This window comes from Polyodon spathula, chromosome 16 (assembly GCF_017654505.1).
Source record: "Polyodon spathula isolate WHYD16114869_AA chromosome 16, ASM1765450v1, whole genome shotgun sequence".
Taxonomy (NCBI): domain Eukaryota; kingdom Metazoa; phylum Chordata; class Actinopteri; order Acipenseriformes; family Polyodontidae; genus Polyodon; species Polyodon spathula.
The window spans coordinates 37,257,269-37,401,447 of NC_054549.1; the positions used below are offsets into that span (position 1 = coordinate 37,257,269).

The 144,179-nt window shown below is 42.7% G+C and overlaps 2 protein-coding genes, 2 non-coding genes and 1 pseudogene across 10 annotated transcripts in view; 1 reads left to right on the top strand and 4 right to left on the bottom strand.

Moving 5' to 3' along the window:
• Positions 1–19,473: 19,473 nt before the first annotated feature.
• Positions 19,474–62,826, bottom strand: LOC121328258 (cyclin-dependent kinase 16-like). Of its 7 annotated transcripts, XM_041272837.1 has the most exons (19): positions 62,323–62,826; positions 54,652–54,759; positions 50,411–50,568; positions 46,927–47,088; positions 37,210–37,343; positions 35,294–35,419; positions 31,574–31,630; positions 28,899–29,013; positions 28,419–28,513; positions 27,978–28,040; positions 26,169–26,292; positions 25,388–25,508; positions 23,608–23,705; positions 23,408–23,513; positions 22,794–22,836; positions 22,494–22,584; positions 22,079–22,156; positions 21,324–21,441; positions 19,474–20,638 (listed from the first exon to the last, which is right to left on the bottom strand). In XM_041272837.1, exons 3-18 carry the CDS (start codon positions 50,538–50,540, stop codon positions 21,341–21,343), a joined length of 1,644 nt encoding a protein of 547 aa, XP_041128771.1. In that variant the 5' UTR covers positions 50,541–50,568; positions 54,652–54,759; positions 62,323–62,826; the 3' UTR covers positions 19,474–20,638; positions 21,324–21,340. The 7 variants fall into 7 exon arrangements, with proteins under 7 accessions (XP_041128771.1, XP_041128770.1, XP_041128773.1 ...); XM_041272836.1 differs by lacking the exon at positions 54,652–54,759 and having other exon boundaries at positions 62,323–62,825; XM_041272839.1 differs by lacking the exons at positions 21,324–21,441; positions 54,652–54,759 and having other exon boundaries at positions 62,323–62,825.
• On the bottom strand, positions 24,817–24,956 carry LOC121329425. The gene has a single exon (XR_005951785.1). It is a non-coding gene; the product is annotated as a small nucleolar RNA SNORA57 (small nucleolar RNA).
• On the bottom strand, positions 26,470–26,611 carry LOC121329424. Its single transcript, XR_005951784.1, has one exon. It is a non-coding gene; the product is annotated as a small nucleolar RNA SNORA57 (small nucleolar RNA).
• Positions 62,827–120,457: 57,631 nt separating the features above from the next.
• LOC121328333 lies at positions 120,458–141,778 on the top strand (annotated as a pseudogene).
• A 1,672-nt stretch (positions 141,779–143,450) lies between these two features.
• The window catches only part of LOC121328259 (hyaluronidase-2-like), a 13,335-nt gene continuing 12,606 nt past the window's right edge, over positions 143,451–144,179 (bottom strand). Inside the window, exon 5 of the mRNA XM_041272844.1 lies at positions 143,451–144,179. This exon is cut by the window's right edge and continues 1,044 nt beyond it. The gene's annotated coding sequence lies outside the window, so the exon portion shown is untranslated.

A 144,179-nucleotide genomic window follows, 5' to 3' on the forward strand; every position in this document is an offset into this window, starting at 1 on the left:
GGCAGAATGGCAGTGTTTTCAACATACAGCATGAAATAAAGTGACGGGAGAGCGGTGATGGGGGATGTATTAATAAAAAGCAATACAAAATATAAGCATGTACAAAAAATATGGCAGATATTTTGTTGCATTCATTAACTTTTCAGTGTTCTTCTGTTCTCTTTTCCTTCTGTCGATTCTCATTTTTATTGTCTGCTTCAGCCTCCTATGTTCCCTGCACCATTTGCCCCTCCTTCTTCCTTTCATCCCTACCCTCTCTCCCTCTCAAGCCTGGCTATCCTCACCTGCCCCCTTGTTTTGACTTGCCTAGAACAGTCATACCCATCATGCTTGCTGTACTCAAGGTCTTCCTGGTGTTTTAAGAACTTAAAAACCTGTAATTAAAAATATTTACCTTTTAAAATATGTATTGTTTTCTTTAATTGTATTAGTTTCCTGAGAAAGCTGATATAAAGGGGTTCACAGTGACAGATGCTTTGCTGTCAGTTTGTGTCCCAGGACGCTTACTTTCCTGTAATAAAAATACTGCAACTTTAACTAAATAACATGAAAAAACAATAAACAAGCAGACAAACAAATTACTTGTTTTTCTTTTTTTTTTTTTTTTCTGGAGCAAATTAACATTTCCGAAAGTGAAATGCGATACGCATTCTGATGGTTACATCATTCAAGCTCCTCAACAAACAGCTGTGTGAGAGACGCCTAATGAAATCCAGCTTAGCAAAGCACAGGGCACGCACCCCACCAGCCTGACACAGCCGGCACAGTGTCCCGATTCTGGATGATGATGCCAGCAGGATTCAGTTACCCTCTATTCAAAATTATATTCTATTCACTGCCTACATCTATGGCTAATCTTGATTTTAAAGTGTGCATTTATTAATAAAAAGTGTGGTAGCATGTTAGATTACAGGGCACTGATAGCAAGGTACAGTAATTGCATTGTAATAACTGGGAGATAAATGCATTGTAGAACCACGGTAGACTGCAAAATTACCATCAAATATACCATGCTAAACATTTACAAAGCATTCTTCATGGGTACAGTACCTGATTTCTTAAATGCAGCAATCAATCTCTCAAACAAACACTTAATGCTACAAAAACAAAAAGATCGTTGCAAAACGTCCTTCGGTTTTTGCAACATTAACTTCAGAAACTGTACACACCTCACAGATATGCTGAAGAACAAGCAGCCCCTGACTGTTAAATACAGCACAATAGAGGTTTCTAAAGAAATTACAGCTTGAGCCATTTAAGTAGTTAAAACCTTATGTCTGGGTTGATAAATCCTGAGAGACTTCAAACAAGGCTGGCTGATCAAGGCTCTGTTCTGTTTGGCTGACCTCCTGCGTGTGAGTTCATATCTCTTCTATTACGGTTTGAGCTGCAGTGGCTTGTCCTACAGAATTGACAGCTTCCCACATTGGAGAGCTGGGTGCCATGACCAATAGAATGGTAAAGGCTTATGGTTCAGGATCTGGTCTGGCTGATCTCAATCTATGCAATGCCAAGGGGCTCAAGGTGGCACAGTGTGTTATGCCTCTCGAACCTGGGTTTAAATCCAAGAAACAGAGAGGTAATCAGCAGGAGGAGGTACACTGTAAGATGGTATTAAGATGATAGTAGCAGAAGAACTGCCAATGGTTCCTGCTGATGCACGGTAGCTACTATTAAAATAAGTGTGTAATAACATGGGAAACTACGCATCCCAGGCTGTTGTCATGCAATTAAAGTTTAGTGATCACCCTGTAATGCCTTGGCTGTCAAAAGCTGTCGAGGTGGTTTGCTGTCGAGTAGCTGTGTCTGATATTGCCAGTGAAGAGGTAGGAAGGGCTTGGTCTCCCACAGCAGACTGGAAAGAATTCCCAGAAAGAAAAAAAATGAATTGTTATAAAATCCACCGCGGCTTTGCGATACCAAATCCCTGGATTTAAATTCCACTAATCCTACTGAAGCTTGTTCCAAACCAAGGCTTGGCTGGACTTTGTGTTGTAGTTTTCGGTTTTAAAAATGTGTTGCTGGAAGTGCAGAAGTGTATCGGAGCACAAAGACAGACAGAGGCATGTTCCAGTTAATTCAGAAACATGAGGGAGCGGGCAGAACCGATCAGAACACAAGCAAAATTGCTCATTCTACTTTACAAAATCCAGCCAACAACTGATGTCAGCAGATTTAACAACATAGCCCAAGCCAACATTTTTTTCTTTCTAAACCTGATTTTGTGTCAGTCTGGCGCAATCATTCAGCTGTTTTAATCTCTTTATGTCTTCAATCATCTATCTCACAAAGTTGGACCTTCTAGTCCTGGTCTATGTTTCAACCCAGTTCTGAAATATTTAATTGATCCCACTAAACCCCTGTCCAGCCCCTAAAGTAGCTCGTTATTTAATTTTCCCTATAGGAATGTGGTTGAACACTCCTGTTCTCACGTATTCCATTGCTTCAGTAATCTAATAGCACACAATAACACTACTACCTGCAAGCGCTACAGTACATGCGCTATATTATTTCATTGCTCAGTTTTCATCTTCTGAGACCTCTAAGTGTGCTTGCAGTGCTGTTGCAATTGTGTCCTGCACTATCTTTGTATTTGCTTTGTTCCTGATCCTTTACCTGAAGACGACTTTTAAGAAGAAAACGATAAACGATTAACACAAGATTTAAAAATATAGCCCCACTGGTAGTAGATGGGTTACAACATTTGCAGTATTTCCAATATGCACTTTCAAAAACTAGTTCTTCTCTTATCAAGAGACCAAGCTCTTATCACAGTTTTAATTTGTATAATTTGTTAATTTTGTATTGTGAAAATAACTGGCAGACATGGCTTACAAACGGCAAAAAAAAGGTTTGTTTGTGACAGCACTGTGTTTCTGAGCAGTGAGAAAGAACAGAGTGAGAGTACCATCAATCTGTTATCACACCATCCCAGTGCCTTTCTACATTGTTAGTACCTGTCATCTATTCAGCATCTGTGGATGCCACCCAGGCAATGCAGCAACAGCTGTTTGCATCTAATATCAATCAGGGAAAAAATGTGTAAAAATTGGCATCGGATGACCGTCACACAGGCTTCTGTACCTTCAGAAAGCAGAACAGACTTTCCGAGCAGCAATTTGGGATTAGCAGGCAAAAACTAACTCAAGACTAAACTCACTGAGAGCCAGCAAAGTGTTATCCAAGTATTCAATCACTACCTCTACTGCCTTCGCAACACTTTCATTTTGAACGCAGTATTGGCACTGCGTAGAAACACAGAATAAAGCCAACACAGTGTGAGTAGGTTCCTTTATTTAGACAGAAGCCATATGATATTAAGAAGACAAAATAATTCTGTTCTGTTGAGTGATGGGCATCCAGGACTTATAAAAAATATCAAAACAATCACCGATTTGAGTCTAAAAAGAAACTTGTGACAATACAAATTTACGCACTGCACTCGGTACAGTAATTAAAAGAGAGCTATGACAATAGCAGCTTTAAATACCATTGCTACAGCAAGAAACCTCTGCATTGTGTGCTCCAGTTCCCACAACAGCGTGTGTTCTAGTTCCCAGAGAGACAGATACTGTAATTCCCGTTTCTAACAAACCAAGAAAAAAAAAATGACTGAAGCCAAGAGATCTCGTTACCTCAGCTCATAGTTTAGTGATCCTGGAGAGGAGTCCAGACTGGCAGTTTCTCAGGGTGCTCAGGCCTATGTGAAACATGAATTAAAATAATCTCTTAAAGCCACGGCGAGGCAGGGTGGGCTCCCGACACACCACTGCACTAGTATGAGCGGCTGGGACTCTGTCTGCCACACAGCTCCTGGGCCAGGGCTGGGCAGTGAGCTTTGAGGAACCCTGTCACACCTCAAACTATCCAGTCTCCACTGGTGGGCTGACATGTGGGGAGATTTTAACCTAGAATGTATGGCAAAGACAATCAAGTTTTTAAATGTGTCGGATTCTACAACTTCAGTGGGTGAACGTCCAGTGGAACGGTTGCCAATCCCACTGACTCTATTAACCACAGCGAGACAGAAAACACAGGCGTCCACTGAGGGTTGCAGTTTTTTTTTTTTTTGGTTACTTTTCAGATCAAAATTCACCAAGCATAGACCCATTTGATAAGCATAGGCGGCCTTTACACTAACATGATTTAGTTACTTGATCCCTTTTTTTTATTTGGTAAAAAGTAGTTTAATTGTTGTTTTTGCTCCCCAAAGCACTCTATCAATAACACTGCGGTTTAAGGGAACAACACTGAGAAAGCCCTCAGAGCATTTCTGAACGTGACTGAACCATGCGGATATTCATCAAGAAGACATGACAAACCAGTGGAAGTCTCTTCAAACTGTTGCTTTTGTTTGAACAAGTCGTCCGTCTACTCAGCACCTGGGGAAAGCTTCTTCCAAGCTGGAGCAAGCCAATCATTTCACATGAGGAAAATCTGACAGGAGAAAAACACCATAAAAAGAAATAAATCAAATGAAGTCACAAAGAATATTTTGCCTGCCTATCATGGGAAGGGCCATGATGCCACCTGTTTGTAGCACACTGGATTATGGCAGCATGAGGGAGTTATATAACTCCACTAGTAATTCATTCAGCTAAATTCCGTGTCAGAGAGGAATTCTAACTACCCAGAATAATGTATTTCCTCATTCCAGAAAGATATTCTGTCTCTAAACCCTATAGATCATATACAGGCTTTTCAATTTTCTGTGTTTACATTTATACAAACAATGCATAGGCTCATGCATCTTGCTGCACGGGGGATACAACACTGCAGTGGTCATTCTGATACATGTAAATAAGTAAGAATGACTTCAAGTCCTGGCTGTGCAAACTTGTCTGTCTTTGCTGGGGGTTCCACAGGGAGCCTCGCGTTGGGGCAAAATGGTCAGGAACTGTTTCTCCATCTGCTCCCCAGTTCCTGGGTGTAAAAGAGGAAAATAGCTTGGTCGTGGGATCAGAGGACACCCACTGATCCTTTCTTGAGCTGTGTGGGGAAATGCTGTGCTGAGGGAACATAACTGGGGAGAAAATCAGAGGTAAAACATCAAATTAAACAAAATAAATAAATATATGAAGGAGTCCTCGCTTATACCCCAGGACAGGGTTACCCTCCTACACTAGTGCATGGTGGGGTCTACCTTGAATGAACAGTAGCTTTGGTCACTGCTGATCAATTCACGTTTCATTTTTTCTTGTTACATATGTACTGAATGTATAATCTTTACTCCTTTGCTGTCTTCCTGTTCCTTCTTAACTTTTTCAATCATCTCTCAGAGTCTTTACCTCCCTGGGCTCAGCTGCCACTCATGAGCCTGCAGCCAGGAACAAAGTCAGGTCCTGACTCGTTGCTTGAAAACAGACACCCTTTCTGACACTCTTATTAAAGCCAGTGCTTGTTATCCTTTCTAACTTGATTTAGATTTTGACAAGAGGAGTGATTACACAAGAGCTGGGGCGCTTGTGCAGAGGATTTTTTAGGATTTGTTAGTGCAGTAATTAGAGACGCACAGAAAAGAGCCTTAATGCTGTGGCTAAAGTCACTTACCCTTTAAGACCGTCATAACTTCTAATATTTTTTTTTTGCACCACAGACACTTTTGATTACTATGAATTAAATAATAATTCAATAAAATCTGTTGCGGAACCATTCTGGAATGTCAACATTTACTCAGAATCAAAACTTTGCACAGTTCTGACATGTTATGGATTCCGACTGAATTTTGAATTTGTAGAATTGGTTTCAACTCGTTAATGGACAAATGCATCATTACAGAAATAAAACTGGAATGAATCTTTGTTCAAACCTATGGTCTAACTATTACACAGATAACCCATGATATAAGATGTGTGCAGGATTCTGAACTATAACACAAGATTGAATGCAAAAGGAAATTTGCTGTAATGTAGGAGTTAGGCAACTCCAGCTCCAAAAGGCCCTCCAGTCCAGGTCTTTGTACTAACCGTATCCTCGATTATTTAGCCAGCAGAAAGGTCCTGAAGTGGTTAATTATTTAATTATACCTCTTGAAACTCGGAGCAGGCTGGTCCTCACAGGCTGGAGGTAACGCTATTGTTCTGAAGAGCCCGGCTGTATATCTCAGGTCAACGCGCATTACAGTATTAAACATAGAAGCTCTGTCTTTTTAAAATGGAATGACACTTCCCATTCTAGACCTTATCAAGGGACCCCCTGGCATGCTGTAAACACCTCTAGCAGAAGCTGGATCGGAGCGGCCAGATCCCCACCGCTGCACCAGGCTTCATTAATTCACTAGCGCAGTATGTTGCATTCTTGATTTTGCTTAAAAAAAAGCTAATAAATCATGTTTTTATAATGGCATTGCTGTGCATAACCATCAAAGTCTAATAGTCTAAAATCATTTTAACAGTTTTTTTTTTTTTTTTAATGTTAATAGAATTCCCAGACAGCCTTAGTTAATTCTCTGCTCCAGCATCCCATTGACAGCGTTCTCTTACAGCTGACACAATTCAGAATCAGTCACTGAGAACCTTCACCATGCAAAGTTACTATTCCAGAACACAAGAGGGATTTGACCCCAGGAAGCACAAGCTGTGAAAAGTTCCTAAGAGGAGGTTTATGGAGACTGATGGAGGGACAGACAGAGGGGTAGGTAAAAGTTATAGTCAGAGATAGAGTAATAGATTTGCAGCATGTTAACAAGGAACAGGAAAAGCCTTCATCATGTGGCATCCCATCCAGTAACTCTTCAGAAAGCCCAGCTTTGCTCTCACCTCACACAAGATCAAGCTGATTCTGTGAGGTATGGCTGGAGGCAACTGCTTACTGCCTTCTGGACTGAACAACTTGTAACCTGCCTCTCTCTCTCTCTCTCTGCCTCTCGTGTTTATCAGATTAATCTTTCACCAATGTTTAAAAAAAAACATTAGCGGGTGAAATTAAAACCAAAAAAAAATGTCTGAAATCTGCAAGGAAGATCTTTTCATGTGTACAGGACCAGATGAAAATTTTAAAAACAAAAGAGAGGACAAACAATGCCCCACGCGGGCTTCACAAGGGGTAGCAGAACAGTTCAAGCGTGCAGTACTGACAGCAGTGTAGAGTGTTCCAGAGCTGTGGGTTTGAGTTTCTGCAGCAAATGTTTTGCAGATTTTTAGAACTTGTCTCTACAGCCCTGAGGATATTTTGCTCTATTTCAAAATCTGCATCGCAGTTTCTATCACTTAGGCATTTTATCAGCGTGCGTTTATTGTGGTTTACCATAGTTGCTTTATGATTCAGCTTCATCAACCCTTTCCAACCCCTCAGTAATTTCAGTGTAAAGGTGTCTTCTACTCTCTGTCTCCTCTCTATCACTACTTCATTTCCAACTATGTGTGTCCTCTGGTCCTGGTTTCTGTGCTTCCTGTACAGTATTGGTTGCCATTGTTGCCTATATAACCCTGCCAGTTACAATGGTTGTTTAAATTATTGAAAAAATGAAATTCATATGTTTATAAAAGACTGTTTTCCAAGATGAAACAAAGCAAGTTTTTTTCTTTCTTTTCAAGCCTGTTTTCTCACGTCGCAGCAGGTGTTTCAATTAGGCAGTGAAGAGGAACAAATAAATAAACAAGGAAGAATGAGGTTCAAATACTAAACACAGCAGCGGCATGACTTTCAATTACTTTATCCTGGTCTTTCAGAAAATCCAACGATTTTATATTAAATCAACATAAAGAAAATAAGGCTTGACATGAAAAAAATGTAAAAAACACACACACACACATACAGAAAGAGTTAGGAGTTAGCTGCAATGCTAGAAAGAGCTTTTCTTCCCAGGAAAACATCTGACTATCAATTTGGAAGCTGCTGGTGCCAAGGCATGCTTTGAAAAGTTTGGCGATACAAGCTGCCAAGTCAGCCAGATGTGGCTCGATGAACAGCATATTGATGCCGTTTTGTAATTTTTCTGGCGTCCACAATGGACAGCATGTGAACACAGCCGAGGGGTCCACTTGATTGCCAAGCAACAACCATGATGGCATGTTAAAACATCTTCAGTGTTATTTATCTTAGAGGTGGCTCAACCGAACATCACATTGATTGAGAGTGATGTTAAGCTGGCCAACACAATCAAACACTCAATTGGCTTATCAAGGCTTGAATTCTCTTGCTGCCTCCAAGTGTATTCAGTGGCTTAACACAACAAAGAAACCTGTCTAAGTGAGTCTGAAGAAGCCAGCACAATCCTGTCAATCTCACCAAAGAGTAATAATGCTAGCCAGTGGGGTTCCAAGGATTTTCATATCACGATCCCCCATCCCGCAAATAGTAATTTCAAACACTTTATTGAACACATTGTAGAGACTTAATAGATTACTGGACTCCTAACAATAGAGAGAGAGAGAGGGTGTCTACTGCGGTTGCAAACTTTCTAATCCAGCTTCGTACAGCTTGCAAAACATTTCCAGGGAGCTGAGGTTACAAGCGTGCTCATCGGTTTCAAAGCATAATAGTTCTAAAACTGAAACGAATCTCAGATAAGCAGGGAGGTTACTTTGCCAATGTTAGGCTGCTGATAGAGACCATGCAGTTGGCCAGCTCCCGGTGACTTGTTCCTCCCTCGTATTCTGAAGCAACACTCCTGGTCTGCTCTGGAGAGATTGAGAAATCACAGGACAGGACTGCCTTGGAATGTCAACAAGGGGATACGAGACAGACTCCTGCTTCCCATTTCAAATAATGAAAGAGCCTTTGACGTGAGTGCTCTCCGGCTCCCAGCTCTGCCCTGCAGTCACTCTTTCTTCAGTTCGGATAGGACTGCATGCGAAGGGAGGAATCTCATCCTGCTGGTTTTGTGTTGCCTCCTTGTGCCAATGCAATGAGAAACCTTGACACGCCTTGACTGTGTGATGAAACAAAAAAGATTGCCTTATTGCCTGGACAAATATCTGAACAGACACTGCTTGACAGATATCCGAAGGGGCAAATCTTATTCATTCCAAAAACAGAACTTATAAAGATATCATGCAACGGCAAGGAGTGCAGAACTTGGTACAGGTGTTTTTTGTGTACAGTATATCTATGTTCACAGATTAAGGACATTTGATCCAGTTACTGATAACAAATTTAGCTTCACAAATCACATTGCCAAAACATCACATTGCCAAAACATCACATTGAATTCATAGATGGAGCTTGGACTATCAGGTGTGGCAGATGGAGTGCTGGAACCCATGCTCAGAAAGGGATTGTTCTGTAAGGAAAAGGAATTCATAATCCAGTGTTTCGCGGGAAGTGGGGAGTGGGGACTTCACCCATCAGCAGCTGCCACGGTGCCATAACATTTGATTTCTGGAAGGGTATGCCGCTGGTACACAGTTCATTAGAGGGACATCTGTTTCCAGGCAGATATAATTACAGCCCTGGCATTAGCGCCAACTTAATTTGGATGCATCATGGATACCCATTTGCACAAAACATGCTGCGCGTTTATTAGGTAATTACACACACTAACCCGAAACATCATGTTAGGTTGACAAGATTTTGAAGGTCTTAATGACTAAAGAGCACCACTTGAAGTCACTTCGTTGTTTGAAGCGATATTTCTGTATTTTCTTTTCATTTTCAGGATACCGGGTGTTTGGTATTGCATTTTCCACAACAAAGCAGCTAACGGTAAAGAAATAACAAGCTATAAAATATAAAAATAGAAATAACAAGCTAACAAAATATAAAAATGACCTAATCTTCTCAAAGCACTCACACTGCTCTGTCAGATCAAATCACGTTGCCTCATTGCAGGTCGTGCGCAAGTTCTGAACCCATGACCTACAGTCCTGCCAAGTCTGCAGATCTGGTTCTAAACCACAATACTTGACTGCTGATCCGGAGACAGAACCACCCCTCCCCTCCCCACCACACACACACACACAGACACACACACACAGACACACAAAGCCAAGAATTCCATCCCAGCCCACCACAACAAATTCAGCACAACACAACCATTCAAACACAGGCTGCCCTTTGCAAAGACCGCGTGGACACAATGACCTGCCCTTGTTGGGAAAGAATGGGGTGGACAGGCTTGAATGTCACAAACTCACAGGACGCACACTGACCCTGAATGGCTGAGTGTTTTTTCTGGATGAAATTACTGTCTGATCCTCTCTCCTGCTCCATCCGTACCACGGGCCTTTGGGGGGGGGGGGGGGGACAGGTGCCTCTACATTGTATCTCTATAGCAGTTACTTTGTAAATACATGTGTACTTACACAATCAATGTTACTGTGCATAGTTACAATGTACTTAATGTGTAAATCTTTCTGCACAATATATGTAAGTACACAATTGTATCGTGCACAAATATTTACAAATAAATGTAACCAATAATGCATGTAGCATATCACACTCCCAATCCAGACACAGATATAGTGTGAGGGTGAGGTTGGTCTATAGATATATAATGATAGATATTATATATTTTATAATATATATATATATATATATATATATATATATATATATAACATAAATGTGGTAGTTTGGCTCTGCAGATGGAAAACACTACATTCTGTTTTGCTTCATATTCTGTTCTGAAACATGAAATACAACATTAACAGGAAATCTTAACTTTACCGATCTGGGTTTAAACAATTCGAATCTGTCCCCTATACAGTACGTTGTGAATAAAAGGAGTGTGTTTCTAGAACGGCAGCAGCAGCACGCTGTGTGAATCACGGTTCAGACAGATATACAGATGGCTCCCTATTGTACATTGTTCAGTTCACAACCAGCTCCAGCATTTTGTTTTTCCCCTCCAGTACAGTTTCAGTACAATAGCACCATTTATAAATGGCCGTGAAGATTCAAAGATGCAACAGCTTGCAAACAAAAACGGGCTGTCTGTAAACACCAGAAAGCTGATCCAAGTGTGTTTGTTACAATTGAGAAACAATGTGGGCTATAACATCGCAGGTCCTGGATTGAGACAGTTCCATAATGCTTCATTTCTGCACAGTGCAATACATCCTGTTTTATATTTAAGCCACCTACAACTGACCATGGCTACAGACTTTAGCCATAAAAAGGCCATTCAAGCTAGCCGTTAAAAGTCACACATTACCAACATGCATCTCTAATCTTCAGATTAGCTGGATAACTGAGTATTCACCCAATGTCAGTACTGGTATTGAAAATACAGCGTCCAGGGAAGAAGAGACCAACGAGTTTGACACAGAAACTGACTCTTCTGTTTATTTCCGTGCCACCTTGTTTAACTGGAACAAATAGTGAGGAAGCTATGCAACTGAGGAACGTTGGAGGGGTTCAGTACTCCATGAGTGTCAATAGGAAAATCTGACAGCAGCTATAAACAAAGCAACGTGCAGAGATGGGCTCCAAGGGATTGTGTTATTAGCTTTATAGTCTTGGAATGTTTGCTACAAAATAAATATAGAAATGGAAGGAGAATAAGAGGAACGAGAGAGGAGAGAAACAGACATGCCATAACATCACACTACATTATATATATATATATATATATATATATATATATATATATATATATATATATATATATATATAGTAAACAAGCCTGTGCAGCTCTCACAGGTTCGTTGCCCCTTTAAGACCAGACCCAGGACACAGAAATGGATTTTTAATAGCGCTGACGCGCACTTTTAATAAACACAAATAAAATAAACAAAAAACAAACACCTAGCTCCTTCTTGGAGCACTAACTAACACAAGCCATAATCTATCTCACACAGGATGGCTAAACCGTTTACCTGTCAGCACCAAAACACAAACAAGGTCTTCACACGCTACCTTTTACTACAATTGGGCTCCTCACACTGCAGCAGCCCCCGAACAGACTGGCTGCTCTTTTTAAATACCCTGCACTCTGCAATACGCACCAGGCACTAAAACAATTTAAACAAGTGTGCATTCTCACATGTTTCCTGCAAGGGGATATTAACCCCCTCCCTGCTGTATAAATATATATATATATACATATACATATATATATATATATATATATATATATATATATATATATTATATATATACACACACACACACACACACACACTTTTTTTGGAAATGGTAATTAGGAAATGAGAAATGTAAATAACAAAAAGGGACACAGAATGGCATCTGATCTCACTACCGTTCCAATTTTCTTTGCAGATTATTATTATTTTTAAAAAATGTACTTTTTAAGAAACGAGAAGCGATGCAGACACAGATAGTATCCTAATGCTGTCTCTGTTTAGCCTGGATGACACAGCACTCAACAATCTTTCCGGGGACACAGTGAACTCTTTATTACATCCTGTTAATATTAAGCAGGCTGTTGTCCTTGCCATCTCGTGCTTGTGAATCACCCCTAATCAAAGAAACAGTTTCTTCTTTTAGTTTTGACACAGCATTAAAGTGAAGTTTGGAGGAGAGCCGACTGCACTTTCTCATTCATTTCTGTACAGGGCAGCAGTGTTTAGATGGTAGTTGTTTGCAGCAGGTGCTGGAAAGCGGAGAATGGAGGGTTTAGGGTTTATTGTAGAGTGCAGGGGCACAGGTTCACAGACAGTTGAAGAATAGTGGCTTTGAACAAAGCAAACAAACACACAAAAACCTCTTTCACCAATGCTTGAGTAAAGGTTTGTTCAAGAATGTGCAGGTGAAGCACAGTACAAGTTCATCTAGCGCTTCCACTGTTAAGAGTACCTATTCCTCCTCTTCCCAACAGGAGAGCAATAGGACCACAAAGCCAACTGTAACTGCTTTTACAAAGGCTTGAAATGTACGATGCCCCAGCCTCTATGGACTCCCACAGATATGGGAGCTTTATTTTGTCCTGAGAAGGAATATTTTTTTCCGACATCTGACCATACGATTTCACCCATCTGCTTTAAGATCACATCGTCAAGGGCAAACATTGCTGGACTGGGAGACCAAGAGCTGTTTTGTAAAGCGATAAAGTAAGCAAACAGATAAAGGTTAGGGAAGCTGTATTAATCTTCTGAATGGCTTGACCCTGTCACCTCTGGAGACAGAGTTCAAGAAGGGTGTTTCTACGACTTCATCGGTTTGGGTCAAATTATCATTTTGTTTTTGCCATATGCTTTACCAGCCTCTAATTGGATGCAATGTTTTTTTGTGTGCAATGCATTTAATTAAACTTATGTACCTGACTGCTGTAACTTTATGTTATGGCTGGGTCATTGCGTTCAACTTTATGAGCGCAGCACACTCAAGTCTAAGAGAAAACAATAGCCAGTATTTATTTACATGTCAAAGCAGAAGTGCATCAAAATATATTGATTTAGAATGGAATGCATCACAGAGCAGATCAAATCACATAAATTGCACCAGCCATTGCTTTATTCTTATAGTTGCAAGGCAATAAAGAACATTCTGGTGTAGAAAACTGCCTGTGTCCTGTATAAACGTCCTGCTTCTGGGTACCTTGCAAGAGCTTGAACTCTGCCCCAGAATCAAAACCCTAACCTCAGCACTTAAAAATCAAAGGATTTCATTAAGGACATGCCCCCAGATTGTCTCAGGAAATATTAAAACAGCAGAAGCAGCAGCATGCGATTTCTACTTGACATCTTTCCCGAAAGTACTCCCTGCTAACATAACATTAAAGACAGTGCATGCCCAGAGAGTGCTGGCTCCTCAGCAGATAATCAAGCTACTGTACCGCCTCCCCCAGACAGCACAGCTTCCACCAGCTTCTTAAGCACAGGCTGAGGCCAGTGCAGTCCTCCACTAATCATTAGAAAGCTGGAGCCACACCTATCCCATTCAGAAGAACAGCAGCTGTGTAGAAGCAGTGGCAACTATCTGTATGTAACAGAGCACAGCAAACATTTGAACATTATATTATATTTATATATATATATATATATATATTAAAAGCTTTTAGCTCGAAATTCAAAATTTGTACCAAATAGAACAAATCTACTGGGAGTAAATGAAACTATTAAAGAAGGGAGAGAACCGCTGTCCTGTGCGATAGAATGTGTTCTATTTCTTTGAAGACATCAGTCATGCATTCCTTTGCACAATACATTTTTTCCATAGTTATTTATAAATTCTGTTACATGAACAATTGCATATGGTCATGTTTTTCACTGAACGCATTTGAAGCTGTGTTTGTTGAATATTTGTCCCAGCACTGGTATCAATGTTCACATATATTGAAGCATACTGTATATAAGTTCCATATTGTGTGGATTCTGCTACTTCTAGGATAGTTTGACATGCCTGTATTGGAAAGTACAGTATATACACAGTATTCTCCAAGTGTTCTCTGCAAAGACTTCTATCTAACACAGCTGGAACCCAAGCCTCCAGAGGTGAAACCGATTATATAAACCGTAAGCCAACTTCTTGAAGAAAAATTAAAAAACATAGACGTTTACAGAAAGATCCGTTTGTCAATAGTTACCTGACCAGATTGCAAAAAAAAGGATTTGTTTTTCCAGATCTCAACCAGTATTCATTACACAGATCCAGTAGAATCTGATTAAAACACACATGTGACTGGAGAGTCACTGCTATTGGTACCTGTGAATGCAGATGACTGCAGGGGATGCTGAAGCTTATAAAGTTAAGAAAAACACACTAGACTCACTGTAATACTACATTCTCTCAAAATGAGAATAAACCACAGTTGAAAAAAATGGGCTTCTAAACTCTAAAGAATGAAAAATTGCAATTTATAATTCAGTTTGCTTTGCTATCGCTCTGCAACAATGTCCAAAAGCTTGTTTCCAGTTCTTCGGTCAGTCGAGTTCCCTGTAGCTCCACTCCGCACATACCATACGCTTAACCAAATGTTTCTTCAAGCAATCAGCAACTACGTTCAAATCTGCCGGTCCTGCCCAAATATTGAAAAGAATTATGTATTTTAGGAGTGGAAAAAAACCACCTCTCCACCAAAATAAAGAAAGCTTTTGTTTGGCATGTTTGGAAACGGGGTGGGGGGGAGGGGGGTCCCTATCAAATCTGGCAGTGCTGAATGAAAAAAAAAAAAAACTTCTGCTGCATAATAAAAGAAGAAAGACAAAAACATACAAACCACACAGGAGACACAGACACAGTGGCCTGTGCAGAGATTCTCTTCAAACAAAACTCACCCACCCTCTGAACCAAACCTTTCTCTCTTTGAAAATAAAGACAGTACCATCAGGGGGTTATTCAGCCTGGGACAGCAATGAAAAAACAACACAGTATTTGATGAAACAAGAGGAGTCGTCTTTTCAGCATGCCCTGCTCTTCGCAGTCTGCTGAATGGAGAGTATTCAGGTGTGAAGGTCTACTCTCCGTGGGGATCTCTGGCTAACAGGCCTCCAGCATTCTTACACTCTTTGCAGAGCCTGTAGTTTTTCTGCATGCTGCAGTATACATGCTGCTTCTAGAGAAAAGGCGCTGCTGATGTGAGTGAAAAGCTAGGAGACAGTCAGTGCCTGCACAGTAATTGGAGAGAGCTCTGTGGTCTAAAGAGGAAGGGAACTTGGCAAGCTGTAGGGAGATTAAAAGCAGTCAGACAGCGGGGAAAGTTCCTGTTCGGAATCAATGTGAACCGGTGGGTGTAATTAACATTCGGCCTGTTGCTTAATAATATACTCACCTAATACAAAAGGAGACAGTACACATGTTGAAACCATGCGGTTACCATTCAACTACTGGAGTTTGAATGTGGAATTACCCTCCTCGACACCTGATTGAGTCTCGTCTGCATAGCTTTTCAGTTATATTGCATTGAGGCAGTTCCTATACCAGGAAGGCATGCTAACTCTTGCAAGTTAAACAATGATATAAACTGCATCCCTGCTGCTGCCACCACTAAACACGTTCCAGTTTCCTCATGTCAGGTTCATGGATAAACGATCACGGGTGCAACGCTACTGTTCGGTAATGTCTTGGTTCAGAGTGGCTACCCTCAGACGTTTACTTTTCAAATCAACTGCTTCCAAGACTTTAACAACGTACCGAGACGGAAGAAGTGGAAACACAACCAGACTGCAGAGGCACAGCTGTCCAGCTAGACTGCCTGCGGGCGTCATGTGCAGGACGTTGCAGTGATGAGCTGCGAGAGACTGGGGAATTTGGGAGGAAGTGTGACATAGAGGATGAAGCGTAGGGATTTTGAGGCAAAGTGTTCTCATGGTTTGAGCTGAGGGACTGCAAGCAGAAGAAATCAAATTAAAATAAAGGACCATGTTGAGAGCTATAAACCCTCTTCTAAATCCATCCCTGAGCTGGCCCTGTTGTGTGGGTTTTACAGACTGTGAGAACTGAAGCTCTCTCTGTTACATTAAGCAGAGTTAAAGGAGCTGAAAGCAGATTCTCGCTCTGCGGTCCAGTGTGCCAGGGTGAAGGACTGGCTCTGCCATTGTCAGTGCGGGCATTAACTTTGCCTCACAAAGGAAATGAGCTATTACCCAAATCAGACCCTCAATAGGCCTTTGTGTGTTTCAAAGGCAGAGTGACTCTGTCCTACATAAAAGTTAAGATTACTGGGGGCTGGTGTGAATGGTGATGGAGGGCTGAGGACACAGAAAGAAAGGCTTTAACAGAAGGCTGGGGTTTGGGTATGACTTCAGTAGACATTTAAATGAGGGGGGTTGAAGAATTTAAACTGTTTTTTTTTTTTTTTTTTTATGAGTGTGTGCATTTCTCAAAAGGATTATGATCGTTTGGAAGTCTGTGAAAGAAACAGGGCTATTAGGACACAATGGTGTTTTCTGTTCTTCTTCATAATATGCCATTGAAAAAGTATGGGGTGATTCAGAAATGCTTTTACTGTCGGGTCTGCGTTTTAATGAAATGCGCAGTTATTATGAAAAGTCGCTAATTTCTTTCCAGTTATTCTTCGGTCAGATTTCAAATGGCTTCCCCTGGCAACTGGATGACCTTTCTGTACTCCTCCCAGATGAATGCACAGTTCAGTCTCTGCTAAGGGCCTGCCATTTGTCTGAGGCCTGGAAGTAACTCTGGGGATGGACAGTGTGAGAGTACTGATTTTAAAACACCTGATTTTTATTGTCAATCAAGAGCAAAAAAACACTTAAAAAGAATCAACATTTAGAAGTGGCACAAGGAAAGTTTTCTGATTAGAATAACGCTTGCAGCTAGGAGCAGGTGGAATTTTTGTTCAGAGAAATTCTGCAAGCCTCATGAAGTTCACTTGTTTTATTCATTTCTGACACTCTCTTGTTGCTTAACATACTTGCCAACCAAGTCTCGCTAATTTATCCTTTCCACACTACCTAATGCAAATAGGCCTAGTACACATGCTGAAACCATGTGGTTGCAATTCATAATCTCATTTCTACTGTAGTTTGGATGTGGGATTAGAGTAAAACTCACACATTTTGATAACTTTGGGGTCACGGGTTCAAGCAGGCTCAATTATAAAAGACATTCACACAGCTTTTCAAGAGATTATTAAAAAATCCATGGGAATCAAACTAAATTAGCAGCACCTGAGTTGGAATGCAAAGTTTCCACGGCTCTCTATTGAGGAAACAAAAAACAGTCACCATCTCTCCAAACCCAAGCAATCCACAACTGCAATATTAAACACAGTATCCACCTCTCTGACCCCGAGCAATCCACAACTGCAATATTAAACACAGTATCCACCTCTGACCCCGAGCAATCCACAACTGCAATATTAAACACAGTATCCACCTCTGACCCCGAGCAATCCACAACTGCAATATTAAACACAGTATCCACCTCTGCACCCCAGAGCAATCCACAACTGCAATATTAAACACAGTATCCACCTCTCTGACCCCGAGCAATCCACAACTGCAATATTAAACACAGTATCCACCTCTCTGATCCACAACTGTAATATTAAACACAGTATCCACCTCTGACCCCGAGCAATCCACAACTGCAATATTAAACACAGTATCCACCTCTGACCCCGAGCAATCCACAACTGCAATATTAAACACAGTATCCACCTCTGACCCCGAGCAATCCACAACTGTAATATTAAACACAGTATCCACCTCTGCAACCCCGAGCAATCCACAACTGTAATATTAAACACAGTATCCACCTCTCCAAACCCGAGCAATCCACAACTGCAATATTAAACACAGTATCCACCTCTCTGACCCCGAGCAATCCACAACTGTAATATTAAACACAGTATCCACCTCTGACCCCGAGCAATCCACAACTGCAATATTAAACACAGTATCCACCTCTCCAAACCAGAGCAATCCACAACTGTAATATTAAACACAGTATCCACCTCTCCAAACCAGAGCAATCCACAACTGTAATATTAAACACAGTATCCACCTCTCCAAACCAGAGCAATCCACAACTGTAATATTAAACACAGTATCCACCTCTGACCCCGAGCAATCCACAACTGTAATATTAAACACAGTATCCACCTCTCCCCGAGCAATCCACAACTGCAATATTAAACACAGTATCCACCTCTGACCCCGAGCAATCCACAACTGCAATATTAAGAACTCCCCTCTCAGCGGGGCTGAAGATGAAAAACCTTGCACACATGGGTTCATCTAATGGTCTAATTCACCATTGCCAGGACAATTCACCTGTCAAGGCAGTGTAAGGTATAACACCACTAAAATAAACTTGTGAAAAGCTTTACTTTTTTTTCACCCAGTATGTATGTCTAATGCCATATACAGTCCTCTAAAAGTGAAGCGCTAAACTGGAATTTTTTTTTTCCCTCAAGACATTTTAAATCCATTAATTAAATATTGATGTAAAAAAAATGTTCATTTTTCTTTGACAAACATCAATGGAGACAAAAGGATAAACGTCACACACATCAGATCGTTCATTTCCGGTTTATTGGTAGCGGCGATGTACAACATGATACAGAGATGGTCAGGTCTTGAGATATACATTTACATTACCAAGGGTCCTGGCCACCCCACTTATCCGACCCAGACAAGCAGGACCCAGAGCGATCGGAGCTGTGGAGGGGAAACAGTGTGCCAGACCTCAAGGGCAGGGCAGTATAATTTAATTGATATCAACCGTTTACTTTTCCTAGCAGTCAATGTGTTGAATACACTTAGCTCTGCCAGTGCCTGAGGCCAATTCAACTGGTCTGACGCTGATCTGCACCCCTCAAAGTCAGGCTTCAACCGTTTCACCTCCCTGGACCACAGCCCTACAGAGTGTACACGACTGTTACCCTAGATTACCCACCAGTTAATTTCTTCTTTTTTTTCCCCCTCCCCGTTCAGGAAATACATAAATTTCACATTTCAGTCTTGATTGTTATAACTGTGTCGTGTACTAGTGTGTGTATATATATATATATATATATATATATATATATATATATATATATATATATATATATATATATATATATATTTAGATCTGTAAATTTATTAAAAATAGGATCCATTTTACCTGCTAAAATGTAGGAAACAAAAAAACAAAGTTTGTTTTGGTTGTTTGTTGTCCCTAGTTTGTTTTGTTTTAGGGGGAGGGGGTGTCAGATCACAGCATGGTTTGTCATCCTAAAATAACAAATTAAAAAAATCTTACGTTTCTAAAAATAATTGACAGGCATTCTATAGTGCCTGCCTATTGAGAAATCCGGTCAGTTAAAATTCTCATCTGATTTCACACAGCTCCTCCAGCTTCACTTGTCTGTTACTTGACTGGTCCCAGATGCAAAAAAAGAAGAGAAGAAGGCTGGCCCCTGTGAAGAAACTGGGGGACTGAATTGAAACTGGACCTAAACGGAGACTGGACTAGGAGTCGATACAAGTTTTCATACAGTATACAAAGGGAGTGGAAGACAACGCAGGACAGCAGGCTGGAGAGAGGGGGAAGTGGGGCTAACTTCACATCCCCTTTAAATTAGAAATCAATAATTTAGTTTGAATTGCAATCAATGTTTTTAAAACTGCGTGGTCGCCCTCTGCTGGATGCACTTTGCAAAGGCTCCATTTCTCCCTGTTCTCCAAATGCTCATTTGTTAACTAATGTGAATATACAATATAAATATTTGTTTCAGTCAATTAAACTGCAAACTAATTATACCTAAATATGTAGGGGATGTGAAATCCAAATATATCTGTCCGTACCCAAAAAACCCTATTGCGCTGCAAAACCACTCCCTCCCTCTCGCACTCCCCTCTCTTCCGAAACCTGAAGCAATAGAGGTATATGGGAAGCTCAGATTCCCCCCTGACCCCCCTTGAATTTCCAGTCCTCCTATGATTTCCTCCAGCAATAAAATTCAATAAAACTAAACAAATATATCCTCGAGTTGGCACCCCCACTGGCACAGGAGTTGGTGGGATCTTGCCCAGTCTGGGATGTTCTCTGGAAAGTCCATCATCGGCGGCAGTGGGAGGGTCTGTTCTATTGTTCTATTTACAGGAGGATCCTTGGCGCTTCTCAGGAGCTCAGCAGTTCTCTGGTTCCCCCTCAGAGTGGGGTAGGGGTGGGGTAGGGGTAGGGAGGCAGGGTGGGGTATGGAAAGGCACTCCCAAAACAATGTCCTCAGCAGCACAGATTTGGTTTCTTTCTAGTCCTCCAGACAGCCGGCTCTCTTCCAATGCAGCGCTGGCCTCGCCACCAACGCACTAAAATAGCATGCTCTGCCGTCGGTTCTTTCCCTGAGCTGTGGGGAAACAGAGAGGGAGAGTGAAGGGGTGGAAGCACCGCAGTAACAGAAGCAAGGCTCCTGCTGCACTGCAGTTTCACCCATTTCCAGGGTTTACTACACACTTGATAAGCCACAATTTATAGATAAAAAGCTTGGATGTGTCTTATTAAACTCACAATAAAACCAAGAATGGACCACACTGCTATGCAAATTATTACCATCTCTGCACTCAAATCTGATGCTTTGGAGGCTGATTTAAATTATACTCGACCATGACCTAGCTGACATGGTACTGCCTGCTTTGGGGCCTGAATAAAACATCAGGACTTGGGACACTCGTGCACTATCCAGGAGTATCCTGGGCCAACTCCAGGGATGGAAAGAAGACTCCCATTGCATAGCACTTTGATCCATAGCAATTACTGTTTAATAGTTTAATGAGTTTACACGCTGGGTAATCAAGCTCATAATAAAACTCAGAATGGGTGAAACTGCTATGCAGCAGGAGTCTAGGAGTCTCCACCTAGCAAAACCCCAGCGCTATATGGGGATCACTATATATACCTGGTGACCCGATGCTTCTGCATTTTCTGTCAACTTTGCATACCAGGTAACACCCGCTCCCCCTCTGCAGAGAAGCAATGGAAAAACAGACAGATAGAGCAATGGACAGACAGAGACAGAGACAGGCAGTATTTACCGGAGTGGGACGAGAGATCAGCCGGTGGAGGGGGAGGTGAGAACGTGAGAATGTGTCCGTGGTTTCATTCCATCTTTCTGGAAATATTCCGAGGAGGCGGAGCCAAGTGTACGAGACGCTAACAAGATAGAGACAGAACACAGCAACGGCGAGAAAGAAAGCGAGAAAATGAGTGAACACCAGAAAAGGAGGAAGGAGGAGAAGACAGTATTGACACAGAAAAAGGGACATGTGAAAACAATTCAGATCAGGAGCGGGGACCGTGACGCAGGAGAGGCACAGAACACAAAACTAATACTACTCCTGCAAGATGCACGAGCAGCAAACACACTACACAAAGGAGTAAAGCTGGCAGCACTGAAGAAAACACTTCACTTTATATTTAGATGTGCACCAGAATTGGAAAACTAGTTCATTAAATATAAGTAAAAGTGTAGTATGACAAAAAGTAAAAAGACAGAGTGAGGCAGGACCATCTTTACAGCAATAAAACCTTCAACAGCTTGTGCGAGAGAATGTCTTGAACAAGTTGCACCACGACTAGATAAGTGACTCTCTAGATGTAAAGCCCTGTGAGCTTTGCGTGTACAGGAGACGTTTGTACACTTCATCCAAGTCAAGATTCCTGTCCCTAGTGGGGGGATAACCAAACCAACACAAAGTACCGTCATGCAACACAACTGCACCAGACACTGATGTTGCAGAGTGCTGTCGACTGCCCTCTCAACACAGCGCTCTGCCTGCCCCTCGCCCACCTGCTTCAGGGTGCCCCAACGATCGCTTCCCTGGGTCTCTCTGCAGCTGGATCTCTTTCACAGAGAAGATGGACGCAGCTGCAGGTAAATCAAATAGAGCAGTGAGTCAGAGAGTGGAAGAGCAGAGGGAGCTCTAGATCCCTCCTGCTGCACCACCACAAGAGGGAGTGAAGCAGGAGGATGTCTGCAACTGTACTGCAAAATATTACCATACATCCATTTAAATACATACCATCATTACAAATATGTTCTACAGGCACCTAGCTGCATACATTAATTCACTGTATATGAATTCATCGTTTGCTTTTTTTGTCTGGAAGCATATCTGTAATATAGAGCAAAGTAGCTTTGTGGTAGGCCCATGTTTCAAAGTGCTCAGCCCCTCGGTAGTGCATCTGCAATGGGGCACACTTACTGTCAGGGAGCGTCTGCACCGCCTCTCCAAAGCTTTTGAAGTATGGGTGCCGAAGGGCCTCCTCTGCAGACACTCGCCTCTTGGCTTCAAACTAGAGAAAGAGGTGAGAAGAGACAAGAGGGACCCGAGTGTGACGGGGTCAGCAACAAAATGCAAAACCGAAAACAAAAACAGACAAAACTGACATTTTTTTCAATTTTTTCACATGGCTTTATATGGGGGGGGGGGTGGCATCCTATGAGGCTATCATGCATTTGCGTACATGATGCATTAACAGCCTGACTGCTGGAAACAAATTACCTGTAGAAGCTTAGACAGCAGATCCAGACCGTCGCTGTCTATCCTGCAGGCAGAGGAAGGACAAGCTCCATTAGCAGTTACTTTTCTCACACAAATCCCCAAAACATCCTCTCCCTGGGCTTCACACTACTCACTAGAGAGACAGGCTCGCCCTTAGCAGACATGCACTAGAACACGCACAGCGCTGCCCCTGCTGTTTTTAAGAAAATCGATGAAAACGCTTATCTGCACTAACCAGAACTTCTGAAGGGAGTGCCAAGCAAAGTTTTGAGGTTCTGACCTCTTATTAGCACTGGCAACATTATCATGTATCTGTTGGTTCTTTTCCTGTATTTTATACTTCAGTCTGGAATATGCAGAGCTCTCAAAAAACTAGAGCTGAAAAGTTGACAATGGTGCTTCCAGGGTCCCTTCATGCGTACTGGTTCAAACTCCAGACTAAGTGACCTCCTACAGGTTATCGGGAAGCAGTTTCTCTACAGCGTTATCTCCACAATATCTGCGCTTCTTGAACTAACAAGTGAAGAACCAGAAGATTCTCAGCTCATTAAAAGGCAGGGTTAGCGGGAAAGGGACAGTCGTGGTTTTCAAAGCAGTGGTTAGCTGGGACGCACCTGGGGGCGTGGTTCACGAGCGGCTCTGCTCGGTAGCAGGGGAATTTATACGTCTTGAACTCTTCACTGGTGGCGACCCCTGGCCACGTCTCCTCCGTGGGCGTCCCTGGAAATACAAAATGGGAAGAACCATGTCACTCGAGGTACCCAGCTTCCGTGTTCCACCCACCCCGTAGCTGGGCACTGCAGCCGTCTCTTACCCAGTATCCTGAATATCAAATGGAGTTCATCTTCTACTGTGGAGCCGGGGAAAAGAGGGCGCCCAGTCACCATCTCGTAGAATATGCAGCCCACACCCCTGCAGGCAGAGAGGGGGTTAACAATAACACAGGAACGACAGCTCTTCGAGAGAAAGGGAAGCACACAGTGGGGATCGTTGGGGTGTCAGTTTAGATCACCGGGGTTCTGCCGTATAATAACCTGCGAGCTCCAATTTTCTCAAACGTTTACCAGCCTTATAAAGGCTCAGAACCGTAAGTTAGTTTGTCTGTAAAATTGTTTCCGATTTGTAAAGCGTGTTTTATAATGAATCAAAATACACCAAGACTGTACTTGTGATGCTGCAATTGCAGGCTAGGCACGTACAATTGCCTGTACATTGTTCCTTACCAAAAAAAAAACAAAACATATAGGCTAACACATGTGGGAAAGGGTCTGCTGACCAAATACAAAGACATACTTTCCTCTAGTGCACACTCAGAATATGCCAGTCTGCTTCCCTGCAAAATGGGAGACTAATTAATCTAATCAAGGCAAGAACAAGGACAAGGACATCAAACGCGCTCCTGTGCACTTAACTGCAGGAGATGAAGCACTAGCACCTGACCCTAGGGGTCACACAGCAGTGCTCTCATGAAGATGATGCACTGTGATTCATACTCTGAATTTAGAGCATATTAAACAGCTCTGTAAGAGCAGAACATAAAACCCCCTCCGGGCAGTTTGTAAGACAGCGCCGCGACTATGAAAGGCACTGTACAAAGCATTTACAAAAAAACTAGACTGAATGTATGACAAAGGAGGTGGAGCATGCCGGAAACTCTCGGGAATCTGCATCTCAAGTGAATCAAAGGAGGTGGAGCATGCCGGATACTCTCGGGAATCTGCATCTCAAGTGAATTAAAGGAGGTGGAGCATGCCGGATACTCTCGGGAATCTGCATCTCAAGTGAATCAAAGGAGGTGGAGCATGCCGAATACCCTTGGGACTCAGCATCTCAACTAAATCAGAAGATTTAAAAATCTGTACTGTTTTATGGCTGTTTTGATGAAGAGGAGGTACAGTACAAGCCAAATATAGAAACTGAAAAGCAGTTTTATGCCTTTTTTTTTCTCTTTTCGTTCAAGAAAATAGTCCACTGAGACGGAGGAGTGTGTGTTCCAATCAATTCATATACGAGCGACATCCACACTTCTGTCAGAGACTGAGGATGGGACCAGGAGATTGGGGCTCGCTGGCACCAAAGACATGCCAGTGACAGTTACCGTCCCCCTGTACATTAAACACACACGCGTACTGGCACAACTACACGCATGCCAAGAACTGGAGGCAGAGCTCAGTTACACAGCTACACACATGCCAAGAACTGGAGGCAGAGCTCAGTTACCAACCACACGCATGCCAAGAACGGGAGGCAGAGCTCACTTACATTTAACAGGTGTCCGGAAAAAAGTTTAAGACATTTAAAAAAGGACACACAACGCAGTTTTAAGTGTATTACTCTTCTTAAAAAAAATAATAATAATAAAAAAAAAAAAAAAATTGCATAGCAGTTTGATCCATTCCTACTTTTAATTTGAGTTTAATAAGACAAACCTGAGCTTGTTATCTTAGGCTGAAACATGTAAAACTGCTATGCGATAGGAGTCTTATTTCCAGCCTTATTTCCACTCAAACACAATGACACACACACAGACACACAGACCCCCCCCCGTGCACAGTGGTGATCTCAGTGCTAGCAGTCTGGCTGGCGATACTCACCACATGTCGATGGGGGTGGAGTACTCTGTAGTGCCCAGCAGCACGTCGGGGGGCCGGTACCACAGCGTCACCACCTCATTGGAGTACGTCTTGGTGGGGACAGACTTGGCCCGAGCCAGACCTGGAACACAACAGCAACACAGGGCAGGCAGGCAGGGGGTGGGGAGTTACATTAGATTACATTAGACTAGTGCTGCACAGACGGATTGTTCAGATTGAGCTCCCCACAGAAATCAGGCACTGACAACCAGGCGAGGGTCTTTGGTGTTGACTGGGCTAACTTACCAAAGCAAAAGTGAAGATGATTGCTGCTTTTCTTAGACTGTGAAGAACAGCAATCCACACAAATCCAAGTAGCTGTTTCATTCTGAATGATAAATGATCCCAATCGACATCAATGACCTCCACTTGATTTCTGTGGAGGTCGCAATCCCAATAAATCTTTTCGTGCAGCTCCACGAGACGCCTGGTTATGCTCTATCCACAAGGAGACAAAAATGCACTTAGAAAACTCCGCCTTAAGTGGTACCCTTTGTAATGCCTTGGAAATTGGCCTACCTCCAATTTGAATGCTATCTTTACCTTCAGCTATACTCAACAAAAGCTACCAATGGAAATGGAAATGGAATTTCCTAAGTGCAGTCCTTGTGAGAGACGGACAAAGTTGAAATGCCTCGCCACCCGCTAACTGGATTGCACTGCAGCTCTGGGTCTCTTCCAGGCAGAGCGCCGCACAGTGCGGAGAAGCGTTTCCCTCACTGTCCCTGCTTCAGGGTCTTACCGAAGTCAGCCAGCTTGAGCTCCCCCTTGTCATTGATGAGCAGGTTCTGCGGCTTGAGGTCCCGGTGCAGCACCTTCCGCCGGTGACAGTAGGAGAGCCCGCGAAGCAGCTGGAACAGGAAGATCTGTCGGGGCAGAACGCATTGAAAACCTGAGTGGAACACACAGACTACCTGGTAGCCCTACTGAAAAACGCCCTACAGTTCAGAAAAGCACCCGGGACGTTAACCTCTCTTCAATAAGAGCGCTTTGACTTCGTACACGTTTAACCTCCAATCAATGCACGGAGATGTCTGTTACAGGGGTGTGTCAGTGATTGAGGATAGAACCAGAGATACGAGCTCGCTGCTACCGAAGACATGGCACCGACAGTTACTGTCCCTCCATATAAAACACTCTCTCAAACAGTACTGACACGACTACATGCACGCCAGCAACCGGAGGTTAAACTTATTACAAACAGAAAAGTTGAACTAAATTGATCCAACACATTAAAAACAACTGCCACAGCAAATGTTCTCCAGGCAACCGCTGGAGGGAGCCAAAGATCCATGAGTCATCTTGTGTTTTTTTTGTTCAAACAATATCTTGCAGATTAGCTTATTAAAAGAACAAGCCGATACAAACCTTACAGACTGCCTGCTTGTCTAATGATATTTAAAATCCCTGCTGACACCCAAAATCAAATCTATTTTTCTTGTTGCATGTTCTTGTTCTGAAATAGTGACAGTGTCATTATGCTTTAGCAGTGTTTGCAATCATTCAGAGTGGCTCTGGGTTCTGTGGCTCCAATGCTGACTTACAACCATTTTTCTCTGCAAACACCATAAACTAGTGCCAGGAATGCAAGAAAGCAATTCATTACATTAGAAGCAACTTGCTCTTGATGACTGAAGCCAGTCCATCTCAAAGCTACAAGCCAGGATGGACACAAGACTCCAATTGCATCGCGGTTTCACAAACTCCAAACTTTAATATGTGCCTTATTAGCCCCAGTGTAGAGGTAACAAGTTCTGGAGTGTCTCTTTAAACTCACGGTAAAACCATGAATGGATCAAAGTGCCACGCATTTGCAGTCTGATTTCCAGCCATGACTAGGAACGATGGTTATTAATGGGAAAACATTTGCTTTCATAATCAAAACCAGGATAAAGAAAAGATAACTTTTAAAACTGTCACCCCACCCCCCCTCTGCCCAACAAACCACAAAAGGGCAGTATTGTGCAACGCAAACAGATATGATTGGGTGTACGGAGGGTAAACAGATTTGAACCGAACAAACACCATGGCCTCAGTACAGCTGTGTTGACTTATCTGAAGAGCCCTTCTGATACTGTTTGCTGTAACATCACAATGCAGATTGAGTTTTGTTTGTTTTGAATCAAGCATTTTCTTTTGTTTTTAAAAATGGTTGGATGAGTCACCTGCAGGGTTGGGGTCAACTCCTGTTTTTCAATTTCAATTTCTTTTTAAAATCAATTTCCAATTCCAACATATCATTGATCAAAATCACAATTAGTAGTATTCTGTTAAAATGAACTTCACAGAGCCAACAAATTACTTCAAGTGAAGTCACCGTCAGTCAAATAAACTGGCTTCAAGCAAAAACAGTTGAACAATTACAACCATTATTAATTCTTTAAAATACACATATTTGAAGATCAGGCTAATATCTACTCAAGGATAGCAAGATGTTTATTAAGGAAGCAGTCTGGGTGGGGTGAAACAGGCAGTGCATATCCCACTCCCCAGCAGCACAGGGTTGGAGGAGTGTTAGTAGGTGGACAGGTGTGCTGGTGTGCGTTCTCACCTTGGCATTGTGCACACTCATGATGTTTCCGCAGTCATCCATGTACTGCTTCAGGTCCTTCTCCTATGGGATGGGATTGGATGGAGAAAGAGAAGGAAAACCCTTGATCAGCAACAAGCAAACGTAATGAGCCAACATATAAGTCAAGTATTTCAAATTGCAAATGTATTTATTTATTTAACCAGAATAGAGCCCTTGTGATACTTATCTCCCGGCAAGAGAAGATGGCAAGAAATAACATTATAAAATCAACGGCCAAAAAAAGGAGACAAAAAACACCAATAGTTACGTTTGCAGCGTGCTCCAGGGTTTGAACAATGAGTATTGATCCAAAGCAGTACCGTGCAGTCAAGCTTGTTTCAGTGGCTGAGATCTGCTGCTTTTGGTTCAGTACTACTGAACTAGACTGGAAACGGCTGGGAATTTGAAAAGGTCCCTTACCAGGTACTCGAAGACGAGGGTGAGCGACTTGTCCGTGTGGATGATGTCGTGCAGTGTGACGATGTTGGCATGCTTCAGGTCTTTCAGCAGAGACACTGCAAGGAAGATGGGAGAGGCACACAGCCAGGGATGGAAATAAGACCCCATTTCATTCTGGTTTAATAACACACAGCTGAGCTTGTTACCACAACATAATTCCATACGTGACCTACATAGCACTGTACAGCTAATGTAGGTCACCAAATTCTTGAATGATGACTCGCGTCATGTTTATCCGGATCTCATTTAAGTTTTACAATTAGTGCTCGCTTCATCTTAATACACACCACACAAAAAGCAACCCGTCACATTTAACCTCAAATGAAAATAGGTCGAAATAAAAAGGCCAATTAGCCACTCCGAGTCCTTCCACATGCACCGGAGCCGCACGCCTGACACTGCCTGCCCATGTGTATTCACGCGGTCAGAGTGCACCCCTACCCTCTCTGATAGCTGTGCAGGGAGCCCCCTCCTCATGCTCCAGTCTGATCTCCTTCAGCGCCACCAGGTTGTCTGTCAGTTTGCTTCTGCCCTTGAACACTGTGGCGTAGGTCCCCTGCAGGGGGGGGGGGGGGGGGGAGGAGTTTATAATTTAGAAGCTGAGAAACATAAATAAAGCATGAAAACTGTTGTGCCGTCTGCTGACCTCCCCTGCAGAAATCCCAAAGCCCTCATTGACAGCAGCAGATAGAGTGTGGGACTAGGCATCAGTTACAAGATTAGAGACTAGGTGGAAAGAGGGGGGCTGTTGTCCAAGCAAAATAATTTGTTTTTATTACTGCAATGTGTACTATCTGAGTTATAACAGACTTATGCTATTCACTTGTTCATGCTTGTGAGTGGTAGATTGTGTGTGTGTGTGTGTGATTTCCAATTCACTTTATATATATATATATATATTATATATTATATATATTATGTATAATCGAGTTCTCGGTCGACGTTTTGCGTTAGGTTGTATAGAAGAGTTCTCCTCGGCCATATATAATATATATATATATATATATATATATATATATATATCTATATATATATATATAGCTATATATATATATCTATATATATATATATATATATATGTATTCTTTGTATCTGTGTGCTGCCTAGATACAGGGCAAGACCATTGTTCACTCCAGCATTCTAGAATGTAAAACACTGGAATGTTCAGGTGCTACAGAATTTTGTCTGAAATCCTCCTTGTTTTGGATGTGGAGAGTTTATGGACAGTTAGTCTGAAGTGTTTGCTCATTCAGCGTATCCATATCAAGAATGAGGCCCAGCACCACAGACTCGTCTGATATTTGCAAGCCAGTGCTCATGCTCTGTGTGGAACCGGGACTAGCTGTTGGGGCCTGTGCTTGTGCGGCTTCCTCTTACTACCAATCCAGTGGGACCCTGCCTCCAAACCGGGAGAGCAACAACCTGCTGGAGCCGTGCAAGCAGACAGAAAACCTCGATTTGCATGTTCAGATGGACGCCAGTCATTACTATCCTGCCCATACAAGTCGCTGGACCGCCCGAGCCAAGGATTATACAATGCCAAATAATTCAGCGCCACCAGCCTTGGACTTTGTGGGTCTGTACTCCCAGTGCTCGGAAGCCCTTCAGCCCATGAGTTTTGAAAACACCACCTCGGCTCCCCCAGCGTTGGTCCTCGATGAGGCAGAGTCACTGCAGAGCAGGAGAATGCAAACCCAGACATGGGCCCCGATTCATGATGAGGCGGTCAGACGAAAGGCGAGGTCAGCCTTTTCTATTCTAGATCCTTTCAAATGGAGTAGAATGCAAGAGGACCACACCTGGACTATTAGGGGCTTCCAAAACCCCCAGAAGGGGTGCAGAGGTGGTCAGGCCAGTTCAGCCCCCAGTTTGTCCGAGTTAACCTCTCCCGTCTATATTCCCAAAGGGGAGACTCGTGGGCTAGGGCTGGGTGTGTTGAAACCCGCTGATGATCTGCTGGGAACATCAGAGTTCTTCTTCAGCTCAGGCAGACCAGGAGAAGGTCTGGATCATGAACCGTCAACAAGACGCAGCTGCCTGGGCACAGGCACAATGGAGAGCCTGTCTAGTACTGGGGAGGAGAGCTTTGAAAATGTCCTTCTCTACCTGGAGCAAGCCTTGGCTTTGCAGGATCAAGAGCTCCAGTGGAACGACTTGGCAGCAGGGGAGCCCAACGGCCACAGAGGGGCGGCCGACAAGAAAGGGACAGACAGACTGTCGGAGCAAATCTTCAATTGTCTCGTGCAGCGGGCCGCCAGGGTCCTACGCAATCTCAAAGAAATTCGGGAGAATCCGAAACCCGTCCCAGAACGGACCTGCCTCGGCCTGATAGCCGCAAGAATGAAGACCGAACTCTGCGATGATTCAGACATCAACAGTGAAGACTCCTCCGAAGTTTACTACCTCTGTGCTGAGTTTACAGAAGATCTAGAATGGGAAGATGAACTCGACCTTCCGCTGTCCTATCAAAGTGCCCCGGGCAAGAGCACAGGGGAGGGATTATACAGCGAGCACGGTCCTTACACGTCCGCGTTGTAGAACTTCACTGCTGAATACATGTGCTGAATTTCATAGGAATTCATACTGTATCCTTAAATCTGCTAGATTGAATTTGAGGCTTTAAATACTCACATTGTTATTGATATTTATGCAATATTCTATTTTAAAACTTAATAAAAACATATGAATTAAGATTAATAAATGTGTTGATGTGTTTTTATTTATTAAGAGAATGGTTTTATTTACCTGTGGGGATGAAGCTTTGGGTTGCTTCCCATCTATAATTAAAATCTGGATGACACATCCACAGCACTATTTGTTTAAGTGCTTTGCAGTCCACAATTTCACGACTCTTGCAGCAACAGAGATTGAAAATTAAGGTGGTGTATAAACTATTACATTTTCCAAAAATAAAATAATTGGGCAACTGAGCCACACTAAAAAATGGACAATTCAGTCATATAGAAATGTATGCATGAAAATCACCTAATATCATGGAGACAGAAGATAAGTATTTATATAATTATATAAGTATTTATATAAGTATTTATATAATTTATATTGTTGGGCAATTTCTTCAGGACACTGTGCCCCTGATACAGAAGTGTTCCTCTTACCTCTCCCAGTTTGTCCAGCTTAATATAAGTTTCTAGCTTCCCGAAGCCAATCTCCGACTGCATGAAAAACAAACAGGCAAACAGTCAGTGGGCATCACAGCTCCTTGTCCCGTCACGTAGCTCACACCATTAGGCCTCACAACAACACTTCTGGGGCTCACAACAATGCTTCACTGTGCAACAGGTTATCGCTCAGTTTATTTGGATGACATTTCTATACCCTTCCTACTGTAAACCTAAAATCAGCAACAGAGAAGAGGGTTGTGTGATGCAGCGGGTATGAGGGCTGTGAGAACACAAGCTCTCTGCAGACGTATGCATTATTCTTCTTCTTATTGCTGCTCCTGATTCAATGCAAGCTAACAGCTTCTGAACAGAGGCAGTGTAATTGGAATACATCTGTTGTGAAAGCTAGGGGCCCGGAGCTCTGTGCTGCTCGCTGAGCCGAGGAATCAGGGAAAGGTCAGTGGCGATTCACTTTCATCTTCTGAAACTATCCACCTTCCTGTCAGCGATCTGCTCGGGGGGGCGCACATGTATTTTCACGTGCATGGATAAACACTCGCCCACAGGTTTACAATGCCACTTGTAGATCACAAAGCAATTCTACAGTAAGCCAATCAAATAGACACATTTTAGGAACCAGTGTTGTCCAGAGTTGGGGTCAGTTCCTGTTTTTCAATTCCAATCCCTTTTCAAAATCAACTGCCAATTCCAATTCCTTCGAAAGGAATTGAAATTGATATTTTAGCAAACAACTGTTACGACTGTTCAACTGCTTTCATTTTAAGACAATTTAATTGACTGACAGGGACTTCAATGCAAGTAATTTATTGCCACTGTGTGGGAAGCAAATTAACAGAATATGCCAATTGCAATTTTGATCAATGATGTGTTGGAATTGATTGAAAAAGAGGCATTGACCCCAACCCTGGTGTCATCTCCTGCATGCTAGACTGACAATTCACAAAAAATTGATAATGCATTGATCATGTATTGTGCTCATGAGAGACAGGGTCAATTAGAAAAATTAATAGTTTTTTTTAAATGCTGCACATCTTTTGGTTAAGAACTTGAACAATCAAGCATTATGTACAGTACTTACGGGCATGTTCATGAGTGGTACAAACACTCAGGAGAGGGCACAAAGACACACACAAACACACACACACAAACCTCCTTTTGTGACAAGTGCTGAAGCAAATTCACTGGAAATCCACCCATTCCCTCGCAGGCCTACCTTCTGTTCTTTATTAAACTGAAAGCTAATGTTACTTGAGGGCAATTAGGCCAGCTCCATTCAGCGAGAGAGCAGCGCTCAGGATTAATCCCCACAAACAAGCACTGGAGCAACAACACAAACGAGCACACAACAGGATTCATGCTCTCCTGAACCGACACATCTCACTTTAAAACAGACAGCCTTCATGAATTCACAGCTTCACTTTCAACTCCCTCCCCTGTGAAGGTTAGTTGGTAGTTTTCTTTTGTAAAGCTAGTTATGGATAAGCAGACTTCAGCCTAGTAGGAACTAAAACCTTTTATTAAAAACTTGAACTCTACAATGATTGAGAGGACGTGAAAACACAGGACAACATCTAATTAAAAAAGAGAGACAGCCTTCAATGGCATCTCCTGACAGCGGGTGCTGGAGTGGCATACAGAACTGGGTCAACACCCAGCCATGCTCCAGCTTTAAGAACGTCACTGGACTGTAGTTCTGATTTTTTATTTATTTTTTTTTACAGAAAAGCCAGAGGCAAAATGATCAAAGAACATGCTGAAGAGCGCATCCAAGATTTCCTTCCCCAAGCACCCGTTACATCAAACCATCTCCATCAAACCCCTCCGTGCGCAAAGAAAATAAGTTAAACTGATGGCCGACACATTAAGTTGGAGGTCCACATGGTCAGCCTTGTGTTTTACTGCCATCTGCAAGCTGCAGTACTGAGCACACTTACCAACAGCTTCATGCTTGGGGCAAAGTTGAATTAGTGTCCGAATTAAGAATCGCAGCAATGCAACGGTCATTACATTGCATGCTAGATTATTGACCACGCGACACAGCCTAAGACTAGGGTAGTTATCTACAGGCAATGACCTCTGTGGTTATCAAACAAATGTTTGAGTACACTATACCATACCAATCCTCCCAGGCTGCTTTACAGAAATAAACAGCAAGCCAAAACAGCTTGCTAGTAAAAGGCCAAATGTAAGAAATATGTTTTAAGCTTAAATTTAAAAATATTGGCAGCACTCCGGATAAAACCTGGAAGTGAGTTCCAAAGGGAGGGAGATTGAGAACTGAAAGCTCTCACACTGCAGGTTTGTAATCATTCTTGGAATTAAGAACTATACTTTGGACTGTATTGCTTAAGGCTGATTGATAATCATCTTGCAGTATAAAAGCACGATTAAAGATTTGAAAAGGCCCTGAGCTTTGAGGACACACACCCGTAGGATAACGAATGCTCTGCTGGCTGAGTCGGGCTGAGTCCAAAAACCGCAAGGTTTTACTCATTTCTTAGATCAGTTTTTAAAGCTGAAAAATAACCCCAGTCTGCCAAATCTCCCTACAAAACAAAGGGAACACTCTACCACATCGATCTGCAACCCTCCTTCAATTGTGTTGGAAATCATGACACAAAATTGGAAGTGGTACAATTATTGACTAACAATCATGCAGTAACATACAAAGGACAGGATAGCAACAGCTCCCAGTCCCTTTGCATTAACCAGCACACACTGCCTCCCTCGCAGTCCCTCAGCTCTAGACCACATTAGATCAGTACCAATACAACACATAAGCCCCAGAGACTGGCAGTCCAGCACCCCCACCTTATCCAAGCCTTCAGATTGCATTACAACAAAGTCACTTTGAATCAATGAGGCCCTTTAAGTTTGAAATTCCAACACTCCCCACTCCGACTCATTGGCAGATGAGCTGAATTATAGATGGAGGCGACATCATCTACTACTCTCTAGTTAGTTTTACTCAGGGGATTGAAAGGGATCAGGGATTCACAGCATTCCCCTCCCCTCCCGATCTCTTCTTCTCACTCTCACATCTATCTTTTGATTCCCAGCAGTAAGTGCAGCGAGGGACATGAGAGATGTGCTGTAATGAAACAGAGGCGCTGCACCTCTTTCCAAAACTGATCAAAAGCGCAGAGACTTGGGGATTGTTACCTCTGTTAACCCTTTGATAGCGTACCTCTTATCAAAGGGTTAACCCCCCCCCTCCCTCCCCCCAAACTCAATTTGAAGTTTGCTGTTCATTAAATCTTTAGAAGGGTGTCACTTTGTGAAGCACTGTGCAGCCAAAAGAAAAAAAACAGTCCTTAAAGTTCTGTCAATAGCACCCGTTGCATTAACGACTGCTGTAATCTCTCGCGCAGGCACGCCCCCCTCCTCACTCGCCCAGGCACGCCCCCCTCCTCACTCGCCCAGGCACGCCCCCTCCTCACTCGCCCAGGCACGCCCCCTCCTCACTCGCCCAGGCACGCCCCCTCCTCACTCGCCCAGGCACGCCCCCTCCTCACTCGCCCAGGCACGCCCCCTCCTCACTCGCCCAGGCACGCCCCCTCCTCACTCGCCCAGGCACGCCCCCTCCTCACTCGCCCAGGCACGCCCCCTCCTCACTCGCCCAGGCACGCCCCCTCCTCACTCGCCCAGGCACGCCCCCTCCTCACTCGCCCAGGCACGCCCCTCCTCACTCACCAGGGATGCGCGCCGCAGTCGCCGGCTCATGGGCTTGTCGAAGGGCGGGCTGTTCATGGCAAACTTCTCCAGGTAGCCCTCTGGTAGCCGGATATCCGCAGGCAGGGACAGGCGCTTGTTAATGTCCTGCAACAGAGACACAAACATGTTATCGTTAGTTCCACATCTTCTTGTATGCTTGCATGCACATATGTATTTAATCATTTTGCTTTCAGCGAAATATTTTGTTAATACATAAACCGTACATCGTTTATCAAATTTTGGTTGTCCATGCTAACTAGTAAAGATTTTCCTTATGTATTGTTTTTTTTTTTTTTTTTTTTTTTTTTTTTTTTTTTTTTTTTTTTTAAAGGTGCATGTACAATGCTCCTGAAAGATTATATTTGTATAGTATGCAAAATGCACGTTACAGCTGAGAGAGACAGAGAGAAATAAAATGGAGAAGAGAGAGAGGGGGTGGGGAGGAGATAAGAGACGGCTCACTGGATAAAATGACTCATTTTCTCTCTTTTTTTTGGTATTCTGACAAACTGCAATTTGAATTAAATCGAGCCAATAATGTTTCCCGTTCACTTGTCCTGGTCATAAACTCAGCATCAAAGTTTGACCTGGAGCATTTCATAAAAATATGCTTAACCATTAGAGTGCCGAGGAATACCAGCATCTTAAATGTGACCACGTTTGTACAGGGATGGAAATAAGACTCCCATCTAAGCCAATCTTCGTTTTGCCATGAGTTTAAGACGACATCCCTGAGCTTGTTACCTGCACACACTGTGGCTAATCAAGCTCGTAGTAAAACCTGGAATGGGTGAAACTGCTGTGCAATAGGAGTCTTATTGCCATCCCTTGCCATCACACACAAAGTGGGTAGGTACTGTATTGGTTACCAGACAATGCAAAGCAATCCTTGATTACAGTAAGAGATTAATTTCATTAACCAGTGATTCTCTTAAATCTGATTTCAGTGTAGGGTAAACGGCCCTATACAATAGATTCTCTAATAAAGTACAGTAGGCAATACAAGGGAGTTATCAGCAGTAAAAGTAAAGCTAAGTGTTTGCAACAGTCAAACCCAGCAAACACCCCATGCTGTTTTTGAGTGCCAATTCAATATAGGCAAATCATACAGCTACAACAGATTTCCCAGGTTTATTCAGCTGAGGGGGGGCAGGCTTGCTCAGAGCCTTGAAGAGCACGCTGCATTAGGAGGCTTGAATAATCTAAACCAGAGGATGTCTTGGCTGAAGTGGAGCCCGGAGCCACGACAGTGATAGCACACTGCAGGACCTCACTGACTGGTAACCAGGTCACACAGAGCTCCAGGACACCAGGGGGCACCAGAGGGCACAGTGCTGCGGAACTAAAACAACCTTGTACACTTGATTGCCGGAGGTATGTTTCTAGCCTGTTGTGATGATTGGTTTTGAAAACCAGAGACACTGGGAGGCACAATCAGAAGAAGAGATTCCTTTCTACTGTATGCACAGATGCCCCAACCTGTTCACAGCCTCAAATTATTACTACAGCTTTTCACCTTGCGACAACTAATACAAGGAGCCTGAATGCTTGATACAGTACGGCTGTCTAGGAAGAGCGTGTTAGTGCCTTAGTGCATGCCATTGCGCAAGTGTAAAGAACTGAACAGGGCTAAAGCACCCCTGATTTTCCAATAAAGAGATATCAAGGTCCTGAAATGAGTTTTGGTTCACATTTTTATAAATCATGTGAGAAGGTGGCACGGGTGTGGGTTTTTGTGATACCCCCGCAGTGTCAAGGCTCTCACTGAGGTGGTATGGGTGTGGGTTTTGCACGTATCCGAGATTGCATGTGTGTGAATGGTGCTTGACACAGCAGGTCATGTAGGCTAGTAAGAAGTGGAATGTATTTTTTCTGCAGAGCTTGCCGCGCCGTACCTCGGTGGAGATGCGCCGGTTGTGGTGGTTCCTCATGCGCACTCGCACCGGGGACTGCACCTCGTCAGAGGAGGTCCCGGAGGCCTGGTCACTCTCCCCGTCGGAGCCCATCTTTACATTCTCATGGACGATGCCTGGAGAGAGAGAGAGCAGAGAGAGAGGAAAGAGAGAGAGGGAAGAGAGAGAGAGAGAGAGCAAGAGAGAGCAGAGAGCTGTCAAAACTGGTGCATTTTGCTGCATCACTTTTAATGCAAATTTCAGCAGGCTGACTGTAAATGCAGTTGTGTCTGTTCACTGTATCAGATTCCGATTCAGGTTTTCAGCTACACCTATTACGGGGTAATAGGAAACAGCAAGCGCTCCCCTTCCCTGCCTCTATTTCCTTAGGAAAGATAATCCACCAGTTTTTTTTTTTTTTAGCTTGGGGAGCTTGCAAGAAAACAATCATAGCATAGCCGATCAACGACAGATTCCTGCTTCCCAGTGTGTACTGTATATACACAGTGTATGAAATATGAATGCAGACACAAATGCATAAAATCTCAGTTTCTCCAAGCTGCCCTTTTCAGTTTGTGTTTTTTTTTTTTAATTTATTTATGTAGCTAGGAGTTCAGCCATAGAGACCAAGGCCTCATTTATAAAAAAAGACATGTACTAAACAACAATAAAAAAAAATTCTGGTGCAAATTTAAAATCGGCAGCACACAGAGATCAGTGAACAGAGAGCACAAGCCATATTTATTTGTTAATGTGGACTGGAGGAGAAGCTGCGGTGGCAGCAGGAGGTTTCCACAGCTATCCGCGACACAACGGCTAGCTTAGGAGACGTACTGGCCCGAGATACAAAATGCAATTTGTCGAGAACAAAAAAGCGCCATTTACACGCAGTGCTTTCTGCATCACAGCAGAATATGCAAAGGACAAAGCTATTTTAATTTTGGCCTCAACTTAAAACAGCGCACAGTAACAGTTCGCCAAAACCAGTATGTTTTACGTTGCACTGCATTTTGTGTGTATTCGTTCTGCATTTTTGTTCGTTGCACCACAGTTTGACTTTGGTTTAAAAAGGAAGGGATTTGGACTGCGTTTGCTTTCAATTCATCCAGTTAATCCAATGAGTGCAGTGAGCGAGCTGGTCCTGAAGACACTGCCAGGACAACAGGGGATCCAGCTAATAACCTACCTCCTCGCAGGCTGCCTGCCTGCCTGCCTGCCTGCCTGCCTCCACTACTACACCATAACATCACAACAAAACAGCAAGAGGAGGGGAGGTAAAGGAAAGGAAGCGAGCCCAGCAACTGACCAGAACCCCTGCCCTCTCAAGAGACCGGAATGCATTTCTAGCATTAGAGCTCGGCTACAAATCACAAATAACCAGCTGAGAAAGTTCTTAACGGAGTTATCAACTTGCTCAATACATTCGGTTTATCAAAACAACCAGGCTCTCGTCGACAGTCTTGTTACAAGCTGCAATGAAGTTACCTGTAGTTTAATGACCCAAGCCAGCCACATTCAGGGTCTCAAAGACCCATTTGTATTTGTGTAAAATTTGACGTACGCCATTTGGTCCCAGAGCAACAGCATTGGGGACCACTGACCTACAACCCCCTCCCTCTTTCCACTTCCCCTTCTTCTCTGTGCCACTGACCTACAACCCCCTCTCCCTTTCCACTTCCCCTTCTTTTCTGTGCCACTGACCTTCAACCCCCTCCCCCTTTCCATTCCCCCCTTTTACTCCGTGACTCACCGATGCGGTTGGCAGCTGGCCGGCACGTCTCCAGTAACTTAAGCATCCTGAACGGGGAGAGGCGCTGGGGCTCCCTGCCAACGTCCCCCATCCTGACCCCACGGGGGGACCCCTGGAGCTGGTTTCGAGGGGAGAGCGCCACGGCCACGAGATGGTGGAGCAAGCAACTAAAAGCCTCTTCCTTCCCTACTTCCCTCCTCTCTCACACAAGATCCCAGCAATCAATCGACACAAAGATGCCGATTCTATCTTCTGAGTAGCGGAGAGGCCTTTGATCAGAGCCTTAGACGCAGCTCAGTGTACCCAGAAGAGGTCCTGTAATTTTCTCTGCGTCTCTGAAGGGGGGGAGGCTGGCGATGACTCCCTAGAGCTCCATGTAGCAATGGGAAGAAGCAACCGGAGCTCTCATGTAGGTGCACGATAACAGGATTTCAATCATAACATCCAAATATTATTTTGCATCTGCACAGGCTCTCTGTTTCTATCGCTCTCTCTTTGTCTACTCTGCTTTCCCATTCCCTTTCTCTGAGTAATGTATTCACGTCTCTCTCTCTCTCTCTCCCTCCCTGTCTTTTCAATTTCCTATTTGTTTTCTTTCTCTCTCTCTCCCTCTGTGTGTGTTCCTGTCTGTGTTTGTTGTTCTCCGTCACACTCTCTCTCCTCTTTTGTCTACGCTGCCTGTCCTCGTATGGAAATGCCAGCAGTGGTCTCTCCCTCCCTCCTCTCCCCCCACCCTCTCCCCAAATAAAGAAGTAAATACAGACCTGCTCTTTAGGTCCCTCCCTCTCCTGAACAGAGGACAAAGCTAGTCTCAGGTTCCCTCTCCCCAATACAGCAGACAAGCCAAGCCGGATCTCTACGAGAGCACTGTATTCCTCTGTTCTCTCAATGTAAAGCACCGAGGTGAAAGCAGCCCTTGTCTCCCAGCGACAGCAGCAGCAGCACAGGCCTGTGTTTGAGCTGCACTCCTCCCCAGGGACAGCCATTATTTATCAGAGACAGGTGACCCCTGGAAAGAGGGAGACCTGAGGCGGAGTTAATGCTTTAACACCGAAAACAGAGTTAACCCTCCCTGCCTTCCAGCCTGTGCAAAAATGAAAAAGCACCACCAGAAGTGTACAGCTGGGTGCAACCTAGAACAAGCACACTACACAGTACTGTATAGGCACACCCTGCTTCTGTACTAGGAATATGTAGGGTATTGCACTATTAGTATCACTAATACTAACACTATTAGTATTACTATCAGAACAAGAGACAGAGAGCAAAAGCACAAATACATTGAAAATATGTGCATTGTCCGCCATAACAATACCAATGTGAACAATCAAGTATTGTATTGGAGGGTAAACAACAAAACAAGCTCACAAAATACAATAGATGTAAACTGAAGGGCAAAACTATTGCAACAAACACAGTGAGCTCCCTTTATTCAGAGCTTCAAATCGAACAGTACTTCTAAAGCCAGCTGTATTATGTTAGCATTACTTGACTTAATACTTTCCCAGACAAAGTAAAGAAGACTGCAAACTCAGACATTTAACAGATCACTCGCCACGTATAACTAAAAACACTCATTCAGCCAACTGTAATAGAAACATGTACCTAATTCATCTGAGAGAGTATGACATGCCATTAATTCTCTTCTATGTGCAGTGTTCCGCATGTTAGCGTGATGTAATGGGTGATGAATGACTCGATGCGAGATCTAATTTGCATGCCCCTTGAGAGACACTGTCTCCTCCCCCATTCAAAGTTTATTTCTGCTGAGAGAAATGGGTTCATAATTCTATTATGGTTGCTGTATTACTTGGGGATCGCACGATCTGGAAACGAACATGGTACAGTGCACAGAGGTTTCTTAGGGTAGCACCACGCACAGACAGTGTCATTAACAGTTAACTATACAGCAATTACAGTAGCTTTCAATACTCTTCATTGACCAAACAGAGCACAGTGGGTTACTGTTTTTCTTGCCAGTTAACGGCACAAAGCAAAACAAATTAAAACAAGCACAACAAAAAGGTGACTATGAGTTGACTTATTTGTGGTGGTGTTCACAGCTCGCTGATTTATTGAAACTGCTTTCCGATCGATGTGTTCGTAACAGTTTAAATCTGTTGCTGTTCCCCAGATTTCAATGACACAGCTAAGTGGCGACAGAGTGAAGATGACAAAGTGTGGAATTGTAATGCACCAAGTGATTTTTCTGCGTATACAGTTGCCCCTTTATAACGCTATAATAAGGAACCACACCTACAAGACCTTGCCAGTTGCATTGCGCCTTGTAGCGAGAATGAAAGTGCAACGTGAATGCAGTGTGAAAGGGCTGCCTTGCAAAGGGGGTGTAATGCAATGGAATGCAGTGTGAAAGGGCTGCCTTGCAAAGGGGGTGTAATGCAATGGAATGCAGTGTGAAAGGGCTGCCTTGCAAAGGGGGTGTAATGCAATGGAATGCAGTGTGAAAGGGCTGCCTTGCAAAGGGGGTGTAATGCAATGGAATGCAGTGTGAAAGGGCTGCCTTGCAAAGGGGGTGTAATGCAATGGAATGCAGTGAAAGGGCTGCCTTGCAAAGGGGGTGTAATGCAATGGAATGCAGTGTGAAAGGGCTGCCTTGCAAAGGGGGTGTAATGCAATGGAATGCAGTGTGAAAGGGCTGCCTTGCAAAGAGGGTGTAATGCAATGCTGACTTGCATGCCTTCATGCAGTATTTTCATATTTTAAATGACAATTTCATACCCAAATCCGACATTCTCCCCCATGCAGCGTTTTCCTGAAAACACTACAGAGGAGTGGTTAAAAAGTGGCTTAAAAAGAGGCTCATTAAATTGTATTCGCTTTATTTTGGATGCCATCAAATCGATCCATGAGGCATTTTTTAATGAAGCACTTCAAAATCAAATGCTTAAGTTCCAGCCTTTAGTCACTGATGGCTGGGACTCTGCACGCAGAACTGGCGTGTATTGGCACAATTAATCTAGAGCAGAACTGTCAGTTATTGCAAATATTTACCAGCAGCGATTACTGGAGTCTGTAGCGTGCTAGAGGAACTCGGAGGCTGGGATACTTACGTGTGAAACCTGTGCAACAATTACCCTGAAACACTCGCCGCCTTCTGCAAACTCACAGTCAGGCAGACAGAACAACAAGGAGAAGCTTCAGGCAACAACAGAGGGGGAGACAGGAAGAAGCGGAGGAGGGAGTCAGGGATGTAAGGAAGCAGGTATACCAAAAGAAACAAGACTTTACAGACTGCACGGCTCCTGTCCTTTTCTCCTTCACTCCCCTACTGGCAGTCTAGTCCAGACCTAGCGGCGGTGGACTGGCTTATCAAAAGGCAGAGACACAGCTGCCCTGCTCCCACGGACACAATTAGTTGCATTAGCCAAGCAAGGGGCCTGAACTACAGTTTGCAGAGCGTGTATGTGTGTGTGTGTGTGTGTGTGTGTGTGTTTGCACCTTTCTGTCCCTCGCCAGCCTCATTACAGTCAGGAACCCCCTCCAGGTAAAACTACTGTGATGACTCTCCTCCAACCAGGAGGCCCATTCCGAAAGAGGAGATTCCATCAGCTGGATTCAGCTCTGGAGGGGAGAGAGTTTCCACTGCGCTGGAGCAGCAATACCAATCAATGAACTCAGCCATGACCGAGCTTAACAGCACAGCACAACAACTCACACAGGGGCAAGTTACTGCGCTACCATGGTGTCCAGTTACTGGAAATCAATAGACTAGAGCGTAAACGACTGCAGTGCAAGATCTTTTGTAAACCATCCAGGAGCTGACTGGGTTTCCCTGTGTGCAAGCTTCAATCTGTTTGTTACTGCCACATGCATTGCAAACCCCCAAGCAAGACTTAAAAAAATAAAGAAGACATCCCATCTGAAGGAAGAGATTGAGGGACAGCCATCTGTTCCAGATCACCCAGCACAGAGACCAGAGCCTGCCTCTTTCTCTTGCTACTCTGCTCTAATACACTACAAATCAAATTAGCAGGGGTGCTGGCGGGAGCTTCAGGAATCTCAGAGGGTGTCAGGGGAGGGAGCGCAGCCGCGTCACATTTCTAATCTGCATGCTTTTTTTAGTAATTCCAGTTTTATACTCAAGGACTTTATGATACAGTCCCAGTAGAACCTTGGTCACACAGAAACTCCGGTTTGGAAGTTTAAGACCACATGGAGGACCTGTCTGAGCAGGACGGCTTCCTGTATGCTTCAGTAATGAGTGGTAAAATGACTAGCAGCTTGCAGTGCAGCGTATGTGAATGCCTGTGGTGCTGGAGGCTGTCTCTGAAGTTCCAGTAGGGATTGAGGGCGGGGAGTCAGCGAGACCAGTTAAGAGCATCACGCCTACTCCATTCCGCCAGAACAAGTGGCTCTTTGTGCGATGATCCCATTTTCCAGCAGCTCTATAATAAATCTCCACGGATGTCCTCAGCACAGAGCGAGTCTGATTAGCGTCTCCTCCGCTCTGCAGCGATTTAGCAGTACTAATCCTAACTTAATTCCGCTGGAAACAAATGTTAAAATGATACAGCATAAGGGGCTTACTTCCTCTTAATAAGCACCATGTCTGCCTGGCTGACAGCGCCAGCTCTGCAGCACCCTCAGCAGGTAGAGGCAAGCAGCTGCAGCATTCTGGTCACACAAAACAAACTAAATGCATGTTCTCAATCCCACACGCCCATTCAGCACCCAGGAGGTGGATGAGATGTAAGTATGCTTCATATGACAGGCAGTTCACTCCAGTCGCTCTTAACCCTTTAAGTACTCTACTCCGTCTTATCTTCTCATGTCTTCAGTATGGGTTCCAACACGGAAGCCATGTGATCTTCAAGTTTGCACAGTGTTAGTCCAATACAGCAATACACTGGATTTATTTCCTGGATTATTCAACTATGTAATATTACTATAGAAGATGACAAGAAAATACATTCAATACATAAAACAACTTTATAATAATTTACTAGACATATATCTGGACGAGCATTTTACAGTGGACAGCCAAAGATAAATCAAATTCGAATCAACAGTAAACAGATACCTTCATCACTAATATGGACAAAAAGATGGGAATTGTACCTTGCTGTCCAGAGGTCTTCCTGCATGCTTTGATGAGCTGTTTCAAGAGGATAGCCTTCGATACCTACTCTCTATTGATTAATAATCTCGTTAACTAATAACCAAGGTTCAGGTTCTGCAACACACGCACTTTAAGAAAAAATAAAATCAATACAGCGTTCACAGCAATCACCTGGATCACAATAGCATCCCTTGCTCCAACACACCAGCCACTGTGTATAAAAAAAACTTTCCTACAGACTTTGTCATACTAGAAACCCCAAAGAAGCAGCCTTGTTGCTACTAGAAATAAGTAATGATATTTACCAAACACAAATGAAATAAGACTTCCTGATCACACACTCGAAGCACAAGATCGTTTGCTTAGGCAGCCTGCATGCGACCCAACTGGAGATTTATTTGACAATGTCGTACTTTTAATAAAATAGGGCCATTACTGTGAAAGTGACTCTCTTTACTAAATCTGCCTGACTTGATGTTGTACTTGTGTTTTTATTTGCAACACAGCCCTAATCTTCATGGTTAATTAGGATAACCCAGTGCTGTACGACTCTCTTAAGTACGCAATCAATTAAAGCATTATCCACAGACTCCTATAGCGAGGGGATTCTAACCCATTCTCCTGTGTCATCCTTCCTCTTGAACCACTACACCAGCTTTACCCTGACAGGTCTGTGGTTCAACGCCTGCTCGAAACTATAAAGTCACAGGAAGACTTTGAATTATTACAGTGGTTCAGAACTACAGTAAAGGTGATCTGTGATTCAATTTCCTCACCTCAAAAGTTTCAAGGCATTCATTAACTGCAGGTGGTGTGGAGCAAGATACAAAACAGGACAATTAAGCCAACTGTTTTTGAAACAAGCTTTCTAAATGAGTCATCAAAACGAGTTGCAAAGCTCTTTGTTTTGCACACGCTTCAAAAGATGACGCACCATCATAAAATCACCAACCACAGACCTAGAACTCTGGTCTACTTGAGCGGAAGTTTTTTCTTTAAGACCAGGTTGTCCAATCACAGTACTGGAGGCCCATTCCACTCCAGGTCAAATTAGCTAATCAATCAACTAACTACTTCAGGGTCTGGATGGGTGTTGAACTGGTTCAATTAAACTATTTTGAACAGGAGTGGAAAGGCCTGCTTTACCACCACTGCTAAGGTGTTGTGACATGGTGCTGCATGTCAAGAAGAAAACAAAACCACAGCAAACCCAAAATACATCCAACACAAACTGCAGTGTCTCTACATCCGAATTCATAGTCATACAACTGGTGTTGCTAACAGTAACCTCTAGAGGGCAATGTAACCCCATCACAGACTCCAAACCAGACTGAGCGCTCCGCTTGCACCCGCAGCTCTGTCACAGCATTACCAAGCTATAATCAGCAGCCTGCATCACCCACCCACCTGCCCCACTGCCTTGCCCTTTGTCACCTTACCAGTACGACACTGCCCGGTGCCTGGTAAACACTGCTGCACCCAAAGCTTTCAGAGTCTGTGGCCATTTTAGGTAAACAGGCTTTTGATGAGGATTATGTTGATATAAATGGAGAGAGAAAAATTCAAAAAGAAAAATTATTTCTAAAAATTAAGACCTAGGCTTTTGTAGACAATGTACTGCATCTTCATGCTTCATTTGAAAACCAGGTTTGTTTTTGGACAAAAAATAAATCCTTGCACCACATGGGCACATCTCTGAGCTACATCTCTGACCTCAGCCCTGACTGTATGGAAATAAGCAAGATTTCCTGGCCTTGTTCAAAGCTTTGGGATTGTGATTTTGGGTTACTCAAACCACTGTGACATGGTGCACAATTAAAATAAATAAATAAATAAATAATAATAAATAAAATAAAAGCACAAAATATAAATGTCAGGTACTGTAAGTCGCACTACCACACACATGCACACACACACACACACACACACACCAAACCATCACTGCTCTTGCAAGAATGGAAGCGGAGAGCAGTGAGCGTGAACGCAGCAGCGAGAATTGGCACAGCGTGCAAGGCAGTGAGGGCCACAGCATGCAATTACTCTAATGAACTGTACTTCAGCAGTGCAAGCACACAGCAATGGACACCCTGCTTGACAACGGGACATTCACAATAAAGCTAATCAACTAAAAATTCCATAGACTGGTGAGATGGATTAACTAGCTGTTCACTTCAGTAACACTGTACTGTAATGTTCAGGGTGCAGTCACTGTCAATTATTCAGTAGATTCAATTGCCATTTTATAGTATTGTAAACAGCGTATTCCATGGATATTCAGCATACAGAAACAGGGACAATGGCTAGATGTGTTCAGGTCTTTAGACCAAAGTGCAACTAATACTATTCTTTGTCTCAATGGTGATAAATGTGTCCCATTTGATAAACAGTGTTGTGTGCATGCGGGTAAAAGATAGACACAAAGCGACTTTCACCATGCATATACACAGCTTGAAACTAATTAGCCCTGGCCTGCTGCACCCTGCCCTGGGTTTCACAACTAAATGAAATACATTAAAACAAATCAGGAGAGAGAACAACTCCTATTGGCAAACTACACACTCAGGTGAGACTGACTGTTCAAACTCCTGAGACAGGAATGGAAATAAGACTACAATTGCATAGCAGTTTGATCCAGTCCTGGTTTCTCTATGAATCTAACAAGACACACCTGAACATATTACCTATACACTGTGGCTAATGAAGCTCTTGGTAAAACCTGGAATGGGTGAAACTGCTATGCAATAGGAGTCTTATTTCCAGTTTCCAGCTGGTCATTTCAATACAGTACCTAAAACAAAGTAAAATTCTTAAACCCAGGACTGGGCCCAGGGTTTGTGGGAGTTTCAAGCCCTGCATATAAAAGAGAAAAGAAGGAGAGAAAGAGATTCACCGAGCGAGCTTGTCCTTTCGAGGGAGAGGTAGGGCCGCTCGCCCAGCCGGCCGGATCCCGGGTCCCTAAGCAGGGCTGCGCGCCCCAGTGAGCCAGCGTACTGCCGCAGGAAAGAGGGGGCGCTGTGAGAGGCGTGGGGGTGCGCCACACGAACCATCGGCTCTGCTCAAGAGGGGGGCATGGCCAGGAATACGAGAGAGAGAGAGGAGAGAGAGAGAGAAAAAATCCAACACAAACAAATAAAATACAAACATGTACTGAAGGCTTTCTAGGCCTGTAATGGCTCTTTTAACACTGGGGGCTCCAATTATACAGGAAGGGGTCTTTTTGGCCAAGGGATCCAGGTTCAAATCAAGATGGAGTCCCCGCCCCCACACCACCAGCCCTGAATCACATAGACAAGCAACACTGAAACCAAACTCAACGAAAGCACAACAGCCAGGGTTACAGGAGGAAGACGTGGCCCGAACAGAATGTGGCAATACCAGGGATGGATAGAATACTCCCATTGCACAGCAGTTTGGTCCATTCCTGGTTTTACTATGAGTTGAATAAAACACACCTGAGCTTGCTACAGCACCTATACACTGTGGCTATTCAAGCTCATAGTAAAACCTCCAATGGGTGAAACTGCTATGCAATAAGAGTCTTATTTCCATCCCTGCTATACCAGTTATACCAGTAATCCATGGTGACAGGCAATGGAACCATGCGATGCTGATGACCTAGGGAAACGTGCTGTGTGACTGACACAAAACTGAAGCTAACAGCAAGTGCTTTAGTGGACATATTTAGGTTAGCAAGCAGACAGACTGGACACTCAAACCAAAGACTAATCCTTATTTGACTGCTTGTCTCATTAGAAAACTCCAACAAGAAATTAAATGACACCGAGAAAGACTCCTTGTCAAAATTGGTCTAATCTGACAAATTGTTACACTGTACTCTGCACCTACTAGTAGAGCTTTAAATACTTATTGTGCGAAACTAAAGAAGCGAAACTCCAGTATATGTGGCTGCAGTTAACCCCTTCAAAAACAGAAAGGCACATCAAAGAAATGCCTAAACACACATCACTAAAAAGTGCTGTACAATAACTAAACTACAAAGTTACATTAGAACTAAGGAACAAACACACAAACCACACAGCGGCACATTACCCTTTAACCACCATTCAGAACATGAACAGAGAATGAAGTCACCGAGATCAAAGAACATCTATGGGGCTGTTTGTCATGGACCTTGACTCCTTTAGCAAATAACAACCAAGTTGTAAAAAAAAAAAAAAAAAAAAAAAAAAAAAAAAACACATTGGGAAGTTTTTCAGATAGTTTTTTTAGAATTCAAACAATAAAAAAAAATGTAAAAAAATGTTAATCTAAGTGTCTCTTAACCACCACAATGCCAGGGCACTCTACTAAGTCAAAGGTCTTCCTTGCTAGTTATATATGTTCAGGGGTGGAAATAAGACTCCCATTGCATTGCAGCTTGATCCACTCCTGGTTTCACAGAGTTTAATAAAAGATGCACCCAAGCTTGTTACCTGTACACTGTGGCTAATCAAGCACGCAGTAAAACCTGGAATGGGTAAACTGCTATGCATTAGGGGTCTTATTTTGATGTCTGATGTTCACAGCTTACCGAAGAGGACATATGCTGGTCTTTTTCCATGAAAACAGTATGTCTGTTACACCTTCATAAAACCAGACAAAATGGCAAGATTTCTGTGACGATGAGTTTATCCAAAGATGTTTCATCACCGAACCCTGTTTGCCAGTTGCCTGGTATTTATAATCTTCCCCAGGCAACACATGATTTCATGGAACGGCCCTAGTGTACCACTAGTGCCTCACGCTACTGATTGCGCATTGATGCAAGTGTAATCTTTTAACATTTTTAATAGTAGACTTTAAGATACCTCTGATTTAACCCCACAATACATGGGGGGCAGGCGACTGTCACAGAAAAAAAGGAAAGAAAAGATGCCAACACATTGGGCAAAGCGTCGCCTTTGTTTATATGTGTCACTGAAATCTCCTTGGACTTCCTTTATCCTGTATGTATACAATCACTGCATGAGCATGTTTTGTTTTCCCATTGGGAACCTTCCCACTGCTCAGCTGTCCAGACACTTATACACTAGAGGGCAGACCATAACATCTCAGCTGAGCAGAAATCAGAACTTCAGTGTTACTAAAACTCATTTCTCCTTCCAGAAAGGGACCCATTCCCAAAAGGAAGAGACACAGCTCTTGCTACAGAATTCCTACAGAATCATGAGACTTGCCTCTGCTCACCTCACGAACGCCCATACCCTCCACTCCGCTCTCCCTTGCATTGCTCACCCCAGACGCCCATCCCCTCCACTCTCCCCTGCATTGCTCACCACACGCATGCCCATCCCCTCCACTCTCCCCTGCATTGCTCACCCCATGCACGCCCATCCCCTCCACTCTCCCTTGCATTGCTCACCCCACGCACATCCCCTCCATCTCCCTCATTGCTCACCCCACGCACGCCCATCCCCTCCACTCTCCCTTGCATTGCTCACCCCACGCACGCCCATCCCCTCCACTCTCCCCTGCATTGCTCACCCCATGCACGCCCATCCCCTCCACTCTCCCTTGCATTGCTCACCCCACGCACGCCCATCCCCTCCACTCTCCCCTGCATTGCTCACCCCATGCACGCCCATCCCCTCCACTTTCCCTTGCATGGCTCACCCCAGACGCCCATCCCCTCCACTCTCCCCTGCATTGCTCACCCCAGACGCCCATCCCCTCCGCTCTCCCTTGCATTGCTCAAGTACAGGTCTGAGTTCCTCAAATGAATGGGAACTTGCCAGGAATACTGCAGATGTACTGACTGCACATGCGTGACAAACCTGACATTGCAGCGATAGAAAACTCAAGATGTTATTCGTGGCACGTAGACAAGAGGGAAGAAAACCTTGGGACAGCAAGATCCGTGCAATTATTATGCACTGACTGATTCATGGACACAGGGCCAGCATAAAGGTCTGCGACTGTCCAGAGTGAAGCACAAAACAGCTTGAAGCTGAAGGGTACCGCAACATTCAATCATCACTATTATAATAATAATAATATAAGATGGCTGGTGAGTTTGCTACCCTTAGGTCCGTGTGTTGTAGTGAAACCAGATTCTATTGGCTTTCCAGCTTGTTTACATCCCTTTAACCCATCACCCGCTCTTCTGTTAAAACTTGCAGCGGCTGGAGGTTATATAATGCAATCTTTAAGACCTGCTGTAGTTCAAGGAATAAAACAAAAAAGAAAAAAAAAGGAAAAATCTTAACCTCACAGAGAGATGATATGATAAAACAATTATTTGTTTTAAACTCTATGGGACATTACACCCTTGACATGCTTTTCCCTGGCTGGTGGTTGCAATGGTTAGCATTCAGGCAGCGGTGAGCACAGATGGTTTGTACTGTATGGATTTTGGGGGGTGTTGTGGTTCTTACCGTTGTCGTGGGCACCGTTGGGCTCGTCCAGAGTGATCTGCTCTGCCAGCTCGGACAGCGAGTCGTCAACAGGACGGGCGCTGCGCAGAGACATTGACAGGCGACGCTTGATTATCTTCATCCTATCCATCCAGTCAGAGCCTCACAGGGAGAAGTGCCTGAAGGAGCAGACAGAGAGCAGAAAGAGATGAAATACAGATCTCAAAACGCAATAGGATGAATGCTGTATAGTACAGCAGTAGGGATGGAAATAAGGCTCATTGCACAGTTGTTGAATCCGTTCCTGGTTTTGCTATGAGCTTAAATGGACACTCCTCAGCTTGTTACCCATAAACTGTGGCTAATCAAGCTTGTATTAAAACCTGGAATGGGTGAAACTGTTATGCAGTAGGAGTTTTATTTCCATACCTGCAATGGCGATGTTTATATTTTCCACAAGTAAAAGTGCATTGTCATTTACTGTATGTGGGTTCTGCAGTTTACATAACAATTGAGAACCACATATTTTGTTTTGGTAGTTAAACCAGGGGATAGCTGCAAAGGTGGAGATTTTACAAGGGTTTACGAACACACTGCAAGCGGATTATATTTTTAGGTTACTGGTTAATTAGGAGACACATGTTGCGTGCATGAGGGAGGCTGTCCCTCCTCACAAAGCCAAGTTCTAGATTTTGTCAGTTCCCCGGGCTACACAGTGAGCTGCAGAGTCTGTCAGGAGGCAGAAAGTCCCAGCGCAGGAGAGCAGCAGCAGCACACACAGAGGCACGGGTCTCTCAGCCTTCAGGCCAAACAGAACAGCTCCTTGAGAGCAGAGACCACACAGGACACTGACAATCCCCCCGACACAGCAACTGAACAGATAGAACAGACACAGCTTCAACAGCTTTCAAAGTCACAAGATGCTTTAATTCAATCTGAACTCCAGCTGGGTGCCAATTACGATCCTGCGAGAGGAATCTTTCAACATGTGCGTCTCTTGTGCTGTAGATCCTGGAAGAGATTACCTTTATGAGACTGTTGATTAGATTTCTTGCGTTGAACACACATGCTGTACTGTATTTCCCTTACATATATTTCTCCAGCTTGCTCACACAACTTCTGTTACTTTACTGTAATATATATATATACTAGTATAACCTCCCAATACAAAAACAAATGTACTAAAGTTAATATAAGGATGTTATTGGCAGTGTCATTAACATACGTGTGCCAAGGTACAGTATCATGCGACTAGACTTATAAATTATAATAGGTGTTGCCCATTTACAGCAAAATCCTGAAAAAAAACATATTTACCAGACCGGCAAGCTTCCCTAGGAATGCCACGTAGTTTGAAAAGGAGATCCCAGACAGACACACAGACCTCCCCAAGGATCCCACAACAACAAGCCCCAGTATACGAGCACTATGAGGGAGGCTAGGTATTGATCAACCCCAGACTGCCTCAGCCTGGCTGCTCTAACAGACTCTGCTAGGATCTGCACGTTATGGGTGTAGAAGATAAAATCCAGCCTAGCTTAGGCACAGCCCTGACACCACATACACAAATGTATTCTGCTTTCCTTTCAGAATCATGTACTGCAACAAACTGGGTTACTGCTTCTCAGCGGTTTGGGCGGTGCTGTGGGTCAATACATTAGCTTTCTCTCTGCAGTCTATTCTAGGATAACTACTGGTAAAGTCTCTCTCTTGCTCTCTCGCTCTCTCTCCTGCATACTGTCTGCTGCTTAGACAGGGACACAGATGAGAGTTGCAGAATTATGACACACAACAGATCAATCAATTTGATCTAATTAACCTTCATAGTTTTAAAGCAGGACCTCTGTGACATTCAGACAGATACACACTAACAGAGGCTCACAAATGCCCTGTTGGACATTTCCTTTTCCTACCCTTGGCACACAAAGTGCCCCGATTTAAACAATCTAAGCACTAGAGGTCTGTAGAGCCCCATGGTGAACAGCTGAATACAACAGGAAAATGAAAGAAGCCAAGTGCGTCTGCTGTGAAACTGGGAAGTCGTGGGTTAATGGAATGACAGCAATCGCTAGAATTCCATTCCGTTCATGTTTCCTAATCACACTCATCATCAGCTGCAATAAAACATGATGTCATGTGTGCTAGTTTTAAAGAAATATAAGGCAACCGCATTCCACCTCTCAAATATAAAGACACAAGCCCCAATTTTGATTACATCATCTTTACCCCCCCCCCCCCCCCCCCCCCATATTTCTTTCCATTTTCCTCCCCTGGCACTTTTTACACGTGCCAGATTTCCAACACTGCAGTTCTAACTCCCATCTAGGAGAGGTGGCATGTCAGATAAGGCTGGTGTTGATTCAGATCTCGTTTCCATGGAAACCTGTCTGAACGAGCGCACCACATGTACCCTTCAGCCCTGCTGAGCTCACCTCAGATACACCCCAAGGCTGAGGAGCCGAGCAGCAGGGGGGCTGGAAACACCCGCTGTGCTCACCCAGCAATGTGGTTTTTCAGGTCAAGCAGAACCATCCACCCGCAGATTGAGGGTGTGCCCTACTGTTCTAGTGCAATAGTAAAACTGTGAACTGTGAATCTGGAGGTACAACCATAGGACACTTGGTTGAATGATTGACAGAAAAAAGCAATAGAAGGTCCCAGGGATTCATCAGAAAAAGAAGCGGCACTGTTGAACAGGGTTTGAAAAACCCCACTGGTCCTGCACCCAGTCCTGGGTTTCAGAGCTGTGTATTAGCCTATTTAAAAAAGGTCATGAACCAAGACAGAGCAAATCAGGCACATGCTTTTCCTCTACAGTGACAAGGATAACTCTTATTAGTAAACCAACAGACTCACACAGGACTTGCTCATCCAGTAATAATTCATTTCAGTCAATCACTTTAGGGATAGCAGTCTGCCCCCCACCCCGATTACTCAAATCCCTGGAACCTGCCTGGCCGTTGCAATAATAATGATAATAATAATAAAGCATACCTAAACAGTATACTTAACTGCACACCAGCTCCTAAAAACTTTTCAAACTTGTTTTTATCTGAGGGCGGTCCTCTCTATTTACCAACCCCACTGCAGTGTCAGAGAGGAACACTTGCAAACACAATTCAAGCTGAGTTGAGGCTTTCGCTTTGCACGTCTAGCAAACAGGCACTTGGAAACCGATGCTCTGCACAGTACCGCATTTGCTACAGCAGCAAATGTAAGCTTTTAAAGCAGCGAAAATCACAGAGAGTGGGAGGCGAGTTTATAGTATCCTGCAGGGTGTGGAAACTTTATTGTGGGGGGAATGATATTCAAAAAGAGCTTGATCTACTATAAGATATACAGTACTATACAGTGTTGAAGGCCAGTTAGCGGTTAATTTCTGTAGGTGGGCGGCAGCAAAGATTTATGGTCATGATAATGGGCTCCAAGTGGCCTGATCAGTATTCCTGGGAAATCAAGGACCACTGCGTCCCGCGTTTAATGCACTGCACACGTCCCATTTAAGGCAAGTGCAGATCTGCCCACATGAGGCTGGTGACCCATCTGGGGGGAGTTGGAAGATGACGGCTGCAGAGAGAAGTGTGGCATTCAAATTGAGTCAATCGATACCCTTATAAAATTGACCACGGTATTTTAACAGTTTTCTTATGCTTTTCCCATAGTTACACTATTTACCACATTTTACCTTGGTTTGTCATGTTTATTCATATGCATTACCTTAACTCGTTACCCGTCACCATGTTTTATTACACTTTGCTGTGTTTTTACTATGGTACACTTTTATAAGGGTATGCATGGAGTCCTATTATGGGGTGAAAAGAATTGCCCCCTCACAGAGCTCCCTTACTGTTTAACGTTTTGATAACACACAGTTCGGCCATGCCGACAGTGAATTGTACAGGTTCTATATTCCACTGCATAAGGGCCCTTTACTAATTCCACATTGTCAAAATCGGACAAGTCAGGCAGGAAATACAAAAGGAGCACTGTAAACTGAGACAGCGGTACAAGTGCATAGAATCTTTTGAATCTGATTAGTTTTCTGCATGTAGTCAGCTTTACATTCAATATAGCTAAGAGCCCAAAAAATAAAAAAGCAGAATCGTTAGTAGAGCCAGGGACTGGAGGAGTGAATCAGCATGATAAATCAGAGACAGTGTTAGAGCACACAGCCAGAGAGTGCAGGTGTGGGACAGACAGTAGCTGCAGCCTTGCATCAGAGATTCAAAATGAGGGTAGTACGGTAGTTGTGCTATAAATACCTTCAAGTAGCTGGGATTTGGAGAAGGAGGCGTCTGAAATGGAGGGTTCTGCAGTACAGCAATTAGGGGAAGGCTATAAAACATGCAGTTGCTGCAGACAGCATCGACCTGGAAACTCAAGCAGTGGCTTTTAGTTGAAAAGTCCAGCTCTCACAAAATAGATGGAATGAGCTTGGACTCTGCCCTGCACCTCAGGGGACCAAGCACATTAACTACAATACAGCTGTATGAACAGCTTAGCAATCTCGAGGACAGGAGCTGCAAGACCGACCACTGGGAGCGTGTAGGGTAACCAAAACCACCTTCGTTTCTCCTAGTCTGTCCAGAACAAAGAGGCAAGATGCACTCCCTGCATCTACTGTACAGATGAATGACAGCAAGGAATAACTAGTTTTAAAGGGATCAGCAGACAGAAACAGACACTGCCAATGATAACAGTGAGGCACAGAGATGCAAGGGTTAATGTCCATCCAGGGTGGCTATAGAGAGAACTGGCCAGTTTATGCTATATATATATATATATATATATATATATATATATATATATATATATATATATATATATATATATACACATTAACAACATATTTTACCATCCATCAAGAGGTAGTGTTAAATGCTGATTCAATCATTCTAATTGTTATGACTCATTCAAGCAGGCACAGTGGGGCAGTCTCACGATCGAGTCTCAACGTCTGCTGTCGTGTGTGTAGTGGACCGGCTGGTCCACAGCCAGCCCCTGCATTGCAGTTCAGATTCCGTCTCTCTGCTCCCCATGGTGGCCCAACCTGAAGTCCCTGCTTCTCCACACAACAAGCATATAGGCAGAGTACTGCTACTGTACAGCACAGCTCACTGCAGGACTGCAGAGGGTCAGCTGTCCCAATGGAATACAGCTGCTGCCTGCCAAGTTTCATCGTGCTACAGCACACACTTCTCCCCTGGCATGCCCTATCATTTGTCCCTTCATCACCACACTGTAAACACAACAAAAGTAACCAAAACACAGCATCTCTATTGATACAAAAGAACCACAAAAGCACATTATAAGCATTACAGTTGAGAAGGAAACTCTGAGTCAGCTCCACTGTTTTATTCATGCCTGTGCATGTGTTTCTGTACCATTTAAAATAGTGCTATTAAACTGTGCTACAGCAAGAGCATGGCGGTACTGATGGCGCGACTCCAATAGTTTAGTTATTATTTTATTGTATACAGACAACAGTCAAATTCCATAGAGTAGGGGTGGGCAATTCTGGTCCTTGAAGGCCGGTGTCCCTCCTGGTTTTTGTTCCAACTGTATCCTAAATTACTTAATTGGACCAATTAAGTGCCGATTAGAAGCTTTATTGGTCAGTTGGAATAAACACCAGGAGGGAGGAGGGCTGGAATTGCCCAACCCTGAGTGACCAACTAAGACTCCACATGCAGAATGGATCTGCACAAACAGTGATTGTAATCTGCAGCAAGTCATCAACTCCCTCTCTGACCTCAATGTACCCCCCAACTACAACCACAGGGAATCCAGGATAAAAAAATGCTTCATCTTATAAAAACAGTAATGCAGATACTACCTCTAATTAGCGTGCTGATTTACTGATGCAAACAAGCCATTGCAAATGATGCACAGTACTGTGTGTTTATTACTGCTTTGAAACAAATAATGTATCATCTTAACTACATCCCAATGGCTCTTAAATTTTTAACTCACACTGCGAGTGCAGCAAAGCCAGTTTTCAATGTTGAGAAAGAATGCCTTTCGATTAGGTTCAGAGCTGTCTTGAGCTGGTACAGTACATGCAGACAACCAAAACTAAAACAGTGCTTCTACCAGCAGTAAAGAAAAAGTCTTTACTGAGACTGCAGTTTAAAGACTCTCAACTGCTTAAGTAAACCATCCTTGCAGAGATCTGAATGAACTTGCTTAGAGAGAGAGCGAGGATGACAACCTTTAGAAGAGCATCACAGAGAACAGTTTCCAAATGCAGCTTTAGTTGGGGCTGCTTTATCCACCTCCTATAAAGCTGTATTACGTACATCTCTTGGTTTAAGAGGATACAGTATTTCCTGCAGACTGAGATCAGTTTAGCCACTCTGTCCAGCAGCTCTTCAGCTGTACAAGAGGGAAACAGTCAGAGAGGTCCATACTAAGCCCTGTAGTAACTGTGAGCAGTTAGCATCTATGCCTAAGCCACCGCTGTCTGCTGAAGACACCACCGAGACTACACCAATGAAATAAAACCCAGTTTTGCCCCGACAGGGAAACACAGACTGAACATAAAGCTACATCCAATAAAAGAGGCAATAAAGCCTGAGTTTGATTCACTGCAAAAAGGAGACAGGAGGACTGCCTGCAGCTGGTTAAATCATGCTGACAGAAAGCATCCGTCCCGAGAGAGAAACAGCCTGTGCAGTGCATCTCCAGGAAAGAAAGCAGCACACTTCCTCCCTAATGAAGCTGTTTGTTTCATCTGGCTAATGAGGAAGGGTAGTGGTGGCTCGCGTGTGTGCAGACTGGGAGCCTGCTGCTAACCCTTATAAGGAGCAATAATAAAAAAAACACAGCTGAATATGCAACATTAGTTACAGTGCAGTGCAGGCAGCTTCAGGTGATTAGCATGTGGTACAATTAAGCTAGCTGGATTCTCGAGCACTGCAGATAACAAGACGGGTTTGTTTTTGAAGACTGTGCAATGCTGCTGTGTTGCCTGAAGCCTTACCTCATCTACTGATCTCACCGTTCCGGAACACTACGATGTTCTAGAAGTTTGGAACCGTTAACACCACACACACACACTTCAGATTCCTGCTTCAGTACATTACGTTCTACCCAAAGATGTATTCTGTTTCACCGTCACTGTATGTGGCACGATGGTACGGCTCCCAGCATCTTTACCTCAAACGCTCTTCATCTTTAATAGCATGGTACTCTACTGTTATAGCTTACAGCATGATTTTGCCCAAATCAAACCTACAAGGCCCACTGTGTATCTGTTAAGCTCCAGATGACTTAAGGTACTGGATTCGCCATGCTAGAGGCTACAGTCACCTCACACAGATGCAGACCAGCATTTCTAGAATCACACCATAAGCCACGAAATGCCTCGTATACAAGTACAAGCATAAAAATAGATGCTTTACTGTAATACAAGTCATATAGAATGCACTGCATGGTCAAATCCCTGCTTGGAACTAATTATCAATGCTGGACGAAGCAGTTCCTGAGACACAGCCTTCATTAAACAAATCAAAATCTAACTATCACGCATGCTGCTAGTACTGTAGGGGAGGTAGATGCTGGTAACCTCAACAATGTGGACTGTTTCTTCAATTCTAACCTGTTCGGACATCATGCAAGGAATGTAGATGACGTTCTACAGTAGATATGGAGAGTCTGACCTCCCCTCACAGTATGTTGAACTTCTTATAACCTTTACAGTACATGCAATATTTCATCAAAGATATCCAATCCACTATGAGCTAAACAATCACGAGAACTCAGGCAAAGACTGTTCAACAGTATAGAACAGCAGTTTTTAAAAAAAAAATCAGGCATTACTTATTCTCACTGTAGGACCAAAACCCCAAGGAATTCTTAAACCAACAAGCCTTCCTGAAAAGTATATCATAAAAAATTTAACAAAATCTGAAAACGTTTGCCAATTCTAACATGGCAGCATTATATGTTTTCAGGGTGTTTTCATAGCAAAAAATTAATCACTTTAAATTAATCACCTTTGTTATATTTGACAACTGATGGTTGTTTTTACTTAAGAAAAGAATATGCTGTACAAAAAAAAAAACAACACACAGCATATGGAACTAAAAGCAAAGCTCTGGAATCTGGCCATGCTTTCTGGGAAGGCTGCCCAGCAGGTAAAGGGTTAAGCATGGCTGAAAGAGATAATTCTATTACAACAAAGCTGCAGCGCCTATGCCTTTACAGCACAAAGGGTACTTTGCAAGAAAAACAAATCCACAGCATTTCTACTGTGAATGTCTATTAAACAGGCTTATTGCATTCTGCTCTACTGAACTGGTACCAGAGTCCCAGTCTGCACGTCAAGCTGTTCGAGGTTGGCTTAGATTCCATCTGGGATCACTGCCACTGCTCTTCCAGCCTCCAAACCCACTGGGACCACCAGCAGGAAGAAACTACTACACCAGGCCATCCTACCACCAAGCCCATTACTAGCATTAAATGCTAGGCAAGCTTTCCACTCCCTCGGCTCTAACTGGTAAGGCACACACAGACCAGTAAAGGCAAATATCAAGCACATTTCCCTCTGGATAATCAGAGCCACACTTCCTCATTGTCAAAAAGCTCTAACAACTAGGCCTCACTCCAAATCCATCAGCTCTAACCACTAGACAACTGTACCTCCCAGTCCCTCATTTCTAACTACTAGGCCTCACCTACTCTAAAACTCAGCTCTAACCAAAAGGCAGCTCTGCCTCCCAATTTCTCCGCTCTAACCACCACCCCACCCTGCCTCACAGACCACTATTAATAAAATTCTGCTGTCAAATTCTGAGTGTGACAGCATGCAATCTGGCGCAAATTCTAACGCATTTTCACTCAAGAGACATTTCGATCCGGGAAGTGTCAAAGTTCAGGGTTTAATCAGAGCTGCGGATATATCACTGGCACGTGGCCGGTGGCAGCACACCCACTCCAACACGACAGCGCAGAATTTACAACGTCATAAACCAGACAGGCCCATAAAACACTCAAGCAGATCGGCTAACTTTACGGCAATAGTAGGCAAAGGAAAGCGTAGGGGCAGAGAGCAAGACTGCAGAGATCCTGAAGGATACAGGCAGTCTCTCACAGGGCACCCAGATTCTCAAAAATACCGAAGCGACAGGCACACAATACTAGTTGACAACATACAGGAGGTGCTGTGTGCAATATCCGCCTGCGACTGCACTGGACAGTCATGTAGAGCCACTTCAGTTTTACTGCCCATGCAGGCTCAGGGACTAATTACTGACAATTCAAGGGGTCACTGCTCCAGCAGCTATCATCCACATTTTCTAGTACTGACCAAAATTGCTGGTAAATTTCCACCAGGCTAGAAGAGTTTAAACAGTATGAAAACAGATTTTCATTTTAACTATTGTGATACTCCCTTACTTCACACCTCAATCACAGCAAGATACACTCCTGTGTAGAGAATATGGTGTGCATCAAAAAAATAACAAACAGAGAACACCTAGAGCTTATTGACCATCTTGATATTTTGGGGTTGCTAAGCTGCCAGTGGCTTCAGACTTTCTTTTAAGAAGGAATAAATAAAATAAGGAATTCAGTCACACTCAGAGCTTGGGATTCGCCGAGCCACACAATCCTGTTATTCACAAGCCACATCTTCTATGTAAACAGCAATTTGCTGAAAACATATCGGTTATTTTTGTAGCTTAAAGCTACAGTTAATCTGCAACTATAGTAACTATAGTAAACAAAATAGGCAATGAATTGAAAGCTATACATTTTGAAAGCTATATATTTTGCTGTCCCAAAACACTACTTTGTTTATTATCCCTGCTGGGCAAGTATATCTGTGTGTGTCAGCAGGGGGAGGGAGGGGGCAATACAATGGAGGCAGGCAGAGGCACCTTTTCAGTGTGTCAGCCCACAGGCAAAACTTGTATTTACATATCTACAGAGGCGCTTTTTGAATTGTTAATAAACTAGATTATTTAGCACAATATTTAAGAGCATCAGAACACGGGTATAGAGAGAGACATCTGTCTGCATGTCAAATTGTACGTCTTCACACAGGTTCAATCACGTCTGCTTTGTGGCAGCATGCACATTTCTAATGCTAATAGCTTCGGGGAAATGTGTTATCACTACAATCTTTCCACTTGCTTGCTGTGTGCTACTTTAATACTGGAATGATACCGATGTTTTGGCTGCATCAGTCACGCTCTAAAAAAGAAAGATCTATCCCATGCTGGAATATCTCATCAGCCCTGGTTTGTACTGCAAGGAATACCTCTGTTCATTACTGGATGCCATCCCTATTACTATATGTATAAAAATATACCTGATTACATAAACCACTCTGAGCCCATTTGAAAACTGGAACACAATTCTTAAAGAAGCACTCATCTAAATTTGCTTCCTAAAGTCATATACCAATTGCTTCAAGCCAGAGCACGGTGTGTTCTGAAATTAGTTTTCCAGTGACTGGCAATGAAGGGGTTAAGCAGTGCTGTAATACAGCAAGCGGGCCTGGCTGCTTCCCGGGATCCTGACTTCACCCTGCCTCTCTCTTTGATATGGTTCCACTGATCTCACCCCAGGGCACTCACAAACTTCCAGAGCACCCAGGACAGTACCCCCGCGGGCTGGCAAACTCGCTGCACAAAGGACAAGAAAACCAGGCTGCAACAAACTCACTACATATAATCACTAATCTTACACAATAACATATTCAACATGTCATTTACATTATTATTATTATTATTATTATTATTATTATTATTAATAATAATAAACACAACTCAAATGAAATACATGCTTGTTTAATTCTCACACATAACAAGACCCTGACAAGCGAAAATGCATCATTACAAGTAAAATGGCCAAGACGATGATTTTTTTTTTTTTTTTTTCAGGTTTATATTTATATGGTGCAGTTCAATGTCGTAGCACAGTATGTACAATACAAACCGCAATTTCCCACACCACCGCTGCAGATCGCATCCTCAGCTCAATACATGTGCACAGCTGCTCGTACATACACGACGCGCTACACGTCTGAAGTTACTATGAGGATGTATTAAATACTGGCATGTATTGCATGATCCAGGACAACGGAGGGCTATTGATTGCAGTGTATAACTGGTCATTAATATTCTTTATTATTATTATTAGCACAGAAATCTCAGGCGAATGCGGTGGTATTCCACACTGGGTAAGGAAACCAACTACATCATACCCTAACCCAAAAAATAGCCCATTTCCGTAGCTGTTAAAAATTGGATGGTTTTAAAAAAACATGGATACAAAACACAGGTTTTATTAAATAAATAAATAAAAAGATAAATCTGTCTAGGCCTATCCTCCCTTTCGGGGTTCCATCGGATTTTCCTGCTTCCCAGAAGCCGGCGGCGCTCCCTCCAATACGGTGTAGTGCATTCACAATCCTGGCCTTGTTAAAAAAAAAAAAAAAGAAGTAGCCGAAAACAACATAGCAATTTTCAGAAGCGGGTAAAAAACAGATTTCTGCGGCATCTAATTTTTTAAAACCGTCGTTTTGTCATTTCTAATTTGCTAACTTTAGGCTACGAACCCTCCCACGCAGTAACCCGGTATTGCGTGCTGAAGTTTCACCGCACATACCATCTTGCACACTGCTTACCTGTTTAATCAGGACGTGATGTTAGAAACAATTAACCCAAACAAAACAAACCCCGAGCAATCCTGCAAGCAACGCACCGCGCTGTGAACATGCATACACTGCACAGCAAAGCTTAACAAGTCCGGCTTTTCTGTTTATGTTTTGGAATAAAACTAGAAAAACAACGGACATTTGCAAAACAGTATTATTTGTAAGTAAGTAAATACATAAATAAAACGAGGAGAGTAACCTACAAACCAAACCATTGAAATACACTTGTTTTTTAAAAAGGCACCCAGACTTCACAGGTACCACTTACCAGCGTGCAAACTGTGAGAGATGGCGGAATCGGATCTGGGGTCGCGCTGCTTGGAATAATTCGCTTCTGCTGTTCGGGCTGGTTCCACTACCAGTAAATTGCCGTGTTATTACGACTAATAAAACTCAGGAGGCTGGCAGCTTCATGATCCCAGAAAACACGGACTACACATAACCCAAGACAGAGCAGTCTGCACGAAAGCCATCTATCGCCGTGGCCAAAATAAATATTGTATTTGTCATCCACTTATCAGCAGCGGAGCCGAGTCAGTGCTTGGCAGGACAGACAGCTTCAACGCGTGTCAAACTCCAGACGGGTCGTACTCGGGCGAGAGCTTGCAAGCAGGATCTCCGTTCTGTTCCAGTTAGGCTTCCTGGAAATCAGCACAGCAAGGCTGTATAGTATGCTTCCCCGCCTCTACCAGCACGGCATTGCAGGTAGGAACATTCCTGTAACCGATCTTTGCACAGCAATCCCAGTGGCGGGGTGGAAACAGAGACAAAGCGCAACACCACAAAGTTTCTTCACTCAGACACTAGAGTGGAGTCTGGAGGCGGTACTGCCCGGCCGGTGTTGAACAGGACAGGGTACAGGAAAAGTAGCCCCCTCGCGCTTGTACACAAACTGTGGACACTCTCTGGGTGTATATTTCACAGTCACTGATTATTGCAGGGTTTGGTAATTTAGCTAAACTTTCAAAACAGGTTAGCACCAATTTTCAAAACGAGTCCCTGGTTTGTATTCCAAGGAACGCATCTGTTCACTACTGGTTGCCATCCCTATTAAACTATGTATAAAAACATACCAGATTACATAAACCAATCTGAGCCCATTTGAAAACTGGAACACGTTTTGTTTTAAAGAAAGCCCACAGCCAAACTGGCTGCCTAAAGTGATCCCAAAGCAATCCTATTTATGGCAAAGCAATCCTATTTGTAAACCGCCTGGACCCACAAAACATACTGTGCTTTGGCACCTTGAACGAATGGAGGAAAAGGAGGAAAAAAATGTTGGCAAGTAGAAGAAATTGGAGGTATCATCTGAGATGCTGCGCAGAGATTACACGGCCACAGATAGACGGATTATTAAACTAAATCCCTGGAAAACAGACAGAGGCACAGATTAAGCAGATTGGAATGGGCACTCACATTATTTATATACAGTATGTATTCAAGGGAGTCAGTCATGGATGGAAACAAGACTCCTGTTCCATAGCAGCCTCTCGTTCCTGGTTTTACTGCAAGCTTGATTGAGTGTATAGGCAACAATCTCAGGTGTGTTTTATTGAACTCATAGTGAAATCAGGAATGGATCGAACTAGCTATGCGATGGGAGTCTTATTTACATCTCTGGTGTCAGCCTTACAGTGTGGTTATGCACTCCCAAACAGGCAGGTACATCAAAGATACAGGTCCAGCTGGTTCATTCATTGTGATGATACGTAAGCAGACTCCTGCACAGATGATGGGGTGTATTTAGATTCACTTTATTTGATTTGTAAAGTAAAGGTAGATTTAATCAATGCTCCCCTAACGGGTTGCTGTCGGTCCACATTCCAAACCCAAATCAGAGCCCACAGCAGCTCAGCACAGCTCAATGTTAACAGTGTTAAATGAACTTCCCTGCAGCATCACGTCCTTCTTTAAGCCTTCGCTGCCACCTGCCCTGCAATCTGTGAACTGCAATATATGTAGAATGTGCACAGCATTACTAAGGCCTTCCTACTGTATTTCTTCACTATAGCAGAGCTCACAACTCACCCTGTCTGTACCCCTCTATACTTTAACAGAGCCCCCAACTCTCCCTCAATCTGTACCACTCTATACTGTAACACAGCCCCTGACTCTCCCTCAATCTGTACCCCTCTATACTGTAACACAGCCCCCACATCTCCCTCAATCTGTACCCCTCTATACTGTAACAGAGCCCCCAACTCTCCCTCAATCTGTACCCCTCTATACTGTAACAGAGCCCCCAACTCTCCCTCAATCTGTACCCCTATATACTGTAACACAGCCCCCGACTCTCCCTCAATCTGCACCCCTCTATACTGTAACAGAGCCCCCAACTCTCCCTCAATCTGTACCCCTCTATACTGTAACACAGCCCCCAACTCTCCCTCAATCTGTACCCCTCTATACTGTAACAGAGCCCCCAACTCTCCCTCAATCTGTACCCCTCTATACTGTAACACAGCCCCCAACTCTCCCTCAATCTGTACCCCTCTATACTGTAACAGAGCCCCCAACTCTCCCTCAATCTGTACCCCTCTATACTGTAACAGAGCCCCCAACTCTCCCTCAATCTGTACCCCTCTATACTGTAACACAGCCCCCAACTCTCCCTCAATCTGTACCCCTCTATACTGTAACAGAGCCCCCAACTCTCCCTCAATCTGTACCCCTCTATACTGTAACAGAGCCCCCAACTCTCCCTCAATCTGTACCCCTCTATACTGTAACAGAGCCCCCAACTCTCCCTCAATCTGTACCCCTCTATACTGTAACAGAGCCCCCACCTCTCCCTCAATCTATACCCCTCTACACTGTAACAGAGCCCCCAACTCTCCCTCAATCTGTACTGTAACAGAGCCCCCACATCAACCTCAATCTGTGCCCCTCTATACTGTAACAAAGCCTCCAACTCTCCCTCAACTGTACCCCTCTATACTGTGAGAGCCCCCAACTCTCCCTCGATCTGTACTGTAACAGAGCCCCCACATCTCCCTCAATCTGTACCTCTATACTGTAACAGAGCTCCCAACTCTCCCTCAATCTGTACCCCTCTATACTGTAACAGAGCCCCCACATCTCCCTCAATCTGTACCCTTCTATACTGTAACAGAGCCCCCACATCTCCCTCAATCTGTACCCTTCTATACTGTAACAGAGCCCCCAACTCTCATTTACAGATCAGTCATTGGAAATCTTGGCCACTAGAGGGCAGTGCAAGCTAAAATATTCAATACAAACCTCTGGTCATCCCATGCATTTCTTTTTAATCCTTTATTAGACAAACCTCTCAAAAAATCTCAGTCAATCAGCTTCCCAGTACAGCCAGCCATTTTCTTTCAGCTTGTTGGCTGTAGGCGTGGCGATGCAGTAAACGAAGATGCGCTCATTCTCTGCTGTGTGAGTACCCCTTTAGCTGAACCCGGTTTCCAGACACAAGCAGACTGTGAGAGCCCCAGGCTAAACAAGGCTCTGTACCATTCATGCTATTAAACTGACGTAAACAATGTTAAAAGCACTGTGGTTTCCAAAATATAAAAACTACCACTGCCTACTGCAGGGGTCTGCAACCCTGCTCCTGGAGAGCTACTGGGTCTTCTAGTATTCATTTCAACTGAGCGCTCAGTTACTTCTTTGTACCAGTTATTGGCTTAATTAAGAGTAACAGGCGTTCCACATCTTTAGCCAGTGATGATGTAAAGACACCTCGAAAACCTGTAGGATTGGGGATCTCCAGGACCAGGATTGGGGACCCCTGTTCAACTGTATACCAAGATCCACTGGACACAAGAGAAAACACACGAGTTTTAAATAGGCCATATTGGTGCAGATAGTTTCAGATGTGTTTGTTTTTCATCAGATTCAATGTCTGTGTTCTTGCCAGCAGAAGAGGATTGCTGTTTTCAGATGTCGTTTGGATGATCAGAGGTTGCTGTTTGTATCTGGTTTTCACGCAGCCTGTTTCCACAGTGAGCGATCACCATGAGAAGAGCCGTGTCACCGACTCCTGTGTGAAGGGATTAGAGAGAAGGTGCTGAAGTGACAATGACAAAGAGAAAGGGTGTCCCTTGTGAAGCTGAACACAGTAAATCTGTAGGATCCCAGGTATTCACCCTGGTTCTACATTTAGCAGGGTTTGTCATTGACTTTAATACGCTTTACTATACCTCTCTGGACTTGACAGTGCTTACCTATGATCTACTATGCTTTCACTATTACCAGACTTGGCTATGGTAAACTTTAACAAGAGGTAACCAAGTTGTGTTTAAAGCTGCACAATCTCTCCATCATATTGAAACATAAACCACTGGTGTCCGATTACTTTGGGATTCGATAGGTTAGCTGATGGAAAGCACATGTCGTTGGCTATTAAGTTGGTTTACATTACCGGAAGCTGTAGGGTTGCTGAAACACCAAAAACAACCACCACCTCAAAACAGTGAAATTGACTGACTGATGTGCAGGTGAATTATTGAAGCTTCATGCAGGTTTACCTCTTCTCTGAAACCTGCATCCTTCTAGGATCCGTGCAGCACTGGAAGCTTACATGTGGCTCCGATTCGTACTTTTCTTATATCAAGAGCCTTAAGGAAATATTGAAACGCATCACATTTCCATAACGGTAACAAAATGTACAACAATGTTTGTATTATTATTATTAGTAGGATCAGCTGAACATGCACATAAAATGCCATAAGAAAACCAAAGCGAAAGAGATGCGCTAGAAGACAGAGAGGTATGATGTGAGTGGGCACGGCGCTGTTTGATTTAGTGATGACCTCATTCTATCAGCACCTCATCACAATGTGCATGGGGGCTCTGTGCTCTTCTTACAAATGCTACTTATTTTGAATATAAAGTATGTGAATGTGTTGTTAATAATATTTAAATAAATAAATAAATAAATAATTCTCCTTCATTTAAGATAAAAGTTTAAGGGAGGTGCATTATGAAAATAAATGTAATTAAAGGGCTAAGAGAACTTTTGAAAACAGGTGCAGTTGCAGAAAGTGTGAATACACAGCAGCATTATATTTCAGTCTTATTAAATAAGTTATGCCTTATCGTTTGAGCACAGTGGAAAGTGATAAGAATGCAGCTGCTGTGCTGCGCTCCACAAGGGATTAAACCCTGTACCCTGGCAAAGGGTTACTGTCTGCGGGACAGGGTGACCAGGAGGTCAGTTTGCTACATTGCAGTGATGCTGTGGAAAGAAAAGAAAAACACACCAAAACCAAATTGAAGGATGCGGTCAGACAAGAGGTGTGGTGCGTCCCTGTGAAAGAGCAGCATCCTGCTCTGAGACAAATGGGGCCTTTTTAATGCAGCTAACACCATAACACTCGTCATAGGTGCCAGCTGCATGCCAGGCCCATGGTGGCAGCCCTAGAATCTTGTTTCCCATCATTTGGTTTAACCAAGCCATCATGAAAGAGAGGTCACCATTTATGGATTGATTTACATTACAATAGAAATATTACTCAATGCATTTCGATCTCTAATACTGTTCCCAGGTCTGTTGGATTTTCGATCCCATCACCCCGAAACTGGCCAGCTGCTCGGAGTTTGCTTCAGAAAACTGACTGTAAACAGGGCTGGGAAAGGGACTGTTTCAGACAGAATATCTGCAGCAGTGTGTCAGCTTAAATGAACAGGGGGAATGGGTGGCCTGAAACAGACTGGCTGGACATATACTGGCAACAGGGCATCAAAAGGCTCAATCTGAAAAGTCAAAAAGATAATCGGCAGAGTGGCGCTGGATTCCATGACTTTCTTCTCAAGGATCTTGAGCCATTCTTCTCAGAGAATCCTGGCTGAGCATCACCCAGCGTGTTGCATGGCTTCCATCCCTATATGAATCCACATTACCATCAGATAGGAATAAAAAGCCATAGAACACAGTGGTGAGGAGAGGGGAGGAGAGGAGAGGGGAGAAGAGGAGAAGAGAGGAGGACAGGAGAGAAAAGAAGAAGGGAGGAGAGGAGTGGAGAAGGGACCATTGACATTGCACTGGGATGCTTGTAAAGTTCAGCAGGATTTCCATGCAGGATCTGGCAATGTTGAACCTGAAACAGAAAGCATAACAGGTAGAATTCTGCATACTGCGAGAAACAGGATCTTAAGATTCAGCTTCTCCTACCAATGTAATGCAACACAAATTTAAATAAACGTTTCAGCAAGCATGTCAGATAAAATGTCAAATGTCTTCAGCAACAGCAACAACTTTATTTTATAACTTTAAAAGTGCAGTCTTAACCCTAACCCTAACCCTAACTCTAACCCTAACCAAATCCTTGTCAATGTGTTCCTCTCATCTTCAGATTATAGAAGTGCACTTCCTCCTTTTGACCACAAGGGGTCACTACAGCCTATCTTGTAGGCTCCCCACTAAACAGAGTATGATGTAAGGCTGAAAATGTTACAATTCATGCCTCGGGAGCTGTCAGATCACAACACATTACTTAATGATACAAAACACAAACAAACACAAACATAAACTGCAAACAACATAACAACCCAGTAATACACAGATAACAAACCGAAAACTCATTATGTAGTTTATTGTGCTTTTCCCTCCATGCTACATATACTGTGCATGTACCATGGCTGTTACCCTGCTATCACTGTTATTTCCCTATGCTTTGATCAGCTTTAATATTCTTTTTTGAGGGTTAGTGCAAACATCTGTAGCAGGAGGTCTGGTCTGTCTCTGCATGTTGCTGTATTCCAGCTGCTGCAGACAGAGCTGCAATGGGTGTTCCTGCAGCCCAGATTTCTCAGCACCAGTCTGTACTGCACAAGAGAAACCCAAAGGAGACATAGCCCTGATTTGTATGTATCTTTGTACATGTATCCGCATGTGCTCAGTCTCCTAATGAGACCCATTACAGGAGCAGAAACAACAGCTCCTGTGCAGACCCGGGCTGCAGTGTCTTGCTCTCCCTGCAATGTGACGGTGGTTCTTGCAATAGCACATCGTGCTCTTAATGAGGCTGATGTGATATTTCTGATATAGAATGGAGCCTCCTGTGCAACAGCCCTCATGACTGTGAAGGCATCCAGCCCAGGGCTCCTGCCAGCCTCATTTACAGGGCTCACACTCTTTGGGAATGTTTTTAAAATCAGGAGTCACTTGCTAATTGTTTGTTTTTTTTGTCACTGATAGCAAGGGCAGGTGTGCGCAGAATACCTTAAATATGTATTTTTCCTTGTCATATTCATAAATTATATATAAAAATATAATTTTTTTTTTTTAATCATTGCAGAATTTTATCTTCTTGAAAATAAAGAAAGCCACCTGTCTGATCACAGAATGGGTGGGTATAATGTCAGGGATACATGATGGGCTGACAGCATTGTAGACTGAAGCTCCCTTCTGCCTGTCTGCCTGCCTGTCTGTCTGTTCCCCCAGTGAGGGACCCACACGACATTGGGAGTCTAGAAACGGGCTTTACTCTAATACAGGGTGCAACTCTCATGCCATTTATGGGCGTTTGGGCACACATTTCCTTGGGGAGTGGGTGGTGAATCAAAGCAACGCCAGCATGATGCACATTTAGGACAACACACAACCTTTACTTGAGTGATTAGACTGACATTCAAAGCTGGAAACAGCACGATCAGTAATGCACTTTTCATGTGTCAAAACGACAACAGCAGCAGCCTGCTGCCTGCTCTGTGAGTGCTCTTCCTCTGAAGTGCCCCTGATTGTATCTGCCGCTGTGACCTGCTTCATTTTCTGAAGACGCTGAATGCACTGCAGACCCCGAGCCCAGAGTGCAGTGAAAGACAGGCAGAGACGCAACTCAATGGCTGGTGATGATGACTCACACAGGTAAGTGTGGCTGAGCATTCTGATTCCATGGAACCCAGCCTGTCTGCCTCTCCTGTGTGTGTGTGTGTCTCTGCGTGTGTTTTCTTAAAGAGTTTCTTAATGCTTTTTACAAACCCCTAAACAAACTGCAGGTCCTGTTTGCAAGTGAAGCTGTTCATCATTTCCACGTCTACTTGAGAGCTGCAATAGCACCTTGCGACGAGAGCAGCATTATAGAAGCTTGTGGAAATGTAGAACATGCTTTTCTAGATGCTGCGTTCATTTGTCTTGTAACCATGCGGCAGTGTTCTGCCTCTGAGCACTATAACCAACACACATGCAGTCGGGAAAGAGCCGTGCCACTGAGGAGGACGCTTTCCTCTGGCACTAGAGGGGCTGTGTCTTTCAAAGGGGGTGCATCCTATTGCAATTAGCATGTGAAAAGCAGCTGTTAATGAAGCAGGGCCTCTCAGGGGAGCTGGGTTTACGAGTCAATAATTGGCATTGTAAGCGCTGTACAAAGAGCCGGGAGGCAGGGGCAGCTGTTTACTGCACTGCATTGCAGGAGCACACTGGGCTCCCCGGAGACCCGCGCCAGCACACTGTCACTGAGCACTGATTCTCAGGCTGCTGGATGGTGGCATTTTTACATCCTAGCTTCAAACCACTCCAGTTTCTTTCCTAGATGTTGCTGCACGTTTTCAAATGAAAGGTTTAGAAAAGAAGGGTTTTAAAATCAGAAGGTGCCCAACGTGATTTATTGATGCGAGTAAAACCACAAAGCCCTGGGAAGTAACTAACCCATGGAACAAAACTGCTTTCATTAACTGTCTCTTTAATGTGTAATACTGGAACAAGGGAAATTTGACGAATTCACTGAAACTGAAAAGAGAATCTAGGAATGTTCAAATCCATGTACATTCAGGAGTTTTAATGCAAACACATTTCCTGGGGTCTAATCTTAAACCTTGGGAAACTGGGTTACCCAAATAACCTCCAAATGGTCAAAACGAGACAACTGCCACTCACAGGGGCAACTTTCAGAGCTGAGTACCTTTGCAGAAAGACTTGCATACTAGCCAAATAAAAATTAAAGCAGCTGTTTGTTTTATCCTGAAATAATAATAATAATAATAATAATAATAATAATAATAAATGAGCTGCGTGGATCTCTCCATTAGATTAGTCCACAGGTTTACAGTTTCGACTGATCTACCTTTCCTATAAAACCAGAGCGGCGTGCCTGTCTGAGCAGAGTTTCCCAGACCTGTACAGAGGGCTGCGGCACTGAAAGAGTTAAAATGCTGACGGTTCCAAGGGTCAGAAGGTCATGTGTAATTAATGTGATTCATCTGATCAGCTCTGGAGAACACGCAAGGGTGCACCTCCACTCTGCGGCTCAGCTTGGGAGCTGAGGTGACGACCCCAAATCACACGCTGGAAGGCTCATTTCTTTAATTGACCATGTAGCGGTCCGAGAAGGAAATAGATGCTAAGCTGAAAGGAGGGGGTTGGGAGGGGAGTTCTGGTCTTCCTTTGATCTGCACCGACATGGGGCGGAGATGTCAGGAAGGATTTTTAAGCTGGGACCCTTTTAGGCAGGAACGTTATTTTCCAAGCAGGGCCTTAGTTAAGAATAAAAAGTGAATCTATTAATCTAGCATGCACATACATGGCCTAACGGGCTCCCTGCTCTGAGCCCCCATAAGGACCCCAGCACGCTGCTGTCAGTGCTGTGCGCTTCAGAAGAGATGTGACACAGCCTTGCTATACTGCAGTAGAGAAGGGCTTATCGATTCCACTAATCAAACCAGATACCCGTTAGGTTCATTGTTTATTTGTTTTACTTTTTTAATTTAACTGTTCTTTTAAATTCGCCCTCCAGACAGTCATATGCCATTCAGGAGCTGCTAAGCCTGTTCCTGGTCTGTCTCCCTGTATTTGAATAAGCAGCCGCTCTGTCACTGCAACACAAAACTCAGAGACGAGACCAAATTACCAACATAACACATAACACATGACTGAAAAGCAAATTAAACTGTCAGTGGATTTGCAGTGAGTCTGGCTCATTTCGGCAGTGCAAATAGGATGAATCAACTGAGCACCCCTCAAACTCAGCAGCGATTGTCTTCACAGGTTTGAGAACTCTGATTTCTTAGGTTGCTGGCACCTGATCACTTTAGCAACACTTCTCAGCAAAGCAGTTCTATCAACTAGGCCTGGGTGCAGGGCACGGCAATCACTTCACTTCTAGCACAAGCCAACCTCTCTGCATTGCCACCAATCACTGCCTAAAGATGACATAATGCAGTATGAACTCTGAATTCTGCATGTTGACTAAACTAGAGATTCTATAGATATAGAAAAGGTGATAGCAATATTTCAGCATTGAGAAGAATTGTTGGCTTGGTCTAAGAATCAAGTTAAAAACATGTAACTAAAACAATACTATTTCAAGTCCAATATTTTTTAAAGAGAGGGAAGTTACTCTTAATGCTTACGTCTAGAGTGCAATACCATTGAACTGACGCAGGTAACTTGGATTGGGAATTGAGAAGAGTCTTGATTCATTGGAAAATGCCCCGAGGACGAGGAGAAGGAAGAATCTCACGATTCAGGGGAGCAACACATCAACAGGAAAGTGTGAAACATGGTGCCCTTGTCTGGGCAGACTGAAAGGCTGGAGCAATAAGAGCTCCTACAGTACACCGGAACGTTACGGTACATTCACTCGCTGCGCGTAAAAGAAACCAAGCAAAGATATACATTAAAAATGCACTGCCAGGGAGGCTGTTAAGGGTGTTGTGTGTGTGGACTGCGGACACCAGAACAGCGGTCCCTGGCAACAGGCAGGCTGCCAGACACAAGAAGCTCTTTAGACTCAGCCCGGGTTTAAACAAGAGGATCACTCTTACTTAAAAGTTTCTTTTTAAATGGCACGGGGACCAGCAGGGTACAATCGCTGACCGGGAAAAATGTACTAAAATAAACGAATGTAAAAACAGGCCAAAGCTTAACCCATTGAGTGCCACTGTCCTCATTTGAGGACAGGCTACTGGCATCTACCTGTTATTTGAATTTTCTCTTTATCATTACTTACTCTAATTTTGTTAACCGTAAAAGTTAAGTCTGGACGTAACTGTTAATTTAGCAAATACAGCCCTTCAGATGTTTTTATGACACCTCAATATAAAATAAGAAACTGGAGCCTAAGAACGATCCAATTCACTGGTCTGATTACAGGCAGTCTAACTGGACTGTCCTCAAAATAGGACGCTAGGAATATATGCTGTACATTTTACAACATAAAAAGATTAAAAACTTTTAGAACAGTAGCATACAAACTTAGAATGTATGAAATTACATTACAGCCTGGGTTCGAATTTTTTCAAAGAAAAAACTCATTTTGTACTTAATAGGGTTAAGCAAGAGGTCATACTTTCAAAGTGTTAAAGTTAGAAAGGAAATGGTTGAAGAATAAATAAAGCACTATCCTCTAACCAACGTGCCATTCCTGTTCTTTCATTTCCACTTCTTGCTGAGCCTAAACCTTTTCAAAATAAGCTTAAACGACAAGAATTGAAAACACGAATGGCAGGTGGGTAAGACCATTACCCTTTTTTAAAGCCTTTACCTGCAGTTTGTAAATGTAATTTATTTTATATTTTTTCATAAAATGGACATTATAATTATATAAAAAGAGAAGCAAAAAATGTGAGGATGTTTAAGAGCTTTGTAAAACTACCTGTCGTCTTTTCATCTTTCAAAAATTACACTAGAATTTTCTAAATAATATTTTCAGCAACAAGAGCTAGATGTTGAAAGGTTTAACATCTAATTTTATAACTAAGCTATTGAATATCTTGCTAAATCCAGTTATGAGTCACCTGATAGAATTAATTTACTGGAAAATCGAATTAAATAAGACTTATTACAAGTACTGCAATTAACTTGATTGGTTTTACCGCAGTATTGTGAAATTCTCATCTAGACTTCAGATTCCACGGGGAGTTATAAAGTAGAAATTTCATGAATAGAGCAGCTCTACATTTTTACTGGCCTTGTTCAAATTGGTACAATATGAGATCTTCTATATTGATTTTTAAAGGGTAATGGAAGCCTTGAGAGATGAAATTTATACTTTCTTTTCAATTTCACAACTCTGGACCTTGTGACCTGAATCAAAGACTTTACACAAAAACATTACAATAGGTCCAAAATTTTAAAAAATCATTTGAAACTTGTTAGCGATTCAGTCAGTTACCTTGCAGGGAATGTCGTCGGAATTCGTCCACATAATCTACAGGGGACAAGTCAAGAACAGATGGGGTCTATTTTCATGAGCCTAAAATGTATAAATCTATAATTTTAATTGTTTATGTAGCAAATGTCCCTTATAAAGTTTACCATGGTATGTTCTGCAGTTTCCTCATGCTTTTCCCATCTTATACTGTGCATTTCCCATAGTTTCCCCTGGTTTGCCATGTTTATTAATGTAATCTACCATACCTGATTTTTCTCTACAATGCTTGCCTATGCTGCACCATGCTAAGCATGACTAATCCAATAGCAAAACCTCATGCAGGTCATCCCCATCCATTAAGCAGCCCCATGCTTTTAGGCAGCTGCTCCATACCCCCACTCTAATATATTCTCCACAGTAACATTAAGCCATGCATGCACTGGGGAACACACACCATGGATGGAAATAAGACTGTCCTTTTATAGCAGTGTGTAATCTTTTGCAGATTTTACTATGGGCTCTATGTTGTAACAGGGTGTAAACCCACGTCTACGCACACCTCAAGCGAGCGTCTTAAGCGCTGTGCAAAACCGCGGGGCTTGTCTGCATTTCCCATGGTTATATTATGCTAGTTTATCACGGTTTGCCATGCTTGTTTCTGACATGCTTGAGCATACCTCTCTGTGCTTTACAGGGCTTACCTATGCTTTAACTATGCTTTGTTACACTGCTGGTATTTTTAATAACACAAAGGGTTTTAAACTTCTCACTAACAAGGGGCAGATCAGCAATGGGAGTGCATCACACAACATGTCCTGTTACACTGTCACAGCCCTGTTTCTGATCTCCACAGACTGTCTATTAAATCAGCCAAGCGCGAAACCTAGAATAGCTTATTAGCTGCTACAAAGACTCGAATAAACAGTTCAATGGCAGCAAAGAGAAAGCGATATTTATAGATGTTTGAGCTTTTGGAAGTTCAAAGGAAAGCATGATTTTTTTTCAAAGGATGATTTCAGAAGGAGAATATGGAGAGCTGGCGATCAGTCCCAGCCGAAGATGGTGGGGGGGGGGGGGGGGGGGGGGTTGGGGGGGGGGGGCAGAAAAAGGAAGAAAGAAAATAGCTTGCTGCAAGGTTGTTTCAAAAGAAACACAGTGAATGAATCCTGCCAGATCACAAGCACACACACAATAATCAAATATAATGACTCCACATACCGTATCTGCCTACACATACTCCCTGCTCTGTCACCCTTGCTGAATTCAAGTCAGATAAGAAACACTTAAGAGACAATCAACCGTAATCTGCTGTGACTCAAAACATGACAAACAAACAGGATGACAGGGTTTCATCTCACACTGTAAAATACCACACGAGAATCCAGGGCAGCTGCAGGTAAGGGACTACTGCTACTGAAATGCACTAGAGTGCAGTACGAAGTGTGTAATATGAACATTGATTAAACCTTATCTACAGTCTGATAAGCAGTGTCCTCCTAATGGTCGTTTGTGGCACTGCAGCAGGTAACCACCCAAAAGTGATTCGGACCTGTACAACAGGAAATATCTGCAGCAACTAATGTCTGCACATGTAAACTATACATATAGTGTACATAAACATCATTAACACACATCACCAACGGGATCCCAGAGAAACTCACACACAGGTGGCTTGCCATGTACCCGCATGGACCTCTCAGAACTACATTTCCCATCATCCTCCTGCCCACTGGTAAATCCATCTCAGTTATATATGTGAGCAGGAGCATGATGGGAAATGTAGTTCTGAAAGGCCCATCCGGCTGTATGGGAAGCCATCTTGAGGCAGGGAATGCAATTTAAAAGTTTAAAAAAGTGGTCAAAATCAAAAATCTGCATTTATGTTTTGTGGATTCTTAATTTAAAAAAACAGTTAGTGCATATTTCTTGCCTGCAAACATTTCATGTTTTACAGCATATAAATGTGTTTCAAATCTGGCAGGTGTGTGTGTATATATATATATATATTGCAAGGTACCAGGGAGGGGGTTAAAATCCTTCCCTGCTAAAAACCTTGTGAGAATGCACATTTGGGTGTTATGGGGTTTAATTGTAATTGTTTTAATGATTTAGTTAATCCTCGGCACCTGATCGTAATTATAAATTAGAGACAGGTGCAGGGTATTTGAAAGGCAGCCAGACTGATCGGGGGGCTGAGTGAAGAGCCCGACTGCGTGTGTGTCCAGTCGTATTGAAGGTGAAGTGCTGAGTGAAGAGCCCGACTGCGTGTGTGTCCAGTCGTATTGAAGGTGAAGTGCTGAGTGAAGAGCCCGACTGCGTGTGTGTCCAGTCGTATTGAAGGTGAAGTGCTGAGTGAAGAGCCCGACTGCGTGTGTGTCCAGTCGTATTGAAGGTGAAGTGCTGAGTGAAGAGCCCGACTGCGTGTGTGTCCAGTCGTATTGAAGGTGAAGTGCTGAGTGAAGAGCCCGACTGCGTGTGTGTCCAGTCGTATTGAAGGTGAAGTGCTGAGTGAAGAGCCCGACTGCGTGTGTGTCCAGTCGTATTGAAGGTGAAGTGCTGAGTGAAGAGCCCGACTGCGTGTGTGTCCAGTCGTATTGAAGGTGAAGTGCTGAGTGAAGAGCCCGACTGCGTGTGTGTCCAGTCGTATTGAAGGTGAAGTGCTGAGTGAAGAGCCCGACTGCGTGTGTGTCCAGTCGTATTGAAGGTGAAGTGCTGAGTGAAGAGCCCGACTGCGTGTGTGTCCAGTCGTATTGAAGGTGAAGTGCTGAGTGAAGAGCCCGACTGCGTGTGTGTCCAGTCGTATTGAAGGTGAAGTGCTGAGTGAAGAGCCCGACTGCGTGTGTGTCCAGTCGTATTGAAGGTGAAGTGCTGAGTGAAGAGCCCGACTGCGTGTGTGTCCAGTCGTATTGAAGAGAGTGTTGACAGAAGCCCGTTTGTGTTTTGGTGTTTGTCAGGTAAACGGCTCAGCCGTCCTGTGTGTGAGTCAGTGATCGGCTGGTGTATAGTGAGAGCTCCAAAACGGAGTTAGGTGTTTATTTCTGTTTTGTTTTATGTTTATTAAAAGTGCGCGTCAGCGCTAAAGCAATTCCGTTTCTGTGTCCTGGGTCTACTTTAAAAGGGGCAACGAACTCCGTGAGTGCGAGGATCGTTTACAATATATATATATATATATATATATATATATATATATATATATATATATATATATATATATATATATATATATTATATATATGGGACGTTTACTTTTGCATGTGTTGTGGACAATTTTGCGATACCATTTTTTTATGAGACAGTGGAGCTGGAATATGTACTGGGGGATTACAGTAATAACAAACGCGTTACCACAAAGCAAGGGCTGTAAAAGGAGAGCTAAAGGTCTAGGTCATCCCGCTGGGCAATTACTGCAATAAAAGAATCACTTCTCTATTGTGAGAAAGTGGAGGTTAAAGCTGATCCCAGTTGTTCTCATTATCAGGTCTGTGTGCAGGAATTCACGCAGGAGATTCAAGTGCTTCCTACCATAGCAGGAAGAGAAGGAGGGCACTATCCAGGGACCCTTTGGATTGAACCCAGGACTCACTTTTAAAGGAACTCCTTTTCAAACTAATCAAAGCAAACAGGTGTAGGCTATTCGCTTTACAGCAAACATCCTTTGCTCTTACCTTTCCTTCACCTTGCTGTGATGTTTGCAATTGATCCGAAAGGCTCCAAGCTGCTCTAACCCCAGCACTGCCTTTTAATAATGTGTTCCCCATAGCTGTCTCTCACTCACTTCAGCTAAACTCACTGCTGCCTATGGGCTGCTGTCTGACTTCCATTTACACTGTATAGATGGGATGGAGAAAAAGATCTTTAAACAGTGTTCTGAGAAGGGAAAGATTACAATTCATCTATTATTTTCCAAACTTGAACAATCTGGACAGAAGCCAATCCCTCGTCTTTGCAATTACCTGGCAGTGATCTTTTAAATCTGCCACGGTTAATTTGCTCAGTTTTATATTGTAGTACTTTTGTGCTTTCGCAAGAGCTGGTGCTTTTTGGGACTTGCAAGATGTATTTGAAGACTGAACAGTTGATTGTGAGTTTGCATCTCCCCATTCAGAAATACTTTGCACATTCATTCAGTTATGCCATGGACAACAAGCGATCGATAGAGACAACATTTAAAAACCGTTCAAATAACCTACATTGGAATCTGCTTTGAATTCATAAAGATATTCACCCTCAGTTAAGACTTTGCACCCCGACTCATGCCATTTCCCCAACGGCTTTCAACAGATGCGGTAATCTTGTTCTTACACTGAGGTCCTGCACTGCCTTTCACATTGACCCCTGGCAAAGGGACTGAAATGAAAAAGATACAGTGTTCCCTTTTATAACACTGCAGTCGGGAGCCATAGGCAGGAGACTGCGCAACTCATGTGCCGCCTTACAGCGAGAAGTGCTAGTCTAATAGGATTACGGTGCAAAGGGGAGTCATTACCATACTGTCTATAACCTACTCCTCTGATTAAAGGGAGCACTGTATACTCTTATAAAAGTTAACTGAGGTATACATGGTCAAACTATAAGTGTAGTATAGCATAGTGAAAGTGAGCATGATCACAGCTAAGTATGGTAAAGCCTGGCAAAAGTAGTGGTTAACCATGGTGAACCAAACATGAAATGCCCTGTATAAGCATGCGGGAGGCATGGTAAAGTGCAAAATGAGTGCAAATTTACCGTGACACATTTCTGTAAGGGTGTTCCTGACCATCTACAGCGCCTTTCAAACAGCATCTTGAACCGCAGCTGCCATGCTGAATTGAGAACCCTTGAAAATGACAGGCACACTGGATCACATGCTTAATTGAGAACCCTTGAAAATGACAGGCACACTGGATCACATCCTGAATTGAGAACCTTTGAAAACGACAGGCACACTGGATCACATGCTGAATTGAGAACCCTTGAAAATGACAGGCACACTGGATCACATCCTGAATTGAGAACCCTTGAAAATGACAGGCACACTGGATCACATGCTGAATTGAGAACCCTTGAAAATGACAGGCACACTGGATCACATGCTGAATTGAGAACCCTTGAAAATGACAGGCACACTGGATCACATGCTGAATTGAGAACCCTTGAAAATGACAGGCACACTGGATCACATGCTGAATTGAGAACCCTTTAAAATGACAGGCACACTGGATCACATGCTGAATTGAGAACCTTTGAAAATGACAGGCACACTGGATCACATGCTGAATTGAGAACCCTTGAAAATGACAGGCACACTGGATCACATGCTGAATTGAGAACCCTTGAAAATGACAGGCACACTGGATCACATGCAGAATTGAGAACCCTTGAAAATGACAGGCACACTGGATCACATGCTGAATTGAGAACCTTTGAAAATGACAGGCACACTGGATCACATGCTGAATTGAGAACCCTTGAAAATGACAGGCACACTGGATCACATGCTGAATTGAGAACCCTTGAAAATGACAGGCACACTGGATCGCATGCGTTCCATCCTTTTCCCCTGAAATTTCAAGAGCTAACCTTTCAAAGACTGAGCAATCAGACAATTGATTTGAAATGCTTCACAGCTCCACACTTCATATTATTGGAGGTCAAAACAAAGAACGTAGAGCCAGCTCTTAGACCCGTCGTTTCAAATGGCTTGTTAGTCAATGGCTTAAGAACAACTCTGCATTAAACTCGTACTACTCTTGAAAAATGCAACACTAGCAACAATGTATTTAAAAATAAGCAGTGTTTGCTTGTTGCTGAAGGATGTAATTACACTGTATTTATTTCCGCTTTGAATAAACTGCTGTGAACTCCCACCCACCCACGCAGCCCTTTCACTGCTATCTAATATGGGTTGAGTGACGTGCTGTTATCAGACTAGGGCTTCAGAGTACTAACTGTTTTTTTTTCCTTCTTTTCTATATGTGAGACTCACTCAGAGAGAAATAAACAAATAGGCACATGTTTAAAAATAAACTCCTTAACCTCCTGCCACAACAACTGGTCATCAACCTGGGCTGCAAGGCCAGTGGTGCAGGACTGTATGTAAGAGACAGTGAAGATCTAGGATGTGTTACATGTATCTATGGTGAAAGAGAATCTGGTAACCAGAGCTGAATTCTGGTCAAAATGCACCTTGGCACAGACACTATTATCACGTGGAAAAAAAACACAGTGTTTTGCTATTTTCTGTAAGAACCAAATCAGAATGAAGAGTAAGAGGACTGCAAACAAACACTTTAAACTATGATAATATATATTGAAGCGCCTTTAGATAAATGATTATAGTATATATAATTGCAAATGTAATTACTGTTCATGATCATCCTCACCGGGCTGACCTAAACTACCTTAATTAAGAAGTTTATAAAAAAAAAAAAAGAGGAAACCGTTTAGAAACGTAGACATGTTGTCCTTGAGGACCCACTCGCTTCTCCATTAAAAACTGACAGCGTACAAACAACGCGCGGTGTCCATTCCCTGTGGATCAGGGCTGCTGAGGAGAGATATTCCACATCTTCACTGTGCACATCCCTCCCGCTGTCAGTCTGCCACATTTAAATACCAAATCACTTCTAGCCACAGCCCCAGGAGTCTACGAGTGTTTACAGAATTCAATTAATAGCAAGAACAGGAAATAGAAGAAAAAGAAAACAGTGTCAAAAGGAAGGCGTGCAAACTAAAACTAAACAAACCTCATTAGCAGAATGAAGGTTGGATCTCTATTGTTCTACCAACCGTGACCCCCCCCCCCCCCCCTTCCCTCCCCAGCGAGAAGATACATACATACTGGAGAAGAGCGGAATTCTCAGAGCGGAATTCGCCTCAACTAAATATCTCAATTGCCAGAAATACAGACACGCGTGCACGGAATATACACAGCCTTATTTGACTCTGTTTCTTCTCTTTTTTATCGTTTGTACTGTTGCTTCTTGAAAAGGAATTCAAATGTTATTTTTTCTTTCAAAAGCGAAGTCTCACCAGGGCACATATACCCCAGTCCTACATACTGGGTATTCTAATCCATAACTTCAAAAACACCCTGAGATTGTAAAGTTGGCAGCTTCGGTGTTTCTAAACGGACTGGTTCACAGTTAGCTGAGCCTTGCTCTTTTTTTACTGAATGACGACTCACTGGTTAATCTTTCTTTGACTCAGTGTAGATCTCTACTTGCTGGCCTAACAGCTGCTAAAAAGTCAATTTTGCAGCTTTGGGTAACACCAGATTCAGCTCGGGACCGCTCTCGCCTCTGTCTGTTTAGAGATAGATAGCTGTAATGCACAGCTGGACAGTTCCACGTCAATATATAAAATCCTCTCCAATCCCGAAACCTAAACTCTCTCGAAAATGAAGCTGAACCCTTTTCAGTTCTTCTAAAGCCTCCAGCGATTGTGGTCAGCTGTCATTTAAACCAGTGTGAAATATACTGATGCCTTTCCTTCTGCGCTACCATAAATAACTAAGCAGTTCATGCAGATAAAGCCAGCTGCTTACAATCCCTTTGAAAGGTATTAAAACACCCACTTTGCAAGCCTCACATGCACACCTCTAACACACTAGCATTGTTTTTTAGGGCTGTAATACTGAACTAAAAGTCTGCAAATGTCCATTTCAGTCACAATAGACAAGACAGTAGATGTGAAGGATGTTCTTTTAGAAGCAGCACAGTATATGTAACATGCCGAGTATTGATACAGATCACTGGAATCTAAACATCTGAAACTGCAGCAATGAACCAACAAAAACTTCAGATTGTACATTGTGTAAATCTTTTATAACCCTACGAGAAGTACAGTGCAAAACAGCATCTCTGCAATAGCGTTGATAAGCAAACATGTAATTCCCCTGGAAACAGCAGCCGTGAATGTTCCATTGCTGGCAGTATTCGCATTTGTTTCTGTGCTGCTTCAGCACCTCTGCGTGTGTTCAATATCTGCAGCAGAGACGACACTGAAAAGGTCTGCTTCCCTCCCCACTTTGTTATGTTGTTGTTTTTCTTTTTTTGCACGCAGACATAATTTAGAGAAAATGAAAGTCAATTTAATTCTGGATGAGGAGAATTCATCTCGCGGCTGAAAGATAAAGGGAATTACTCCGAATTTCCGGGTGTGATACGGAGTGCTCATTAAGAGAGCGCATTAATAACGCACACTGCAGCAGAACTAACCAGGGACCCGAGCGGGGAGTGGGGGTACCAGGAAGGGAGGGTACCAGGGAGGGAGGGTACCAGGGAGGCAGGGAGGCAGGGAGGCAGGGAGGCAGGGTGGCAGGGTACCAGGGAGGCAGGGAGGCAGGGTACCAGGGAGGCAGGGTGGCAGGGTACCAGGGAGGCAGGGTACCAGGGAGGCGGGGTGGGAGGGTACCAGGGAGGCAAGGAGGCAGGGTACCAGAGAGGCAGGGTAGGAGACAGAGGAATGGAAACGCTTTTCGGTTCTTGCATCCCTGGCTAGGTAAAGTGCATTCAAACTGAACTGTCACTCTTGATTATCAGGAGATTAAGTGTGACCGAGACAAGTCCACCTGGCTGCTCTGGAGCAGATGCAAAACAAGGGCCTAAAAAGCAAAGGCGGTACTTGACCACATATATTTGCATACATTGCCAAGGAGGGAATCACTTGCATTCAAACTGCAGACTCACACCTGGTATTTCCACAGTGCACATGAAATCCAACTAGAAACCCTTCCACTGAGCTCGCTGTTCACTGTGAAACACTAATCCTTCCCCTAGTGACAGCAATCGATCCCGGTCCTACATACGCAGGGTAAATCTGCTAGCACGCAGCACAGCAGTGCCACCTACTGATTGAAATTTACAGTGCCGCTCTACAGTATGTATCGTAGTTTTTTTTTTTGGTTTTTGTTTTTTTACATAAAGGCTGAAATTACTTTTAGTATAAATTGTTAAGTAAATAAATGAAAGCAGAAGCAGCTGCCATGACACTGTCAAATTGTTCCAGAGAAGTACATGGCCATTCCCCCAGGCTAAAAACAGATTCCTGGGTTAGAGCAGGACAATGAATAGGACACAAAACAGTAGGAATCTGATTAAGAGTTGTGTCTCAGCTGTAACCCAGCTATGTTTTAAAGAGCTTGCTTTCAATTTCAGCCACTGTTCAGTTTCAGTGGAGCAGGCTACAGTTCCATGGCGAATGGCAATGCATGGTAAACTGTTACAAGCGTACAGTGTAGCCATGTGAAAAACAATCTCACTGTGCACATTTACCGTGGTAAACTTTGATAGCTTTTAGAAGGGCTCTTTGGTTGGAGTTTAAAGCTTTGAAAAGAGATTATCAGACATGGGTCCCTCCCTCCCTCCTAGAACTCCAATCAGATGTTCAATGTAGTCAGAATGTTTGCCAATAAACTCATATATTTTTTTGCCTCAAAAAAATTACTTTCAAATAAAGCTGCATAGGCTTTGAAAATAATTCAAGTTGAAAATAAGCTTCACACACACAAAAAACATAGGTTGCCTTGAAAAGCAGTCTTATTGTTAAAAAAAAAAAAAAAATCCTTGATTTCTAATATTTGGTATAGACGTTTTTGAAGGGATCTGTTAGGCTAATCCATTTTTGTAACAGTTTTCAGGTTTAAAAAAAAAAACAGTTTGGCTCGTCTTAGCACAATAATAATAATAATAATAATAATAATAATAATAATAATAATAATAATGCATTGGTGCATAGCATGCCTTACAGGGTTCATTTTCAGAGAGCCAGGTGCAGACTCCCATCCATGAGTGGGCCTCCCATGCAATCAGTCCGCTGGGATTGTGCACAGAAATGAAAGCGTATGGCTAAACGTTTTGCATCACCCTATAGAATTAACTCATTTTGCTGCATAAAATCGAATTAAACCTGCTGAATAAAGTTAAGTTAACATATTGAATTGCATACCACTTTGTAATTTTCCACATACTTAATGAGGAACGAACAAATCGAACAATGTGACATTTCGAAAATCTAACATGAAATACTATACTCCTTCCCGTAGAATTTCTGCAATATAATTTTATAGTTTCTGATTACGTGATATTCATATAGTTTATTATTATTATTATTATTATTATTATTATTATTATTATTATTATTATTATTATTATTATTATTATTATTATTATTATTAATGTCTACAGAGCCAGGAATTGACATAGGTCACTACTTTTGAATTTGACCATGAACAGATAGGTAAAGACAGAGAAGAGACACTGCTGGCTCTATAGAGAAGAGACAGTGCTGGCTCTATAGAGCAGAGACAGTGAAGGCTCTATAGAGCAGAGACAGTGCAGGCTCTATAGAGCAGAGACAGTGCAGGCTCTATAGAGCAGAGACAGTGCAGGCTCTATAGAGCAGAGACAGTGAAGGCTTTATAGAGAAGAGACAGTGCTGGCTCTATAGAGAAGAGACAGTGCAGGCTCTATAAGAAGAGACAGTGCAGGCTCTATAGAGCAGAGACAGTGCTGGTTCTATAGGAAGAGACAGTGAAGGCTCTATAGAGCAGAGACAGTGCAGGCTCTATAGAGAAGAGACAGTGAAGGCTCTATAGAGCAGAGACAGTGCTGGCTCTATAGAGAAGAGACAGTGCTGGCTCTATAGAGAAGAGACAGTGCTGGCTCTATAGAGAAGAGACAGTGAAGGCTCTATAGAGAAGAGACAGTGCTGGCTCTACAGAGAAGAGACAGTGAAGGCTCTATAGAGAAGAGACAGTGCTGGCTCTATACAGCAGAGACAGTGAAGGCTCTATAGAGAAGAGACAGTGAAGGCATGCTGTGTGAGGAAGACAAGCCACCCTCGAACCCGAGCTGGTATTAACTGTGCTTCTAGTCCTCTCTGTGCTTTATATACATACAGTAGACTGTTCACTCATTGTACACTGTTACCTTTCCTGTCTCCACTTAATAACGCATTCATGGGTTATCAGTCTTGCAAGAGGAATTCAGAAATGGCAAACAGCTCGGCATCCAATATATAAGGATCCAATACACATCAATCACTGGAAATCCTCAATAAAAAAAAAAGTAACTAACTCACAGTTTTTATAATTGATCTATATTTATATAACAAAATGTTATAGCTTTTCATTATTGTTTTTTTTTTTTTGTTAACATGTTTAGTTCTGTTTAGAAATTACTTTTAATCTAATGTGCCGAGTGGAAGGGGGAGGCTAGTGCACTTGTTAATCGCGCACCTGGGGAAATTAACGAGTTGTTCCGTTCGGGAGTAAGCGGCATGTATGCATGTGCGCATCGGCGTTAGTATCTGTGCATCGCAGTGTGGGTTTTAAATGAAAATGCAGCTATCCGTAAAGAGAGCAGAACGCTTTCAAAGTACAAAATAAGTTAACCTACGATAAAAAAAAAATTCTCTTTGCAAAGCTGTGCACAAACAACTTAGCATTTTAATGGACTTGCATGCAACAACGAGATCACAATCCTACCTTTTTATTCTGAAATGCCCCTTGAAGATGACCGCAGCGATAGTATCGCCGGGATGCAAGCACCCAGTTTGACGCCTCGGGTCTCCTGCACGGCGTAGAGTAATGAAACACCCGCTGCTCCTCAGCGGCTGCCGAAAGGTGAAGGGAGGTACTCGAGGTTGCAAGCGAGCAGGGCAACGGGCAGATGGATTTTTACAAACCCTGTGAATGCACCCTCTATCGCACTCCGCTCTTACCCGTTCAATCTCTCTCTCTCTCCACTTTCACTAGATGTGCCTTGCAGAATGTCTTGCTTGAGGGTCTGTACCAATTCAGCAGCGCAGAGAGAGAGACAGAGAGCGGAACAAAAGACTTCAGTGGTTGGGCAGCCAATGGGAAGCGAGGACGGTGAACGAAAGAACGCCTTCCTGAAGCCTACCTGATTTTGAGTGAACCGCCCTGTAGAGTGGGGGGGGGGGGGGGGGGGGGGGGGGGGGGGGGGCTCTTTAGGAGAAACGGGGAGAGGCAGATATATACACACAGCTTGAAGGCATTGTTCTGCTCTCTCTCTCTCTCTCTGTGGGGTTGGAAATGCTAACCCCTTGTTCGTGTTCATTAGTGGTGGGTGCCTACAGTATGTTTGTGAGGCAATCACTGGGCTGAGAAGGATTCCGATGGTAACAACATGCGGCCATGCTTACTGGTTGCCATGACAACAGATATGGGAACTTGAGTAGATGGTTTGAAACAAAGAGTGTTGAGGCAGAAAAAAAGGGGGGGGGGGGGCCCCACCTGTGTGTTTATACTCGAACACCCCCACCCCCCCACCCCCCCACCCCAATCCTGGCCTACTCCTAAACACACAGCTGGAAAACACACAAACACAGCACAAAGCAGGAATAAGAAAGGACTGTGTTTACTTTTCCTGGCCGTGACTGCCGGTGTCGTTCATGGAAACCACTCATTTAGCAATTGGTATTTAGTGGTATTTTCTTTCACCACTGCCGTTCCTTACCCCCGCAGAACATTCCTGTGTGAATTCCAATAAGCAGAAGGGAGCTTGCAGTCCTTTAAATGGCAATGCAGTGGCAACAGAAGTGGCAAGGCAACGGTTCTGTACCATGATATCATATATGGCCAATGGCAGCACATGGACAGCTTCAGTATTAATATTCCCATAACTGGTACCAATGGTTATTGCAAACACAGGGCCTATATATGTATGTTATACATACTGAAACGTTGAGGCAAGTTGGTTTTTGAGAATTATGTTGATGACGGGACATGTTTTTATGAGGAGCCTGACAGAGAGAGTTCAGACATTCTCCACAGCCATCGCAATCCGCTGATCTCAATCCTAATGAGCATGCTTGGGATGAGCTGAAGTGACACATGGGTTACGAAGATCCCCTGCCCTCCTCCCCAGCTCCGTCTGTGTGATCGACCAGGGCTGAATGGGTTAAACCATTCCAATGCAGTCGTGTCAAGGCTGTGATCAGCCATGCTCTTGTTTGCAGTAACTTTTGATTGCCTTACAGTGGCAAAAGTGACAGGTTTCAAATAAGGAGAACATTAAAAATTGCATCAAGAGTTTGCCTGTAACAGATTGCAGGTTTGTTCCACTTCACAGCAGTTCAGAGAGAGAGAGAGAGAGCTGTGGCTGCCCTTCGCTCTGCACTCCAAGGCTCATTCTTCCCTGCCTGCCATTCAGTGGGGTCTAAAAAAAAAAAAAAATGCTGCAAAAATAGAAAAGAGTAGTAACCTAGTTTTAATTGAGCGAAGTAGGGCAGTGGGGTCCCGGGAGACTGGCAAGGAGTAGCAAGGCAATGCTGTCCCTGCTTTTCATAGCCGAGAGCAGGCAGGGAGCGGACTCTGATCTGTCCCCTTGTAAAAGTTGATGTAAAAGGTAAAAACACAGTGTAGTGGAGCATGCATGGAAAAACACAGGTCTCAAATATGGTAAGGAATAGTGGCGTAAGCAATATGGTAACAAAAACAATTTGCCACCACACTGGCTAATTCATGTATGATTTGCAGATATTAGTTAAAATATAAAGTCATGCCAATTTATCTGCTGTTTTTTCAGATTACAAAAATACTTTTGCTTTGGGTGACAGCCATTTCTTCCCCAGGCCTCCAGAGATGAACAGATTGTGCAAAGATTGACTTTATTTAAATGGATTTATGCATTGAGTGCATTGAGAAATAGCGCAAACAGACATAAAATAACACTCACTTACAATTACCGACACTTTATTTCCTCAGACAGATTATTATGCAGGCAGCACTGGAGACATCATTTACTTCTCTATGAGCCTTTGGTAATTTTAGAGATCTGCAGTAGCATCCGCCATCCCTAAGGCGATAATTAGTATCTAATGGAACTGTTAGCTACAGAAAGGAGCAACACGTTTCCTCATACTTGAGAAAGGCACTGTGGTCTCAGCCCACCTAGGTTTTGAGTGGTACATTCTCAAAGCAAAAATCCATGGCTCTATCAAGTACAAATCACATAGACCCGCTGAAAAAGATGTCAGTCGTGAAACTCTGGCTCCTGTTTTGTCACTGTGCTGTAAAGATGAGATGTGGCTTATTTAATTTAGTAAGGTAAAGAAAATGATGCTACAAACACACTTTCTCTATAGTGGTTTTATATTTTCCTTTTACTGTTATTTTATTTTTTAATGCATTTCCCTTAAACCGGGCTATATAACTTAAAATACGGGTAGTTTTTCAACACAACTTAATTAGAGACTAATAGGCAGTTTCCAGATCTCAAACTGCAAATTGCAACTCAAGGTAGCTATGAAAGGTTATGATATAGTTGGCCTTTGCTTGACAGAAAAGTACAACATACTCTTCATTTCTGCAACGTTGCTTCAACCTGCAAGCACCTGTGTGAATACAGAGTGGTTACAACACCCCCTAGCAGCTGCCAATATGCTACTGCATTGTAACTACACAATCAAAGGTACTCACAGTTTACTGAGCAAGGCAGCACATCAACAGACAGCAGGGTTTGGGTGCACCAGCGCTGACCGCTTGACCTCTGGAACAAAAAAAAAGATAACAAGAAAATAAAAACTCTTTGGTCATCGCATCTGATTTAGAAGTTTTCAACAAAAAAAAAATCCCATCTCAGCTTTTTGCCAAATGCCCTAAATGAGAGTGACAAAGGGCAGCTAATTTCAGGGGGATTTAGAGAAACAATGGCTCTACATTATCGGGGGAAGGTGGCTGTGCAGCCACAGCGCAGGGCTATTCTCTGGGTTAGTCCCAGCGTCGGTTCCAGAAAAGCCTGATTCAGCATTGAATCCTGCTAATGGACCATGCTGGCCCCGTCGATCCCCCTGCTGCTGCCTGGGAGAAAGACTCGGGCTGAGCTTGTAAACCACTCACTGCTTCATCTACTTCTGTCTTTTTAATACAGGTATGTATTGCGGACCCTTTATCAATCTGATATAAGAGTGTCACATGTGTGCACTACGGGTGCAGAAGATCCCTTGAAAGACTGTTAACCTGCTCTGATTAGCACAGTGGAACCCACATGTACACCCCAGCATCAGCCTTGAAGAAGCTTATCAGAAGCAATTTTGGCAGGAACTCAGGGGTGATATAACTGTTCTAAAGTAGTTTGTCAAAATCGGCAGGTATTAAATAAATCCATTCATTAAAAGCAGATTGGAAGCATATTTTCCTCACATCCGGGGTGCTGGCATTTGAGATTAGAAATGTTAGCTTCCAATGGGCTTCTAAAGGGCAATGCGGAAGTTAATTGCAATTGATTGGGACCCAACTGTAAAGGCGAGAGAAGGACAGATTTTCCTGTGTTTCGGAACCAACACATTAATACTGGCCAATAAATACTTAAAGCAATTCCGAGTATGAGCTTCAGAACACCCATAAGTGTAAAACATATACATGTGAAGTACATTGTAACTATGCATAAAAAACATTGTAATTATCTGTAATTACACATGAATTTACTAAGTAACTACTATGTAAAAACACAGTAATTAGAGACACCATGTAAAGTGCTACCCAATGTAGGTGATGGAATTAAAAGTATCCTTTTGACACAACAAAGCACGCACTGTTACATTTAAAGAAAGATTAGAGAAGGCGGGATTCGTAAAGTTTGTTTGCTCTCTTTTTATGCCATGTATGGGCATGTAGACTCTGAATATAGAGAATCTGTGGATTTCTCACCCCCTGTGCCCCTGGTACAGAGCTGACTGTCTCCAGTGTGAGATTACTGCTGAAGCGCAGGTACGGATCACAGACAGACAGCCGGTGAAAAGGCCGTTCAGCTGCAGCTTTCCACATCACCTCTTCACAACCCACTTCCTCAAGGCATCGAGGGAGTCCTCTGCTGGGTTTGTTTTCAGAGTGAAAAAAAATCATTGCTTGTGTGGGAGTTTTTGAAACCAGATCCCTCGGTACTCTTATCAATTGTAAATTTACACAGAGTTTTTTTTTTCATTTGTATTTCCTGTCATTTTATTCAAAAAAACAAATAAAAAAGTTGAAAGCAATAGATGAAGTAAAGTATTGATCTGTTCTTTTTAATTTAGGACCCTACACTTGTAAAAGTTTCCCGTAGTAAAAGCATAGAAAAGTGTAATAAAGCACAGCGAAAGCATGGTGAAGCATGAGTAAGCAGAGAGGTATGGTAAAGCGCAATACTTAACAGGGCAAACTAACGTGAACGATGGTAAATGCATAATCATGGGGAAAGTGCAGTTAACACAGAGTGGTTATTGCAGCTGTGTAAAACAACCTATCATTATACTGCTGATTCCTTCTTCTACATCACGGGTGACAGTCACGGTCCTGGAGGGGGATTCCACTCCTGGTCTTTGTTCCCACCCTGTTCTAAATCGTTTACTTGAACCAAAGAAACCTCCATCCAGACCCTGAAGTGGTTCATGATCTCACTGTACCTGCTAAACCTGGAGTGGAATGGCCCTCCAGGCCCATGATTGGACACCCCTGGTCTACAGTGTTTCTTGCTGGTTTTATTCTGCTGCAGCTTTTTTACTCCTCCTAGAGAAATGCATGCTTCCAAAGAGGTTCCTGGAAAGCGATGAAAAAGTCATTAGTGACGGATTCAAATGCAGCGCTGAGTTTATGTGCTTATTTATTCATTTCTTTCTTTCTTTTTGATGTATTTATTTACTGTTCAGAGAGTCTCCCTTTGTGCATTGCCGTCACCCCCTGCTCTGTTAACATCATCTTTTAATGAGAGGGTTGTAATGGCTGGAGAGGAGGGGCTACACTACAAGGATCTGGGGCTGCATCACAGCATGGACAAACATAGAAGAGACTACAACAGACCTGCTGAGCATGCAGAACTCTGCAACGGCACTCTGCAACGGCACTCTCCAACGGCACTCTGCAACGTCACTCTCCAACGGCACTCTGCAACGTCACTCTCCAACGGCACTCTGCAGTGTCACTCTCCAACGGCACTCTGCAACGTCACTCTCCAACGGCACTCTGCAGTGTCACTCTCCAACGGCACTCTGCAACGTCACTCTCCAATGTCACTCTGCAGTGTCACTCTCCAATGTCACTCTGCAGTATCACTCTCCAATGGCACTCTGCAGTGTAACTCTCCAACGGCACTCTGCAGTGTCACTCTCCAACGGCACTCTGCAGTGTCACTCTCCAACGGCACTCTGCAACGTCACTCTCCAACGGCACTCTGCAGTGTCACTCTCCAACGTCACTCTGCAACGTCACTCTCCAATGTCACTCTGCAGTGTCACTCTCCAATGTCACTCTGCAGTATCACTCTCCAATGGCACTCTGCAGTGTAACTCTCCAACGGCACTCTGCAGTATCACTCTCCAATGGCACTCTGCAACGTCACTCTCCAACAGCACTCAGCGCAATTAATAACAATAACAGGACTACATTATTGTAGGTTCTATAGGCATTGTCATCCAAATATAGTGCAAAGGTCATGAACTTTCCTATTTTATGTTTTTATGATGTTACAGTATCAGGAATCTACATGGAATGAACCTTAATCTATTTTGTCTAGCTTTGCCAAGAGATAACTATCAACCTCACACCTTGAATGCACCAGGCACTCAGGAAACAAATGGCTAATCAAACCCGTCTCCGTGATTTAATTAACCCGTCTAGGGAGAGAGAGGTGGTTTAGCATAGGGGTCTGAAAAAGAGAGAAAAATGTCTTAAAAGATTTAAGACAAATTTCACATAATGATTTAATACTACTGAGTACAAGATGCAAGTGTTTTTATTCTTAAATTGCCTAAAAAGTATAGAATAACCCAAGTAATAAATCCCTAAGAGAATTAAACCGTTTGCAAGCCAAACCATAACCAAAGCCAAGCCATAACCAAAACCAAACCATAACCAAAACCAAGCCATAACCAAAACCAAACCATAACCAAAGCCAAGCCATAACCAAAACCAAACCATAACCAAAACCAAACCATAACCAAAACCAAACCATAACCAAAGCCAAACCATAACCAAAACCAAAACAAAACCAAAACCAAAACCAAAACCAAAACCAAAACCAAAACCAAAACCAAACCATAACCAAAACCAAAACCAAAACCAAAACCAAAACCAAAACCAAAACCAAAACCAAAACCAAACCATAACCATAACCATAACCAAAACCAAACCATAACCAAAACAAAAATCACAACCAGACATGTTTGTTGTCTAAAGAAATGTAATTTCTTGTGGTAAAAATAACAGGAATTCAGAATAAAATCTGGATTATTTAGCAAAAGTTATGCATGTTTTAAAGTTTCCCCTTTCCAGATTATGATAATCAGACAGACGAAGGGGGGTGAGCAATCAATCAAGATTGCAAGCCCATGTGCAACAAAATAGCCAATCGAAGCATGCAGCGGGAAATTCAAACAATCTCTTTGTTTGAAAAGTATAAAACCCCTGCTTTAGCCCCAGCTCCTTGCTCCCTCCGGACCCGCTGGCTCCCTCCGGACCCGTTAGCTCCCTCTGGACCCGCTGGCTTCCTCTGACCCGCTAGCTCCCCGGACCCACTAGCTCCCTCCGACCCACTAGCTCCCTGGACCTGCTGGCCTCCCCAAACCTTTGATGCTCCCTCAGACCCGCTAGCCGCCCCAAACCTTTGAAGCTGCCTCAGACTAAGAAATTAAAGACTGCACCTGGAGCCCTCAGCTCTAAGTATTTATCCATCAAGGTTGGGAGCCCTGACATTCGGAGAAACGCAGGAGACTACTTTTCAGGCTAGGTAACAATACTCTTAAAATATCTATTCAGGTATTGTGACCCCTTGTGTCAGTATGTACTAGTATTTCTTTGGTGAATTGTTGTCTTAAACCTTAGTTCTCATTGTAATCCTTTTAATGTGACATTTAATTGTGTAACTGTTTTGTGTGATTTTCAAACTTATTTCATTGCATGCTTAATAAATACCATCTTTCTAAGAAGAGATTCCCAGTATTAAATCATTTGCTCATGTTGAACAAACACGATTCATGAACTTTGAACAGTCTGGAATGTGGTCTATTTTTGGCTTGTTGTAACTTGTAAATCTGCTATCGTTTTCAGAGAGCGATATTAAAAACGGGTTTGTACATTACAATAGGTTAGAATAGTTTTTGGAGGTCCTTTGATGTATTGCTCTTAAGAATATGTTAACTGCCCACAATAGTGCCCACAGCTACAGTATTGTCCATCAGAACTGCAAAGGTTAGAAAAATATAGAAAAGCGTAGGCCAACATGGTACTGTTCAAAATAATATGAGGACAAGAATTATTTAGAACACTGCCTTTGTTATTTGTAGCTTTATCAAGCATTTCCCCTTACAGTTTACCACGGTATTTTTGCATGTCATTTAGCAGTTTTTCCATGGTTTTCCCATGGTATACTACGCATTTACAATAGTTTACCATTTTTTTTTTTGTTTTTTTAACATGCTTTGACCGTGCCTCTCTGGGCTTTACAAAGCTAACCTATGCTACCATGCTTTCACTGTGCTTCATTACACTTTGCTATGGGAAACTTGTATAAGGGTCACGCCCTGACAAAAGCACGCAGATGTATGGGTTTGTGTGATCAAGCGTGTAACTTGCTTGCTTATTGCAGGTGACCCGTGTTGCATGGAAGAGCACTTTAGCCCTGGTAAAAATAGAGAGGCAGGTTTCTGATTAACTTCACTAGACATGTTCCTCCAAACCCACAGATAAGGATTTCATTAAGAGCGAGCCTGCCCCAGCTCAGCAGAATTCCACCACTTATTGAGGTCAGGAATCAACGGAAACTGGTCTCATTACATCAAATAAGATCTTCCGCACTGCAGGCTCTGAATTGAGTTTGCTGGATCTCAGATCACCAGTTCTGAACTCTCTGTCCTCACTGTGGTGAATGTCAGATCTCCAGAACTTACATCCTTGTATTAAATCTAATCCTCAACACTGAGTCTGTATTTTCTGTCTCTCAAATACCCAGATTGACTCAAACAAATCCCCAGTATAACTCAAACAATGCCATGCAAACTTCTAAAACAAACTGGAATTCATTCATTAGCTCTTTGGGATCCTTAGTGCTGGGCTGGTTCTTGTACTGAAATGTTTCCATATCTCTCTCTCTCTCCCTCGTTCTCCGTCTGTCTATCTCTCTCTCTCTGTATATCTCTTTCTCTGTCTCTCTCTATATATCTCTTTCTCTGTCTCTCTCACTCTGTCTATCTCTCTCTCTCTATCTCTCTGTCTCTCTCTATCTATCTATCTATTGGAGGCGATTAGCTGAGAGATGACATTTAGCATTCACTATGATGAACCTCTCTTCTCTCCCCACATTTTGAATCTCATTTCCTGCAACACTGCCTTTGATTAGCATTCTAATTATTTTAATTACCTCTCCGGTTTCAAATCTCCGCACTCCACAGTGCTCCAAGGAAACAGACCCCCTTCCCCAGAGCTCTGGAAAGGCACGCGGATTAGCAAGCCTAAATCACCCAATCACAGCGGTGACCGGGGCAATTATTCACGAGGGTGTTTTGGGAGCTGCGGTCAAACAATAGCTTTGCGATTCATTTAGTTGACAAATAAACCTTTTCATGTTTCCACGCGGGGGAGCTTAGTAACTCGACCATGACGTCATCATGATGAATAAAAGTAAACTCGCAAAACTGAGGCTGAAATGTCATCAACTTGCACAGGTGCCATGTCAATTGAAAAAACAAATACAGTAAAAAGTACAGATTACTCGTGCAACAGCCAAAAACAAGATGTTAACTGCAGGACCCTGTAGAGCAGTACATGTACATGGTAATTTATAAGTTCCCCCCATGCTTTTCTCATAGTTGTGCTATGCATTTAGCATTGTTTTTTGGTTTTCAATTCTCACTCAAGCAGTAACTGGACTTTGTTGATTTTTACTTCTTATAACAAACATTTTAAATATATTATTTTTATATTTTGTTTAATTTCGGTAAGTCGCTTTGGATAAAAGCATCTGCTAAATAATAATAATAATAATAATAATAATAATAATAATAATAGTTCACCATGGTTTAACATGTTTTTTGATATGCTTTACCATTGCTCTCCTGGCATGCAGAGCAGTAGATAATGGAGTCAGTGTGTTTACTCAGGTTTAGTCAGGGATCAAGCCTGATGCCTGGCAGAGAAGCAGTGCATGATGGGTTTCTCTGCTGAGGGCACGTCACTGTATCCCTCCGAGTTTCAATCCTGTTTATTGATGAGGAAGCAAAAGTCAACTTCAGAAGTTGAAAAATGCAGTAACGCTTTGAAGCATCTCTAATTACTGTGGATTTACATGGTAGTTACTTTGGAAATACAAGTGTACTTACACATAATTACGATGTTATTACGCATTGTTACAATGGCAAGCCAGGGTACATGGTAAATGTATAGTATAACCATAGGAAAAGCATGGGAAAACTGCAAGAATATCCTGCAAAGATACTGTGGTAAACATTAGTGAGGGTAACAGGTGATCTGAAACTAGTCTTGGCAAAACATGTTTTTTTTGTTTGTTTTTTATCAGCCTTTCAATAAGCTTTGCCTCGAGATAACCATTGAAACAAACTGGAAAAGAGTATAACAATCACCACTGACAGTCTGAAATCTGGTTGGGGTTTCTAACAGAAAGATCCCACCATTAACTCTTGTTTGCAAATGGGTGAACTAAACGGCTTAAATTAAGACCAGTGGTCTTATGATTGTGCAATGTGGTTCATCAATACATATATTCTGAACACGAGGTGTATTCAATTCTAGAAGTGTCTCCTCTGTACAGCACAGCCACCAGATAAAAATTGCTGGCATTCATTATGCATAAGCAGGAGCAACACAGCAGCAGACCTTCTCTCAAACATGGTGCTGCATTACATATAAGTAATGCATTCCTTCCAAGCACAGGCTTAGCATCCCTTTCCTCAGAGTGCACACAGTATCGTGCTGAGGAACGCTCAGTAAAACCTGCATCTGCAATGCATCCACAATAAACCTAATGTACAGTTGCAATGCTGTTTTTAAAGAGTCACTAGCATTTTTTTTAAATTGATTCTTTACATGTCCTTATATTTTCTTCTGGTATACAAGAGTTAGGAGACTCTTCTTCACACAGAGAGTGGTGAGGGGATGGAATGGGTTTCCTAGTCATGTTGTTGAAGGAGACTCTTCTTCACACAGAGAGTGGTGAGGGGATGGAATGGGTTACCTAGTCATGTTGTTGAAGGAGACTCTTCTTCACACAGAGTGGTGAGGGGATGGAATGGGTTTCCTAGTCATGTTGTTGAAGGAGACTCTTCTTCACACAGAGAGTGGTGAGGGGATGGAATGGGTTACCTAGTCATGTTGTTGAAGGAGACTCTTCTTCACACAGAGTGGTGAGGGGATGGAATGGGTTACCTAGTCATGTTGTTGAAGGAGACTCTTCTTCACACAGAGAGTGGTGAGGGGATGGAATGGGTTACCTAGTCATGTTGTTGAAGGAGACTCTTCTTCACACAGAGTGGTGAGGAGATGGAATGGGTTTCCTAGTCATGTTGTTAATGTTGAATCACTGGGATCCTTCAAGACCCATCTTGACAGAGTTATGAATCAGCTCCTAGGAACAGGAGAGGCTTGATGGGCCGAATGGCCTCCGTTGTTCGTAGATTTTCTAATGTTCTTGTGCTTAATCTAGGAGAATATTAAATAGTTCCAGTTTCAAATGTCTTTTCAATTGATTCCTTCCATTGCCATTATTTTTTGTGATAAATGCAATCAGTCTGAGTGATTCTGGGTTCTGTTTCTCCAATATGAAGTTATAATCATTTTTTTTTTTACCTTGCTCTGAGCTGACTTTGAGCTTGGCTGGAGAATCCTAACTGCCTGGTATTGAACAGCCTTCCTCACTCCATTCAAATCACGTGACACTTAGACCTTTCAACTCTGCCTGCCCCGCCTACTCCACGTCATAGATATTGACAGAGAGAAAGAGAGCAGACGGGGCTGGAAGAGTTGAAGGTCCCATTGTCCTGTGATTGGAATGGAATGAGGCAGTCAATGCCAGGCAGTTAGGACCGTCAGATAAGCTGGGGTTGATACTGTATATCCACAAAGTATACAACGTGGGATTTCAAAACTCAGTACATTAGAAAGCTTGTTTCCTGCTGCTGTTAACTTTTACAGTTAACAGCAATATAAAATGTGTTTGAGTTTTTTTGTACTCCTGCATGTAACTTTGCAGAGATCACAGTGGAAGCAGCACAGCACTGAGTCTGCAGACCTTAGTAGGGGTGAGGATGTCTGGTCAGGCATGAATAGAAGCCTGCTGCTGGTTCCCTAAGAGACCAGAGTCAGCTTGACAAACAGGTATTTATCTGCCTGCTCCCCCTCCCCTACACACACTACCCCGACTCCAAACTCCCTTCTGCAGCCCACTACAAGACAGCTTGATATTCCTGCAGTGGCGATGGTTGCCATGGCTACGCCAGAGAGACGGAATGAAGTAAACATCTTTATCACAGCCGTGCCCCAGCCATTCTCCAAACAAGGGCCAGAGAATGAGAGACTGGCTGGCAAGGCTTCAAGCCGCACTCACCATTGAAAAAGTGATTGAAAAGCTTGTCAGGTGCTGGGAGACAGACAAAGGCTGCCGGGGTTAGGAGTGGTACTACTGTCATTCCCCAGGCTTGGCATTAACAAAAAGTGCTGCAGTGTTCTCTCAGTATCGCAGGAAATCCAATAGCGTTACAATAGGATCTGCCTGGGGCTTTAACCTTTGTGGTCCCGGGATTTTTTTGGATTTGTCTGTCATCTACATAAAGAAGGAAAAAAAAAGTGTATTATTTATAGATTTTTATATAAATCTGTATTTCAGAATAGAATGCTGAACCCACCCAGAAACAAACTAAAAGTCCATAGCAACCTTTTATACACCTGGAGGCTCAGTTTCTTTGCACTATATTTTCGAACAGAACCTTACTCTTCTCTGCAGAGGGTGTTCCTGCTTGATGACTCATTGCTTTACTCTGAACCTAACTGGCCAAGACCATCCATAAGGCTCTATACTTCCCAGGATAAATAAAAGAAAAAGCAAACAAAAAAAGTAAATAAGCCATGCAAAGTTTCAGGCAGGAAACTAATACACCTGCAAATATGAACCACAAGATTTTAACCTTCACAACGGTTTCCAAAAGCCAGAGATTGGACGAGGAAGTTAACTCTTCAATTGGTGTCAAAGGCCAGGTCAATTAAAATGATTATGTCTGTGCAGTGCGTCTAAGTTTAACCCCCTCCTCCCAATCCCCGCCTACATTTCAAGACAGCACCACGAGTCTAGAAGGGCGAGGCCAAGACAACATTCTGCAATTCATGCTGTCAACTGTTCTGTTTTCTAAGATGGGATTTGTTGCCTTACAGAACCATTTATACCTATATACCATGATGCCTGTAGGTTTAAATAGAAAGGAATAGTAGATCACTGTATCATTAACTATGTAGTAAATGACATCATGAACACATCATGGTATCAAAAGCCTATCAGTATTCCAGTGTTTGTTTTCATGTTAAACATACCACAATGTACATATAGTTATACACGCACACACACGCACACACAAACGCACTGGCTGTATTGGAGTGCAGAGCTGTGAGATCATGTGATGCTCTGTCTGCAGACAGTCCCCAATGAGGACATGCTTCTCACGTCTCAAATCCAGGGCTTACTTTGATCCCTGCATGTGTGCAATCAGCAGAAGCCACAGGTGCTTGGCAACCCAGTCGCTTCACCAGAGAAAGCGATTTGGTTTGAGACTCTGCCGGCTGGCCGGAGGCACCCTGCACGCCTTTTGCGAGAGCAGCAGAGTGATCGCCTGTCTGAGGGAGAGATGATCAGAACATATTGCCAGACTAAACATCCCCTGAGCTACAAAACCAGAAACAGAGCCTGAGCTGTTCCTCTCTGCATTAACACACACACATACACTGTAAGGATAAAGCTTACATATACCACCTGGCTTTATTAGGACTAGTCTACCCCATTGGAGTTGTCACTGCTCTGAATTAGAGATGCAGATTACTGTAGAGCAGCACTATGTAGCTGTGGAAGCAGCACAGTTGCAAATGGTCTACCCAGAATGGGGAAAGGTGAAAGCCAGTGGGGAAAAAGCCTGTTCGAGAGGCTTGTCAGATCTTAAATATTAAAGATGGAATGAATGGATTGCCATCCTTCAAGACACCTCCCAGCCCCTTGCAGAGTATGTGTCAAGGATACAATCAGGGCAAACGCTGGCCCAGCCCACTATTAGGTGCCAGTCCTAATAACATGGACAAGTTGTCCATATTGTACATTAGCATAGTAATTTAATGGCACGGTAAGTGACGAATGCTGGATGTGAAACAGCATACAGTACAGTAATTAGTAAATCACTTATGAAGATCGAATTTTCATATTTGGATGAAAACAAATATACAAAGAAATATTTATTTTCCTAAAGATATGAATTGAATCCTGCACAGGTTAGGTATTGTATGCTGCACCTGGGGAACCAGAACCCGCGTGGTAACCCTTCCTGTTTTTTTAATGCTGGCTCGGGGATATTGAAACAGAGCTTCACAAGCCTACTTCCAAAGTAGCTAAGCTCCAAGCAGACGAGCCGAGGTCATTGCATACTTTTCTTGTCTAAATGAGTCTGCTTGTTCTTTCAGAGGGGCCACTGTCCATATCAAGCCCCCTGTAAGGCACACGCCCCTCTTTTGTAGTCTTGCAGAGAGTGAGGTCACAGAGCAGTGACCTTTCTGACACGGGTCATTTCAGCAGCCCTGAAGCATGCTAATGCAGGCGTCCAGTCACTCTCACTTCGACTGTGGGGGGTGGCACAGATCCCCTCCCCTGGGATCCCCTCTCTTAACCTGCACATCCATCACATCAGTGCCTCTGGCTTCTGGCACTGCTTGGTATTCCAAAGAGTAGCTAGGGCAAGCATTGCAGGTCCTGTTCTACACCTGACAGTTACTTTCCTTGTAATTCTGCTTCCCTCCTGCTTATACTATAGAGCTACTATATTCACCTGTGGCTAAATGTGCTTGCTTGCGCTGACGTGCTTTGATTATACTTTTGCTATAATTTCACTGCATTTTATATGGCTTTTCCATGATATACTTTTTTTTAGATTATGTTTGTGTCCCCTGTTTTTGCCATTTAGTCCTGGGGTTACCCCAGTTGCCCCTTTCTGCAGTATCATTCTATAGAGTAACTAGGGACCGATCTGTAGAACCTTAGTGAAGATCAGCAGAGCTATTGGTACTTCCACTACTTAGCTCTGCTAAAGATAGAAGCTCATACAGCATAGCTCAGAAAGGAATCTGCCCCAGAATGGGGTTTCTGGATCAAGACCCCAGCTTAATTTAAAAACCTGTGCTTTTCCTTGAGCTCTAGACAAACAGCCACTGGAGATAGTGATGAAAAGGACAGTATAAGCAGGAGAATTCAAACATCGTCTCCTGTGCCACCTGGGACATTTAAATAATGATGTTATCATTCATATGCCTGGATATTTATAGCCTCCTCTCCCATGGTAAACTGCAGACCACTGGGAAAATATTATTATTTCCCAGCCAATCTATAAAAAAGATTTGTCCTGTTTGTATATCTGCCCCATTAGCTCCCTACGCAGACTGGCTTATATTTTAGCTGCAGTCGTCGGGAGCTAATTCAGAGGTAAATCAGCGGTCGCGTTTACTGCCAATTATTTCCTCATAAAAGTGACTTTAATTTGCTGGATCGTCTGCGGTCCTCTCAGCTAGAGCTGCAGAGCTGTCGTGCCTCTAATGGCTTTCAGAGTGGCAGGAGAAGAGCAAAAGGACACAACACAAAAACTTGCTTTTAAATGTTGTAGATATTGAACCTTTGGAAGAGAAAATAACCTTTTATTTTTACTTGTGTGAATACCGGTTAAAACATATGCACAATGCACGTGCCCTAGTAAGAAGTATATTTGTGGTGTAGCATCAGCAAAGATCTCAAGGTAATTCTAGTTTAAGATTTGAACAGCAACAGCATAAAAGCCGACCATCTGTAAGTAACTGAAACATGGAAAATACAGACAGTGACAGGTGTTCTGTCAGGTTTTGAGCAGGTAGGTAAGATATTGTGTTATACTTCATAATAATAATACACAATTGACCCCAATTATCAAAATGATCCAAAGCAGCACTTAGGGTTGGGTTAGGGTTAGAATTTTGGTTGGGTTGGGTTAGGGTTAGAGTTATCCATTATCCATTATCCAATCTCACAATGTAAATTTAAGGAAATTGCACCCTAAATTATTTTGAACCAATGAACAATGCAGTGTGCTGATAAAGGCACCTTTGCAACTCTGACCCGCTTTGCCAGGTGCCTTTGAATCCCGGCTGGGCCTCCAGGTAAAACATTTAAAGAAGGAAAGAAAGCAGCAGACTGCAGGGGCCAGTCAATCATCAGGGCTGCAGATCTGCTGGGTCCTGATAAGCAGGCTAGTATTGATTTCAGCTCTAAGATTCTCTCCAGATCAGAAGACATGCAGTAGACTGGAAGTCCGGCTCCGACGCACCCCTCACCCTTCTGTCTCGTTCATCCTCCTTCTCATCAGCTGTGTTTTGCATGGACTCACTGATACCTGGATTCGCCCTAATATAACCCTATTTATACAATGATTACTACCACTTATTCATTTTTGTATTTAACTTTTACAGTCCTGTTGAGATTGAAATCTATTTTGCAAGGGAGATCTGGACAAGAAGGTGGTTATATAATACAAAAAAACAAACGCACAAAAATTAAAATGACCACAGCTGATAAAAGCAAGTTAATCAAATTACAAGAAACAATTCAGGAGCCTCAGGCAAAACTAGGTAGATGCACATTTTAGCTTGGACTACTAAGACTACTACTAACTACTAGTAATTAATCCTAACATAACTACAACTAGTAACTACAAATACTATTACTACTACTACTGCTAATAATAATAATAATAATAATAATAATAATAATGAGGATGCTGACAATGATCTTTCTGAAAGCCCAGTTTCAACTTCCTCCTCACACGCTCCAATCCTGGTTCAATCCCCCAAAGACTGACCGCACTGCTAGATGAATGGCAATGAATATGCAGCCTTTACTGACACATTGAGTTCATTAGCAGCAGGTGCAGACAGATAGGCTTCCCATCCTAAACTCCTCAGGGCCACGTTGTTTACTGGAAGGAACTCAACTTGATTTTGAAGCAGACTTTTTTTTTTCCAGTTTCAGCTGGAGTGAAGTCAAAAGTGGCCCTCTTGACAATCAGCACTGGATTCTTTAATTAAGACATTGAGTGCTAGGGAGGGTGGTGGGGGTTTGGGCTTTTACTAAGTTTCCGTTTCCATTCTGTGGCTGAGTAGTAACTGTGTCTGATGTGTCTACTGATGGAGCAAGGCTCGGTTAACGCAGCATCCTGCCAAAACTAATTTAGCTCACATACAAACTACCCTTATAATGGGGTGTAAGGGTAGGTAAGCATTGTAAAGAATAATGAGGCATGGAAAAGCATATTAATAAACATGGCAAATGGGGGTAAATGCATAGTATAACCGTGATCACTATTTTTGTAAGTCACCATATATTAATTAAGTAGTTACAAAAGACACAGATGTTAAGACGCAAGTGTGCTAGTGTTGTACCCCCAGGTCTGTCTAGTTTTAACAACCGAACGAAGCCTGACGAGAGCTTGAGAGTTCTTACGAATGCAAGTGCTAAACCGACCCTTGTGAGGTTGCAGACCTCTTTAGGGGGTTTCATTCATCTGAGTGAGGCTTTTCCAAGAACAGAAGAAACGTGCTACAGTGAACCCCCCCCACTGGGGCGCTGGGCTGCACTTTAATATTGACAGGCACCAGAGAGATCGTTTCTGTGAGGGACATGTGACTCGTGCTGTAACATCGGAGGACAAGCTCGCCGAACACCTCTCCTGCTCCCTCACTCACTGTCTGTCTCCCTCTCCAACACTTTCTAAAAATAACCTATTTCCTTTTCACCTCAGGGGCTCACATAAATTGCATTTCAAAAGGCAAGGCATTCTGCACTGGTTTTGTGGCAGTCCTAAATATTTTCATCACAGTGAGTGATGGGGGAGATTTCAGCGGCTAGGCTGGAATTTGAGTTTGAAAAATTGAACAGTAGGTTTAAAATGAGACCCTTTAATAACTTCAGCATATCAGATGCAGGTGAAACGACACACACACACAAACACACGCTGCAAGAACTGCTGACAAAGCTTTTTGCAAAACTATTCCTTTTGGTAACAATGTATTTTACAAGTTGATCACTCAGGCGCCCATAAATATTGACACTCTCTATTGATTTTAGTGAAACTTCATGCAATAAACTTTGAGTTTGATTACATGTTTTAACAGTGGGGTAGAAACATCAAGCATACTTTGGAATCCAATTCGCTAGGGGTTAAAGAGGAGCTGATTTGAGATGCTTCTCAAACACATGTGCTAAAGTGTTTCATTATTAAGATACAACAAAAAGATGAAATACATTAAAACACATCAATTACCTAACATTAACTGCCATCAGCAGTTTTAATAAAAATGCTGGCAGTCACTTTGTTTTTTCATATTAAAATCATTTTTCTTGTGCAAATTACAGTGTCCAAAACACTGTGGAACACTTTCAGGTAAAATCGTGAAATAAATTCATCAAAAAATGTAGAAACATTTGTCTAGCAGGCAAAACGTTTCAAGAAATTCCATGGAAAAGGACTCTAGTCTAACCCTTCTGTTAAATCTTACTGATCTTATCCTTAGAACATCTTTTTAATTAGTATGAAATAACAAAACACACAGTGAGGAAGATAACTGCTGGCATTATAGTCTTGACATTTATTTAATATTCTATGATTGAGTGATTAGATTCATGAATGAGATATTTTTCAATAATAACCAAAGGCAGAAATAGAGGTACATGATTAAAATCCTAGCCCAGAGCAGCCTGCAGTGCAGGATTGCTAAATTGACACGCTCCACTGAGTACAAGGGGAAGAGATCCAGAGAAGATTGCTAACCTGGTGGCTGGCAGGCTCTGTCAGTAAACAAGCCACACTGACAGGGTGTCTGCATGCGGAACACTGTTGTGGGATAATTAATCTTCCAGATAGGGGACCCCAACCTGCCCTACCTGTCACCACAGCACTTAATGCCAGCTATTACACTCCACGCCACAACAACTTACTACAATATTTCCTAATCTAATGCCTCTGGCAACATATATTAAATGTGATGGGATCAGCATTCAGCATTCATAAAGCACAGCGGAAAGTGAAGCCTGGACTTGGGGAAGTTTAGTGAGAGCTGGCTTAGCTGACAGGGGGGCAAGACAGGATTCACAGCCATGTACAGTTGCTTTTTGAGTCACTTTTCAATAAGTTACAAACAAACTCAGCTATTTGTAGCTTGATCGTATTGAAGAAGGGGCATCAGCAGCAGTAAGACAGTTAGAGCTCTCAGGAAAAGCTTTTATATATATATATATATATATATATATATATATATATATATATATATATATATATATATATATATATATATATATATATACAAAGAATTCAGAAACAGCAAGCAGCTTTGTATCCAAGGACAGTCAGGATCCAATCACTGGAAATACTGAATGAAGAAGACCATTCATTGATAAACTGACAAGTCCCTATTTGAATAATTAGCTACAATGTTTCATCATCCGCCTTCTTCAGGTGGCACGGCTGAAACAGTCAAGCAGGCAGGCTGCTGCTCTTGCTGTTCATATGCTGCTGTGATGTGCAGGTTTCAAGCAAAAACAAGAACTGCAAACTGCCCGGCTTCCATGCTGTCTGAAGAAGGCAGAAACCAAAACGTTTCTAACTGTTAAAATAGCGACTTTTCAGTTGATCAATTATTTGTATTCTTATTCTTAATTATTTGCATTAATGAGTAATTATTTTTGCAAGGTATGTGCAAGTACACAATTGTCACAAAAGAGTTAGGGTTATCTACACATTAAGTGTGTTGTAGGTATGCATCATATAATTGTTATTATGTTTAGTGTAAATACACATGTATTTATGAAGTAACTCCTATGTAAACACATAATAATTAGAGACACTTCATGAAAAGTGTTACCCATTATTTTTTGTACTGTTTTCACACTTAACTACAAATGCCCTTCCCTGTTTGCTTTCCCAAGCGCTCTCCCTACAGAAAGGAATAGTAACGATGCTGAATGACTGGGAAACAGGATCTTTGTTATTCTCCTCCGAAATATTTGGAACATCGGAATATAAATGCTCCCCCACAAAACACATGTGTCTTGTGTGACACCTCCCATTCATCACCTCCACACACACACACAAACTGTCTTAGCAAAAATGGGGGGGGGGGGCGGTGTGGGCACTGTTTGAATTTATATTAAAAAAAACTGCCATTAACAGCACACAACCATCCTATAAATGTGCCCCGTCAGAAATGAATCAAGCTCTTTTTATTTCGCACCTTGTTCCTCCTTTTTAGTATTTTTCATCTTCTCTCCTCTCCACGACAGATTGCTTCTGAGTTATCAAAGCTGGCACAATGACTACGGCATTGGCCACGATTCCTGACAGACTCTTAATAAAGAAAATACAGCGGCAGCGAGAACCCAGCCAGCTAATTTATATTCATTCGCTTGTCCTCGAAATAGCTCCGTGCAAAACCAATTTCCCCTCACCCAAGCCTCTGCTCTCCATTCTGGGGCTGGGTTTGATCGTGTTGTCTCCAGCACTAATTGGCCCCAGGAAACAGCAGGCTAACCTATACCTGTTTCTAGCTGCATGTGGCACATTAATGGGAAACTCACTTAGTTAGCGTTAGATAGGAGCAGGAGCCATACAAATCAGAGAAGGTTTGGGGTTGCTAACCTGATCCAATTGCTGCTCAACTGATTTGGCCTTGAATTGATTTATATGCTAATAAACCTGGATTCATCATTAGGGCACAGAGATTAGATTTTTTTTTTCCTCCTGACACTAATTTGTGATTAATTTAGCACGTGAAACGAAACAGACGCATAAGTATACTGCGAACATTATTATCTGGATATTCTAAAAAAATTAAAAAATCAAAAACCAAATAAAGTCAGCCAATGACGTTCTCTCTTGCAGCTCTCTGATAGCCAGTTGGTATGTATTTATAAGGAGGATTATAGAGAAAAAAAGACACATTATGAAACAAGTATGTGTTATTTCTGTAAATCTGGCATATACTGCAACAGATACACATATAAACAGATAAATAACTTTGAATTTAGTTTAATGAGAAGGACTGAAAAGTGATCACATTTCTGAGCCTGCATTGAACTGAATGTCTGTATTTGGTCCTCTAGGGATGAAAATAAGGCTCCCATTGCGTTGCAAAGTCATCCATTTCTGGTTTTACAATGAGTTTAATAAGACACACCTAAGCCTAGTACCTACACACTGCGGCTAATAAAGCTTGTATTAAAGCCTGGAATGGGTGAAACTGCTCTGCAAGAGGAGTCTTACTGCCATTCTTGTCCTTGTAGAGGCACTGTTGTAAATTAGACTTTGGTCTGGAGTTTTATTCCACCCCGATGTTAGAATAAAGAATGAATGAATTCATGTAATAATTTCTAAATACATAATTGAGTGTATATTTCACTCAAAAGCCTGCTAATGCTGCTATACTTTCTGAAGCACAATGTAACATGTTGTAGTGATTGTCCTTCATCCCTATTATTGATGCTGTCTGATTGAGTCTCTTCTTGAAAATCGCTTACAAAGATATTGTGCCCTTGCTGTGCACAATTTTGAATGGTCTTTTTTGGCAGTCTAGTTTAAAAGGCTGATCAGTCCATCCATGTGGAAATCAGCTACAAGGCTATTATGTGTAAATGATGATACTGCTGCACTGCACTGTGAGGTGATGAATGGTCATGTGTTTATCATGTGTCTTTGTATAAACAAGCGTCTCCACCCTATTCCACTCAATATATCCATCACAAACACACCAGCCACTGTGTTGCATTTTGAAATACTGAAAGAACCTGATTAATTCAGTGACAAAGGTTTCCGCTAGAAATCTTTTTCAATGTCTTCTGTGATCGTAAAGGATATCATTTATTTCCAGCTGTCACTCATAACTGCTGTATTAAGGAACAAGTCGAGCACAAAAGGCGTTTCGATTGTTCATTCGGTTGTTTTGTTTTTTTTTACAACCTTTTGCTGTGATGCTTTGAATGGTTCACATTGTTTATTTAAAAACACTGATTGCATTTCTCAGAAAATAAAAAAAAACATTGTTCTTTGAAACATGTTGATATCTGTGTTGTTTACTTCGTCACCCACCTTGGCATTTTGGCACATCTAATTTGGTATCCAGACAGTTTTTAAACAATTGGACTGCTTACTATTTCTTTGGTGGTTGAACTTCTTGCATTGAAAAGTCTTGCAATATGAATCTACTACGATACACTGTATTGGATATACTTCTACAAAAGGGTTCAGGTAAGCCAAAGGCTTTCATCAGAAGCTGTTGACTAATCAAAATCATGCCGATTTGAAATCCATTAGGTGAATGATAAAGCAATCAGTGGCAGCTTACTGCTATTAACGATCAGTTTGTAACCATTAGTGTAATCGCTTCTATTAATCACCTACTGGGAAGCCAATCAAGCTAATCTCCCTGGGTCCCCATCCTTTCAGTTTCTCCAGCTTGGCACAGTCAGCCCCCAGCTGGCTGCAGAGCGCTGGATCCTCCTTAAAATCATATGAAGAGATAAGCCAGAGTGACACACTGCAGCCCTGAGGAACACTGCAGATGACAATGTCTGTCATCAATCTTCTCTGCTAGTGATGACAAGATTCGTTTTTAAGCTTTTGTGGGCTTGGACAGATTCACATTAACTGTGACACCTGGGCAGTGCAGAAACACATCAGTCTCTCCCCCTGCCCTCTCCCACCATTCCAATATGCGCACTGTTTTTCCATGCCGACTCTGTCTTTCCTCCCTCTCTCCCTCTACGCTCTACCCAGTCTCTCCAGTCTTTCTCATCCTATTTTTCTTTTGTCTCCCCACTCCCCCTCTTGCTGTCTGACACCTCATTTGTTCTCTTCTCTCTCTTGCTCACACCTCTCCCATCTCTTCATCCACCCAATCATGCACTGGCACCTGGTGATTTTCAAGCAAAAACAGTAAAAAACAAAATAAAATCTTGACAGCTGTTTCTGTGGCTGCCATATTCATGCGTTTTTGTAAGAAATGATAGACTGTTTGAAAACTGTACTGCATGCTGAGGGTGCACACTCAGCCTCCTCTATTTAATGTTTCATCTTGCTCTTCTTGCCTCTCCTCAGGGAGGGGGTAGTTTAAATCAGTTTAAAAACATGAGACACTGAGCTTCTTGTGCCTCTGAAAATAAAGACTCGTTGTGTCATGTGATCAGTGCTGTGGAACTGAATGGAAGCCAAGTCTGTGGGCTGGGACCAGTAAAGGTCCTCCCACACTGAAGCCGCCTGTCTGTCTGTCTGTCTGTGTGTCTTTTTAAACATAAACCTAAAAGATTGAAAGCACTAGACACTGAAGCATCTGCAACCCAGCAATGCATTTAGGGCAGCTCTTCAGATTTACAGTAACAGCATGGTAATAGCATAGTAACTACTAAAACACTCTGACATGGCAGCTGCTGGTGGAATAAGTGTGTGATTATATGGAACTGGCTTCTACCATGGGTGTACTATGTAATTACATACAGTAATAACATATTGTTCTCAAACATCTTTCAATAGTAACCCTGTAATAGCAGAAAACTAAGTGTAGTTACCAATGTATTACAATGCAATTACATGGCTGTTAATGCCCCATAATGCACATGTGATATCTTATCTGTTTATTATAATGTTCGCCGTCATGCATTTTTTAGTGCTTGTGACTGGATGAAGACACCTCAGGTCTGGTTTTCTGAAGTGAGGAGGGGAAGTATATCAGCATTACAGAGGGTACACCTATGAACTGTGCAACACTAAATTGCTTACCCGTCTCACTTCTCCCACTTTGAGGAGTCATTTCAGAGCATTTTTTAGCTGGAATAGTTAGTAAGCTTGACAAATAATTGTCTAAACCGGAACAATAGAGAATCCCTATAGAGAAGAAACCTAACAGGATATTAACCAGGAAAGAAGATAAGAATATTGTGATGAAGTGAACTATCCCTTTAAGCTTTGAACACTGAAATCCTGAAGCAACGAGATAAATAATGCTCCCAGCACAAACTGTTAAGCTTTCAGAATTTCAATTAATTCATTTTGACTCAAAATTCAAGCACTTGTCATTTCCATACAAGCCCAGGATTACTGTGGGGACACCCTTGCCTGCCTGCCTGCCGCCTGCTCTCTCGCCTCCGTCTCATTTAGAAAGAGCCATGAATTATGTATAGCTGCCGAGCGGCAAATTGAAATTCAAGAGCTTAGAGAACAATATATATAGGAATCAAATTAACTGGGGGAATGAACAAATCTGGATGAATATTGTATTAGCTATCAAATCCGGCTTTTTCATTTTGTTGACGGCGGCTGCTACTGTAGGTGTCGCGATTCAACTTGAAAACACTCTTGTTTTATTTTAATCGTACTTTCTCTAGGAACTACAGCGGATGCATTATGATGGACACACACACACGCACACACACACACACACACACACACACACACACACACACACATCAGTCGACCACTTTAATTGGGTCTTCTACAAAAGCTTTTATATGAAGAGCAGTTACTCACTAGAATTAAATTCATATACGATTCAACCATTTAGGTTCCCTCCGCCTACCTGTATATCTTTTAGTTAATAGTTACAATGTACATTATTTTTGCATGATACATGTAAGTACACATAATATCAGAAAAGGGTCAGGGTTATATTGTGTAAAAAGATTGACATATTAAGTACATTGTAACTATGCATAATAACACCGTAATTATATGTAAGTATAGATGTATTTACTAAGTAACTACTATGTGAATACACAGTAATTAAATGCACTTAATGTAAATTGTTACCAAGAAAGAAAGACAGCTGCTAGAGGTTATTGTTTGCTATCCTGGATTGTTAAAGTAGAATTAATGGTAAGAGGTGCTGAGATACTTCTCATTATTTATAAAACAATGTACTATCAAAGGAGGCATACCGTTGTGTTGAGCCCAGTTTTCTCCTCCTCCTTCCTGTGGAAGTCTTGCCTTGCGATGGCCCCCTGACTTCGCTGCAGAAGCAAGATGCTGTGTGAGAGATGAAGATGAATCTACCTTCAGCTGAGAGGCAATTTGTAACCACTGCTGCTGACTGAGCGCCTTGTAAATGGGGGCGATGGGGGGATTCTGGCATTATTATAATGTGTCTCCTCATCCCAGTATCAAACTGGGGGAGCCGTTGTTTGCAATCAGCAACCCCATCTGAAACCATTATGCAAAGCTTTAAGATAGCATGTGCCATATGAATTGGGCACTGTATCTAAATCTTAGTTATTTCAACATGCACAAAATGAAAATATTTAACTGTCATCAGTTTGGAAAATCTTAACCATGCCTCAATAATAAGAATCCAAGCCAGGATACTTGAGGGTGCTTCAGCTCTCCTTGTTAGGCTGCACAGCAGCATCTCATTCTCTCTCTTAACAAATGAAGCATTTTGACATTGTGTTATTTTCATACATGATAATTTTTGTGTGAATATTTAATAATGCTTGAAAGGAGTCTGAATAAAACATGCCTTGCACACATGCCAGTCCGTGCATATAATTCAGCCTTGTACTGGCATCAATATTTCATGTTACATGAAAGGATCTGAAGGATGGCATTAAGAATTAAACACTTGCAAGCCTAACGCTAATGGTGTATTTGTTTTTCATAATGTCTGTTAACTGGCCCCTAGTATTCTGGGAGGTAAGTTTCAGACAAAACTTGAGACTTAATAGCTACAGAACATTGGAGCAGGGCTTTGTACAAGAAATTTAAAACAGATCACTAAACTATGTCTTTTGGTTTTATTAGTCATGTATTTCCTGTTCATACAATAAAAACCTGGCTATCGTTTATAAGTATTTTTGCAATAGATGGTGGGTCGCGCCACACAAAAGTCACTTCAAAGCCCCAGTTGAAAAAAAAAGTTTGAGAAGCACTCGGGTAAAGCTTTACATTTCTATACAGTCTCCCTCCCTCCATTCTGAAATGCAGGTCCTTTCTGACATGCACTGTGTTTCTGAAAAGGGGACTCGCATTCCCTTCACTTATTCAGGACAGGTCTTTTCATTCCAGCGAGCTGCAGGTGTGCTGAGTGCATGCCGGGTTGAAGAGGTTTGGTGTGGCGTACTCAAGTGCATCCGGAAGCATACTGTGGCCTGGCCATCTCCCCTCCCGCTGGGCTTTACAATCCTGCTCAACCGACCGGTGCTCTGAGAGCCTTACTGAGCCTCAATCGAGCATCGGGGGGAGGGAGAAGGGGGTCTATACCTCCCACCCCTGCATTCAAGAGTCAAGACAGGGCAGGAGAGATGAATAGGCTTGGATAAAAAAAAATGCAATCTGATTAATGAGACTTCAGAAAGTTCTTTCTTTTCACTCTGAACTTGAGCCCAGTTCAGAGAGTTTTGGGATGCATGTTGCGTTCATGTGTCTATGTGTGGGAGCATACGTGTGTATTTTTCTTGTGCTCTTCTGTGTGTATGTTTGTGGATGTGTTTCTGTAGTACTTCAGTAGTTGCTGTAGCAGGTGAATCTGCAGTTGTTCATATGAATCTGGGTAGTTTATGTTATTTGTAACACAGTTCAATAGTGTCTTTAACAGTTCTGTGTGACGAATGCAGTGATTTGGTAATAAAGTTTATCCCTTGTATCATTTTCTTTCTTTCTGATTTCTCATGCCTGGTCCTATTCAACTCTTCCAGCAAACAAGTGCAAAAAGCATTTATTTTCGTTAAAAACCCTTCGAGGTTAAAGGAAAGATTCAGAGTGCTGCTGTAATCCTGCAATCACTAGAATGAATGAAATGCACAGACTACAGTGAGGTGCTGAAACCAGGCACATGGGAACATGGTATAGCAGTTACATAGTGGCTACCCATAGTACAAAGTTACATAGTAACTACCCTGTCAACTACTGGGCTGTCACAAAATAAAAGTGATCCTGCCACGTACTGTAAAGCATTAGAAAATGGAACATGGAGATTTCCTTTAATCTAATGGGTCAGCAAGTTATTCCTAAAAGCTTGTAGAGGACCGTAAATGCTGTTATCCGAACAATGAATCAATCCGCTGAAATATGGAAAGCTGCTTTTTTTTGTTTTACTTTTTTGTGTGGCTGTCCACAGCCCATTGCAGGTTAGGAACCAGACCCTTTAATAATTTAACTGATCCCCCTTAAGTTCAAAACGTTTCAGCTTCTTCGGTGTACTAATTAGGGGCTGTGCATGTTGGTATTTTTATAGCATTTAGGAAGGGGTAGTACCTCTTTGACTTCAGCTTCTTATAGTTTTACCGTAAATATTTATTTGAACTTGCTAGCTGTCAAAGTAAAAGGCACTGGGGTCACTCAAGAAACAATTCGATACTGCCCTAGGGTTAACAGCAGAAAAAAATTAATGAACATTGATGGGTAAACAGTCTGTTCTCATTCCATACCTTCCCTAGGTTCTCATGTTTATAGCTGTGGATTCTGGAGGTGAATGCAGTGTGGGGGTCTCTGTGGATTCTGCCAGTGAATGCAGTGTGGGGGTTTCTGTGGATTCTGCCAGTGAATGCAGTGTGGGGGTCTCTGTGGATTCTGGCAGTGAATGCAGTGTGGGGGTCTCTGTGGATTCTGGAGGTGAATGCAGTGTGGGGGTCTCTGTGGATTCTGGAGGTGAATGCAGTGTGGGGGTCTCTGTGGATTCTGGAGGTGAATGCAGTGTGGGGGTCTCTGTGGATTCTGGAGGTGAATGCAGTGTGGAGGTCTCTGTGGATTCTGGAGGTGAATGCAGTGTGGGGGTCTCTGTGGATTCTGGAGGTGAATGCAGTGTGGGGGTCTCTGTGGATTCTGGAGGTGAATGCAGTGTGGGGGTCTCTGTGGATTCTGGAGGTGAATGCAGTGTGGGGGTCTCTGTGGATTCTGGAGGTGAATGCAGTGTGGGGGTCTCTGTGGATTCTGGAGGTGAATGCAGTGTGGGGGTCTCTGTGGATTCTGGAGGTGAATGCAGTGTGGGGGTCTCTGTGGATTCTGGAGGTGAATGCAGTGTGGGGGTCTCTGTGGATTCTGGAGGTGAATGCAGTGTGGGGGTCTCTGTGGATTCTGGAGGTGAATGCAGTGTGGGGGTCTCTGTGGATTCTGGAGGTGAATGCAGTGTGGGGGTCTCTGTGGATTCTGGAGGTGAATGCAGTGTGGGGGTCTTTGTGGATTCTGCCAGCGAATGCAGTGTGGGGGTCTCTCAGCCCATTAAACAGCTTCTCCTTCTATATGGCATAGCAAAGAGTCTTGGCTATGGCTGCCCGTCACTCTAATCCCATCCAGGCCGATTCTCTGGATGTCCAGCAGCGAGCCTGAGACAACTGGTAGGCTTTTCATCCCTAAACCCCTCCTTTGTGTGTGCTTGCCGGAGCAAAAAACACTGTTTTTACTGAAATCTATCCCCCTTTCCCCTCAAAATCAAAGGACAGGGACATTTCTGGGTAAAAAAGAATCACTCAGATGGCAAGGGGGATTGTAAAAGACTATAAACAGCCCGAGACCGAGATACAGAAAGCTCCCCTGTATTAGCAATACAGGGCCCCTCATACTGGTTACACCGACTCATCACTGAAAATAATGCAGTCACACTCGCAATGTCTAATAAGTTTAAAAATTCAAACGTTTTCCAATATTTACTGATGGTACCCCCCCCAATCATCAAAGAAACTAAAATAAACAAGTTAAGAGGGTATCACTGTATATTAAGGCCCGCGACTCTTCAGTTAATGGAATATTTTAATTGGATTGAATGGTAATGCATAAGATCTTGAACTCCATTAAAGAGGCAATGCTTGGCCCCTATTATGATGAATTGTTAAATGGAGCATGCAGTAAAAATTGTATGTACAGTTTGGTTTTTTTGGGTGCTAAATGCACAAGACGTCAACACAAACAGCACTCACCAAACACTAGCAATCATGCTTGCACTGCCAAGCACTCACCAAACACTAGCAATCATGCTTGCACTGCCAAGCACTCATCAAACACTAGCAATCATGCTTGCACTGCCAAGCACTCACCAAACACTAGCAATCATGCTTGCACTGCCAAGCACTCACCAAACACTAGCAATCATGCTTGCACTGCCAAGCACTCATCAAACACTAGCAATCATGCTTGCACTGCCAAGCACTCATCAAACACTAGCAATCATGCTTGCACTGCCAAGCACTCACCAAACACTAGCAATCATGCTTGCACTGCCAAGCACTCACCAAACACTAGCAATCATGCTTGCACTGCCAAGCACTCATCAAACACTAGCATTCATGCTTTCATGTTTTATTTACAGAAAATGCATTTTGGAAGAAAATTCAAAACAAGCTAAATGCAAAAAAAACCCAAAGAATTCCAGCTCAAAGTAAATGCGTTGTGGCCACAAGCCTTCATCAGTATATTTGTGAGACAAACTACACCTATAGTATTAAATACAATACACACAGATTATTCAATTTAGTAGCATCAATAAACCATCCATGCACAGTATTAGCATGGGAAAAGCATTGGTAAACTGCTAAGCTACTGTGCAAATACATTGTAGTCAACCTTTAGCGGGGATATTGGTAATTTATGTTTTCATGCACTGGTATAGTCTCCATGCTGTTACTCAGTGAGTTTATATTACACATGTATAACACATGTTTGTTCTATGTAAGTGAGACTATAGATTCATGTGTTCTGAACCCTACTTCTTTAGGTTATGGAACCCTGATTGCTTCAATCTGCTCCAAAACACATTTCTGACTCAGTCATGTCAAAAGTTCCATTAAAAATGTCCTACAGCTAGCTGAACCATTCTGCTGATCTTCTGAATCATGGCCAGGGAATCCAGACTAGATCAGTATCACAGCAATGTGATGTTACATTGCCAAACGTACATAAAGATTAGGGGGAAAAAAATCTACTGTGGGAGAGAGCCAGCATGCTGGAGTTGGGCTCTGCACTCATACAGAAGAGCTGGAAAGAGATAAGAAGAGGCTCTGTGACAAAAGGATCGTGAGGTTTGTGAAAAATTCAGTGGTGATGACATGGTGGGAATCAGGACTGGATTACAAACAACACAATTTGAGCTTCAAGGCATTTTGGAACCTTACACAAGCTATGACTTCAGTCTTAGATGTGTTATACATTGTTACTGCATACCTGCTAACTAAATACATTCAAACTTAAGAGGCAGCTCAAAAGACTGTGTAAACCCCCAGGCAGCGCTCCCCAGCCGCTCTGCTCTAAGCTTTGTTTCTTTGGCAGTCGATGCACGCCCTGCAACTTCAAACAATCTTCACAACAACGCTCAAATAGTCGCCAATCTTTCTGACCTTTGTTTTCCTGAGCAGAAAAGGTTACATTTCACTCTTAAAGCTGCAATGTGCTGTACAAAACCAATGAGATGATAACTGTCCACTGCTGAACTGAAGAAAATGACCATTAAACGCGAGTTTAGTTTCCACTAGGAAACTCGTGATAAAAATAAGATATTTCACTACATGAGACTCCCTTGGTCAAGGGCTGGGTTATACAGTAAACTACTGTGATGAATGTGTTTGAAGTGGGATTTTTGGGTAGGGAGCTGGGACAAGGACAACAGCGGATCGGTTTAAAAACCGAAAGCTAGACGGCAATCTTTCGAAGCAGCCTTGTTGCTTTATTTTAGTAATGTGGCTCCTAATTGTTACTGCTTGAGGGAGTGAGTGCAGTTCTGCTAATGAGCCTCTGGGGCTGTTTTGAGCCTCTGCTTCCTGATTCGGATTCCGCTGGTGTTTGGGGTCAATGCTGACCGTGGCCCCTTGTCAGAGTAGGGGACTGGAGAGGCACACAAGCAGCTGTGACCCCCTCTATCTCTGTGTCTCTGTCACACCAGGCTTCGGTGGCGGGCACTGTTCCCGGTTCTTGCAGTTTCCTATCCTCTTGATGAAGAAGCTGCTGGCTGCTAACAGTGGAGGCGCAGGAGGGCTGGGTGAGCTGCCAGCCCTTATGCACTGCTATTCTGTAAGTCAGTGACAGATCCAGCTGGCTCGGGGTCTCCCAGACGACAGTGATCTGGAAACTAGTCAGAGTCCGCGGGAGAGTTTCCATCGCAGCGCATGCCTGAGACCTTGTCACTGTCAACAATGGCAACCCAGTGGATTTGTTAGAGGATATTGTGCAATGGTCCTGACAGTGTAGCGCGCTAGCATGCAATGGAGCGTGTTGGCTCATATCATTGTGATACCACAGTGATGCTATTCAACTTCTGACTCATCCTGTTGCAGACCCCCTAATGCTACTGTTGTCAGCAGTGCAGAATCATTGCATTGCCATTGAAGTTTCAGTGAAGCACTCATTGTATTCTGACACTTCAGTGTCAAATAATTGTCCGACTACTATTTACTACTAACTGAGAAATGGTAAATTATATTATATAATTATATGAGAACGGCACTGGCCTTTGATTTGGTCAATCCATAGACCTCATTGAATATCTAATAGAAAAGACAGGTATGATGCCACCATTCTATACAGAGGTTCATATTTTTAAATCATGGTTTTTATTTACAAAAATGTTATTATTGCTTTGCTGTTTTCATCCACGTTTTCCAAGTAAGACATATATATATATATATATATATATATATATATATATGTTTTTTTAAACAGGTAACCAGCCAACAGGCAAAATGCCACAATACAGTAGAAAAGCAGTACAATTTAAATTGAAACAGCAAAAAATAAAATTAAATAATACGTTTTCCAATTTACTCCATGGTTTCAATAAAACCAGCCTGCCGAAGTTAAACCCGTAGCATCAAAGATTGTTATGCCTTGGTTGTCACTCTATATTATGGGTTGGAAAGGTAGTTCAGTCCCAGAAACAGTACAACTCCCAAAGGAAAACGCTCTTCATTCAGGAAGGGGCTCCAATTCACTCCTCACGTCTTCAGGGCAAGCGAGTGAATTATATTTTATTGACCTTTCTATTGAGGGGCAGAGAGTATGATCTTTTGGTGGATTGTCATGTTGCATTATGACTTGCAGATAAGGGACTGCTGACAGCTCTCAGTACTGTAGCTGCAACCACAACCTGCCACCATTGCAGAGGAACATGCTAGCTGTTACAGTCCTCTGTATTTGCAACTGTGTTACATCAAGTAGACGCTTCATTACATGCATATCCCAGGATCACTGTAGTTTAGGGATCTATAAGTGGTTAGAAACAATAGCAACAACGACGGCAAAATGTATAATGACTGTATTGCAAAAGGAATGCATTATTTAAAAAGGTATGAGGTATTGCAAAAGGAATGAGACAGACAGGCCTAGAAAGACAAATAGACCTGAAAAGACAGGGAGACAGACTATATCCATTATAAGAGATTACAAACGATCGCAAAAAAAAAAAATGGCAAAGTGTATAATAGTCTTATGAACATATTATATAATTGTCAATAGCATAATTACAGCATGTTTACAGCTTGTTTATAATCACTTATAACGGATCTCCAATCTAAAGTGTTACCCATATACCTTACGCGTGTATAGTTTTTAAACATGCTGGATCACGTCTGGAAAGATGGAAATTGGATCTTGAATACTCACAGAGGTTGTTTTTCGAATTTGCTCATGCCCTGTATGGGCTTTTCTTTGCTCATCCAGCTCAGTTCGGCTCAGTGCTCTCTCCCTGTCTCAGGGTGCTGAAGTAAATGTCCGAAAGGCATCCTGACTGCCAGTGCATTAGTGTTGAATGTCACTCATTCTGTTTGTCAGCACAATGTCACACCTCCACATTCTTATATTTCTATTGTTCCATTTTGTAAAAAATAATAACAACATTTTTTAATGACCATGGAAATTGCAAAGTATGGTAAAAAAATTTCTTTAAAAATAAACATGGTTATGTTCCATAAAGGTTCTCATATTCTCAAGAAACTAAAATGCATAACAACCTCACAGCATTCAAATTCAAATCCAGTTACAGCTGGATTGAGACTGTGGACTGAAAAAAAATTTCTCCATAAACAATGCAGACTGCAGGGAACACCGGTTCTGAAACATATTATGTGATTTCTGTCCTGCTTTTCAGCTTACAAACCATGCCATTAGATAGCAGTCGATTACTATGCAAGTACAGATTTGGACACGGATAGACAGCTCCATGCATGACTGCGCTGCCCTTTAAACAGGCCAGTTGGATGTTGTTTTTTTTAAGGGTTTTCACCACTGTTCCTCCCCATCTCTCCAGTAATTGTGTTCACATGATAATGTTTCTACATGTTAATGTTGTGATTTGTATTCTCTGTATTTTATTATTTTTCTGTAAGCTCTATTGAGTTCACCCTGTTTATCCTAACCATCTCGTTTTTCATGCAATACATTCACTGGCTCTATGTCTGGAAGTGGAATTGAAAACCACCTTTAAACAGGGAAGGAATGCAGGTGATAAACAGGTGCGTTATTATTACAACTCAGGGAGTCTCCACTAGGGGTGTGCAGAAACGTGTTACTCAGAATTGACAGGCAATAAATAAATCCATTCATTAGCATGTTGATTTCAAAACAAAAAAAGCTGTCCTTCTCTCACCTTTACAATGGAGTACCAACCAATGGCAATTAATTTCCTCACAGAGTGTTTTAAAAGCTGATTGGAAGTGAATCTGCCTGTCATCCAGGGAGCTGACATTTTTACTTCATCGCCCACTGATGAGACACTTTACTGATACACATACCTGTAAACACAGACATCCTGCTCAAACAACAACTTGAATTTGAGCTGCCGATTCAACTATTAAAGCCACAAGTACTAACACTCCTCGAGCAGTTCGGGTGGACAGGGAGTTTTTGTATCATTTTGCATCTTTGAGCGGCCTTGTGAAGAAAAATAAATAAAATCCATGCTCACCAATTCAACACAATTGTCGCAGAAGAATTTCATTTCAGAAACTGGCAGGAGAGCCCCAAATCTCTACACAATCACTCTTGAAATATTGGTAGAGTAACTAGCAACCACGCACGCTACAAACAAGCGCCTTAACCACTGTGCAAAACAGCCAGGCTGGGGTCCACAGAGCAGTTATAGAGCTTTTAACCTCTTCTCAGAATCCTTAACAGCAGTGCACCTCTCAACACTGCCCTATTGCACATTCCAATCTGTGCAATTGAGAAGTGAAAATCCGGGCTCTCAAGCGCATTAAAAAGAACATAGAAGAGTGGACATGCTTGGCTCTAGATCACATAACCATACTCACTTCTCCATCTCGGTTATTCTTCTAGAAAGCTGCACAGGTGGATGGTTAAATGATAAACTATTTTCTCAGGTCTAGATTCCCATATACAAGGGTCTATTTTAACAATCTAAGCCGCAGCAGATCTGAATACTGTCCCTTCTTAATTCTGCGTTAATCCTTCTGATGTTTCCTACCCAAGGGTGATTTATTACCATGACAGTAAAAATACAGTGAAATGAGATCCATGAAAAACAAGGTTTAGAAATCTCAGGGTGGCAGTATTTAGATCCTCCATGGTTTAGATAATTAAAATAGACCCTGTTATAACTACGGGGCACTTTAAAAAAAAAATAACAGAGCATGAAACTACACCCACAAGCAGTGTATCTGTCTCAGATCTGAGTGATTAAATATATAAAGTTTCATAGCCACAAAACTGTAGTTTCTACAACAACGATCCTAGAAACGTGCATGTGCATGCAAACTGCCCTTAATCAACCCAAACCTCTATTTTATGTAACTTATAGCAGGTGCAATATAGATCCCATACACTGCAAGTCCAATACATATAGATACCCCCCTTGCTTGCTTTCAGCAGAGGCTTTTTCTCCAGCGCAGGGAGAGTTAAGCAGGGCCAGGTCTGTAAGCTTCTCTTCAGCTATAAGCCTCCCTCCAGGTCCTCTCCCTCAGGGCCTCTCATTTAATCACATTCCTATCTCCGAGCGCCAACAGAGGAGGGGGGGTGGTGTTTGAGCCCACCTGAATAGAACCCGGGCTGTGTCCTCTCCAAAATAAAATAAGAAAAAATGCCTGAAGAGGCTTTTTTTTCCCCATTATCTGGACAAACAAAAGTGCGGTCCGTTGACAAATAGCGGCAGCACAAAGGAGATAAATGAAAGTGCTGGTTGCCATGGCAGCGGGGGCAGTGTGCCTGTTCCAGCTGTGGGGTCAGTCGCAGTTACAGGAATTCAAGGCAATTATTTACACTTGAAGACCTACTGCTGGACCACAAAGGCCTGAGTGCCCTGTGGTTGTGTTTCTAGTCAGAGTTATAATGGTACAAGAGGCAGAGAAACACAGTTCTTTCTTCCATTCACTTGCAAGTCTCATGAATGTCTCACAGAAGCAAACTAATAATGATGAAGACCCCCATTCCCTTATCTGAGGCAAAACTAATTACACTGCGTCAGGAGCAAACGGTGGTGATCCTGTGACCTATATAATAATCGCATGAGCAGAAATAAATATCTACTTGACCGAGATGTCACATAACAATGAAGCCCTTGCATTAAAATAGGCCTCAGTAAAGTTTTAAAATCCATGTTCCTACTCTTAGCGTTTGGCTTTAGTACCTTTGTCATAGCTCTCTTTATCCATGAGCAGAGCAAGCTTTTACTGTGCAGTATTACAGCAAGGGGATTCCGATATATGCCACTGAATTGCTCTGGTGATAGCCCAGCAGAACTGTTGTCAATGGCGACACAATCGATTCTAAACCAACGTTGCACAGCGGTCTTTTGACCCAGGAGTGAAACCCATGTGTTTGATAAACAAATCTCCCACAGATAACTACATCATGCAGCAACGGACCACATTAAAACACCTGCACATTGTAACACACCACACTGTCCTCTCTGCAGCATTTCTGTGACGTCACAGTGCTTATTACTAAAGATCCTTGGGGTGAGTTAAGACTCTTGATAATAGAGGCCAGCGAAGCATTATCTCAGAAGATCTGCACTAGATACAATTATGTGCATCCAGTGCTTATTGGGGATTTATTATCAGCATCCATCCATCAGTCAGGGGATTCAGAATAGAGGATTTGGTGCTGCCAGGAATTGATGAAATATATAATGAACCATAGACCATACTAGAGGCATTCTAGTAGCATTCTAGTGCTGCACAGTTGGGTCTTATTGTATTCCACTACATTAGATTCGGATGGTTACCTTGCTTATGAATCAAACCCAGAATAACAGCAATGGAGAAGACTGAACACTGATCAGATGTGGTTTTATATTCAATAGGACATGCATCTTCATGCATTTATTTATTTGCTTGCTTATTTTATCTTTCCGATACAGCTCTCACAGACTGCCATGCAGCATTATGAATACATGCGTTTAAAATTATCATTCAAGCGCTACTGCTATTAACACAATGGCACGCCTCCATTAAATAAGTATTTGCTGAGTGCACCCGCTGTGATAACTGTAGGCTATTGTGCATTTTATATCTTATCAAGAGTCACACCAGCAGAAAAGATCACAAAAAACCCATCTGCAGCCGGTGAAGTGTGTTGCCTTGTTAACATGTACCGGTATACAAGCATTAAAATGGACTATACTTGTTCATTGCGCTGTACAGTGCTATGGTAAAACCATAGGAAAGTAATTGCTGTAAGCATGTCAAAGAGGGGTGTTGTTCTCTCTCATGGGCACAGCAGCTCTGTGTTTGTTCTCTTCACCTGTCATTGATATCTCTGCTTCATACTCCATCCCTGTGCTTTTAAAATCCTTTGAAGTCATATAGGGCAGGATTTTCAAAAGTTCGTAAATGATAACTCCAGTGTTCATCAAGAAATCGGTCTGTAGCAGTGCCTATTTCGTTATTAAATCATCGTCCTAATGTGATGTATGAAATTATGTTGATTTACAAAATTATGTTAATATGTTAACGAGCAATGCTTCTTGCGACTATTTCTTTTGTTCGCGTGGGGATTTCAAAGGGAAGGTTAATTGTCATCATTTATCAGGAGTTAATTTGCACTTGGAAAAAGAGGATTTTAATTATTGAGAGAGTATATAACTGTGCCGTTGACGATACAGAGAGAGGGCGTACAGGACCAGGTTAATTTCTACCTCGATAATTCAATATTTGTAGTTATGAAAATATTTTAACCTTTTTTTTATACTTGAGATTATGAAGGAGATTTATTCACTTATTTTAACCATTTGTAACCTTTGTTGTATTGCTAACATGATATACCGTTATTTTTGTCTAGTGTTACTGTCAATGCAGCCTATTTGAATTCTGCATGTGTACATTAGATCACAACTGACCTCTACTGTAGATTTTATTTTAACTATACAACTCAAGTCTTAGTATAGAAAACGGCATATTAGATATTACAATACAGTTTCCTTAGGTGTTTGCGGATTTGCAATGCGTCCTTGGCTTTTAACACCTGTGTCTAATCCACACAAGAACCAAGATCAGGGGTACAAGGACACATAGATCCACTAGCAATGTGATCGAGATCATTGACATGGATTTTGTCTAAATTTATTTTGTAATGTTGTCAGACTCCCCCCACACTTTGTATACAATGTACACTTTCACCTTCACACGTTTGCATGCATTTGAAATGCTCTTATAATACTGTAAGTGTTCGGTGGCTACTTTTAATCATGTTGAGTTTATTTATCGGGGAGGCGAGCAAAGAGTACCAGAGAAAATGCATGACTAGTGGAATTCACCAAACAATTAATTATGACCAAATTGTGTATTAGGTTTAGGGAGTTCTATTGTAATTCTAAAAGCTTAATAAATATATATTGAAGTGTTACATACATGGTATACATGTATAATAAATAACAACGACAAATGGCTCTTCAAACGTATTTATTTATAGCCTACAATCATACATACTAACAAAAATACATATAAAAGTAGTCAAATAAATTTCAACCAAAAATCATAGATGGATTACTGTATTTTTTTTCCTTTTTAACCAAAAAAAGATTGCAAAATGCACATTTTGTATATAGTTAGCTGTGGCAAAATATCCCCCCGAATTAGAGTAAATGACTAGTGGAGTTAATTTTTTGGTATTTTTAAAATCTGTGCCGTCCAATTTTTATCCACCCGGCAGATAATCGTAAATCAACATTTTATGTGACGTCATCTAAATAATACAGTTTGCATAACAAAATGGCTCGCTGGTAGGAGCTGTGTGACTGTACGTTAGTTTCCATAACAGCAAATAATGCTTCTATTAATTTTTCTTGATCTCGTTAACATGCATTTTAATTAACGAGTTCCCATTACTTTGTCGTTGTTACTGGAAGTGATGTACGTGACCTGTGACAATTGAGTTTTTTAAAGAGAAATGCGTTCATTAACAACCTCATCGACTCAATTTCAAAGCATTAACAGTTTGATTTAATTAACACATTTCGTTTGAAAATCACTTGCTGCTAAAGCTTCTGTTACTGTATTACAAGTTTGATACAGTAACACTGGTTAATGAAAATCCTGCCCATAACCTCTTGGTGGGCGTTTTGAAGTTCTGTTTAAACTTTTTTTTTTTTCTACCTATGACTGTAGTTCCACCTCTGTTCCAGCTTTCAAGATTAAAGATAAATCTTTATTCTCAAGGGAATCACTTGATACAAATCTATTGAGCTCAGAAGGCAAGGTCCAGCCTAGATAGTCGATTTTCCTCCCTAACCCGTGTGAGCACCATGACAAGCAACTCTGCACAACCAGGATTTGAACCCCACTCACATGACTAATACCAAACTGGTCAATGCTACCAGTTCAGCTGTGCAATGGGGGGGGGGGGGGGGGGTAAAGGTATTGAGACAATCAGTATTCCATGCATCTCTTTTGAGAGAGCCTGACCTGAATGTAAAGCAACTTTTGCTTCTGTACTCTGACAACCTGAGAAATGTTGGCAACGGGACAAGGTCATTCAACCCATTGAGTCTCTTCACTTTTTAGTTTAGCTTCAGGCTGGTATCTAATTGCTTCCTTGCCAGCCACTGTGCTTCAGCATCAGTGACCTCGCTAGAACCTTCCACTTATACATGCACTGTGTTATTCTCCTCGGTGGAAAACTTCTCTCCTTCTGTTTGTAGTTTGTTCTTCACCGACTTCCATCCATGACCTCTGCTCTTATTTAGTTTTTTGTGTCGAGTCTGAAGTTGGTAACTTGGTTTGACATTATCTGTAGCAGTTAGCATTTTGGTGTGATTCAATTTAATGCTCCTTAAAGATATTTTTCCAACATTGTACAGATAAGCTAGGTCACCCTTCTCTGCTGCAAGGAAGTACACCTTCATGATCACTGATGAAAGTGTGCCGTTGGCTGCATGAAGGTTAGTGATGCTGTTGAACCCCGCAGGCTGGTTCATACTGCTCTTCAATTTTGTGATCACCGAGAGATGGTCAAATTCAATTGAGAAATGTTAAACTCCAGCGACCGCTCAGCCTTGGATCACCAGACAGTCACACGAGAGACTAGAAAATCAAGCTCAGCGATGGTCGCTTGATTGAAATGTGACAGGTACAAATTTCAAGGAACCAGACACTCCCAGAGAAGCAGGAAACAAACAGCGCAGCGCAACCGACAGTCAAAAGAATGAAACAAAGCGACACAACTGCAATGAGCACCTGGCACAGACACATGGTCATCAAAAGCACTAGCACAGGATTCAACTCCACACTGAAAGGTGTCTTTGGCTGCCAAACCACCAGCTGTTTGTTTTTGTATATTAGTAAAACAAGCAAAGCAGTAGTCATCAGAAAAGCTGGTCTGATTTCCAAAGAAAAGGCAATCTATTCCAAAAATGGGGCTTATTTCCAAAACAGGGACACATTTTTCCTTAAACACTATGTCATGACCGTGCCATAGAAAGAACGGAACCTCTTCCCATAGGCTTCCAATGGAAAGGGGCTTGCTTAGGTTAGAGCTGTTTTTTTTTAGATGTCCCACACTCATTTTTAGACCTTTTTTTTTTTTTGGTTGGGAGCGTGGTGCAGCTATTTTATTACTGTCCAGTACTCTACTGTTTTATGGATCCCGTTAGATATACTTTTGTACTGAACACAGGTTTTTCGACATTATTTATTTACATGAAAAATGTATTAAACTTCCGTTTCTTTTTTCTACACATGCCAGAGACAACTTCTGGGGGGTAGTTTATTTATTTTTAATAATACAAATATCTTGTTTAATGTTGGACAGAAATGTATGTGGTTAAGATGCTCTCTTGGGATGTTTATTAATTTGTTTTACTTCCTCCTGTTTAAAAAAATATATAAAATAGATTAAGAACTGGAGATCAGTCCTCTGTTACAGTGTTGTTATTTACATAGTGGTTACATGTTACAGTGTTGTTATCCACAGTTACGATGTATGTGACGTGTACATCTTTTTGTATGACATATGCAAGTACACAGTACTATAGGAAAAAGATTAGAGCTATATCATGCACATTTCTTGACACATTAAGTACATTGTAAATATGCATAAGAACACTGTAATTCTGTAAGTACACATGTATTACTAAGCAACTACTGTGTAAATACATATCAATTTCAGATACTTATTGTACTATCTGTAATAACTGTAAAACCATAGCTTGTTAGTGTCATTATTAACTTAATGTTTATAGCATCCTTTAGAACTCATTCACAGATGTGTTATACACAGTGTATAACTTAAGCTTAAGCTGCAGTGCAACCCCTCCCCCACCCCGTGAAAATAATACATCAATAAATAAAATACTAAAAATGAATGTTCCAGCTCTTAGTCATAATAACAGTAATTAGAACTGGCAGTGTGAGAAGAAAGCCATTTAGAACTCATTTCATTCAAAGAAGAAAAAACTGAAACACCAAATTGAATTCCATTAACTGAAGCTATACGCCAAGATCAGAAGAAAGATTACAAATTGGCTGAAGTTTTGGGTCCAGTTATTTATTGGATTCAAGACTGCTGGATTGTGACGGGGGTCCACTTCAACGCTGTGCATTTAACACTGCAGCATTTAACACTCCGCTTGCCTAATAAATGTGTTTTGAAGGCAGGCAGCCTCGCCTCTAATTTAGTTCTGTTGCTCTGCCATTGATCTGCCCAGACCCAACCTCATGCTCTGTCCCTGTGCTTTTAAAATCTTTGAAGTTATATAACTAATTATATAATTCTACCCAGGACTAAAGTTCAAGCAGCACTCATTTCCTTTATCAAGCGAGCCACTTCTTTCACCTGCCAGGCTGAAGTAACGGATGATACCTCTCTCCTGAGCCCCGGAGGTGAATCCCAGGCTGGCTCCTCTCAACCCCTCCTCATAAGCAACCTGACCTGCAGGAATCAGAGTCTGAAGCAAGATGAGGTGAACTAGACCTTGCTGATCCTAATCTGCATGAGCAGCACCACCAGGATTTGAACTCCGCTTGCACGACTCTGCCTGCACTTCACTTCCACAGCACTGCTTTTACTAAGCGATGCCGCTTCAATGTCGTTCACTGCCCAGCTGGTTCACTGAAATAACGTTGCAAGGCTGAATGCGCCTGTCTGCATGCCCTCAAACAAGCCCTTGGGAATACAGCACATAACCTTACCATGCTGGCATCATCCGTTTGAAATGACGAAAAACGAATTATCCCTCACAATGTCCCTTCCTTTACTGAAACTGTTCCATAGCAACTACCCCCACCCCACCGGTAATATATTTGCTTTTATTGATTCTTCTTGATTGTTAAAGGCTATTATATACAGCAAGCCAGATAACAACCTGCAACCATTCACACTTGGCAGGGGATTTTTTGGACAAAGATCAAAAACTAAAATGGAGCCCAAGGTTTGTAATCATTTTTTTTCTGGGGGCCTGCTGTCTGATTGAACTGAGACAGCCGGGCCGTTCAGCAATTACACTGCCAGCTGCTGCAGCCCATTCTAATGCATGTAAGTGGCGGACTTCCCTGAAAACACAACACCTGCTTCTACAGACTGGGGAATGGATTGATCTCCTCAGCTGAGGTCCTCAAATACTCTCACACACGTACAGTGAGCTGTCTTTCCTAAAAACACCACCGTCTTCAACTAATCCCTCAAGTGTTTCTCAACGTATCCAGAAAATATACAAACATTTTGAAAAAGGACACCCATGGAAACAGAAATGTTTTCCAGTCATAGCAAAATCTAGGAAAATCTATACTATGTTCTGCAGAACAAATTGCCCTGATTATTCACTGATTTCTGTTTTGGTATAATTGCGTGCAGCATTGTTCTTCTGATATTCCTACCCTTCTGATGATGGGCATTCAAGGAACTTGTCAAATAAATAACTATATATATATATATATAGCATATATATATATATCATATATATATATATATATATATATATATATATAGACACACATGTGTCAAAGAAACTATCAGAGCAGTACTTTCCTCCAAACATGTACGAGCCGAGTCATTGAAAAGGTGAACCCAAAAATGGATTGAGTCATCTAACAGTTTGGGGACATTGAAAAAGACTTACAATCAAAGCAAATGCATTATGTTTCTTGCAAGTTACTTAGCATAATTCTGGATTTTAAGATTAGTGATTTAAATGACTTATTTGTATAGATCCATCGCTGTTGATTAGACCAATCAAAAAGATCGATCAATCAATCAATCAATTAAACTTTATTTTATATAGCGTCTTTCATAGTGGACCACCATTACAAAGCGCTTTACAAGATACAGTAAAACACAATGCAATATATAGACCGCTATACGTTAACAAGCAGGCAAATTCACGGCTGAGGAAAGAAATACCAGCAGGATTAATACGGTGCAGCGGTATTTAGACCAACTGCTGTTTAGATCATGAAAATAGGCCTGCCTGTGGTTCCCTACCAGGTAGGCCAACTCATAAGCTGATCTGCCCTGCAGGCTGGCGAGCGCCAGGATAAAGCGAGATGTTTTCGTTCTGCCCTGATTATTTCTTCAAAACCATTTTTCTTTTCTTTTTCTCCATCAGAGATACTGCAGGGGTTAGATGCTGGTAATAAGGGAAACTATTAGTTGGTCTACGCGACTGAGCATAAAGTATACAATTAAAAATTATACAAAGCAAGCCACATCATGGAGGATTGTTAACATCGTAAAAACAAGGTTAACTCTGGTAAAGGAGGACCGGTCTATAGCATAGTGAACAGCAACAACACAGTGCAAATCAACCATAGTCAACCTCACCTAAACTGGCATCAAATAACACTCCCAGTTGAAATGCCCTTTCGCTGCAGTAGTGACGCAGTTTAGTTTCCAGTGGCTTCTTACTGCTGTCACTCTGTTTGCAATGACCCCCCTTTGCTGAATTAATAAAGAAACGTTGTCGGGGCTTTCATTAAACTCACAGCAGAGTTTCTGCTTCATAATGTATCTGCACTCTAATTTCCATAAAGAATCCATACTGGCACAATGGGATGAGATGAATCAGATTTTCTTACAGCTGTGCAGCAGTGTGTGGCTCTCCGGCCAGGTCTGTTTCAGGGCTGAGAGTGAGAGCAGGACCAGTGAAACAATTAGAGACATTTATCACCCAGAGACACAGCTCCTTCTGTCAGACACTGTGAACTCAGGACTGAGCCTAGGGTGCCTCATCACTCCTCCAAACAGGGAATGGGCTGGCATGTGGAATTAAAGGGGTCCTGTACACCAGAGACTGTACTTTTCCATGATTTTGAATTACCTGTTAAATGCCCTGTTCTGTGAGTTTTTCTATCATTATCTAATGTTGTTTCTGCTTTAAATAGTTATTAATTACTAATTTTAGCCAAATTGAGGAGGGTTGAAAAATGATTACCACGCAGCTCTAATTACAGTCTCTACTTGTGATAAAAAGTTTACATCTTGTTAACAAATTATCCTTGTAAAAGTCTACCATAGTAAAAGCATAGCAAAGTGTTATAAAGCTTAGTTAAAGCATAGTAAAGCAAAGGTAAGCACTGTAAATCCCAGAGAGGTATAGTAAAGCATATAAAAAACATGGCAAACCACGGGAAACTATGAAACATGGCAACTTAGCAGAAAATTGAAATTTCCCCTCCACTCCACCCCCGTCAAAAAAGGCTCTATCTTGAGAACCCGCTGGCAATTATTCCTGTCCTTCGAGGTCTGCCTTCACTCCTTCATCTTCTGCAGGACGGTACTGTTTCCATGGAAACAAGGTCAGGGTGCCGCTGCAGCTGAAGCATGAGATTCCAGGTAGTTCTAGAAATATCTATTGCTTTTCTTTTTCATCTTTTTTTTTCTTGTATTACACATGAAAACCAAATTAACAGCAACCCGCACTGCGACTGGTGGGGATGATATTGTCACGACCAGCAGACCTGAAGGGGACAGCTGAAAGAAAAGAAAGAATCCATCTCCTGATGGAAAACTTGTGTCTGTCGCTACAGCATGTTCAATCACAGAGCAGTTCAGGGGTATCCAGATCACGAAGGATTCATTGGCATGAACACATGCATCTCTTGTATGTGTTGAACTGTATAGAAAACGGTTCTTACAGAGACGTACAAAGGAGGATGTTTTAATTGTAGAAAAAATATCGTGAAGGATTGCATTCAACTTGTTTTCCCATAATTGTACCCTCTCCCTCTCCAGCCTGCTCTTTTTCTCCCTCCTAGTCCATCTCTCCCTCTTTCTTTCCCCCTCTTATTTTCCCCCACCACTCTCTCCCCCTCACTCTATTCCTAGCTCTCATGCCTCCCTCTCTCTCCCCCTAACCCCTTCTCTCTCCCTTCTCCTCCTCCTCCTCCCTCATTCTATTCCTCACCCACTCACTCTCTTTCCTAATTCAATTTCTGAAAGGGAAAGATCAAAACTGTGGCGGAGGTGTGCCTTGTGTTTCTCTGCAGCTTTAACATCCCAACGCATTATTTCCTGTAAATTTAGAACTTTCGAAAGATGGACAGACATTGTCTCTCTTTTCCGGTTTGTGTCGTGACAGACAGCTCCCATTGTCCGGCCCTGCACCCGTCGCCCCCCTGTCTCTGCTCCCCTGCATTCTCCACAGCCACACCACCTGAAGGGACAGAGGATTAAAAGTTCAAGTTCAAAGAGAAGTCTGTCAGCTGCCTGTCTGGTGGAGGGGAGGGTGACTAATAGGGGAAGGATTTTCTTTTCTTTTTTTACTTTGTTTCCCTGGTAGTTATGAGCCTGACTAAAGCCTCCCCCCCCCCCCAATCTCTTCAGCCTGACAACTCCTATCAGGGCATTCGTGTTGAAATGTTAGAGCGTTCCTTTCATTAAAAAAAAAAAAGTCTCCCTGTAAATCCGAGAGTGAGTCAGCCAAGCACAGAGTCTGCTCTCCTGCTAGTTTTTAATTTAAAGGTGGGCAGCAGCAGTCTTGTGGTGCTTTATCACATTCTGCTGAGCAGAGCAGAGACTTAGAAGTTAACAGACTAGAAGTTAAAAGACTTAAAAGTCCACTTATGGAGAGTCGAGATCTCTTTAGACAGTGTTATTTACTACTTACCTTTGGGTTCGCCCCAGGTTGCTATCTCTGGGCTTTTCAATCCTGGCATAATAAAAACACTGTGTCACACTAAAATAATAGCCACAAATTGAAAAAATCTTGTGTTTCTATTTCTACTGCACGTCTGTCTCTGTCATTTTGTGTACGTCTCTGCTGTGTTTTTGTGTGTCTCTGTTTGTAGGTGTGCAGGGGGGGGCTGTATTTAACTTGTTTTTCCATACTTTTGCCCCCTCCACCTCTCTCGTTCCCCTCTTCCTTGTTTTTTCTCCCCCATTCCCACTCCCTCCTCACTTTATTCCTTGCACTCTCTCACCCCCTCCCTCTCTCTTTGTTGCTGCTAACAATCCCTGCACCTGTTCTCGAGCCGAGCAGACATTAATAACGCAGCCGCCTCCCCTCCTTCTCGCTCCCTTTACAACAGCGTCTGCCACAGATGGGGTCACGCTCAATTCGGAGGCCCTTGGCACCGAGCAAGTAATGAGCAGCACTGCAAGGAGCAGGGAGCAGGGAGCAGGGCTCATCACAATGGCAGACAAACCATTTTACAAAACCAGGCTTTTCACTTCTTTACAGAGAGTCCTTGCATTACATATCTGAGCGGTAGCACACCATTGCAATGCTTTCACCAGGGAGGGTATTCGCTGTGGAGAGGTTCACCTTTCTTCTGCAATTTGCAGATGGTGTTCCAAATGGCCTCACGTACGTGCAAATCAATGGGAACAGGATTGCATTACTAACCTGTTTTACTTCACATCTAAATTGAATGACAGCATTACATATAGGTCAGCTTGTATCTCAGGTGTAAAGTGTAAGCAGAAAAAAAGTCTTAAGTTTTACATCTTGGTGCAGGATAAACAAACAAAACTAGGGTAAGGCAAAAAATAATCAATTTATGAGGAAAGTAGAGAGGTTCAGTCAGTGGAAAAGAAGAAATGCAAATGTGTGATGTCAAGAGCAAGATAAACGACCTCCGGATCTTGACATAACCCAATTGAATTGTAGCTTCTTCCATGTCTTCAACGAGTCAACGAGACTGTAGGAAAGTCATAACTGACTTTGAAATTATTTCCCTCTGTGTTTCCAACTTGTAAAACTAAAAAAGTGCACCAAGACAAAAGATAGTTTACAAAACCTAGTCAGCTAGTTAGTAACATATTTTCCCAATAGGAAGGCTTAAAGCAGAATTTAGACTAAATAAATCGAGTTCTGTGAAGAACATGCAAAACAAGATTGGGGTTGGCGTTAGGGTTTGGATTAGGGTCAGTATTAGGGTTATGGCTGGGGTTAGGTTTAGGGCTGGGGTCAGGGCTGGGGTTCGTGTTCAGGTTAGGGTTAGGGTTAGTGTTAGTGTTAGTGTTAGGGTTGTATCCAGTACAGTACTCTTGTGTGGTTTGTCTCACTTGCCTGTGTGTTGCCATGCTTTCATTATCTTTGTCTATTCTTTTATTTTACAGCCTGCCATGCCCCAAACCCTCAGAGCACCTGGAGAGGATGGAGAGGTGAGCCGACACAACAACCTCCTGGAAGAGGAGCACTGTGTGTTAGAAGAAGCCAGGTTAGGGGTAGAAGGGGCTTCAAAACAAAGACATATTCCTGAGCGGAATATAATTGTGACCCTAATAGCTTTCACACCAAAGACCTTATTAACTGTTTAAAGTTTATGTGGTCATTTTCCCCAAAGTGTACCCAGTCCAGTACTCTTGTGAGCTGTGCCACGCCTGGCTCTGTGTTGCTATGCTTTCACTACTGTTGCCTATTCTTTTAACAGGGTGTCCAGCAGCAAACATTGATAAGGGCTCAATATTTTGTGATCAATAGTGAGCCGAGGGAGCTGATTGGAAGGCTAGCCTGACCTGTGTCCTCAAGCCCTACGGGTTTAAAAGAGGTTGCGACCCCTTCTTGAAGGAGCCAGCCTGCCTCTGGTTTAATTGCGTTGGTATTTCCATCCTCAACGCAGCCCTGTGATAATGAACTAACACGTTGCCCTTTAAATGTCAGCTATTTGTTTAAAATAAACCTCTTTCCCTGTTACTGCTATGGTGCGTACCCAGGCACAGCTTTTGTGTAGCTGCTTCAATATTATGACTGCTCGCTGCAATGTGAGCTGTAATTAGTGGATTCTAATTAAGCGGGATAAATATTTTATCTCGGCAGAGCTAATTACTGTTGAATAGTGCTAAAAGTGGTGTCATGTGTTAGTCTCTGGGGAGAAGGGGGAGGGGCGTCTGCTGGGATGTCAATTGCTTTCTTTAAGATCTGTCAAGGCACACTGCCTGTCTGTACCTGCCTTGTCTCCTCTGGTGTCTAGGTGAGGCTACAGTGTCTCTAACTATAGTCTAAAGAGGATGGTACATCTCAATTTCAGAAACCCATTGTTGGGTGTAAAATCAAAGACACTTGTTCTTCCTAGTCTATATACAATGGTAGTAAATGAAAAATATTTAGCAGTGCCTTGCTCCTCATAGCACACCCAAGGCATGAGTTGTCGTTGTATAACCACACACTCCTTCTCTTGTGTTATTGATGACGTATTACCCAGGCCAAGCATCACAGGGACTCTTGATAAAAAATGTCATTCACACAATTTTCTGATGGACAGTAACTGAGCAGAGTTGAAAGTTTTTCTAGTTCCTTGCAGGCTAGTTTTTTTTGTTTTTAAGTTTGACTCTTCAATAAAGCTATTATTGGTAATGCACATTCATACACATTTCAAAAGGGTTTCATTGGAGTAGCATTTGAATAACTCATGGTATTTTAAATTGTTTTGTGATAAATTTACTAGTTTTCTCAGAAAATTCAAGAGAAAGAAGACTTTAGAAAAGAAAATACCCAGTCAATTGGAATTGGTATGAAGCTGAAACCACTAAAACTTTAAAAAAACAGCTTTTGAGACAGCCTGGGGCTGACAACTCCAAGGGTTTGTTTGAATGAAGTGAATATATAACTACGCGTATATGAGCACCTAGGGCTGAATGGAGCAATGGTACTGGTGTGTGCGTGCATCGCAGTAACAGTGTCTTTATTCCAATGGAATTCACTCGAGCTTGTTCTCTGAAGCCTGAGCTAAGGGTCGACTTGTAGCTCATCGACTTGTAGCTCATCCAACAGCAGAGAGGAAGCCGGCCTGGTCCCTGCCAGTCACTCCGCTCAGCCATGAAACTCATTGCTTAGGGAGCTGTCAGGGGGACATAGTCGCCTGGCATTTGAAGAGCGTGGAGTTCTGACAGCTCCCATCCTGTCACTCCATCGGGACGGGAGGTTCAGGGGCCTCATTGTCATAAACGAATAAGACACCAAAGACAGCAGCCTTCTATTTCAGGGCAGGCTGAATGTATAAGTGAAAGAAGTCTGGGAGACACACTGGATAACAACTTGCAAAAAAAAACATGAAACAGTTCACACGTTAAGTGCAAAGCTACTGCAACTGAGCTCCTAACTGACAGGCATCATGGTGTTTCAGTGAAAACGCTTTGCATCGTCTGCTGCTCGAAAAGGGAATCTATTCATTCCAGTAATACACAGCACAAACATAAACATGGGCATGTTCAAGCCTTGATCACACTAACATTGCACCCCACAACCCAAGACACTGCTGTCTGTCCAGACCAAACATTACACCCCACAACCCAAAACACTGCTGTCTGTCCAGAGCAAACATTACACCCCACAACCCAAAACACTGCTGTCTGTCCAGAGCAAACATTACACCCCACAACCCAAAACACTGCTGTCTGTCCAGAGCAAACATTACACCCCACAACCCAAAACACTGCTGTCTGTCCAGAGCAAACATTACACCCCACAACCCAAAACAAGGAGAGTTCTGAGTGCCTTTAGTTGTTGTTTTTAGATAGAAAACCTCATGAAGAATGATGTGCTGCATTGCTGCAGCATGTGAAATGCCTCTCATCAATGGGCCCCACATGGCAAGAACTTCTCTGTGGTTTACACCAAGGCATATTTTTGATTACCTGTGACCTCATTTTTCTCTCCTTCTGTGGGAGATGGCCTAGATAAATAGCATTAGCACCATTTTAAATTTTATTTCAGCAGCTTTTCAACAGCAAAAAAACAAACAAAAAACTATTATTTCAATTAAAGCATCCCAACCCCACCCCCCCCCCCACCCCTCCCCCTCCCCCTCCCCCTCCTCCCCTCCCCCCTGGTCCCCTTGGTCAACATGAGCTTTGTTAGCTGTCTAACATTGTAAAAATGTCGTTTGTGACATATTATACAATACAATACAATACAATACAATACTCACCTACCTGTCTCCCCAGCACACTCTCACCCTTCTACAAGTCTCCCACAGTACAAGCATAGGAAAGTGTAATAAAGCACAGAGAAAACACGGTAAAGCCCACAGAGGTATGGTGAAGCATGGAAAAAAAGCATGGAAAACCTTTTATAACGATGAGAGATTCATGGCAAAACTGTTTACAGAACAAATGTACTGCTAAAGGACAGACACGTACTTAACCACAACGGCCTTCTCCAGCGCCCCTTGCATGCGCCAACTGCCAAGCAGTCAAAGGTCAGCCCGGGAAAGCTTATCATCTGCTAAGCTGCGGACAGGAAAATGTAGGAAAGAAAGCATTTCAGACACTGCTTGAATAATTGATGAAACCTATTTGAAAAATATATATACCCAGTATATAAAAAGATATGTACATTATACTTCAAAATTGCATCTATAGTAGCCTACAATATATGCATATATACATGTACATTGTGCATTTTAAAGACAGAAGGGTTGCTTTGTCTTTATTTCTTGATCGGGAATGTCATTAATTAAAAATTTAACAGTAAAAAATGTTTTATCTGAACTGCTTGTTTTTGTGAACAGCTCCCCGCGGTCCCCAGCTGTTTTGAAGATCTCAGTTGAAAATGTCGGTTCTTTTCTGGTGTGGCTCATCATGAGCAGTACAGGGAACAGGCTTATTTCTGCTACACCTCCAGGTGCTCGCATGGAAACCTGGCGCTGGGAGGATTACAAGATAACCATCTTAATCCCAGCCGGCCATATGATTGCCTTGGTCCCTGCTGACCCATCTTACAGAGGCAGATTACAGATTAAGTTTTGCAGCCCCAAGGGTGTAGGAGCTTTACCCCACTCATCTTCTCCCAAGTTCTCATCAGTTCTGTATGATCTTGACGTATATGGACTGCGGCCTGGAAAGCACAAAAAGGGTCTGGAAGCTCTGATTCATCCAAATCAGAGGTGAGAACTGCCGAGTGCACCCCGACGACTGCTGGGCATGTCCTTCTGTCAGCATGTCTGTGTGTCTGTCTGTCTGTCAGCGTGTCTGTGTGTCTGTCCATCTGTCTGTTTGTCTGTCTTAGATGATTTGCTTATCTTTGCAAAAAGAGACTCACTTTTAAATGATGTGACATACCATAATACCCCAGTCGCAGTTTGCTGTGGTGCACGCCCACATTTTGTTATAACTAACCTGCGGTTATTACAAACTCTGGCCTAATTACAAAGGCCGATAGGCATCACGAAAACGTCAATGCTACGCACATTCATCTGCTGTCTAGAAAATTAATATTATCAGGTGCTCTTTCATTGAATTCTTTGAGATTGTATTTTGTATTTATGAAAACCGATTAAAAGTTACATTGAAAAAAAAAGGCAGCCAAGCTGTGACAATAAAGAACAAACTGGTCATCACTAGACGAGGATTCCGTTCAAATCCTTGCTTTCCAGTTTGCACAAGTGCCCAGGAGGAGAATGCAGGGAGGGTTTATATTCAAGTCCAGATTTGGTTTTGTGATTCAGTAATTAACCCCTGAGAAAGCTTCACGAGGAAGGATGCAGGTCGACTGCAGTAATCACTGGAATAAAAAAGTAGCAATAAAAATAGAATGAGATACCTCAGTGTGATTCAGCCTATACTGGTGAAAGACAATGTCTATACTGGTGTAAGACAATGTCTATACTGGTGAAAGACAAGGCTTTCTATATTGGTGAAAGACAGTGCTTCCTATAATGCACACTTCCTGAACAGCTTTGATGAAGATCACAAAATGAACGTGTTTTGATGGCAGGCAGTGAGACACTGTGAGTTATCTGTCTGTGTGTCTGTGTGTCTGTTCTCCTCTTCCTGTTGGTGAGTCTCTTGACCTGAAGAGCACAGACAATGATGAATATGGTACCGAATAAAAGAGATCAAGAGTCTGCGTGGAGACGGTTAAAACAATAAGCTAATTAAACAAACAATGAATTACCTTTGTAAAGCTGCTGCTATCTCCTGTAGAACCAGCATACACTGCGCACCATTCTTTGTCAGCCAGCAAAGAACGAACCCCACTCCTTCAGCTGACTGCCTAACAGCCTGTGCCGGCACCTTTTTATAATGCTGGCATCATGTCAGTGTTGTAGAACATTGAATAGGATGAAACAGCAATGGCAGTTCTGAATTTAAAACCAAACACACAGTTAGGAAATACTGTATTGGGTAACACTTCAAAATAATGGCTGCAAATTCATAATGAAATCCCACAGGAATAAGCCCTGATTATCTCATGCACATCCTCTGAGTTCTGAAGTCGTTGATTTTGAATTTAGCCCTGTTAATTCATCATGATTTTAAAAACATTTAGGTTCCCTTTTCCACTCCATCCTTTCCTATTTAATTCACTGTTTATTCTTCAATTGTTCATACCCTCTTACTCGCCCACCTGGGGATTGTGAGAAGTGTTCATTCATTCATGAATGCATGCTTTATACATGTGATCAATACCATTTATTACAAAGGAACATAGAACTAATATGGGTAATTAAATCCACATGAATTAACAGGGCTGAACTCTAAGGAACTCTAAGGAAGTGCATAACATATCCAGGGGTTATTTCTGTGGTATTCTGCCGGAATCCAATATGAATTTGCAGCCATTACTTGAAAAGGTTTTCCCTGTATTAGAATGAACTGAAACTGCAGTAATAGCACAATACTTGGTATAATTATTTGGTGGGTTATGCCCTTGGTCCATGACGTTAAAATCCAATTATTTTATCAACAGGGCTATGGCAATGTCAGAACTCCTTTGACCTTCCTTTAAAGATTACACACAAGCCCCCCCCACCCCCCCCCCCAGTCTCCATGGCGATCGTTGTCTCCGAGAGGCCAGGGCTACACAGAGTGGTGTTGCTTTTCCTTCACACTCCTATCACCCGAGTCACAGGCTCTCCAGCCAGCCCAAGCCCCTCTACTTCCCGGGCAGCCCTTCCTGGTGCTGTGGGGTGTCCCCAACGCCCTTTGCCAAGAGCGGCCGGACCCCAGCTCCTTCAGCATGGTCACTGAAGCAGAGGGGGCCCTGAAGGGACGAGGGGTCACCATGTTCTATGAGGACAGCCTCGGGCTATACTCATACTTTGACTCGCAGAACGGGGCCGTGGCCGGGGGGCTGCCCCAGCAGACGAACCTGGAGATGCACCTCCTCAAGTCGGAGGCAGACATCCTTTCAGCCATCCCCGCGCTGGAGTACCGCGGGCTGGCGGTCATCAGATGGGAGGAGTGGTGGCCCCAGTGGAGCCGCAACCGGACCAAGAAGAAGATCTACCAGGAGCAGTCGCGTGGCCTCCTGCAGCAGTTCTTCCTGGACTGGTCCCAGGCCGAGCTGGACCAGTGGGCCCTGGTGGATTTCAAGGCGGCCGCCCAGGCAGTCCTGTTTGAGACCCTGCAGAACGCCCGTGTGCTCAGACCCGCTGGGCTCTGGGGGTTCCACCCATACCCCGACTGTCAAAACTCCCCCAGACACACCGACCGCTGCCCCGCCACGGAGATGGCCCTGAACGATGAGCTGCTGTGGCTCTGGAAGAAGAGTTCAGCGCTCTACCCCTCCCTGCAGCTTGACAAGGCACTGAGCGGCACGGAGAGGATACGGCTCTACACCGCCAATCTATGGGAGCAGCCGGAATTGTGATTTGGGAAAAGTTCTTCCCGACCAAAAACCAGGTACATGATTCTAAGGGATTTACTAATGAATTCATATAAAATGAGTTTGCAAGTAACGCAGTGCAGGGATTTGAGATTCAAGGCAAACGGAGATCTTGCTCACGTACTAGGAGGAAGTGAAGAGAACGTTTTGCTAGGTAGGTAGACTGATGCTGTTGTTTTATTTTATTTTGTATTAATATAAAATTCCCTGTACATGTACTGGTGTTTAAAAATCATTCCATAGACAACCCGTTATGAACTAAAACTATTATAAGCTGATGGTGTCATGCATTTTCTTGGCATAAATCAGTATTTGTTTGTCAGCGAACCATTAAAAATGCAATAAAGGGCCTGGTGTTTAATGCATGCTTTCATGTGCAATACTAGGCCGGTCAGTTTGGGTAAAGCACAATTATGCACAAGCTGCCAGTACTGAGAGGACTGTGGCTCCAGAGCGCCATCTAGTGGACGCGTGATGCAGGTACAGCGGCAGGGTCATGATGGGTATTTGATTCTTTCCATCAGAGCAGTTACCAGGGTAAATCTTAGGCTTAAGCCAACATGACACCATTACAAAACCAAAACTACAAAGACAGTACATCCTGTAGAGAGCAGCTTTACACGAGGGCAAGGAACAGCATATAACAACAAGGAATAGCATGGAACAGCAAGAAACATCAAGGAACAGCATGTAAACAACAAGGAACAGCAAGGAACAGCATGCAACAGCAAGGAACAGCAAGGAACAGCATGTAAACAACAAGGAACAGTAAGGAACAGCATGCAACAGCAAGGAACAGCATGTAAACAACAAGGAACAGCATGTAAACAACAAGGAACAGCAAGGAACAGCATGCAACAGCAAGGAACAGCAAGGAACAGCATGTAAACAACAAGGAACAGCAAAGAACAGCATGCAGCAGCAAGGAACATCAAGGAACAGCAAGGAACAGCAAGTAACAGCAAAGAACAGTAAGGAACAGCATGCAACAGCAAGGAGCACCATGTAACAACAAGGAACAGCAAGGAACAGCATGCAGCAGCAAGGAACATCAAGGAACAGCAAGGAACAGCATGTAACAACAAGGAACAGCAAGGAACAGCACGCAGCAGCAAGGAACAGCAAGGAACAGCAAGGAACAGTATGTAACAGCAAGAAATAGTAAGAAACAGCAAGAAACATCAAGGAACAGCATGTAAACAACAAGGAACAGCAATGAACAGCATGCAACAGCAAGGAACAGCAAGGAACAGCATGTAAACAACAAGGAACAGCAAGGAACAGCATGCAACAGCAAGGAACAGCATGCAACAGCAAGGAACAGCAAGGAACAGCATGTAAACAACAAGGAACAGCAAGGAACAGCATGCAACAGCAAGGAACAGCATGCAACAGCAAGGAGCAGCATGTAACAACAAGGAACAGCAAGGAACAGCATGCAGCAGCAAGGAACATCAAGGAACAGCAAGGAACAGCATGTAACAACAAGGAACAGCAAGGAACAGCATGCAACAGCAAGAAACAGTAAGAAACAGCAAGGAACAGCACGGAACAGCGAGTGGAATTAAAATGCATGGATCAGTCACTGTAATGCAGATACATTGCTGGGAGACAAATTCAGGCCACGTGTAGCAGAGCACAGCTCTGCTCTTTAGAAATTGGCAGGGATGGGGTTAAATTCCCCTACCTGCCTGGGTTCATTGTGTTCAGGTGGCTGGGGTTGATTAGATGATTAGTTTAATTAACGATCAATCAGTGCCCAGCCACCTGACATAAAAGGAGGCCTCTGCTTCTCATTTAGGAGGAGGGAGCTGAGGAAGCAGGTTGGTGTTTTGGTGTGTGTGATTTTTTTTTTGAATGTTTTGAATCCAGTAAAGGCATTGCCCAGCCTGGAAACCTTTATTTTTGTGAGAGTATTTTTGCTTTATTTGTGTTTAAATTGCTTTGTTTTGGCCCTTGTGCCCTTTCATTTTTGTGTTTATAATATAGTTATTTTTTTGAACTCCAGACTCACCAGCCTGCCACACCACGTTATAAAGTAATTGTGCATATTGTTTTTAAAACAATGTCTAAGTTAAATATTGTATAACACTGTTATGCTAAAGCCTATATTGTTTATAAAATCTGTTATAAACTATAAATGAACCACATCTGTTAAAAAGGATGTTATAAACAATAAGTAAATATGAACTGTTAACAATGTACTGTACCCTTAAACTTCTGGTAAACCTTCATTCCTAATGGCTAATGGCTCAGCACACGTCTGTATTCAATTAAACTGCCATTTATTTCCAAATTCAACACCCACGACGTGTTCTAGCACAGGGGTCTCCAACCCTGGTCTCCAACCCAAGATCTGGAACACTTGACTAATTAAGCCAATAATTGGTTCAATTAAGTAACAGAGATTGGCTGAAATGAAAACCAGCAGCCACAGTAGCAGTCCAGGACCAGGGTTGGAGACCCCTGTTCTAGAGGGTTGACACAGTGTGTTTGGAAGTGTGGAGGCTGACCTTTGCCCCCGTCTCTGATTGCAGAGAGGATGCTGGGAACTGGCGGACTTCGTCAGGTGAACGCTGGGCCCGTACGTGGTAAATGTGACGAAGGCGGCGCGGCTCTGTGGAGAGGCTCTGTGTGGCAGCAGGGGGCGCTGTGTGAGGAAAGACCCCCGCAAAGCCTGTCTACCTGCACCTGCCCCCCACCAGCTACCAGCTGCTGCCCGACACCAACATGAGTGGAGGAGGAGGGGGGTGACCGCCAAGGGCCAGCTACAGCCCAGAGACCTGGAGGACTGGAGAGATAGATTCGAGTGCCAGTGGTTCCAGGGGATGAAAGAGGGCTCGCCAGCTGACGACGGGGTGGTGGTCAAAACAGGGGTCAACAGAGGGGTCAGCACGGGGGTAAAGGCAAAACCCACCCCTGCCAGCAACTCTCCAGACAGCAGTAAGATGCCTGTTCTGCTGATCACCTCCCTGACTGTCATCACCAAGCACTGGCTCTGGGAAACCTCTTTAGTTATTTAACTGCGTGTGTTTTCTTTTCATTCTTTATTTATTTATGTATTTATTTATTTGAAGTTTTCTGAGACGCAGCCTCTCGCTTGCAAGGGGGTCCCTGTACACTCAGGGGGAGGCAAGATATTTGGCTTGGTCTGTGGTACAGCAGCATGGTGTGACCCATCTTGAGAGTGAGCACGCATACCTAGGACCTCTTCTCTCGCATGTGTGCTATCCTGCTCAAAGAGCTGCTGCAGTAAAATGGTAGAGTCCACTGTCTGACCCTCTGACCAGAAGTCTTTCTGAAGGCAGATGAAGGCTCACTACCACACAAGGGCTTCAGATACTGGTTCTGCTGTGGTGGGTTTCACAAGATTGACTGTAACTTGGTGCTGAAGTGTTGAAATGAAGGGATCTGGGAGTCTGGCATGGGAATGAAGATCCAACTACTTCACCAACATCATCATCATCATACTATGCATTCTTTTGCATTAGCTTGCTAAGGAAAGTCTGAAATAAATGTACTTTTAGAGACAGCTACAGTAAGACTGCTTTGATAGAGGTGATTCAGAACCAAAATAACATCACACACTGTAGTTCTGTGCTTTAGAACAAATGATGTTCAAGAATTGCTGCAATGTTACCCTGATACAATATGTGAAGGAAACACCTCGACACTTAGAGGAATATTTTCAAAGCGTTACTTTCAGTCCTATTTTTTGGGGATCATTTACGAGAGCAATCAACATTGATGTTACCAATCTGAGAAACAAGTTGACCGTGCTCAAGAGAACTACGATAACTATTATTAACTATGCTAACTATATTACTTAGTTGTTTTGGTTTCAAAAAAAGGAGCTAATTAAAGACTGTAGGTAACATTTTGAAAATATTTCTCGGAGTGCCTCATTATTTCCTTAAAGGGTTTGGTCTGAATCGCGCTTCATTCTCTAGTTTAACTATATTGTTTTTAATTACTATTGCTCAGCGCTGTATCAGTATTCAATGTTTGCCTCATTCATTCAAGGAAGCTGGCTGAACTGCTCAACAAAGGAAATCCCATTTGCAGTGCAGTAAAACAAAAAAAGTCCAGCGCTTGTGTCTCCCTGTTTCCCACACTTGCCGTGAATCCAGTAGGAACCAGTCAGATGTTCTTTCATTTCCCAGCCCTTGCTGCTCTCCAGCTTTATCAGAATTACCCATTCAGAAATCACAGCTACGCTTCTGAAATACGCGGAGGTCTCAGGTGTAATCTTGGGTACCAGAAAACAGGTTTAATGGCAGGCTGTATTCCTAAGTCCATGTAGGTACTAATAGTCTAGTTTATCATAACATCTTATGTACATTGTATCACATTCCTGCAGGGTGATTGGTTTCAACATCATCTGTGTTTAAAAAAGCACAACACAACCACCTTAAAATTGATAAAGACACATCTGCCTCTGATGACATCACCACATGCGGTACTTCACCTCGGACAAAAAAGTCATTCCTACATTTCTATTATTTTGATAACAAGTGATAACAATGAATGCATTGTCTGAAGTTAAACTCCTTTATAAAAGACTTTCTTTCAAATAAAAATGACTTTCTGTTGACTGAATGTAGAAAAACAATACAAACATTTTCAGCTGGATCTTATCTCTTTTCTTTCTTATTTTGTTGTAATAATATTTCAATGTATTTAATAAATGTAAATTTGCTCTGTTGAGAAGTTTTAAAAAAAAAAATAAAAAATCCAAACTAAAACAAATGCTGTTGCAAACTTTACACAGGAACTAAAGCTTAGTAAACCTGTCCCTTTAATTTCACTGAAAACCACATGACAGCTTTGTCACTGAATGACCTTTATCCAGCAAACTTGAAGCAGCGTTAGGATCCTGCTATGAATGTTCTTAACATGGTCTCTTTGGCAAATCCTTTGTTCTTTTTCATTGGATGGTTGAATGAATATGCTAGAAAGTCAAAGGATGGATTCACACAAATATCTGAAGAAACTGTCCTGCACAGACAAGTGGTCAACACTCCTGAAAGTGAAAATATTCACTTTAAAAATGCGTGTAAGTACCTAGTGGAGGCGCACAAAAACCACAAGGACAGATCTCCAGAGGTAAAAACCATCTCAGGTCTGCTGGTGGCCTTCCCCTTATAAATGTTTACCACTGTATCTTTGCACAGATTTTTTGCAGTTTTCCCTCATGCTTTTCCCATGGTTATACTATGCATTTACCATAGTTTACACTGGTGTGCCATGTTTATTAATATGCTTTACCATACTTCACTATTCTTTACCTGCTTGCCTGCTCTTTGTGCTTCAGTACACTTTGCTATGCTTTTACTATGGTAAACTTTTAATAGTGTCAATAAATACAATAAAAAGATCAGCTTTTCCACCTGGGATTAGAATTGCCTATAGCAGGTCATGTTG

Bases quoted from the DNA above. Each gene is read 5' to 3' on its own strand.
- LOC121328258 (XM_041272837.1), bottom strand. From the start codon at position 50,540: ATGGATAGGATGAAGATAATCAAGCGTCGCCTGTCAATGTCTCTGCGC. The intron at 25,509-26,168 runs GTAAGACCCTGA...GTTGTGTTCCAG, and splicing joins GCTCAAGCTGGCTGACTTCG to GTCTGGCTCGGGCCAAGTCT. The intron at 22,837-23,407 runs GTGCGTCCCAGC...CTCTGCCTGCAG, and splicing joins CTCGTGAACCACGCCCCCAG to GATAGACAGCGACGGTCTGG.